We start from the raw sequence: 131,802 nt of genomic DNA, 5'->3' as shown, positions 1-131,802 counted from the left end.
CAACCTGTTGTTTCTCTGGAAGAAACTGTGACAAATGCAGATGTGTGACTGTACCAGAGTCTCTGAGTTTGTGTTCTGTCCCCAAATGATAACAAACTCCAGTGGAGTCGCACTCAAGGCTTCTACTTAAAGAAAAAAAAACGTTCCTTGTTTTACATCAATACAGGCAATGCAGGCCAAATAAATATTTGCGGTCAAATAAAAGTTTAAAGTGAAATTTTGTCCCCTTGAAACAAAAGAACATCCCTGATTGTCTTTTCCAGACTAGTTTTGTCTCTTTTAGTTTCAAAAATATGAATTTAAACGAAATTCTGATGCCCTGCTGCTTTTTTGTCCAACCAACAATAACAAGCAGAGTAATGAGTTTGACTCTCCATACTGTGCCCTTGAGGGCTGTGAAAGATTGCAATAAATGAAGCCTGTCTGACAAAAATGAATGTGAAAGCACGTAAGCAAGTAACTACAGTCTGTCACACTGACATCAAAGGTCAGTCTAAACTACCTCTGACTAACTTTGACTAATTAATCCATCTGTGAGCTCTCTGTCTGGGCCAATTGGCTCTCCCAGCTGTCAGCTTAACTCAGGATTGGACAGTGATAAGCTGGGTTTGGGAATGCTGCAGCATGATATGACATTTAAACTTTGTCCCTTGAAACAGACTAATTCGTTTCTCCGGCGCGCTGATGCCACATGAAGAGTGCATTGATCTGGTTGTCTGTGGTGCTTTCATGCTTGTGGGATAGTTTCACCAAAGTTTCATCAGCAGCTTTAATGTCAGAATAATGGCGTTAACTGACAGGGTAAGAGCCATTGTTGTTGTGTGTGTGTCTGTGTGGTAAAACAGAGGTGAAGAGAAGAGTGAATGATGTGATTTGGCTGATTTTACACTAAGAGAAAAAATGCTTGAGCAACTAATTTCTGTTTTTGAAAATGTTTATAAAGGCTGAAAATCTGTTTTCTCTTAAAAAAAAAAATCAATACATTTTTTTTTAAATAACACACCACACACTTTTTTTCTGCTTTTTTTAAACTCGAGGTTGAAGGAATTGACATCTTTGAGCTGCTCAGGAACACGGCAGAATCAGACAGTTTCCGTGACGATTATATGTGGACAATGACAATTAATGAGGTACGTTCCAAATTCATTTGGCATAGTTTGCTTGTGCCCAGCTACTCCGGGGACGGACAGCATGATCACAACCTCATATTGATGTGATGTAATTATCAGAAAAGTGGTGAGGTCAGGCCTGACCAAGCATTGTTTAGTTTTATCATCTCATTTACAGTTTAATTAAGCTGTTGGGTTGTTGCTGGTATGTTTATGTGCCTGTTTTGTGTCTGATAAAATAATGATCTGATTAACAGTCCAGGAGCAGCAGCAGCTGTTTCATGCATAGATATATTTATGAATCCTCTTCTGTTTTCTCAGACCCAAACTCTTCAAAGAAGTGCTGCTGAGGATTTCTTAGACACTCTGCTGCAGGACCCCTCCGCTTCACCTGGATCCCCCCCATGGTCACCCTGCATCACTGACAGTAGCATTAACGAAGACCCCCTGACGGATTCCTCTCACAGCCCCCATCAAGTTTCTTGCACAGCTTCCCCAGCCTTTGACATGCTCCCGTTCCATCAGACTCCATCTTCAGGAAGCCAGCCACCCATAAACGAAAGGAAGTCGGATGTTACCATCGATCTAGGTACAACTAGAATAAGAAAACACATCAATTTTGCATGGGGCAAATTCGACTGCAGCCACAAAGAGACTCAGCAGACAGCAAGGTTAACATTCAAGGTTAACAAAGAGGAAACGACAAAATAAAGACAGGCAATAACGCAGATAATAAAATTGTGGAATTTTTCATGTTAGAAATGATTAATTGCACCTTTGACCAAAGACGCTTTCGTAGAAGAAACTTTTGTTCTCATTGTGGAACATTTGCAAACATGAATCCGGAGCAAATGTCTCCCCTGCTTTCATGATCTGACTGGTCTCCACACAGCCAGGAGGAATTTGAATAAACCAAATCTTAATCAATATGAGGACGTCAAGCACAACAAAAAAGCTGAAACTTTTGTTTAAAAAAAAGTCTTAATGAGGTGTTTGGCCATCAAATACAAACTTTCAAAAATTTTAGCACAAAGTGCTGACATGCTGCTGATGACACGCTCTGAAACAGCATGTGAATCCTGTTTGTGGCCACTGAGATGCCACCCAAAACTCCTGCATTAGAGACGATTTCCGTCGTTTCCTTCAATTTGGCACCCATCTCTCAGAAAAAGGTTCAGCCTACCCGACTGCATCCTTCTTGCAGTTCCTCATCAAATAATGTCATCAGAAATTGGATTTTGGAATATCTGATGAAGCAAAATAGAAAATCATATTTTGGAAGATACAATCAGAGCAGTGGGAGGATACACTGACGCCAGGCTAAAAGTGAGTGAGTGACAGTAAAGGTTGGGTGTGTGTGCAAGAAAGACAAAAGAGGGGGGCCAATATTAAAAAGATTGTCTTCTGAACTGTCCTTCACTCTCTTCCACTGAACAGTGAGCAGAATTTAGCATATTGCATCATTTTGTTCTGCTAGAGATGTTTTAAACGTGCTCTAAATTATATTTTGGTTTATTTATGCAGCCTGTAAATGTCTATAGACCACAGAGCCCTGGAGATGACATTCAAAAAATAAAATTATTCCTTAAAAGTAATAATTTGTGGGCACAAATTTGTATTTCATGGCCAAAAAAATTGATTTTTTTTCTAGCATTTGAGGGAACAAATGAGCATTTTGTCTGCACATATTATTCTTTTATGGGCACAAATTAGTATTTTAGTTAATCAATTCCTACTACTAACTTGCAAGGAAAAATACAAATTTGTGTGCACAAAACACTGATTTATATGCACTGAATAGCAACTTACTCATTATAAATGCTCATTTGTGGCCACAAATTATTGATTTGTGTGCATGAAATACAAATTTGTGGTCACAGAATGGTAATTGGTATTCACAAAATGCTTAATTGTGAATGTTAACTGTGCACACAAAATACTCATCTGTGGCCACAAATTGCTAAGTTGTGCAGACAAAATACTAATTTGTGCCCCAAAAAGTGCTAATTTGTGCACCTAAAATATAAATGTATGCCCTCAGAATTCTAATTTATGATCACAAAATGTTTATTTGTGTGCACAAAATATTAAATTGTGGCCACAAAATGGTAATTTGAGTGAACTATTTTTTTAAAGAATGAGGCTAATAAACTGTGGTCACGTGGGAGAAATAAAGGTACCATAAATCTCATTAAACTAAGATTAATGACGTTTCATTAGAAAATGTCAAGATTTATAAATAATTTTCTCTTTCTGCAAAACTTTACACATATATGAGAGTAAAATCAGAATAAGATGTTACATCAGTAAACAAAGTGATTGCAATCTGAGGTCTCATTTGACATTTTCAACCATATTTAAATTTTTCATTTGTGTATTTTTTTGTTAGCAGCAGGAGTGAAATCTTGAGAACAAAAAGGAGCCTTGGCGCTGATGAGGATAATTTTCTCAGTGTTTGCTCCTGTTGTGCGAGAAACACTGACAAATTCAAACTGTGACAAATTCTGTTATCACTGCGCCTCGCCAATCTCTTCCTCACGTCCCCAGCTGTTTGGATGTCTTATGTGTCTGCGGCAGTCCTCGTCCTCTCAGCTTCATCCACACTCATACCCCTCTTTTCTCCATGGTCCAGCTCATCGGGGGAAGATAGACTGGTGCTAACCAAATAAACACCTGCCACCAGCACCAAATATGCTGCTTGACTGAATCATTGAAACAAAACCGTCTTTGTCCCTTTTTGAACACTTCCTGGTGATGAAATAATAATGATGTATAATTGGGATGATAAGATTTTTATTTTTTATCTTGGTTTTTGAATGTTTTTCTTTCATTCTTAAGCAGAAACAGCAAGATGTTTTAGCAGGACTTTTAGTAATTTTTTTGTTTTTCCTTTTGCACTTTTCTTCAGGCTGGGACTCTGATCTCCATGAGGAGCTTGGAATTACATACTACCTCAGCCAAGATCAAAGCTCCCTCCTACCATCCAGTCACACCCTCACAGTGAAAGACCTGCTCATATCCAACTTTGAGCAGAAAGTAAGACCAGCTAATAACTCTTAATTTAGCTAATTCTTTTTTCTTTTCTTTTTTTTAAAATCTCACCACAAATATATTTTAATGATGGTTTTCATGTACCGGTAGCTCAGTAGTGCAATGGATTTGACTCTGTAAGGATCACACATAGCTAACTAACATACTCATTCCTTTTACCAAAGATTTCGTTCCACTTTTTAAATTGTTTCTTTAAAAAAAAGAAAAGAATGAATGTTTTTAAATTTCCTAAATAGAAAAAGGTTGGATTTGCATTTTAGAAAATTCCACCTCTGGTAAATATGCATTTTTTGTCAGAAATATTGATATTGTCACATTTGAACCAACTCTTTCTTCAACATCAAACATGTATGTGGCTGATATTCTTATAGAAAGGTTTTCAAAATGCCGTTTGAGAGTTGCTCGAAAGTTAACCAGTGCAAATTTTGAAAAAGTAAATGTGTAAATTAACAAAATCTTTATTGAAATAAAATTAAAAATGAAGTACATTTTTTGAACATTTTAACTAACAAATTTCACTCTTTTGACGGAATGACCTATATAATAAAAGCTCAAGATGTGCAGTCTTGACAGACATCTTTGACTTCTTTGTTGTCTTTTTTCAATCTTAGTTTTTTTCCTCCTTTGAGTTCCTCCTCTAAACTTCCCATCTTCAAAGATGCATTTTAAGACAGAAGTATTGTTTCACAGGTGCGCAGAATCCCCAAGCATTCCCTGCAGGAGCTTGTTCTTAATGAGGATGAGAAGAAGCTTCTGGCCAAAGAAGGTGTCAATTTACCAAACAAACTTCCCCTGTCCAAGGTAAATAATGCAAACATATACAGTATATAGGGCAGTCTCCACACAGATGCACTCATTTTTTGATAAACATCTTTAAATTTCAATCCACGTGGATTAAAAAAAAGTCCTTTTTCTCGTGTTTTACACCTTTCTTCTTCTCTCTTTGTTGTCCCTATTCCCTTTTGTGTTTCATCTCTCTGAAAGTTTGAGGAAAGGATTTTGAAGAAGATCCGGCGGAAAATCCGCAACAAGCGCTCAGCTCAAGAGAGTCGGAAGAAGAAAAGGGAATATGTTGACAGTCTGGAAGGACGGTAGGAGCCAGCTCCAGTCAGGATTCTTGTTCAGTTTGTCTTAATCTCAGTGCAATATGGCCTTGGGGCAGTCTTTTTTTTCTCCAGTTATTTATGTAAAACATTATATAATGTTCCTGGCCTCAGCATTTTCAAATGCATACATTTCTGTTTAGGTCTTTATATTCATTCCTAATCAAACTTAGAACATCTAAGAAGAGAAGAAATTACTTCAAAGATACGTGTTAGGTCATTTTGGAGTACAGCGGAGAAGAAAAGCAATTATTGCTCACCAAACTGAATCATATTTAAAAGCTGCGTGTCAATAATTTTGCTAAAAACTGATAGAAAATAAATAAGAAATAAATACATTTGAGGTTTATCCTTTAGCCAAATATCTTTCACATCCTTTCATTTATTGAAACACATCTGTTATTATTTTCTAGAAAGAAAGAAAGAATCTACCCATATTTATGATACAGAGGCGAATTGATTTTCCCATCATGTATGTTTCAATCATTGACTGTATATGTGAAGTGGACTGAGTGAATGTGATGTCACCCGTTAAAATTGGTTGAATAAAATTAAGTCCCATAAATTTATGTTGAGAAATGAACAGCTGTTACTCAGCCATTGTGTTTGTCAGAATAACCATTCTTGCTCTTCTACATTATTTTTTCGACATGTTCTAGCTAATTACAATTTTATTATGAATTTTTTTCTGTAGTCCAAGTTGTTCAAGTTATAATCTGGCCAGTCAGATGCCTCAATAAAGTATGTGGTCTTACGTTTAATGTTTGAAACATTTGATTGGCAGATTCCCCTGAGCCAACTTTCCAGTTGTGGGGATGTGGTTTTCCAAAAAGCTCACTCCTAATTGGTCAGACTATTTGCCGTAGAAATGTTGACTCAATCACTGCTTACTGAAATCGCATGGTTCCAACATGGCAACCTCCAAAAAATATTGTGACTGAATTGACTTAATTTGTCAGAGCTGGAAGTAAATCATTTTCTCACTCAGTCCAGTTCTCACATACAGTCAACGGTCTGAGTCAATGTTTCTATGGCAATCACTTTTGCCAATCACGAGTGAGCTTGTTGGAAGTCCACATTGCTACCACCTGAAAATGGGCTTGGGAGAATCTGTCAATCAAAAAAACTTTTTGACCAGGAAGCGTGATTTCCCACTTTTATAAAAATGGGTCTGGAGCCTAAAAAAAAAATTACAAAGAACTTAAATTTCCAACCTTTTCCCGCTGTTTGTCTCAGTTCCATAAAACTGCTTGTGCACTAAAAAAATCATTTGGGAGGTTCTGGTCATGAAGGAGCATGATGTTTTTTTCTTTTGTACTTTTAGGGTATAAATAAAAACAAAAACTGCAACATGATTGTCCTAAATCTCGACAGCAGCTAAATTTTTGTTTAACCTCAGACCTATTGTCACAGTTTTCCCACCAAATCCTTGTTTTGGAGCAGAAAATGTGCAATATGGATGAATTAAGCTATCTGGTCTAGTATGAGCGTTGTAAAAGCAAGGATTATGCCATAATCATCAAATGCATTTATTGCTAAAGAAAGCAGCAGTATGATAAGTAATTACAGTTGTAGAATCATGACTGTTTGGATTAAGTATTCAACACGTCTTCGTTGTTTCTGATCAACCCAGCATGACTCCAGTCCAATAGTACCCCTGCAGGGTACCTGAAAGCTACCCATTCTGGGTCTGATGCACTCAAGTGTGACAGCAGGAGGTACAGCAGAGCAGCTAAATTGCTCCACATGGAGGCTGCAGGAAAGCTCAAGCAAAGCCTAAAGATGATGCAAGTCGATGCTCTGCAGGGCCAGAAGGTTTTGACAAAATGAAGTTCATTTCAGTTTTCCTCCTCCTTCCCTGTCTTCGGGCAGTGCACCTTACATAGAAGAGCCAGCAAATTTGTCACCAAATGTGCAAATCCCTTCTGCCTCCTACATGTTGGCACTTCCCTCCATCACACCTCCACAAACAATGAGGCGTGGTGCCATGCGTCGAGGTTGTTGAGCCCTTCGAAGTTGTCATTTCTCTCCAAATGTGTTGAATTTTTGAAATATGCACCATTGAGACTTTCCAACTTGTGTCCTGCAGATGCAGGTTGTATGGAAGTGCTCTCTGATTTAGCATTGTGTCAACCAAAAGCACAGTTGGCAACCACATAAAACCTTGAGAAAAGTGTTTTTTTCTGATTTATTTAAACAATAGATAGAATAGATTGCAGATATTTTGTCAATTTGTGCAGAAAAGTGATCAAAGCCAGGTCTGAGTCGGATCGAACAAACCTTATCTGTGCTTTTTGAAAGTGTTTATCCAAGTCTTGATAGTGTGCCATTAACATTTCATTCAAGTTTGAGTTCTGCTGCCTCTTAATAACAAAAGTTTCATAATGAGCTCAGATTGTCTCTCCTATTGAGCAGAGTAAGCATTTGCTGGTAATTAAATGAGCTGCAAGCGGATCACATAAACAGAGTCATTATCAGCCAAGCTCCACAATGGAGGATGACAAAAAGAAAACAAAGGACAAACAGGAGAAAAACAATCTACAAGAGGAGGGGGTGTACACAAACTGAATGGAGTGGTTGATAACAGGCAGCAGACGGATATTAGCTGAAGAGGAATAATGGAGCAAGCAAAAATAATATGGCTTGATGCTTTTTTTCACCTTTATTTAATCAACTGTATGTATGTTTCCTCAACTTCTCTTTGTGCAGAATGTCTGCATGTAGTGCTCACAACCTCCAGCTGCAGAGAAAGATCCAGCATTTGGAGGAAACCAACAAGTGAGTTGTCTAATAAACGGCATCATCTCCATTGAATAATTATTGGTATTAGCCAAATGTTCTTTGATGAGGCTTTTCTTTTGACAAAGCTGAAATTGATGTTTCATTGAAAGTTGGTAAATCGTGCAGAATCAAAGGCTTCCTCGATTGAAACTGAGAGCATGCTCTCCCGGTATGTAGCTTACAGCCCCTCACAACCTCAAGCTAACATTAGTGGTTCAACAAAAATGGCAATCAATATTGCACCTACCCAGTTGTACAGATAAGATCCAGATGCCAGCTTGGGAAAACAAAGACGGTCTGCAAGTGGATGCATCAGAATAGACCAGAGCAGGGAGCTTGTGGCCTACCCAATGTACTTCTATGTTACACTTTTTTTTTTTTAACAGTGTCTTTGCATCTGCTCCTCAATCACGATTTGAATAAAGAAATACACAATTTTAAGCTTAACTTTCTGTATACATGTCCTCCATCATGAGAAAAATGTCACAAGAACATGTTAAAAACACCAAAAATACAATTTTCATCAGTTTGGGTCTTTAGGGTGACTATAAAAGAAATAAATATATAATGATAAAGTCTTGAAATCATGAAAAGATTTAATATTTTACGAGAATAATTTCATACAATTGATAAAAGTCAATGTTTAAAAAAATAAAGTTGCAAATTTAAAAATTAAAAAATATTTTAGAAATGTAAAAGTGTAAATTTTTTATTTAAAAAGTTGTAATTTTACAAGGAAAAAGGTACCGGTAAGCTTTTTCGAAAGTAAAGTCCCTGGTGATCTGTTAAGGGTTTACTCCAGATTTTCTCAAAAGTAGCTGGGTTTTCTCCAGCAACCCTGTGACTCTTAAAGGGATCAGACAGGATCTGGAAATGTATGGATGGTAAAGCAACAATAATATTTTTAAAGAAGAAACCCACATCTCACTGCACCATAAAAATCCGAGTTGAATTGAACCCATCTGATGATTATCATCCTTTCCATACTTAGTGAGCTTTTCTTTCATTGTGTATTGATGCTTTTTTGGTGATCTCTCTTCCTTTAAGTAACATGTGAGTTGAATCACATCATGCGGTGACGTCAATCTGTTTTCACACAGCCTCAGGCGCTCCCTCTTTGGAGGTTTTAACCCTGAACTGATCGTTTTTAGGGTTATTTTAATAGAAAATATTTAAACTCACGTCTTCGTTTTCTCCTTAATAAATCACACTGTCCTTGTGTTACTTTTACTCTCTAACAGTGCCGCAGTGAACTGAAACAAAGAAAATCTTGTAAAAGATTCCCAAAAAGTCTCTTTCCCTCTAGTTCCTCTTCTTTTTCCTCGTTTACCAGAGTTCACAGGCTCTGAAAAAAGGATGCCCTTGTTTCATCTTCGGGTCTGCGGTTGAAAGTTTCTCCCATTCTCATTCATGTTTTTGTCTGTCTTTGTTTTGCAGCGCTCTGCTGGAGCAGCTAAGCAGGCTACAGGCTCTCGTTCCTAACAGCCCCAGCAAAACAATAGGCAGAAGAACCTGCGTTCTGGTGAGAAATGAACAACCGCCACTGTTTGCACCCCCAGGGTTAGTTATCTGTAACAAGTAAATATAAGAAAACAAACCAGTAGAGGTTTAGTGGGGGATAAACTACCAAATAGTATTATTAAACAATGGCCAGACCTCTACAGTGACTCAGGCTGTGCTTTTCTTTTGAATGATATAAAAGAGGGTTTGCATGCCACCTTTCCTTATCCATTTAGAAATATGCTATGTGGGTCATGCAATAAAAAAAAACTTCATTTTTTCCTTTCCTTGTATTTTCTCTGCTTTCTTCATCACTATTGCCATATTTGTGTCCAGGTTTTGCTTCTCTCCTTCTCTCTGTTCATATCCTCGAATCTTCATCCAGACCTTTACAGCCAGCGCAGTCAGGCAGAATACATGCAATCCAAAGGTCTGTTTGCACACACTGTCTTCTCATCACACACTCACGCTCGCAAGCACACACTCATCTCTGTTGCATCTTTGCCTCTCAGCACCGTCTCGCTCCCTGCAGTCCATTGATGAAGAAGGAGGTGTCCCTCCTCATCTTCTGCACTCCATCTCTAGGGGCTTTGAAGCCCTGCGAAGCCTGGCGAAGAATATCTGGGCTTGGGCAGAGCTTTCTACAGCAGCCCTCCCCTCCTCTCTCCACCAGGATCACAGCCACGAGAATGATTACTGGTCTCACTATAGGAAAAAGATGTAGCAAAGGCTTGCTTGCAAGTGCATCATCCAAGGAGGCATTTTAGAGCTTTCTAAGCTTCCTGTAAAGACTGTTTGGTGCTCCAGAGCTCAATTTTTTTGGTCTGATGCTTTTAAAGGTGTGGACAGTCAGGACACCTCTCCAGTATTCTATACTTTTTGGTTTTTCTTTAAGAAAACAAAAATCTTAAAGACAGAGTGTATCACGTACTATTTAATTTAAAATTGTGTTACTTTTACAGGTACTTTGCTGTATGTTATCGATTATGATAAGAAAGCATTTAAGTGAAATGTAGAAAAAAGACTTTATATTCAAAAATTTCAAAAAGAATAAAAAATGCAAATAAATTATTTGTCTTGGTTTAAAAGTTTAAAAGTTGGTTTTAAATGGTTTAAAAATGACATAAACTAAAAAAAACAGTCCTAATTATGTTGAACTTGACATAAAAATTACAAAATGTTCACCTGACCTGAGTATTAGCCGTCCACATAAACATGTCAGTTTGACCAAAAATTAGGGCAAAAGGTTCTTGTAAATCGGACATGGTAACATGTATGCAGTTACCCCTCTCAGAAAAAGTATCTTACAGTACTCAAAGGTTTTTTTTTTACCACTGCCAGTATCAAAAGCAAGCAGAGGAGGACTCAAAATAAAGAAGTGCAGCAACTTCCTTTACTTCAAAATCCTGTAACCATTTCTGTTTTAGAACAGTTGCAGAAAAACTATGATCAAGGCAGCTGAGAAGTCTCCAAGAGACCTGCTGCCTCTCTACAAGCACTGGGAATTGTCAGCATCCATGTGCGTGCCTGTCATCGTGTGAGTTTGTATACTAACAGATGCTTTCTGCAAAACCGGCTTGAGCTGAAACGTTCTGACAGTTTTAAATGGGAAAATTCAGAGGGCTGAGCAGTTGTGTGCCTTCACCGTTCACTCTGCAACCTAATGGCTTTGCAATTCTGCACAGAAAATATGCCGTTGAACTGTTTTACTGAATGTGCAGGGAGGAAGAATTATGCATTGGGAACCACAGATTTTATGCAGTGCCTGACAGTTTTTTCCAGCAGAACACCAGCTCGCAGCAGTCCAACATTTTGCAAAAGAGATGTACTGAAATTCAAAGCAAAGTTCGCAGCATGGCTGTACGCTGAAGGGAATTAAGCAACATTCTTGGAAGAAAACTGGAGCATTCTGAGACTGATTGGTTTATTTTATGCAATCGTGCTTCCAAAGGGATCATCAAATTTTATTGAGATTGGATTTTGAATACTTAAATGTTGGTAAACCTGCATTTTTAATCCATGCATCCATGTCTTTTGTTAGGTTTTGAGTGCATTTGTGTTGAAAGAATTTAGACTTTATTTAGCTCTTGTTCAAACCCTCGCTGAGTGCAGCAGCTCAGGCTGAAAGCTCCAAAGGTGCACTTAGCGATTTGAAGAAACACTAATTTCAGCAAAGCTGAACCAAAAATACAAATACACAGGGCGCTCTGGCTTAGAGTCTGAAATGAATTATTGATCAGATAGCTTCAAGCAGAGGGTTTTGGTGTATTCAGAGCGAGTTGGAGCAAAAGGTAGACATCCAATCAGAATTTTAATCATGCTTGATTTTAACAGAGGCTGCTGTCTGAGGATAGAAAATACAAAAAAATAAAAAATAAATAAAATCAGATAAAAGTTGTTCATAGTTTTTGCAATGCTTTTCTGTTCATGAAGTTCATTAGCGTTTGCAGAAGCAGCAGGTTGCCTACCGATACATATATAATCAATATGAAAAACCAGATTGACATTTTAGCAACGTAAAAAAAGTATTTTTTAAGAGACTTGGGTAAAAATGCACATCTACAGCAATCCTTGAACAATAATAATAACAATAATATTAACGAATTTCACTAGAAAAGTGATAAAATGGGAGTTACGCAAATGAAAAATAGTAACATAAAATGTTTAAAGCTGCTATATTTATTCAGTAGATGTAGGAGGATGCCTGGGTTATTAGAAACATGATCCAATAAACCTTGTGGGTAAAGTTACACGTAAACTGATCAGTACTTACTGCCATCCACCAACAGGCAAGATCACAACAGGTATCACCAAACAGAGGAGATGGTTTGATCCCTGCTGTTAGTTCTCTAGGTGAAAAAGTTCTTCGTAAGGACCTGTACTGCTTTTTGCCCTCCCTTCTCAAACACACAGCGGGGGCAAAACGCTATGTGTCAGTCAATGATTCTGCAAGTTGTCCCACTTAAGAAGATGACAAAGTTCTGTAATGTTGATATACTTCAACTGTGAGAGTCGGCATGTCAAATTAATCCAGGGAATCACATTGTAATGTTTTTAAAGAATTTATCTGAATGATGTCGCAGAAAATTGAGAGTTGGTTAGAAATAAAACTTCACATTAATACTCTGTAATGTAACCCTGGTTGACAATGACAGAGGTCAAATGTTTCCTGGAGGTCATCACCATTTTTTCACTGTAGCTGCTATTAAGGTCCATTCTTCCATGCAGATCTTCTCAGGAGCTGTGGTGTTTTGGGCTGTTGCTGGGCAACAACAGGCTTTGAACTCCCTCCACTGATTTTTCTTTATTGAACGTAGGTCCAGAGACTCACAGGTCACTCCAAAACCTTGAAATACTTTTTATGTCGCCACTTCTTTGTTGCCTGGGTGATGTGTTTAAGATCCAGCCATGTTTTCCTCCTCAGAGCTCTCACTGATGGAAGTAGATTTTTTTCCAAGATCCAATATTAGTCATACTGTGAAAAACATTCTAAAAGCATGATGTTACCACTACCACACTTCACAGTTGGAATGGTGTCCTATAGATTAAACTCAGAATTCTTCATCTTCCAAACACAGCAAGTGGCGTTTATACCAAAGACATTTGACCACATGATATTCTCCCAATCCTTCTCTGTGTCATCCAGATGGTCTCTGGAGAACTTTACATGGGTCTGGACATGTGGTGGCTTAACCAGGGGGACCTTTAGTTCTGCAAGATTTGAATCTGTGCTGACATAGTGTGTTAGCAATAACCCTTGTTACTGTGGTCCCAGCTCGCTTCAGGTCATGCAGTTTTCTTACAACTCTCAAGCTCATTCATACATCACTAGGTGATATCTTACATGTATCCCTAGGTGAAGAGAGATTGTTGGTGATGTTGTACTTCTTTATTTTTTTTAAAGATTACTCCAACAGTTGATTTCTTCTCTCCAAATGGTTTGCCTATTGTAGATTGGTTCATTCCAGTCTTGTTCAGGTAAACAATCTTGTACCAGGCATCCTTTGACAGCTCTTTGGTCTTGTTCATGGTGGAAGGTTGCAGTCTGACAGTGTAAGGGTGTGGACAGGTGTCTGTTACAAGATAACCAGGTCAAGCAGGTGACAATAATACAGGTAACAAGTGAAGGAGAGAAGAACGTTGTAAAGAGAGACAAAATTTCTTGCTTGTTGGAGCTAAATACTTATTTTCTGTACCATTAAAATCAGACAATTTGATTTCCTAGGTTTTTTTTTTTTAAATTTTTTCTTTCACAGTTGAGATATATGATAAACATAGCTTACATCTATTTTATTTTAAGTGGGACAACTTTCAGAATCCTTGATGGACAAATCCTTTTTTGCCCCACTGTAGATGTCAGCATAGCCTGACATCATTTGGTGTCATACATGAAGTCTGTTGTGCCCCTGTAGTGTTGAATGTAATAGATCCCATCCTGACAAAATGTGTTTTGCCAGTGAGTTTATGTATAATCCATGACATGAATGCTGGATCATCCTGCATAGAGGTGAGTTTGTCCTTCAGGCGAGGAGCTGAAAAGCTGCAGCAGCAGAAATGCTTGATGCCTTAAATCTGTTCCGTTTTGTGACAGACTGCTGTGATCGCGGCTACAGGAAATCACACCAGAAAATAAGATTTAAATCTGCTTTTCTCAATGACCTGACCTTCGGTCGGTGGAGGTCATTCAGTGATACACAATCATCTGCAGAAAATATTTTACATTTTTTACAGCAGATAACGGAACAGATTGCACAAATTGTCAATAGAATTAAATTGATACAAAATCTGACAGTTTAAAAATGTGCAATGATTATTGAAATTATTCAAGAAATATTTATTTTAATTAAGCAGCATGGTACATTTATGAGTTATTTAAGATGATTATTGTCGTATATGATATAAAAGATCTGACTAAATGTCAGGCTTTCTGTGAGCCATAGATCAACAGCATCTGTTCGGTGTTTTGTGTGAATAAAAAGCAGTTAATGTCTTTGCTGAGCCAAGAATCCCTGCCTGCAGAGCCAACACTTCACTGATTTCCGAGAGCTCATCCTGAAGCACACTGACTCATCACGACCACAAAAGCGATAGTGTTTCTGTCTTTTTGCTTTCATTCACATCCAAATTATCCAGATTTTTTCCCATTAACCAGCTGAAATCTTTTGTTTCACACAAGTAAAACACAAAAATTCACCTTGCCTCACAGAATAGTGAGGACATAATAGGCGCTCTGTCTTAGAGTCTCCCTCCCACCCACCCCTTCTTTTTAAGTAGGACTGAGGAGATTGTAAGGGAAAAATTGACGAAAATGAGAGTTGACATCTTTAAGCATCCAGGAAAGCTTTAGCAGAATCTAAATGAACTCCTTCATGGGGAGAGACAGGCTCTAACCATATGTGCATTTCAAGTTTCAATATAGGCTAAAAAGGAGACAGTTAGATTAGGATTTGTGCTTTGTTTTTTTTTAGCTTTGAACAAAGAAAAAAAAAAAACCTCCTCAACATCCCTTGAAGCAGATCAGGAAAGCTTTTGATATTTAATACTGGCAATTATTTGATACTTGCAAAGATTTAAAACCTTGTTTTTTTAGAGATTGCTCCAAGTTTTTTCAAATTCCACAAAGTCAAGAATTTTCTCTCTCATTAAGAGCTTTGGCTCTAGGAATAAGGTAATTATTATTAAGATGAGTCATTTTGCTCCATACTTTTCAATAGACAAATTTGATGTGAGGCTCAAAAAAACTCAAATTGCGCTGTCATTTTATGTTAAAAGTTAAGGATAGGATTTTAAAGTTTAACTGACATTCATTGACATTATTTTGGAAACCTATATGTAGATTCATGTTCTTAAATAAGTGCTAGTTATCGTTATTATGAGGTTGTTCGTTCACCTTTCAGCACATCTCCTCGGGGGTTGCCATAGTAATCAGCTTTCACTGATTTGCACAGGTGGTTTGGCAGCGAGATTTACACCGGATGCCCTTCTTGACATAACTCTGTATTTAATCCGGGCTGGGGACCGGCACAGGGAGATCCAGACTTGGGCCCCCTTCTAGTTAGGCAGTAGCGCGCAAGGTCTTACCCAAGGACACTGGAGGAAGCTCATCGCGTTCCCTGAGAAACAAATCCTGATTTCCCATGTGTCAGTCCTACATGCAACCAAATGAGCCACACAGTTGCTATAGTTGTCATTTTCTGAGGATTTTTTAAAATAACGCCACCTTGTACTAAAAATAATATTTTTGTTTTGTTCACATTTTTCTCTAAAATGAGTTATGTCCACTTATTACACTAGCTTTTTTTGACAATGTAATCATATTTAAATACACTTTGCTACATGAAAACTCAACATATTCTAAAGAAATATGACAAAGTTTGCTTTTTTTTCCTCTGAACTTTTGCCCATTTGACCTAGCTTTTTCATGTTCACACAGAAGACAGCAGCAAAGGGTTGAAACCATCCAAAAACACTTGGCACATAGTACAAAGATTTGGCCATATCATCCCATTAGAAGATAATTTGAAACAGATGTTCACATATGTCTGAATCCCCCATTTTATTGTCTTAAATGGAAAATTTTTTTCCATGTTTACAGGTTTATTTGAATTTTTTTTATATATATATATTATTAATGTTGTTGAAATTTAAATAGATCTGCTGAAAAGCAGCTTGCATGTGATGACTCCTTTTTCTCTCCAGGATTGGCACACTCTGGATGAGCTGGGCGCGCGCACACGCGCCGTCCAGTGGTTGGAAAGAGCGCAGCGAGTATAAAACCTTCTGGTCCGAGCGTGGGCACGGATTCACGAGATGAAGAAGCAGCTGTACCATCATCACAGACTTAAAAGTATGCTGACACGCGTTCATTAGCTCTTTTATATATATAACCTGCTGGAACAACAGCAGCATGCGCGCAAAGGTGCGGCGCGCAGATCCGACTTTCTGAACAGTAAACGCGCAGGAAAAATGGGGATTTTTGAATCCATACCCGAGCACTCTCCAGCTGGAAGTTAAGGCTGCCTGCGGAGGAACAGCTGGGAACTTGTTTTTTAGAAAGTAAGTAGTCGGTTTTCCACCTGCGCGGTCATGCAGGGGAACAGCTCATCCGGACCCACAACCGCGCTCAGTGCATGCGGAGGAGACGAGGATCAAATATCCGAGCTGGTCAGCCCAGCAGGAGCAGCGTCCACCCTGCCAGCTTTCAACATTTCTCTGAACTGTTGGCTCCACATCCTCTCCAGAGAGTCTTCGCTGGATCAGCACGGAGATAGTGCCAACCTGCCAGTAGGTTCACTTTTATTCTTGCGCACATGATCCAGCTTGATTAAATAAAAGTGAAATTCTGGTAAACATTTTATAAAAATGTCATTTTTTAAAGCTCCCCCAGGAATTTCGAGTCTTTTATATGTTTGTGCTACTTTGGATGTTAATAGACACAATACAGAAATGTAGTGTGTTTGACAGGTGCGAATCCTCATTGCTCTGGTCTATCTGGTGGTGTGTGTCCTTGGGCTTGTGGGCAACCTCCTTGCGCTCTTCCTGCTCCACTCCCGTCGCCGTGGTCACCACTACTCCTCCATCGACTGCTTTGTAATGAGCCTGACCATCACAGATCTCCAGTTTGTTCTTACTTTGCCGTTCTGGGCCGTGGATACACTTCTGGACTTCCGTTGGCCTTTCGGCTGGGTCATGTGCAAGATTGTAAGCTCAGTCACCACCATGAACATGTACGCCAGTGTCTTCTTCCTCACTGCAATGAGTGTGACTCGTTACCGCTCCTTGGTTACCTCCTTGAAGATGGACAGCCCCAGAACTGCCACAAGTCAGGCCAAGTGGGCCAGTTCAGCCATCTGGGTGGTGTCTATCGTGGCCACGTTGCCTCACGCTTTCTACTCAACCACAGTTCAGGTGTGTTTATCCAGACTCATCCATCAGACCTGATATGTGTTTGTTTGTTTGGGTGTCCCCTGATGCAGATGTTGTGTTCACAGGTGTCTGCAGACGATGAACTGTGCTTAGTTCGGTTCTCCGACTCCGACTCAGGTCACTGGGATCCCCAAGTCCTGCTTGGGCTCTACCAAACGCAGAAAGTCCTTTTGGGATTTGTAGTTCCCTTCATTATCATTTCTGTGTGCTACCTCCTGCTGTTGAGGTTCATTTTAAGTCGACGGGTTGTTGGCAGTGTGGTAAGTAAGGGAATAGGAACAGAGAGGTCGGAGTATGAGAAAGGACGCCAACGCCGCCGCTCAAAAGTTACCCGCTCTGTCACCATCGTAGTTCTGTCCTTTTTCATTTGCTGGCTGCCTAACCAGGCTCTCACCCTCTGGGGGGTTCTCATCAAGTTTGACTTGGTGCCCTTCAGCAAGGCCTTCTACAATGCGCAGGCCTACGCCTTCCCCCTGACTGTGTGTCTCGCCCATGCTAACAGCTGTCTCAACCCAGTGCTCTACTGCCTGATCCGAAGAGAGTACAGAGCCGGGCTGAAGGACACTCTGCTGAGAGTTTCTCATTCCGTCCGGAACGTCCTTTCTCTGGCTCTGAGGGGAAGACGAGTGGAAGAGGCGCCACCGAGCATGATCATGATTCACAAGGACGTCAATATGTGACTTGCTCTCTAACACAAAAACTTATCTTTTTTATCTTTGTATAAATTACAAACACATTTATTGGCCCCGTATATGTTATTAAAAAGGCTGCAACTTTACTCACCTTCCCAAAAGTAAAGGATGAAATGTCTGTATAGAGATTTGGACCAGCCCTCATATTCTAATATAAGGTAATATTAGCAAGCATATGTCTAAAATGACATGCGGTTAGTATGTTAAAGGACTAAAGTGAATCAAACTGAACCAAACAAATGGCTTCCTGTTATGTCAAGTTTTTGTGTTTTAACTTCTTGTTGCTTGCAGCGTTACATAAAAACCCGTGTTTGCACTTTATGACAAAATAAAATGAAATAAAAACTTGTCCTCAAAATAGACTACAACAAATGTCACATTTGAACATTTAGACAACTCCTTTATTCCTTAGTTATGCAAAAATATTTAATTGAAAAGAAAGGAAGCTACACACTTGATTATTACATTTAGATCTAAGCAAATTCCTGTGTTGGGGAATTGCACAAAGGATAATCTCTTCACACTTCTCTTTGATTTTTGCTCAAATATACATCAACATCTGCACCCGAACTTTTGGAAAATTTCTGATGCTGCCATGATGAGTCAGTGATTATTTAAAAAAATGCATCTGTGAAGGCAATTATGGCAGCCTCCTAAAAATATGTTTGCTTTTGTGAGTAGCTCTCCTTGGAAATGTCACAACTATATTAAATATAAAACTATAACCTGTCCTGCCGTTTTCTTTGAACAAACCCCAAAGGTCTTAGTATGTAATTCATCAAATACTGGTGCAATACAGTGTTGGGGGGGAAAAAAACATGGCACTTTTTTTTGTATTTGCTGCTTTTTGTGCTGACTTCTTGATTTAACTTAACTTAAATGTCCCTTGTGCTAATAAATAGTTGTTGTTTCTTTTAAACTTTTCTGAAAGTGCCTTATTATTTTCAGTTAGCAGTTTGATTGTTCTGTGTAAGATCTTTGGGGAGACTGTTTAACAGATTGGGAGCAAAAGGCTCAGCACTTCAGATTCAGTGAAAACCTATTGCATTTCATCTATAGTTTTCAAGAATGTTTTAAGATTTTGGGTCTAAAAGTGCAATATAATTAAAAATAAAAGGTTTTCCATTTTGTTGCAGGGAGCTTTAATCCATTATACCACAAACACGAAGAACAAAAGAGTAAATTCTTTGGGATCTGTGGCTCAGGTGGTGAAGCTCTTGTATCCTAATCACAGTATTCCAACAATTTGACCCACAGTCCTCCAAATGGTACCATGGCTTAAGTGAAGAGCTGCCACCTCAGATTGCCAAACTGCCCCAAAAGGACAACACAATTTTCTGTTTCAGTGCTGCTTGTTAGCCTGTAAAAGATTTTTGCCAAGGTTTTTAACTTGGCAATTTTTGTTGCCTCTTTTGAAAGAATTGCTAGATTGAAAGAAAACCAATCTAACAAGCAATTTCACATTTGTAAATAAATTTTTTGTTCTAAACAAAAACGAAAGAAAAAAACAGGCCACAATATTAAACCAGGCAATGCAGTGATGAAAACTCTAATTTGGACAAAATCCTTAATAGTTATATTTCCCTTTGATACACATGATGATACATTGAGGCGAGGAAGGGCTTGGTTGTCATATTGTAAAGACAAAAGTCATGTGTGGGTCATCAAATGTTTCTTTTAGAAATTCAAGTGTTTGTACCAGTGCAAATGCCGATGTTTTACTGGCACATTCTAGAAAATGACCAAACTCTGTCCAATCAGTACACTGGGTAACAGGGCAGATATTTGTATTCATTTACTTGCATACAGTGGAGCAGAAGTATGAAGCGGCGTTTGATTAGTTTGGCCTGTACAGTAGTTGTTGTGTTTCTCTTCAATTGTGTGACATTTCCAAGCCCTTCAAATGCAGCAGGGCAGAAGCCCTGGACCTCCTCCATGTTCGATACCAGCGTGAAACTGTCAGTCATCTTCGTTGTGTCTGTTTAGCTGTTTCCCCGTGAACAGTCTTGTGCCAACATGTATGTATGTCCTGTGACATTAAATAAAATGAAAGGACAAAAGGCTTCACTGACGTCTCAGCAAAGTTAATCTCAGCAACAGTCAAAACAGTGCGGCAACGTCGCAAATGAGTCAGCTGCACAAAAGCTGGCCCATGTTTTTGCCCTTTTGCAACCTTTAAAATTTGAACATGGATAACCTTCTTCAGCAGGGGCACAGACAGTTCCTAATGTGCAAATGCCACATACATCGCCCACCACATTGTGAGCATTTCAGGAAGTGATTGTTTCCTCAATCACAATTTCACATTTCTCATTGTTTTTTTGTTTTTGTCTGTGGTGTCTCTACCGGAAGCCAAGATTACCAAGGACATTGCATTTTTTAGATGTGAATAATAATAATGATCATAATAAAGAGAATCTAATTGTGCATGAACTGATGCTCACTTCACAAACGAATTGTTTTGGCATCAAGTGCAAATCATCAAAAGCTACGAGATTTCCTCTCACACTCGGGAAAACCATCTCTATTTCGGAGATGCTTCACTCAAACAAGAGACATCTGACAGCACTGCAATCCCCTGTGTGCCTATGAATTCATTGTTGACTGCAAGTAGTAATTTCCCCCTAAGCAGTAAACCCACTTGAAGAGCGTTTTCCATTAGCCCCCATGTGAAACCTGCATGGGTTAAGCTTTGAAAACAACTACAGGTTCAAGATGTTTATTTCTCAAGAGGACCCAGTCAAACCTGCTGGGCATCAATGGCAACGTTTGTCACACATGGAAAGTGCACACACAAAAAGCAGGACAAAGAACAAGCAATGAAACCACAGAAGTAAAATTCGTGTTTGAATAGATCAAAGCAGCTTTTTTGTGTGCGTGTGTGTGCTGGTACTCATCCCGCACTGTAAAATCAGCTTTGCCGTCTGCTTCAAAAGGGGATCTTCAATGCATTTATTTCATAAAGCCAAACGTAAGGTAATTTGTACAGAGTTCACGCACTCCGTAACTCAATGTAAAATAAGTTTTCATCTGAAGGGGCTCCCAGTTCAGCAGAGAAGCTCCGGAATACAAGCAAAAATGCAGCCCGAGAGGAGAGAAGGAGAGATTCTGCAAAATCCAGTATTAATGTAAAACAAGATCAATGCTGCAGCCTTAACAGAAATAGGAATAAAAGCCTCGAGCGGCGTTGTATGGCCCACAGGCGCTACCCGCCCTCACAGCCCCATCCTGTCACGCCCTCAGTGGCTGAGCAGCTGCTACACAGCCCTCACTCTCCCATTCTGTTCCTGCCGCCCTTGGTCAGAGCTGGAGGTAACACTTTCATGAAAAAACACACTTTGTTCAAAATGGCAGGTTTCCTGTTCTCCATAGCAACCGTTTCATGTTTTGGTCGCCTGGGGGTGACGGACAGATCTTTGTCGTTTTTGGAAGAATCGGCAAGAGTAAACTTTTGGATTTCCTTGGCAACAGAAGTTTTTTGTTCACCACGCCCACATTCTTAATCTGTTCATATCGTTTGTCATATTGTTTTGTTCAGCTTCAGCTAACAATTCTTGTAAAACATTTTCACAATATTCGGGTAAAAAGTGTTTTAGTAACATGGGAACACCATTTTTGCGAGTTCACAAGACAAACACCAAGATTCCAAGATTATTCCTAAGTATCTTCCCAATGATGCTTAAGAAGTTAGGAGGCGATAGATCGAAATCTGTGAGAGGAGTTGGAATTTCAAATTAATTTCAAATTAATTTTATTTATATAGCACCTTTCATGACGAGAAGACAGCTCAAGGTGCTGTACATAAAAACAAAAACAAGTGCAATAAAATACATTCAATTAGCCCCGTGCAATAAAATACACAAAGACAAACACCAGTGGAAAATAAATAAATAAATAAAATAAAGTGAAACCAGAATAAAGAGAAACCAGAAGAAGAAGATTTGAAGATTTGAAGAAGGTACTAAAGGCAATTTAAAAAAAAGCTCTTCCAAAGGTCAAAGGTCAAATAAAACTTTAGTCGTGGTTAAAGACTTAACCTAACAATAGGTTTGTGAAAAATTTTGAAGACCGCTCAAAGTAACGTTTTCTTTACCTATACTGTGGGAGAATCTGAAAATCGCCCAATTTGACATTTTGCTACAAACCAAGCTGTTGGTCCTGTGACCATCCCATAGTAAATTAGACTTCCTTTGGATGTCCCCAACATGTGTGTTTTGCTCAGGTTTGTGGATTTAGAAAAAAAAAAATTTTTTTTAGCCCCATTGAAGATTTTGGCCCCATTAATTTTTAGATGGTCTTGTCATATTTGTGTGTGTGTCTGGGTGTGTTTGTGTATGTAGTCTCTGTGTGTGTGTGTGTGTGGGGGGGGGGGACAACCATGCCCAAAAGGTCATTTTCACTAGATCAAATTTGGGTGAGTTTTTGAGCGGGGGCAACACTTTGGCTCAATGAAGACGACCAGGAAAGAAGAACTGCTAAAACAATCTGGTCCTTCCGGTCCAAGACTGCTGCGGGCCAGAATCCCATGCATCAGACTCCTGGTAGCACAGCAACAACACTGCTGACTCCAAACTACATCTCACCTAGTCTCGATTGATAAAGATTCTCTGCAGGGAACAATGAAACTGGGACACCTTAAAGGGTGGACAGAAGGTCAGAGGGTCACACGAAGGTATTTCACTTCTGACACCTTGTGTCAGAAAAGCAGACGAATAGGAAAAAGGCACCCATCTTCTCCAAAAAAAAGGCCAGGAAATGGTATTACATAACAGAAATAACAAATGAACAGATTGAAAGAAGCACCAAAACCAAAAAGAAAAACAAGAAATAAAGACACAAAGAAAGTGCCGAATGTAAAGCTGTCAACAGTGAAAACTTTGGAGGAGCACAAAACAGACCAAAGCCTCGAAACAGCCATAAATACTAACAAAGCAAAAGATGTGACTGACAGCAAAAACAGCACAAAGAAACTACAAAAGACAAGAAAGGCAAAGCACTTGTTGCTGAAAACTGACTGCACTGAAAGACATGACAAAAAAACGATAGAAAGGAAACATTAAATTGCAAAGACGGGGATAAAAAGGGACTGACCAGACAGAAACACAAAGAAATAGCAAATAACTCTTGGAGACAGTAGCAATAACATTTGCCTGCGGTTTTATGAAAAAGTTGTCGACTGGACATCTTCAGGGGTTCTGTAAGGCGCTTTGAATTTGTAGTGTGGTTCTTGCTCTGTGCTTCCTCTTCTGCTCCTCATCAGGGTGAGGATTTCATTTCCTAACACCATGAAAGATCATTAGTCATAGATTGATTTCAGATGGAACTTAATTGCCTTTTACAATCAAAGGTTGTTCAATTAAGAAAAAGAATCCTTGACCTTCAGAGTCTTAACTTTTTATTATTCTTTTTTATCCATTGAGTTTTCCAGAACAATGAAATGAATCAGCACTACAAAAGCCTGTGGCATAAAATATTGTTAAAACTTTTTATTTTTAGACATGTTTTTTCCTCTCTTATAATTAAAGCAACTTCAGTGAAATGACCTTCAGTGGGTTGGAGCAGATCTAATGACCCACTTCAATGAAAATTGTGATTTTAACATGTTCTTGCAGCATGATGGAGGACATATAGAAAAAAATTAACTTTAAAATTGTGTTTCTGAGTATTTTTTTTATTGAAATCATTGCAAAATTTAGGAGCAGATGAAAAAAAATGCCATTGGAAAAAGCTTGCAGCGTTGTCATAGGTGTTACAATCGGCGGGCCACAAGCTCCCTGCTATGCTCCATTCTGATGCATCCACTAGCAGACAAATAGATTCATGTACGTCTTTGTTTTCGTGATCTAAGCTGCCATCTGGATCTAAACTGTACAGCTGGATAGCTCTGACACTGCTTGCCATTTATGTTGCACCAGTAATGTAAGGTTGGGGTTGTGATGGGCCATAAGCGGGAGTGAGTGTAAACAGAGGGATGTTGGGAAGCAGAGCCAGGCTCACCAGCAGTCCTGCCCAAAACTCAGAGGCAAATTTCTGATGAAGCTATGTCCCTGCGGAAACTATGTCTATAGAAACTATATGCAAAAAACTATATACAAGACGACACTTTTTTTTAAACATTTCGACTAAAAAAGGCATAAACATAATTAAAAGACCACGAACGCTTTTACAATAGAACAAACAATGACTGAAATGGGACTTCAAGCTCAAAACAACACCTGCAGAGGGTATGTGTGATTCATGAACCTGATTGGAGTTGTTAAGTCTGCCTCAGTGTGACACCATAATAATGAAATTAACATTAATCACCTTTAAAAGGTTAATAACAGTGTCATTTAACACAGAAAAGTGGTTAAAATGTCTTTACTCAAAGAAATGGGGCTCAGATGATCCCAATCTAGCTTGTCATTAAAACTAAAGCCTCATCAGTAAAGACTAACTCCTCACTTTTTTCTCCCTTTACCATCACTTTGGAGTAAACTTTTTTATATTTATTATTTTCTTAGGGTGCAGCTCTGGGCTGCATTTGGCACCCAGGCTGAAGGTTAATTACCTCCTACAGCTCATTTTAAATGACTGAACTCCCTTCCTGAGCATCCACTTAGATCTCTCCAGTTTCACAGCATTTCATTCAGTTTGAAGTTGGTGCATAATATTCTTTGAATCCGCTGCTGCATTCATCTGGAAGAAGGCCGATTAATTCCTTTCGAGTTTGGACTCTAAGCCCCAGTTTTTTTAAACTTATTTGATTCATCTGATAGGATCACAGGGCGTTTCTTTAGTTCAAGCAGAGCAAAAAACAAAAGTTGGCAGTGTAAGGCTGGCTGTCTTACACCGAAGTTAACAGAGGGCTTTGCTGACAAAACACAACACTCTGAAGATAAAAACCTGAGTTTGTTTTCAAGTAAACAATAATCCGAATGAATAGAATATCTGTGAGAGATATTTCATTTTCTCGAGAGAAGAATTTGTTGGAGGAAAATGAAATGTCTCCCCTCAGGTCTTTTTCATTTTTAGCATCTTTTTTTCCCCATCTTTACCTCATTTGTGGTTTCAAGCGTTTGTCAGTTCTTATAAGCTCCATAATTCTCCTCTGAGACTTTTTAAGGCTCACTAATCTTGAACAGGGAGTATCTGTAAACAAGAGCAGAAAGACTTTTGACGCCTTTTAGCAAGAATCATATAACAAGCCTGTTTAGAATGCTTTCACAGTTTAAATTCAAACTCTCAACGGTCTTCTCTAATTTTAGGAATCGTTTTTCTTTCCTTCCAAACAGTCTGAGAATCGTAACTGAGTTCTTCAGCAAACACAAAGCCGTCACCCACTGCTTCCCAGCAGGATTCAGCCTTAATATTTAATGAGCTGCACTTGCTTTCCTCCAGGCAGAGCTCTCTGACTTACAACTTGAGGGTTTGATCCTGGCTTTTTCAGAAAGCACCAAATCTTTGATAAACTTTTATCTCATCTTATCCACGCTGGGCTTACTGCCACAGTCTGGCTGCTTATTGCCACTCTGCAAAATACTGCCTAGTGCCCCTCCAGACAGAGCTTCCCTTTGAGTTATTAGAGGAGTCTGTGGAATAAAGACAATCATTCTATGACACTGTGGAGATGTTATAGAAGCTTGATCTATAAGCGACTTTAGCTATTCTTTGCTGCTGGGTCTGGTGTATTGCATCTTTTACCATGCTCCACAGATTCTCCATGGGCTTTAGGTCATGCATACTATGGTACGTAAAACAAGAATTTGCACTTTTGGTGCTTTGGGCAAGTGCAAACCCCAGCTGGACAATTAAACAGTATTTCAAGGAAGGAGGTCAGTGAAAGGAAGCATGAAGCGAACTAAAACTTCACGGTAGACGGCTGAGCTGACCTTGGACCTGACAAGCACAGACGGCCTAGTCCCCACGGCAACTATGACCGCAAAAACTCTCCAATGTACATAAAGAAACCTAATTCTGATTTCTGCTCTTCTACTGCATTCTGGGATTTTTTTTTTTAAATTAAACAATCTTAAATGTAATCTGAAATGAAGTTGGGCCACTGAGCAACAGTTCTCTTCATCCTGGTCGCCTCCTACTCCAGCGGCAGACAGTCCATTGGGGATCTAATAAAATTCCTGAAAAGACTTTAAAGTCCCTCTCTGATCATCTTTTGACCTAAAGCATACCCAGTGGTCTTTTAATGATGATTGTCCCGCTTTTAGCCCAAACCCCAAACCTGTGTCGTTTTCTAGGACATAGTTTCTGCAGAGCGGCGGGAGTTGATTAAAAATTCATCTCCGACTTGTGGGCAAGACTGTTGGTGTGTAGTAAGCCTTCCCCCACTTCCCATCGTCCATTTGTTTACATTTTCTCCCGCTGGCTTTCAGCCCCTCACTCCCTCAACTTAACATTACGAGTGTCGCAAAAAATCGTGAGCAACATTGGAGCTTCTCAGTGTACACTTTTGATCCACATGCCAGCTTGGAGGAGGAAACCAAAGACGTACATGGATCTATCTGCAAGTGGATGCATCAGAATGGAGCGGAACAGGGAGCTTGTGGTCTGCCTTTGTGGGTTCTATGTCGCAGCTACAGGCCTTATTAAATGGCATCATTTGAACAACATGTCTATCAAATAACCCGGTCTGCCTGTTTCCACCGGAAAAACATTGCCTGTCTCTGCTCATCCCTCTCTTTTTTGTTTCTCTTTTATTACGTCCCGGTTAGATAATTGCAACAGCATACTTTATGGTACATCCTCCAAAATAATAAATGAGCTGCAATACATTCAGAACTCTGCCGATCACACACACCCGCTCTCGTGAACACATCACCCCCATCCTCCAGAACCTTCACTGGCTCCCTATCCCTCAGCGTATCAAATTGAAAGTTCTCCTCATCACTTTCAAAGCCCTTCATAACCTGACGCCGCTCTACCTCACCGATCTGCTCCAGCGTCACACTCCATCCCGCTCTCTGCGCTCCAATGCAAACCTTTTGTCCCTCCCCTGTCGGACCAAGCATCCAACGTGGGGTGACAGAGCCTTCGCCATTGCTGGCCCAACCCTCTGAAACACTCTGCCTCAACATCTCAGAGACTGCACTGACCTCCCAACGTTATAAAAATCTCTCAAAACTCATCTTTTTAAAATTGCTAAAATTGCATTTTTATGTTTTTAATTTTTATTGTATTAGCTCTTGTTTTATTGACTTTTTTACTTAAGTGTTGTAAAGCGTCCTTGTGTGCCATTTAAAGCACTTTACAAATACATTTATTATTATTATTAAACCGTAACCCAAAAATCGAGCTGTGAAATAAACATTGGGGAAGGTGAATCGTAGCATCCCTAACATTTACAGCTCAGAAAAACTTTTGCAGGTGATTTTGATCCAATTATTCAAACACAGTGACACTCTATTATTCAAATTTTTTCATAAGATTATAACTTTTAGGTCAAAATCTTAAAAAAAGGAACTAAAAATATTCACTTAAATAAATTACTGAGATAAATCAACTTTAAATCACGCTTTCAATAATATTCTGCTTTAAGGCGATGCACGTTTACTACATAGTTGTCTACTGAAACAGTGTTAAAGCGAACACCTGAGAGAATGGAGACGGTCTTCCTGTGTGAAGTGAAGACAACACGGCTTCTTGGAAACTAAACCCACAGAACATCAGGGGCGCCTTAGACTTTTTACATGTGTGGGCAAAGTAAAGCCATATTTAATCTGGCTCACTCTGTCCTAATGAGATGTAAGTCTCTTCCTGTGTGCAGCGGCACATCTCCACAGTTAGTATATGCTAGCACCTGGTATCCATCATTCTAGAGTTATATTCATTATTTTAAAAATAAAAATCTTTATTTGTTGACTTGTTGACATCTGATTTTTTTTAAAAAAAAGGCTTGATTTGGATTCATAAGAGCTTTTTAATGACAGCAGAGAGTTGTGACGTTACTCTCAGAGGCGCTGATGAGATTTAAAGTGGACACAAAACTATTACCATGCCGTTTCAGATGAGTCAGGCGCTCTCCGCTCCCTGAAATCTGTAATAAACCAGATGGTACACAGAACAGAGGACATGACAAGTTTTTCCCCCAAAAATTGTAAGGTATTTATTGGCAAAACATATATATGTGTGTGTTTATATACTGAACAGTGTAAGAAATATAAAAAAAAATGTTTTTGGTAAAAGAACAATCATTTTTTTCCCTTAGATAACAGCTTGTTCCTAGAAACATATGCTCTGATTTATGAGTTATTTATGGTCCAAAAATTACACATGACCTATAATTTCCCCGCACTGTGAGTAGCAGTTACTCCGTGAGACAGAGCGCCTCACTTGTTATTCCTTTTCATAATGCTTCAAACCAAGGAGTCTTAAAAGACCAGATCTGCAGGGACGGGATCTGGAGCGCACAGCTATAAATATTAATAAGGTGCAGCAAACTTACACACCGTATTAAAAACTTTATGTATAACGATGTGCTCCAGATCTCATGGTGTTGTCCTCACTATTTCAGACTTGTTCAACCAGTGAATTAAGCTCCACGTCAACTTGGCTATGAGGGGCGGCTCGCTTTCTACAACACAGTCTGTGCACTCAGGAAAAAAAAAAAAGCATTTCCAATCAAGCATCCAATTTGTGAGAGTTTGGCTGAATCTGTCTCCCTTCTCTGCTTGTTACGGATGGAGGCAGAGCGTCAGAAAAGTCAGATCATCAAAGTCGCCACACAAAGTCTTCAGTTCTCAAAAACCTGATGAGACCGAACACCTTCAGACGTGTGCTTTGTTTTTGGATGAGGTTAAGTTGAGAATGTATTAAGAAAGAAAAAGGACCTGAGGTTATTTTTCTTCATTTATTAACAATGTCAAATCTGCTCTCTCCTTTTTTACTGAACCTGCCTCCTCCTTCACATCCTCCTCGCCTGTTAGTTGTGTTGCTTCTCTTTTTCTCTCTATTTTAATTTCTTCCTTTTTCACCTTCCCGTCAGCAGAAATGCAGTGCGGTGGTTTGATGTCGGGCAGGACTTCAGAGCTCTCATGCACAACAGGTCCCTCCCACTTTGGGATGTCTAAGCCTAACTGCTCCATCAGCTGTTTCATGACCTCGTCCACGTAACCATGGATACGGAGGTGGGCCTGTTTGTCCTGCAATAGAAAAAGAATTACATATGTAAAATAAATCTTTACTATAGTGTAAATGTAAGGATTTCAAAGAGCACTGGAGATGGATTTCTGTATTATTTAGCAATGTAGATGAAGAAAGGGGTCATTTTACTTTTTTACTGCAGCCACAAGGGGGCACAATTTAGTGCTTTAGTATGCTGGTCCCAAGTCTGGGTAAAAGCAGAGGGTTGAGTCAGAAAAACCATCCGAGGTCAAACCAAAGCCAAATCTCTCAGAGTTGTGGAACTACAGAGGAATAAAGCTGATGAGTCACACAATGAATTATGGGGAAAAGAAGTAGAGGCTAGGCTGACGTCAAAAGTGAGAATTGTGAGCAACAGTATGGTTTCATGCAGAAAATGAGTTCCAAAGATGCAAATATTGCTTTGAGGATGCTGCTGGAGAAGAACAGAGAAGGTTGTTAGGAGCTGCACTGTCTTTTAGATCTGGAAAAAGTCCATGACAGAGAACAGAGAGAAGAGCTGTAGTTAAGAAGTAGGTTGGCATTGTGCAGGACATGACAGCTGTAAGACAGGTGTGAGATGTGCTGTAGGTCTGACAGAGGAGTTCAAGGTGGAGGTGGGACTGCACCAAGGATCAACTTTGGAGGAAAGTTTCAGGTGTGATGTGTGATAAAAAGAGTGTCAGCAAAAATGACAGGGAAGGTGTAGAAGACTATGGTGAGAGCAGCCATGTTGTCGGAGGCTCTGAGAGAGACAAAAAGCAGAGCTGGAGATGTTGAGGCTCTCTTTGGGAGTGATGAGGATGGATAGGATCAGGAATGAATCCATTTTAGATGTTTTGGAGATAAATGCATGGACGCAGAATGAGGGGATTTAATGAGCACAGTGGCTTTCTTTCTATGATAGAAATGAGATTTCCTTCAAAATGTTCATTCTCAGTCTTCTGCAGAAGTCCTCATAAATGTGGTTTGCTTTCATTTTGATGAGTCATTATCTTGTTGTTGGATAATCCCTCACACTGCAAAAGGAATGCCACGGTGCAGAATGTTGTGGGATCTGTGTTTGTTCAGAATGCCTCTAGAGTCTAGACCCTGGATTTAGCCAAACAGCCCCATACCAACAATACTCCTCCTCCATGCTTGACATTTTATACTGCACACTGGGGAGTCCTCTTTATACACCTATAAATTATAACATAAAAATATTCAGGCAATAATTGGCTATTATGCTTTCGAGTGACTGGTTAGTGAACAGGATCTATTCTGGTCCTGTTTGCGGCACAAATCCCCCTTATTTAATTAATTATTTTTTTTTAATTAATTATTTTTGGTTACAACTTTATTCCTAAAAGTGTACTTTTGTACACAGCTGTACAAGAGTACACTATTGATTGTATATGGGAACTGGACTGAGTGAGCTCAGCTCAGTACCTGCTGACTCTAAGAAACCAAAATCCAACAGACTTTTACTGAGTAGTAAACAGCTATTCTTGCTCTACTACCTTTTTTTCAACATGTTCGTGCTAATCCTAATTTTATTTCATTAAATTTTTTCTGTAGTGCAAGTCACAAACTGACCATTCAAATGCTAAATCAAAAAATCTGGTTTTACACTCTTGATTTAAGAGGGAGCTGGTTTAGCTCGTGCTGGTTTGCGGTGCCTTCCATCCGTGAAACCCAGGTTCAACTCCGGGCTGCTCCATGTTCCCTTCTCTACTTCTATGCCGGTCCCAAGCCCGGTTCCTTTGAGAGGGTTCCTTTGAGAGGGTTGCGTCAGGAAGGGCATCCGGCGTAAAACATTGCCAAGTTTACCATGCGACTCGTTTGCTGTGGCGACCCCGGTTGGGAAAGGCCGAAAGAGAAACAACACACTCTTGATTTAAGAGAGTGGTTGCTATAGAAATGTTGACTCACTCGGACTCGGACAATTACTGCTTACTGATGCTGTAAGGGTCCAAGAGGGCGGCGTTTGTATTGTGAAAGAATGGCGACTGAATTGACTTCATTTCGTTGAAGCCGGAAACAAGCCGTTTTCTATGGGTGACGTCACACTCAGTTCTCATATTGAGTACACACAAAAGAGCGTAACAGGGGGCCAGTTAATCAACTGACAATAGGAAAATTTATAGGAAATTACCAGCTATTGAGATCATTGTATTCATACAAGTTGCAGGTTTTATTAGCCTTGAGATTTTCAGACTAAGGGATTTTTTTCCCCCACAAATAACAAATGAAAAAAGGTTTTCTTATATGAAAATATGTTGCTTAAATAAAATTACATTAAAAGTATAAAGCTATTTCTTATTGCTATGCATATAAAACTTAAAAACAATAAGCTTGAAAGAAAAAGAAAAGCCTGGCAGAAGAACATTTTAGAGAAATAAAGTCATTTTTGTTGGTGGTAGCAATCTGTGGAGTGCGGATGCTTTTGAAGTCTAAATTTCCATAAAACTTAGATAGCGAGTTATGATTGCATGCTTTCTTTAAATTGGATAGACTCAGAAGATTTTTGTGTTTTTTTTCCTTTTGTCTTTTGTTGAAAAAGTCATGGAAAAAAAAGTTAGGATGGCGCTACCTCTGATCTAGGTAGAATGGTGCTTTGGAGTTTATAGGCATTTTGATACATATATGGCTGTTAGATTTTATTTTGACAGAGTTTATCCAATTTAAACAAAGCACGCAATAATTCCTTTTGTAGAAATCCATACTTTCAGGTATGTAGCATCCCCTCTTCCCAGATTTCTGCCACCAATGCAAATGACTGTAGGAAAAAAGGGTGAGCGTGTGTGCTGGACATAGGGCCAGAACTTGTCCGGGTCACTAAGCTGTCATTCAAAAACATTTGGCCAAAGATAACAGAAGTTGCAGAAACGCCTCCCAACTGTGGGAAATGTGTCAGATTTGCAACTGCAAAAAGATCAGGTGACACGACGGAACACAAACACTTTAAGCGTATTCAGCGGTGGGGAAAAAAAAACTATAAACCTAAAAATAAAAATAAAAGAATATTCTGTTAAAAAGAAAAAAAAACAGCAATACTACTAAAGCCTATTCCAAACTTTTTTGTGCTATATTCAAAGCGTTCTCAGTGGTCATTTTTTATGATTATACTCTTTTTCCACAAAATCCCAAAAACCTCAGTCATTTTCTAAGACATAGTTTCTGCAGAGCAGCAGTGGTTTATTAGAAATTTGGTTCTGAGTTGTGGGCGGGACTTTTGGCGCAGAGCAACCCCACCCTCCCTTTCCTTCACCACCGCAGAGCGGAGCAGGGAGCTTGTGGCCCGCCCACCGTAGTTTTTATGTCACAAATAAGCTCTTTGTGAAACTGCTATTTTTTCGTTTGCTTCTGATTCACAACAATCTGAAGAAAGGCATAGTCTGCCACAAGCACACATTAAAAACACCATTCTCGTCGGTGTGGGTCTTCATCAAAAATGAAAATTGAAGGGTTGCATTTGCAAAATAGGAGATGGCCTTATCGCGATTTCTAACTTTTGCATCAAAATAGAAATTTTTGCTTAAAAAACAGGCTCTCTTAAAAATCCTGCAATACAAACCACAAAAATCTAAGAAAAACATAAAAATGAAATAAAAATCATGCACCCAAGTGGTCATTTGTAGAACTACAGTCTCAGCGTGTCTGAAGATTTGGGTTAGGATCGTTTAGACAACATTCTGCTAGTTGGCAAAAAAAAATAAAAATCTGTTAGACTAATTAAAATGCGTCTTTGGATTTGTATTAAGAATTTTAAGGACATCAGTAAATGTTTCCAAGAAGAACCAGTTGATGTGTGCGTGTGTCATTACTGAGACGTGTGAGTGACTCACATGCTTTGTGGGCTGCAGGTTGACTATAGCTATCCTCCCTCCTTTGCGCTTTGTGAGGAGTGGGAGGTCTCCGCTGGGTTTGATCTGCATGGACGTGCCCAGAGTCAGTGCCAGGTCTGCTTTCCTGCATGCCAACAGAAGGAAAGAACATCTCGCCTAAATAGGACACCAACGTTCTTATTTGCCCATTCCTGCTGAAGGGGGAAAGCATATATGTAGGTGTACATAAAAGAGTTGGGGGGAAAAAAAAGACCCTGCAGTTCCTGGGTGAGGTGGTTGCAGAGAAAATGTCAAATCAATTTATAATTAATGGCGTCACTTCAACATGGGCGTAAGATTAAAAGAAATTAGTGTTAGATGAAGTTTCAATCATTTTCAGCTGTATAAAAACTGTTTTTTTGGGACAAAATGTTAAGTTCAAAACTTGGAATCCCGGTTTCTCTTTATTTTTACAAGGTAATTAACGGGTGAAGTTCAGTTTTTGAACTTATTCGTACTTACAGTGGCGATGAAATACAGAAAATGCACAGCTTTTTGCTAACTCTATGCCCATCTCTAAAATAGATATTTCAGTGCAACAGACTTCCATTTTGCAGCAAAATCTTTTCCTCGAGGTTCTGTGAGCACATATATAACAAAATAAGGAACATAACTCCTCTCAAAAAGCGGAGGTATGCACAGCATGATAGCAGACTGCCTTCAAGATTAAAGCCCCTCTGTGCTGAATGACACGCAGCTTTTTCCCATTTTCTTTCTGCCGTCAACAAACAACCCAGGGTTCAAAGGTCGCTGCTCCAAATCTGTATTTTTTTTCCTATTTGAATAGTAATTCAACATCTATTATGTGGCTGCACATCAAAGTGACACACAATTCATCTTACTGCTTTTAAACATGCGCTAAGAGGTTTTATGGATAAAGGACAGAATGAGAATCTTCTGAGAGAGGAAACATTGGATGCAAAATGGTGATCCGTGAATAAACCCCCCCGAAAAAGGGGGCTTTCGCTTCACCGTTTCTCTGGATGAGAGAACGGCGACACCAAAGCCATGCAGCTCAAACAAATCAATCCAACACTTCATTTCACATTTCTCACAACAAAGCAAAGGTTTACTAAAGCTGCTGCTGTTTGGCAAATGATGAAGAAGGAATGTCAGAGGAAATAAGCGCTGAAAAGAGTAGAATCTGCGCGTTTTGTGGTTATAAAGAATCCTGATGAAACAAACGATGCACCTTCGATCGTCTCACCTGCTTGCATCATCCGCTCGGTTCAGATCCCTGTCAGGAAGTGCGTCCTCCCAATCCAATATTGTGCTGATCAGCTTCCCTCTTTTATAAATCAAACAACAAAAGCTTTATTGTGACATGCCGTTGGTAAATGTCTGAGCTGCAGGAGCCCACCATGAGTTACCTGCAGCCCCTCAGTCCTCTGGATCGCACCACACTGCAGAAACGGCCTGTTGGTTTGAGTCCCATCACGCCAATCACCTTGTCTCTGACATATTGTCTGGATAACGACAGATCCCACAATGCAACAGTCACTGCACACATCTATTTTCTTTCATATACAGGTATATAGAAGTACATGGGGAAACAACAGAAAAAAAATGTGAGAACAAACCTGTAAAATATGAGAAAATAGCCTAAATTTTACTTTAATGAAGTTGAAAACTTACGTATGAGAAAATAATTCAAGATTTAACAACAACAACATTTTATTTGAAGAATGTTGTAAAATTATGAGAAAAAAGTTTACATTTTGCAAAAATAAAGTCCTACAAATATTCAACAAAGTACATAAAAGTAATTAATTTTACGAGACTGAAATCGTAAATGTATCATTTAAAAAGGTGTAATTTTGCAACAAGAAAGTTACAATTTTAAAAAAATTAAGTTACAGATACAAACAAGTAAAGCAGATTCAGCTGGATTCTTGAGTAGTGCATTTTCCTGCAACAAAAATAATCGGGTGATGTTTAATTTAACTATGTTGAAATAGTTTAAAAGCTAAATGTAACATTTTATTATCAAAAAAGCATGACTTTTTCCTTGTAAAAATTAGGAATTTTTCATAATAATTCTATAATTTTACAACTTTCTTATCTCTTATTTTTTCTTTCATGTTGGTCCAAAATCTCTGTTGTAAATCAGCACATCTAACAATGTCCCACCCCAAAAAAAGCAACTTCGTAAGACAAATGATTACCTATAATAATATTTAAAAAAAAAGAATAAAAAGGTTTAGAAAAATATTCAAAGATTCATCCTGAATAGTTTGATTTTCAGTCCAGCATGTTTTATTTCTTGGCAAATGGACTAAATTGAAATCGGTCTTGTTCCTGGAACATCTGAGTGTAGATTATCCGTCCTCTGAAAGAGAGATCGTTGCTTTTGCAGGAGCATTCTGGGCAAATATGTGGATTAATTATGAAGTTGCATTGTGTGTTTAGAGAGGACACGGCACAAACAACGCCATCTCTGGAGTACTGAGGTTTTTGTTTTTCAGCTGCTGCAGGGCTCTGGTTCTCTGAGCTGCTTCCTTCATCCTTTAGGTCTTCCATATGAATATTTACTGGCATGCCTAATCAAAACTAAACCCTCCACCATCAATCAAATGTTCTCAGATAGCCTAAAGAAGACTGCATATTTCTGCAGGAGGATGGTGAGCGCGGGTGTAAACTGAACTCTGGAGGCAGTGAGCAGTGAATGAACCTGTTCGCTGCATATTTTATGCCTCAGGTTCCAGCTGCACGCTCTGTCGGTTTAAAGACAAGTGCACCTCTAACAAAACATGAAATTCAGTAGGAGCCAGCGGATTGTTCTGATGACAAATAACAGTTTCACTATTGAAAAAATAAAACAAGTTTGGTCCTACTGGGTTCACACGTACCTGCCACACTTCTCACACTCCTCCACAAACATGTTTCCGTGAAGCTCTGATAACTTGTCCCTAAAGTGAACGACAAGCGAGAAAAGTGCAGAAAGTTAAAAGAACAAAAACGATTATTTTTTACCTCAACCATTGTCTTATTGCCTCAAGCCCATATGTGGGCACTTAACGTAATTCTGTCTTGGACATCTTCTTCCACTCATGCTCTAATAAATATTCTGAGCACTCGTATTCTCCTCTGAGTTTCCCCTGGCACTCCAGCAGATTAGTCCCAACCAGTTTACAGTAGCGGCTCATCTGCTGTTTCCGTGAGCTCCTGTGAGAACTGCCACTTCAGTGTCTGACCTCGTTTCAGGAAACCTGATTGAGGGTGGAAGAAGAGTTAATCAATGCCTTCCAGGAACGTACGCCATGAATTATGGGTAGATGTTTCCACATTAGCACTGAGAGTTGTTGGTTTAATCAGTGGAGATTTTCAAGCAGAAACAGAAAAGAGACGAAACTAGACCAGATGAGTTCCGTGAGATAAAAAAATATATAAATGTCGACAAAAAAATGATATTTGATAACAAAATGAAAAGATAAGTAAAAGTTAAAGGACATGGTCAATTTGAAATGAGATGAACAAAAAACAGACCTCTAACAATAAATTAGAATATCACGTAAAATTACCATTATTCCAATAAAAAATAATAATAAAATATTATAAACTTTCATAGAATATACATTCAGAGCCCACAGCTTAATTGATTTAACTTAATTGATAAATTAGGCTTCCAGCTCATACATCCCACGAAAACAGGATTTCTAAAAATGAGAAAACTGTGGATAACTCTGTCCAAATGTTGCAGGACATGAATGTTTTAAACTGAGTTTCACTAAATCATCATCTGCTAGACTCCAGGCCCCCGCACAGGTTCCCCACATGTCATTACATTGGTTCAGTTTGGTTCAATATGGGGAAGACTTGACACCCAACCAGAAGACCATCATTGATCGCCTCCATAGTCTGGGTAAGATGCTAAAGTTCCTTGCTAAGGAGGCTGGCTGTTCACAGCAGATCAACAGAAAGTCTAATGGAAGGGCAAAATGTGGCAGGAGAAGATGATGACCGTGGGCTTCAGTGGATCATCAAAATATTTAAGAACCTGGCAGACATCTAGAGAGAGGGGAATGAGGAGGAGGAACAGCGTCACCACATTCAGACGCATTCGGGAGATGGGCTACAAATGTCGGGGTCTCGGGTCGAGCCACTTCTGAGCATGAGAACAATGGAGGAAACGTCTCAACTGGGCCAAGGAGAAGGAGGACTGGACTGTTGGTCAGTGTTGGTTTTCTACTGAAAGTAAATTGTTTCTTTCATTTGGGAATCAAGGTCCAAGGGTTTGGAAAAGGCTGGTGAGGAGCAGAACTCAAGCTGATTGAAGTCCATTGAGAAATCTCCAGGGTCAGTCATGATTTGGGCTGCACTGTCCGCTGCTGGTGTTGGTAAAGTCTGCTTTCTTCAATCCAAAATCACTGCAACAGTCTAGCAGAATGTTCTAGAGGACTTCAGGATTCCTTCTGCTGAGGATCTGGATGGAGATGCAGAGTTCATCTTCCAGCAAGACCTGGCCCCGACAATACTTTTAAAGAATTGAAGATATCATTTTGAAAAAAAGAAACAACTTTATTTTGATTGATGTGATATAATCATAATCTCTGTTTTTATCTATTTTTTGCAAAAACTTAGAAGTAAATAGTGTTTTCTGCACAGTATTCTAATTTTCTGAAATCCTGTTTTGTGGATTATTTTTGAGCAGGAACCCCGATTTATGTAACAAAGAGCAAACAAATAAATATGTGAAACCAATCAAACGGTGGACCCTGAACCTTTATTCTATGAAAATGATTACTTTTTCAATGTATTCATAGAACTAAAAACTCTTTTCATGATATTTACATTTTTTGGAAAGAGTCTGAATATGTAAAAATATGTAAAAATAAAGATTAGTTAAGAAATTAAATGATATACAGAAGAGTTTACCTGCTAGGAAAGGGAAAATAAAATATTTTACATGAAACATTAGATAAAACATGAGAAACATACAAGAAGAGAGAAATCAGAGATAAGAGAATGGATATATCATTGAGGAACAAGAGTTGAAATAAGAGATGAGATTTAAAACTTGATAAAGTTTATGTTTGATATGATAAAAGAAAAAACTTTTTTAAGATGCCAATTTACTGTCTCAAAGTGACAACCAGAACCAATATTAACAAATTAAGAATCACAAAACAATAAAATATAGAATTATATTAAATTAATACAAAATTCAAACAAGACAAATAAGAAATGAGACTTTATTAGACTGGGATGCATTTGATTCAAGCTTTTTTACAGCTTATATCAATTATTGAGAAGACAGAAAGAGTAAAAAAAAAGGCTGGATGGCAAAACCTATTTCTGCTTCACATGCATCAAGAACAGCCCTTTCTAAAGGCTGAATAGTTACTAAATAAATAAAAATATAACACGGAGAGCCCCGCATAAACAAATCAATCACACAGATGGAAAAACATGAAGATATTTTCCTCAGTAGTGGGAAGCAAGAGGGGAAAAAAAATAAAAAGTGGACAAAGAGAATAGGAAAAAAGCACATCACAAATGAATACGCAAAAAAATGTATTTTTTCTTTTTTTAAAGACGAGAGAAGACAGATGCAGATGATGACTTGAAGGGAACAAAAACTGTGCTAGAAAGATTAGTTGAAGCTGAACAACGAAGACATAAAAAAACGTAAGAGTGGTGGATAAAGCTAGAAATGAGAAGATGTATTTGCATCTTAAACAAAACAAAAAAACGTTTCATTTTTTGCTCAGTTATTGCATTGCTCCAAGTTGGTGGTATTTGAGTCAAACGGGGACTGTTTTTAGGTGCCAACATGTTCTGCTTTGCCTCATATTAAAATCTCTGCAGTGTTATTGTCCGTTCATGTCATCTGTATTAAAGTTCAGGCCTTTTTGAGCGATTCCACAAACTCCCTGTATGTGCTAAAAAAATCTTTGTGCTCAGTGTTGGACTAACGTGGAGCAACATGGTTGAAAGTCTCTTCAAAAGATATCTCAATTTAAAAAATTAACTAATTAGGCAAGGCAAGGCAAGTTTCTTTGTATAGCACAATTCGTAATTCAAGGTGCTTCACAAAACAGAAAAATGCATTAAAATCACAATACATCATAGAAATAATCAACGTAAAATTTACTTTAAAAGAAAAGAAAAAACTTGAAAATTGATTTAAAAATAAAGGAAGGAAAGGAAAGAAAAGTGCAGATAGTACCTTTCAGTCATATACACGGCTAAAAAAAAATGTTTTAAGTCTAGATTTGAACATGAACACAGAAGAGGCCTGTCTTACGACTTCAGGGAGGCTGTTCCAGATTTTAGCTGCAGAATATTGAAACGCTGATTCCCCTTGTTTAGTTCTGACTCTGGGAATCAACAGGAGGCCGGCCCCTGAGGTCCTCAGAGTACGAGATGGTTTATATGGCACTAACATGTCAGAGATGTACTTTGGTGCTCGGCCATGGAGAGACTTGTACACAAGCAGAGCTGCTTTGAAGTCTATTCTTTGAGGTACAGGGAGCCAGGGCAGAGACCTGAGCACAGGACTAATGTGATCATACTTCCTGGTTTTGGTCAAGACTCGAGCAGCAGCATTCTGGATGTACTGAAACTGTTTTACAGCTCGTTTGGAGAGGCCGGTGAGCAGGCCGTTACAGTAGTCTAACCTACTGGAGACAAATGCATGAATAAGTATCTCCAGGTCTGGCTTTGACACTATGTTTTTGATTTTGGCAATGTTTTTCAGATGGTAAAATGCCGCTGATGTTACTGACTTGATATGGCTGTTAAAGTTCAGGTCAGAGTCCATGATTACCCCTAGATTTCTGACTTGATTTGAGGGTTTAAGAGACAGAGAATGAAGGTAGCTGCTGACACTTTCTCTTTGTTTCTGTGGGCCAAAAATAAATAACTTCGGTCTTGTTTGAGTTTAGCTGGAGAAAGTTGTTCTGCATCCACGCACTGATCTGTTGGAGGCAGTGGCTGAGTGAATCCACCGGCCCATATTCACCTGTTGTCAGTGACACATAGATCTGAGTATCATCTGCATAGTTGTGATAAGAAATGTTATTCCTGCGTATTAACTGCTCTAGTGGCAGCATGTAGAGGTTGAACAGAAGGGGTCCCAGTATCGATCCCTGGGGCACACCACAAGTCAAGGCCATGTAGTCTGAGACACAACTCCCAATTTCAACAAAGTATTTCCTGTCTTGTAGATAAGAATTGAGCCAATTTAGGGCAGATCCAGAGATGCCAACCCAGTCTTGGAGTCTGTGCAAAAGGATCCCATGATCAACAGTATCAAAGGCAGCGCTCAGGTCTAGCAGGATTAAGACAGAGACTTTGCCATCATCAGTGTTCAGGCGGATGTCGTTGGTTACCTTGATAAGAGCAGTTTCTGTGCTATGATGGGGTCTAAAACCTGACTGGAAAACATCAAATGAATTGTTTAATAAGAGAAAGTCAGTGAGCTGTTGGTAGACAACTTTTTCAAGGACTTTTCCTAAAAATGGCAGATTAGAGATGGGTCTCTAATTATTCAGTACAGTGGGATCAAGACCGCCCTTCTTCAGGAGGGGTTTAATGACTGGAGTTTTTAAGGCCTCTGGAAATATTCCAGATTGAAGAGACATGTTAACTATTTGAGTAATTGATGGCAACACACTGTTCAGGACAGACTTTAGAAATCTAGTGGGTAACACATCAAGGCAGCATGTAGACGAGCTCAGACGGGTGATGGTCTCTTGGACAGTTTGGTCAGTGACAGGTACAAAGTGAGTCAGCTTAGAGTGAGTAGGTGGCCGTTGGATAGTTATATGTGTTGTGGAGTTGATGGCTTTTTTAATGCCCTGAACCTTGTCATTAAAAAAATACAGCAAACTCATTACATTTAGGTGTGCAAACCAGTTCTATTGGTAGCTGGGTTGGAGGGTTAGTTAATCTGTTTACTGTTGTGAACAGGATACGAGAGTTGCTGCTGCAACCTCCAATGATTTCAGAGAAGTACCTTTCCCTTGTTCTGCATAAGATCTGGTTGTAAGCGTACACCACCCCTTAATTAACCCCTTCTTATTTTGTCAATGTCTAAGGAAAGAAACTTACTAAAATCCAAAATCCCAATTGCAAAATCCCATCTGTGGTTACAAATGACGTGCTTGCTTCTGTGACCCTCATTAATAAAGTGTCATTTCATGCTTTTGGCAGCTCAGCAAAAGTTCCTACAATTAATGAAATAGCAGTTTCTGCACAATTGATACCAGAAAAACTCCACTTTTCGGGTTGAATGTGCCAACCAATGTGGGAAAATACAATTCCCACCCAGAAAAGCTGTTCAAAGTACACTGCAAACAGCTCCCTTAGAAATAAGTCAAAAATGCTTACCCCATTGGCAGATTTTCTACAAATAAGCAAAAAATCATCTCCCAATAGGGTAAGATTTTTTTTTCTTTCTGGTCACTAAGACATGCTTTCTCAAACTGAGATTATTTTGGTTCTGAAAAACTTGCAGATTTTCTTGTGAGACAAAAAATAGGACTTATACCCCCCCTTAAACCAAGAATCTTCTTACTTTCTTAAGATTCCATGTATGCAGTTTATCAATCCTTTATGTGCTGAGCTTTTATTAATGTTTTAAGCCTGGCTTGACTGCAAAAAAAATGTTTTGTTTCATTGAAACGCACAAAACTTGAGAAGTCTGTTTGGCGCTTCCGTGTCTGGTAATCATAGATTGACAGAAAGCGTCTCACTCGGCATCCTAATGGAATTAAGAGGAATGTTCTTAGTTTATATTAGTTGTGCCAGACCCCCAACTGACATTCAGCAGGTCTGACGATGTTTGGCAAAAAGTCTGACACTCCTGATGAACTCACTTCCATCAGTTTCTGACAAAAGATTTTGCCTTAGTAGAATCAAAGAACACGTCTATTTTTCCACCAAGTCAAAGTTCCAGTAGCTGCCACGCACCTAGGTGTATGAAATTTGTTCTCAGCATTCGACCCATCCCCTGGGGGAGCGGTGGGCTGCAGACAGAGTCGGTCGTTTAACCCTTTACTGCTGAGTGTCAAGCAAGGAGGCACTGGGTCCCATATTTAGAGTCTTCGGAATGACTCGGACTGGAGTCGACACTCCACTACTGAAACAGAAAGATTCTGGACCCAAAAGGAGAAAACAAATCTTGAAATGAAAGCACAAGTGCATACCTGGGAAAGCCTGAACGAACATGCAGGCCGTCAACGTTCTGGCTGATCAGATACTTGAGGTAGCCGGCCCTCTCCAGTCCCAGGAGGGCCATGTGAGTCAAGCTGGGCCGAGCGTCTTCAAACGTCGTATCAAAGTGAGGCGACTCACCCTTTTCCTCTAGAGTCCACACTCCTTTGGGACCCCTAAAACAGAAGCACATTAGGATTAGAGAGGCAGCAACATAGCAGGTGGGCTGAAGGAAAAACACTAACCATCAAAAGAAAAAGATGACAAATACTTTCTGATTCATAGACAAAAGATAGCAAAACAAGCACACTTTCAAACAGGGCGATTCGGGTTTTAATCAGTGAAATTCAAGTGTGTTCATTGTGGCGTCTTTTAAATAACCAGCTGGTGACGAGATCCTGACTGAAATGACAAACGCAGCCGGCCTTTGCTGCATCACTTTGAGAACAAACTTATCTGTGTGCATCAGAAGAGGGAATGCATCCTGCCATTTCTCAAATGTGGCAACACCACAACTCATCCCCGACTTGGAACTTCAATAGCCCCATCTTTCCGCTGCAGACTGGCTTATCGCCGGCTCAGCAAAGACCAGTTGAAAGGCTCATCAGCGCAGAGGCATCATCGGGGCGCGCCTCACACATCACATACGTCATGCATCACAGGGAGGGAGGCTGCAGGACATGAAAGCCACAAAGGATCTTTAAAGCTGGTGTATTTACACGCTCTGGTGAGGTCACCTGGGGGCTAAGCTTTTTCTCATCTGAAGTTTTTATGGGGGGGGGTTCACTATGTTTCTGCATTAGTAGGGATATATGTGAGGGGTGGGATGATTGACAGGAGCACCAATCAAATATTCATTCGTTTCTTCATCCCTGAGCTTTTTTGGACTCTTGTTAACAGACTTGCATGCATTCACATTGTGCACCCTCAAACCATCACTGTTTAGGATTTATGTGTATATTTGTAAGGGTCAAGATTTGGCAACAAAGCAAATCTTTTCTTAAAACTTGGAATAAATCTGCTGAGGCAGTTTGATCTAACAAATAACAGCATGGATAAACACTACCCTCCTCTGCCTAAACAACAGTACTACAAAAAGGATGAGAACTAAAATAGAAGGAATCCCTGTATCATTAAAAAACAGTAACCAGAGAACACACAGCTCAGGCTGACTGACTCCTATTAAAAAGCACATTTCATACCGTCTGGATTTCATCGCATCCCTTCAGATATCTCATTCAGAAGCACAGTGAAAGTCATGAAATAATCATAAAATCAGATGCAGTTTGAAGAATAATTAATAGAGTCATTCATTTCAGAGACGTTTCACCTCATTTCAATTTTTTTTTACATTTGAATGTTGAGATTCTGACTTTTAATGTGACCTTTTGTCAGAATATTTCATCAACCTGTGTCCTCTCTGCTTTCATCCTATATGGCCTCTGCACTGTTCAGGAATCTGTTTGACAGCTGGAGCTTCTTAAAAAAACACAACGTTAGGCCTGCACAATAAATCGCAGATTTATCGTTATCGCGATATCAAGCAGTGCAATACGCAGATGGCAAAAGACGTTGAAAATTGCGATTAATGGTGCCCTTAAATGTGCTGAAACAAACTTATGACAGCTTGAATTATTTAACGAATCAAATAAATTCCTTTATGAATTTGACCAATCGGATGGACCCCTTCACATGTTGACCAATCGGATGGAGGCCTTGTATGTTAGATGCTCGCTTCCTCTGTAGACGAGGGTCATTTAGAGTATAATTTAAGTTATGTTGACTCTTATTTAAATTAAACTGTCGCAATGAAATGGAAATTATGTCTTTGGTTGCTTTACTATTTGTTCATGTATTGCAAGTTATATCGTCATCGCAATATTGATCATTAATATCGCAAATCGTGATTTTTCCTCATAGGGGTGTGACGATAACCGCATCAGCACGGTGGTGAGATTTTTTTTTAAGATCTACATATAGTGCGTGATTGGATTTATAACAAACACATTAAACACATTCATCTTTGCTGATAATTTACTTTTTCTGCTAGTCCTGTGTTCAGACTTCAAGGGTTTCTGGGGAGAACCTTTTATTAGTGTTCTCCTTCACTCCCTGGCGGCACGCGGCTGTCACTCCCTCTACTCACACACAACCACGCGCGGTTTCAGAAGCACATAAGCATCCTCATTCTACAACAGAAGTTTCCGTTTCACAAGGAAATACGACAAATTTACTGCGTTCTAATTATTCATTTCAATTTTATTCATTTCCATTACAAGCTGTGTACGTTCTTGAGTGCGCAACACGGCCGCCCGCCGGAAGATTTTGTGTTAAGGGGGGGTTTATTACTGTTCTCCTTCACTCTGTAACACCAAACATGAACGTGCACTGTTAGATTTCGATGTATATCACTACATGTTTTGTTTGGGAACTATTTTGTGCAGCGCAAAGTTACGTGTCTGTAGAAACAAAGGCGGAGCCTCCTGCCCCGCGTTCTTCATGGGTGTCAGGTTTCATAGCTAGCGGAAAAGTGACAAAGTGTTTGCAGTGTATTTTATTACTGGGCAATATATAATATTCTGAGCTAGAGAGCGGTCAGCTGCAGAAGAATCAACACGCACCCCAACACACTTGTGTGCGCTCCTTCTACACACGCAGCTCGCTGACACACATACACAGTCATTCTACAACACCTTTATACTTAGTTCATTAGTTAGATAGGTAGTAGTTAGTTGCTACTGTTTTTTGTTAATAAATAATACTGCGTTGTAATTGTATTCATTTGCGACGCAGCCGCCGGGGGGTGGGGTGGGGGGTGGCTTGGATCATCACCGCGGTGATCAAAAATCCCACACCGTCAGCCTTATTTCCTCATATCGTGCAGCCCTACTCAACACGCATAGATAAAACAAGACCTGAGGCAGAACTTCTCTCAAGTACAACAGCAGCCTTACATTGTTACTCTACCAAGTCTAAAGAATGGTAATAATGAACATATAATCTCTTGTACGTATTTATGAAATATGATTGTTTATGGACGGGTTTGTTTGAGTGTCACGTATATATGTAAACTAAACCCAAAGTTAATAACTTTCAAATAAAAGGGAGCATACTGATACAGCAAATCATTTCTTTTTTCTAGATTTTACTGGAAAAGCCATTTCTTCCCCCGCCTCGGTCTTGGGATGGCCCACAAATGCATTGGCTTGCCTCCCAGAACAATTTAGTTCCTCATTACAACTTCTACAACAACAAAAATAACAAGAGTACCAGTAATAGAAAAAAAAAACTCTGACTATTTTAATATTTGCATTGTTTTAAGTGTCTTACAATAGTTAACAAAAGAGCAAAGTTAGTTGATTAAAGTTTCTTCCCACGTTGAGCCCTAAAAATGCATTGAGTTTTCCTTTTTATTCCACTTGTTTATCATGCCTGAATAAATGAAATAAGAGTCATTACCATTTGTTTTTAGAGCTGATGAGTTGAGTCGTGTGTGTTGGACCTTTTAGGACAGGGGTTCCCAAAGACAAACATCCTATTTCAATAACAAAAGTATCTTTTTTGTTCATGTTTTTAATATTGCTACTTATCCTAATATTAGATTTAAGAATGAAATAAATTAAATGAAATAAATCAATTAGTTTGATATTGGAAAATACCATTTGGATTGAGGCAAATGTGAGTTTATTTTACTATACCGTAAAAAGTGATCAAGTGTAATCACCATGGACAACACACATGTGATGGCAGCAAAAACCGATCAGTGCATCATTCCAGTTCAATGCATGGAAACACTTTGAGTTTTGCCATGTCATGTGACTATACAGTAGAATGTTCTAGTAATGTTCTGTTTGTATTATTTTGATGTAGATAAACAACAGTGGGCTGAACTTTGTTTGCACACATATTTAATTTACACTTGATTATCTTGCAAGAAATACAAGGAATCTGGAAAACTTCACCTGCACTGTTCAGTACCAGGTATTTATCTCTGAGTCTCACTGGTTGAATTTTTGGCTTAAGATCGATTTTAGGTCAGTGAATCGGACTATTTAAAATGAACCTATATCAACTATGAATCAAATCAGCAACCACAAATTAGGATACGAATCAAATAGTTACAGTGGAACTATGGTCATAGCTGTTGTTGTTGTCATCTAAAATGGAAATAAAAAATGGTGTCATGTTAATTTCATTTATGTTTTTTTATTTACTAACATTCTAGTTTGTCTGTTAAGATTAATCATGAATATTGATCTATTCCAGCCTGTCTTCAGTTATATGTGTATATTTTGGAAAGGGTCTATTTGCACGTCATTTTCGAAATAAGTGCGGCCAGCCCTGGGCTTTTTTTCTTGGCCACACAGACCTAGAACAGGGGTTAAGGTTAGGATTACAGTTGTGGGTTGGGTTAAACCACCAAATAGCTCCTGAGCGCGGCTGTTTTTGCACCTCACCGCTCCTCCAGGAGATGGATCAAAGGCAGAGAACATATTTTACACACCTAGGTGCATGACAGATAATGGGACTGTAACTTTAAGTTTCATTTTAAACACCTGGGGCCAACAACAAAATGCAACCTTGGACGCACTTAACCCTTGTGCTATCCTACGGGGTCAAGATGACCATTGACATGTTATCCCTACCGTGACAAAGGTGAATAAAAGTGGAAAGATTTCATGTAATCCATGGACACCGGAGAAGACCACAAATCATTGAAGAAAAAAAGGTTCAGCGCACTGTCTAGTGGGTCTAGACTCTAGATGACCCAACTCCCAATGTCAAAGTGCCTAGGATAGCACAAGGGTTAAAAGGCACCATTATGTATCTTGGCTGCAAGCATTACGTGTGGCCAACATAAATTTCCATAACTTTTTGTGCTTGTCACATAATCGTGTGTGGATAACATCAACCTTTTTTTATGTACACATCATGTACGATTCGGTGGAGAAATTAGTTTAAAAAATGTTTTAACTATGATTTTAATAGGCTCATTTAATGAATGTTTAGAGTTTTTTTTTTAATGTAGTTTATGTAACTTTTTAGGGAATTTTAGGATCAAACAAGTAAAATAGTTGGACATGCTCCCAAAGAAAAATATAGATATTTAGATAGATTTGTTTGTGTGCAAAAGAATCAATATTATTCTGATTAACAGATGCGCTTCCTGTCATATAAAATACATATCCTATGTTTGCCTTTGTCTGATGTTGGCATTAGCAGCCAAATGTGGCGTACAAAAACAGAATTATCATTAGAATCGTGTCTCACCTGAAGTCAGGGATGCCGGCTGAGGTGCTGATGCCAGCTCCAGTGTGGACGACCAGGTACTGAGATTCTTTAACCAACTCAGCAAGAGTCTGCACCTTCTCCTTCAGCTCTTCAGGACTGTCAAACTTCTGCCAGAAGACACAAACAAGTCCTTTTAGGAATGAGCACAAGCAATCATCCATGCATGTGTTGCTAAGATTGTTGGTCCCGAGATATGAATTCATGAATAGCTTCACGCTTTTATCTATTTATGTGACACGTTCGGCGGACAAAGCCATAGCTGAACGTTAGTACAGATTAGTAAAAGGCTGCTTTAAATCTATTATGAAGGAAAACAACAACTTTGCACCCATCAAATTTTGTGGATATATATGATACAACATCCCAACAAGAATAACTATATTTGAAACAATATAATTTATTATCTTGTTAAACCAGAGCTGGAATTTAAACTCACTAGAACGAATAAAAAAAATGTAAAGAGAGATTTTCAAACAAGGGGCTGGTCCTTAGCAAGTGTTTTGTTAGATAAAAGAGCAGAAGGATCACAACAGCAGGACAAAAACATCGCTCATGATGAGCTGCTAGCTCATTTAGCATGAAAAGCTCTTTAATGTAGTCAAAATTTACCTCAGGAAGGCCGCAGACCCCCTTATCTGCGTAAGGTGACAATCCGGCAGCATAATTTACTGACATGACTCTGGTAACTGTTGTCTTTGTTGTTATTTTCTGTTTGAAAAACAGTCCCAAACCCGAGTTTTAGGTTTGAACTGCGGCGTTTGGATGACGACATCAATGTGCGCCGGCATGTGATGCATTCAGAAACCATAGGGAACATCATTGATACGATTCACACCATACAGACACAGACTTAAAATAGTTTATTTTAGAATATGAATAAGTTTGAGTTTTGCATTCTTACATCTACATAAATAATAAAAAAGTAATAAATAAAAGATAAAGACTGACATGTTTGGTAGTTCAAAATTCCTATTTCCCTCCAACCTCTTGAACACACATGTTCAAGTTACTCTTTATAATTGAATTTTAAGGTATTATCAAAAGTTAAATAGCATGAGCAAACTAAATGCTGTTGTCTTCAGCTGGAACACTTTAAATGACTTCCTTAAAATAACAAAGCACAACAAAAAATTGGATTTCCGTTATGTGCAGTCATTCCAAGCACTTCAATGAATGTTTCTTTGAAATAAATCTTTATTTTAAATAGCTGGGGGGGAAAAAAGAGACATGTGAATAAAACACTTTAATCATTCATACAGCTACATCTGCATATTGGAAATTAATTGCTTGCCTCAACAGTTGTTTCAAATGAATTTTTATCCTGAGAAATTTAATTTATTTACTAAACTTACTTCAGACATTAAAGTTATCAATACTGCAGATTGGAAAAAAACTAAATCAAAAAACACCATCCATACTCTCAGAAAAACACCAACACCCGTCCAGAATCACCCAACAAAACAGAGAAGAAAATTAAAATAAAGAGGATCATTATTTCTTAACATTTTCATTTGCGGCGCAGAAAAACGTCAAGAATCTAGAATCAGACTACGTGCATGATTTTACCTAATAATCTCACAGGTGACACCATTCAGGTAAACTATGAAGGAATTTAAAAGAAAAATAAATTATAATGAATTTCAACCAAACCAACAGAACTACATCATTTTTCATAGGTTTTGGAGTCTTTATAATGCTGCTTTAGCTCTTTGGGTCCATCAGGTGTTTCGGAGTGATACTGTGTTTACAACTGGATGTCTTTAAAATAGCAATCAAGTATTTTGACTACGATTCAAACCTTTACTCCAAGTATGATTAGTTAACAAAACAATTGTTGCTTTTTCAAAAACGGCCCCACACTTCGAGAGCTCAAAAACATTTCAAATCCCCCACCAACTCAAACACTTTTCAATCTCCCCTTAATTCGAGGTTGTTTAAAAAAAAAAAAAAAAAGACACACCCAGAGTGACAGAGAAACACATTCAACACTAAACCAGAAAAAAACCACAAGATCAAAAATGTCCACGTGGTATGGACCCCGCTGACGTGCCCATCTGCTTCTTCGCCACAGAGTCACTTCAACGCCGCAGCGGTTTTTTTGCTAGGACAAATCATGATGCGGTGGGAAAACTGTCCGCCGTTACAAGAGACTAAAAGCTTGCAAAGATGTTCTGGCATGCACAGAAACTTAGAAAATACTGTCACGTGGCAAGTTTATTGTGTCTTGGTGCATGTAATGGGATGCTGTAAAAGGTGAAAAATACTGGATCTCTGCAGTGCTTTTCCTAGTACAAGCCTGAAGTCCTTCGTTTTCCATCACGGAGATCAAAATTCACTTACAATTTAGGAAAAACAAATATGCAAAAGAGGCTGACTAATGTTTAAGAGAGTTTCCACCCCATTAAAGCCTACAGTGAGTGAAAAAGATTTGGTGAGCATTTAACTATCCTTCATGGTAAAGTCTGAGGTGGCCAAACTGAAGAAACTGCTAACGTATGTGCTGGTGCAAATCTTACCAGGTCCCACATTTTTACAGAGTCTTTTGTTTTAACCTCTGAGACGGGGAAAAAAACAGAGGCACGAGAAAAAAAGCTCTTATCCGTTTAGAGAAGGGAAGATTCCAGTCTTCCTTGGTGTTAAACCTAGAACATCTCGCTACCCCGGAAGGGAAAAAGGAGGAGCATAGCCGGACTGGGCGTTCAGTCAAAAAGCATGTCACAACTCCTCGTTTCCTGAATCGTCCTCGTCGTAGCAGCAGTCGCCATCCCCGCCCTCCATGGTGTCGTCATCATAGTAATCGTCGTAGAAGAGGTCCGAGCCCTCGTCGGGGGCTGGCGCACGTGTGCGGACGCAGTACTCCGCCAGCGTGGTGGGAACTTTCACACCATCGCGCTCAGCTTCAGCTTTGGTGGCCATCACCTGTTTCCTGGAAGAGACAACAGATTATTTTTCATTTGTGAGGACGCGGCAAACGCACAGAAAGCTAGGAAACACAGTGAAGGACTAGATTTCCTTTTGATGATCCATATCTTACTCAAGGATGCGTGACACAAGAAGACATCCAGATGGCATTTGTGCCGGATGTCTAAACCTCACCTCAGCTGGTCCCTTTTAGAACAGAACTTCATTGATTCCACAATGATGGTATTTTAATGCCTACAGGAAATTTACTTAAATTAAAAGGTGTTGATGCAATATGATCGTGTTCTTTTGTGTCAACTGTAACATCAAAACTGTACCGACAAATTCATGCGTTAACATTTACTTTTCAATAGCGAATCCAATTTTTGCCCCAAAAAACGTATTTAATTGAATTTTTTCAAATAAATTATCAATATTTTTATCTTCAGTAGACAGTGGATTCTTAAATGGTTGATGCAAAACGCTCATATCAATTAGATTTTCACTTTGTGAAATCGATTACGTCATATTTGCCGTTTAAAAAAAAGAAAGTAGTGAGCATGGTGTCCGAATTGTTTTTAAAATTCAGGGCACTAGAAAGGCCCGCACTATATATATATTATTTTTAGCAGTTAATCAGAATTTGATCTTGCAGCAGGATAAGGGTCCTCAACAGAAGCCAAATCTTTACCAGAACTAAAAACAGAAAAATAGAACATGGTCAAAATAAAAAAATTGGGAGTGACCAGTACAGTCCCAGAATTTAAACTCTATGAAGTTATTTTGAGGGAGAAAAAAATAGTGTAAAAAGCTAAAAAAAAAAAAATAGGAGTTAAAAAGATGGTAACTTTGATAAAAATAAATGTTTAAAATTCATTTCTAGTTATCTAATTGAAACCACAATTTCCATTTCTTTGTTTTAATTTATTCTTTACATTAAAGCAAAACATCAAACTACATTGTTTGCAACAAAAACGTAAAAGACAAGTAAATATTCTCAAACCTTGAATCAGTACTGTCCCTAAAATTGAATTAAGAAATTCACTTCTTTCCACTTGAGCAGTGACCAAAGAACCAAAAAAAGCCGGCAATACAGACTGTTGTTTATCTGCAGGCTGTTGAGCGAATCACACAGCCATTGAACAGTTTTCTTTCCTGCGTTTTGTTGCATTTCTACATACCTGATGATTTCTACATATTCCCTGTCTTTTCCTTTGCTGTCTCTCCATTTGCGGTACATGACAGAGGCGTCCACGTTGGCGGGGGAAAAGGTGTTGGGTTCATTCAGCAGCGAGATCACGCTCAGCAGAATAGTCCTGGGAACAAACAACAAAAGAGAATTAAAAAAAAAAATCTGAATCATAATTAAAAAACCACTGAGAAGAAATTGACAATACATATTCAGAGTGACTCTTTAAATCATCATAAAGGCCTTGAGCTTTAAAAGTAAACATTCTAGCTCATAAACACTACGGGAATTAGTACGGAGCCCGTGACATGACATGAGTGACAGAAAATATACAAATTCCTTCTTATGAAATAGTAATTTGTTCCCTCAAAAATAATTGCGACCTTTTACTTTCAACTGGAAATAAACTTTAATGTTTCCCTGCAACAGACTGGAGACCTGTCCAGGATGACCCCAGAGGCCCGGGACCCCGAAAAGGACAAAATGGTTAAGAAGAAGATGAATGTTTCCGGTTACATATTTACTGTAAATAAAATAACCTGTTTAAAGCAATAATATAAATGAAAGATATGTTGCCACTGCATCACTGATGCTTCCATTGATCATAGCGACGGGATCGCTACGCTGAGCGGCCCCTGGGCGGCTGGCTGGCTGCGGAATGAGGAGGCAGTCAGCTCGGGCCTCATAAATCTTATGATTTCATAATAAATAGATCCCCTGGATTGATTCTTGTTTTTATTTTTTCCCGCTCGAACTAATGTGGGTCACAGAGACACGGAAGTAGCGGCGGAAAGGGCTTAATGTCAGCGGGAGTGAGACTCACTATGCTGGGAGAGTCTCTGAATGACCTCCTGAACGTGGTTACCGATGCTTTTGTTGAGCTCTCTAAAATAAATCAATCTGATCTCTAAACATCCTCTGTGTCTTCCATGCAATGTATGAGATACAAACAGACAGAAATTTGAAAGTATCTGGAGTAAATTTAAAGTACTGCTTGAAACTTTGCATATCTAACAAAGTAGATGAGAAGATTCGCTTCATTTTCCACAAAATCAGGGCTAGCCAGAAAAGAGATTACCCAACAAGTAACTACTTCTGCTTTGTGCAAAAATAAAAGGGGGGGAAAAAAAATCTCCTTTCCGGATTTTCTTCATTCTATATACATCTTTGTTTGAACTAATTAATATTTGGGAACTATTTAATTATTCTGTTGGAAGTAATTACTACTGTGTGGGAATTGTCAGGGTTCTGACTTTTTCCTTAATAAAGAGAAGAACCACACAGGAGATGAGAATTTTTGCTAGACTTCTGCAGAAGGAGAATCAGTCTGTGACGGCGTGAACTGTCACCGAAGAGTTCTGCCATCCTAGTGCATGAAGCCTTCTTTTATTGAAAGCTGAAGGTTGCAGACATGAATGTGGATCATTTAATCAGAAACACCAGGAACATCATATTCTCGCATAATCAGAACTTTTTAGGTCATTGTTTTCTTACTGAAAGATAAATGTGACACAACCATATTATGGAGATTATAGCGTGTAAGCAAATGATAATTACATAACTCCAACATCAATGAATTTTTATTTTGTAGGAACAAAATCCTAATTCACAGGAACCATTTCATTCTTTGTTTACCCATGTCAGGTCACGGTAAATTATTCTAAAAAAATTGCTGTAATAACTATCAATAGAAAAAATTAAGGTGCCTGTTAAAACAGCTGAAACAAGTTTGAGTACTTACATCTTTTTGTGGAACTTTTTAATGTTGTTGCAAAACTCTGATGCAAAAAAAGGTTCAATTTAACCATTTAATTCTACAATCTTGGTACTAACGTTTTTAATAATCCAGGATAAAATATTCCTAATTGATTGTATTACTTCATTACAATAGAAGCAGGGATTATTCTACAAGAAATTTTAACGCATAAGAAGATTATTGAGTGTGCAGAGCAGTGTGAAGGTGGAATATGACCCCTGCTGCTAATGTGATTAATGGCATGTGTGGTCTCAACTCAAGTCCACAATTCCAGGTCTATAAAGTCCACTCATCTTTTGATTTATTTTCAAAGTATTCCTAGTGGTCTTTTAATTATGTTTATGCGTGTATTAGCCATAATCCAAAAACCTGTGTACTTTTTTTTAAGACATAGTTTCTGCAGAGCGGCAGTACATTAGAAATTCACCTCTGAGATGTGGGACCGTTGGTGCATAGCAACCCAACCCCCCCCCTTCCCATCATCCCTTTGTCTACACTCTCTCCTGCTAGCTTACAGCCCTTTACAAGCCAAACCAAGCATTAACAGTGCGACAAAAATACTGAGCAATATCAGAGCTATCCAGTTGTACAGTTTTGAGTGAGATGCCAGCTCGGATGAGGAAAATAAAGATGCATATGGATCTAGGCATGGGAGAGTTGTGGAAAAGGAGTGGTATGTCTTGTGTATGCAAAGGTTTTTATTTGTACCTATAGTCTCAAAAACTGCTCTGATGTTCATAAAAGTCACAAAAACCAAAGTTATTGTAATAATTTAAAACTATACAGCAGCAGTCCATCCGTAAGGGGCCAAGAGGATCTCAAATATGGGGTTCTGTTTGAGCTAAAAAATATGTTTTTGCGTCCACTGTCTATGTCTACTGAACAAGTTTATTGAACATTGGTTCATGTCTATGTAATACTAAGCAGTATCTTCTGCGTGCCCCGTGCTTGTTTGATTATTACAATGCATTTGCTTTCTGACGGCTTTGGCAAAATTTGACAAGCGACGCGACATGGGAAAACGACGTACCTAACGACACTAGCAACGGTTGCTAAGGGCTTTCCTGACAACGTAGTGAGGCGATATGGGGAAAGTAATAATCAAAGAAGCATGGGCACGCAGACGATATTGCTTTGTAGTACATAGACATGAACCAATGTTCAATAAACTCGCTCAGTACACATAGACAATTGACCAAAAGACACAGACAAAAACATATTTTTGGCACAAACAGAAACCCCATACTCACAGGACTCTACTTCAAATAAATTATTAAAGTAACCAAAAAACAAAGAAGGGAGGAGACCAGAGAGGAGATAAGAGTGAGGGATCTGCTGACCGGACATTCTGGGTGGGGTTCCATCTCTCTGAGGGCAGCTCTCCACTCTGTGGGTCATCCACTGGTGGATGCAGAATAGAAATGCACACGTCTCCATTCTAAAAGAGTGGAAAGAAGGTCATTTGCTGCAGCCACAACACAAATAAAACACAATATTACACTGTAGTCATTGTGATACAACACCTCATAGATGTTGGGATGCCACATTTTGGTGAGGAAGCGAAATGTTGGTGGGGAGTATGGATAGTCTATAGGAAACTTGATGCGAGCCTAAAAGAAGAAATCCATTTGTTGTATTTGTCTTATCGTTTGAGTTTAGCTCATTATATTTTCTTGCCATTTTCACTTCTTACCTTAAAGTACCCCCCTTCATAATGAGTGTTTGGTGGTCCAAAAATGGCCACTTCCCAGTTGTATAAATCAGCTTCGTCCACGAGAGTGATTTTGAATCCCTCCACAGGCTCCTCCTGGAGGCTCTTCATCTCCAGCATGAGAGCTTTCTGTGAGCTGGCGACATGAGAGGAGTCGTGTTGCGCCATTCTGCTTCGTTTGGTTTTTTGAGGGGATCTTAATTCGACAGCCGATGCTTCTGTTTACGAAGCTAAGTTTGATATAAAACAGTCGAGCGACCCACAACAAGTTCTGCGTTTTCTACCTCCAAAAACAATAAACACAGGCCGAACCTATGGCTATAATGCTGATGTGCACAAGCCAAACAATACCTTCTCTGCTCTAAGATCCCAATAACAACGTGGGAATATCAACACTCACAACGGCTGAGTTAACCGAGACATTATAACCTACCAGCACCTAAAGATTTAGTCAATTTACCAGGTTAACCGCGCATATAAGCCGTAAATCTAATGGTTGCTGCTGGCTAATGTGGCTAATCAGAGTTACCGACCAGCCGTAGCCGATGATCTCAGCACAGAAACAACACTTACTGCACTTTAGGAAGCGAGACGCGTTTTCTAATTTAAAGAGGTACTAAACTACAACGCTGAAGACACTAGCAACAAAGTACGTTTGTGCTGCCATCTGAGAACACGATTAGGAAAGACTGTTGCTGAAAGGACTCCCCTGCACTCTGAAAACAGCCAACTCCCTCTGGTGTATGGGATTTGTAGTTCGGTTTTGTGCATTTTATCATTAGAAAACACCTTTCCTGTATTTAAGACAGAGTATGCGGAAAATATAAGCACTTATAATTATTTTACCTATAGAAAGAACGTTTAGCTTGACCAAAGTATTACTTTTGTTATCGAAAATGTTTTCAGAGGGAAAAATGAACTACATTCGCCTGACTTCGTAAGGACCCCAAGTGTTTTTCTTCTTGTTCAACAACTATTCAAAATGTTTTGCTCATTTGTGGGGGAAAAAACATTCAAGTTGCTTTATTATTATTTGTTCGAAATGTTTTGTGTAGTTAAAACAAACAAAAAAAAATTAAATAATTTTTGCTATTTGAAATACTTGCCAATAATACTCGCTAACATGACGTCATATTCGTGCGCACTGTGGATTTTTTTTGACCGTATTAATGTTTTTAAGTTTTATAAAATAACATATTAAACAACAATTAATAGTTTGTAGCATTGACAGTTGCAACTTTTGTGCAATATTTATTTTTCATTGTAAACGGTTTCAAGCTATTACCTCTTATTTACGCGACACAGTGCCTTTCGGACCCCGCACTGTTAGCAAGTTCGTAATGGGATCCAAATCTCGACGTAGGTCCCGGTCAAAATCAAGAAGCGGGAGCCGAAATCGGCGAAATAAATCCAGAGAGAGCCGCTCTAGATCACATGACAGAAGAAGAGGTCGCGGCAAATCTGTGGAAAAACGAAAAAGCGGCCCAGGAAGATCCAGCAGCAGCGATGCTGGGTCTCCTTCCCGAGGGCGGCCTCGACATCGACGTCGCTCTGGACCCAGTAGTGGCTCCGAGAGCGACAGGCGAAATAAATCGAAGGGCCGATCATCAAGGTGAGCTGGACATATCAAATATAATATATAGTGGCAACAATTTTTCATTAACATTTAAAAATGATTTTCATCGACACATAAATTAACATTCTAACAAAAAACTCCAAAACAGTATCTAGTTAACTGTTTATTCTATGTTATTATATTTTTTATAATCTCCAAAGTTAAGTATTTCCTCTCATGGTATAGTATATATACATAGTTTTTCCTTTGTCACCCCATTACCTGCGTAAACAATTAGTCACAGGGCAGATTACTTGTTGCAGAGGCTTTTAGGTTGTCTGTTGAAACCTGTAACCCATCACTTTTTGAAAGTATTACCTCATTGTTAAGTTATACATATTTTCTGTTTTAGTCCTGATCTAGATGATCCCAAAATAAGGAGGACAAAGGAAGCAGAGCCTCGCAGAGGACGATCTCAAGACCGGAGAAAAAGAAGATCCAAATCCAAGTCATATTCCTCTGATGAAAGCAATGACCGAGAGAGGAGAAAACAAAGAAGTTCTGAGAGGAGGAGTTTGGGCAGAGACGGACACAAGAGGGAATATGACAAAGAGAGATGGAAGAGCAGCAGCAGAGAACGTGAAAGACAACACAGCAGAGACAAAAGTAAGGAGCGGCAGAAGAGGATGGAAGAAAGGAGCGACAAAGACAGAAGGAGGCGGCGATCAAGTTCTTCTGAGTCTTCAGACAGTTCAGGGTCTGATCATGAGTGTGCCCTCAAAGAAAAAGAAGAGAGGAAGAAGAAGAAGGAGTTGATGAAAGCTCTGGAGACGCCAGAAGAGAAGAGAGCCAGAAGACTGGCGAAGAAGGAAGCAAAGGAGAAGAAAAGAAGAGAAAAGATGGGTTGGAGCGAGGAGTACATGGGATACACCAATGCTGACAATCCCTTTGGAGACAACAACCTGTTAGGCACATTCAAATGGCAAAAAGTACATTTATTTGGAAGAATTTGAAATCTATTGTTCATATTGTTCATAACCTTGTTTTAAGACCTTTTTTTATTTTTTATTTTATTATTATTAGGCTCTGGTTAAAAAAGGTATTGGTCATCTCGGGGAAAAAGAACTCAAAGAAAGGAATAAACTAATTCAGGAAGAGAACCGCAGAGAGCTGCAGAAGGTACACATTTCCGCATTGATTTAAAATCAAATAAATAGACCAAAAAAAAAGACAATCTTGTAGAGTATCTGAATTTTGGCAGCAAAATGCTGAAGCTCATTTGACGATCCTCAATCTGACATGCAGGCTGTATGTTCTTTTAGGTGAAACAGTTGCGTTTGGAGCGAGAGCGAGAGAAAGCCATGAGAGAGATGGAGCTGGAGATGCTGCAGAGGGAGAAGGAGGCAGAGCACTTCAAAACCTGGGCTGAACAGGAGGACAACTTCCACTTGCAGCAGGCTAAGCTGCGGTGAGCGGGACTTCAAACCCTTTCTATGGAATTTGTTTTGGAGAATGTTCTCAGAAGCTTCTGTTCAACCTCTGGTAACATCAACCTGTCCATGTTTAGGTCCAAGATTAGAATTCGTGATGGTCGGGCCAAACCCATTGACCTCTTAGCGAAGTACATCAGTGCAGAGGATGATGACCTGGCTGTGGAGATGCATGAACCCTACACCTTCCTGAATGGACTAACAGTCACAGATATGGATGATCTACTAGAAGACATTAAGGTTGGTAGCACTCCGATTGTGTTGAAGTTGTGTGATAACACAAATCCTCTAGACTGTATAAAATAATTTGTGGTAAAGGTGTACATGGAGCTGGAACAAGGGAAGAACGTGGACTTCTGGAGAGACATGACAACCATCACAGAGGATGAGATCAGCAAACTGAGAAAACTGGAGGCCTCTGGGAAAGGACCTGGTACAGTAAAGCTTTCATGGAGCAGGCTTAAAGCTTCTCTGATTTAATCATTTACACGTCTAAGCGGTGTTTTGTAGCATTCTGAATGTATTTTTCTGCTTTCAAGGTGATCGCCGCGAGGGCATCAACACAGCGGTGAGCACCGACGTTCAGACTGTGTTCAAAGGGAAGACGTACAGTCAGCTGCAGGCGCTGCACCTGAACATCGAGTCGAAGATTCGAGCTGGAAGATCCAATCTGGACATCGGTTACTGGGAGAGTCTGTTGCAGCAAGTTAAAGTCTACATGGCCAGAGCCAGGTACGAATGTAGTCCCAGCTACTGTGCCAATGATATTAGCGAACAATTCCAATCGGTTGGAGTCAGCGTTTGCTTCCTTCGTCCAGGCTGAGGGAGCGACACCAGGATGTGCTGCGCCAAAAGCTGTTCAAGCTGAAACAGGAACAGGGAGTGGAAAGTGAACCTTTGTTTCCCATCATCAAAGAGGAACCGAGGGATGAGAGGGACGGGTCAGTCACTGTGATTTAGCACCTCAACATTTTATCCTTTGTTTTGTCACTGAGTTCATTTTTGCTCATAGACGAGCTTTAACCTCCATCTTTTCTAACAGGGATTCTAGAGGGCAATCAAGAGGTGCCACGACAGAGGACAGCGGCCCGTCTGCGTCCTCCTTTGGGAGAGTCGCAAATAGAGAAGCAGAAGATGAAGAGCGTCCGGGTCCGTCTACCTCTGCGGCGGGAGGCCAGGATGAAGATAAAGGAGAGAAGGGTGAAGGGAAGGATGAAGAGAAGGGTGAAGCAGTGGAGGCGGTGTTGACGGAGGAGGACCTCATCCAGCAGAGTCAGGCAGAGTACGACTCGGGTCGATACAGCCCCACCCTGCTGACACAGTCCGAGCTGCCGCTGGACACTCACACCATCACACCAGAGGAAGACGCGTCCAGGCTGCAGTTAGCCCGCCGACTGCTGCAAGTCACCGGTACGACCCAACTAGTCCCAACATTTTAGAAATGTGGATTTCACTTATCCTGATTGTTCGGTCTGTGCATGCAGTGGTACCCAACTCTGATGTGTGCCTCACTGTCAATGTTTTTCCATTTCAGGTGACGCCAATGAAAGTGCAGAGGACGCTTTTGTCCGAAGAGCCAGAGAGGGCATGGGCACCGACGAGGCTCAGTTCAGCGTGGAGGTTCCAGTCACAGGAAAAATGTACCTGTGGGCAGACAAGTACCGCCCCAGGAAACCCCGCTTCTTCAATCGGGTCCACACGGGCTTCGAGTGGAACAAATACAACCAGACGCATTACGACTTTGACAACCCCCCGCCCAAGATCGTCCAAGGTTACAAATTCAACATCTTCTACCCCGACCTGATCGACAAGCGCTCTACGCCCCAGTACTTCCTGGAGCCCTGTCCTGACAACAAAGACTTTGGGATTTTGAGGTTCCATGCAGGTCCTCCTTATGAGGACATTGCTTTCAAGATAGTTAACAGGGAGTGGGAGTATTCTCACCGTCATGGTTTCCGCTGTCAGTTTGCTAACGGGATCTTTCAGTTGTGGTTTCACTTCAAAAGATATCGTTATAGAAGATAAAAGAAACCCAACACTTGACCAAATGATCAGGGCCTGGTTTTTTTACACAGTGCCTGCTTCAGGCTGGATGGTCCATGTTTTGTTTTCCACTGCTCTTTCTGCTAGAAATGTGTGTACTGTTGTCTGAAATTGTTACCAGCAAATGTAATGTTTTAAAAAAATAAAGATCTTTCACAGCTTAATATTGTGTACTTCTACCTTAGAATGGATTTGTGTCACAAAATAAACTTAAGACGATTTTTTTAGATTTAAGATTTCATTATTGTGGGCATCAATATTTTTATTGCAAAGTTTTTACAAAAATGTTAGCTTTCAGTAAATTATTTAAAATTCTCTTTCTTTTAAAACCAGTTTTATTGAAAATCAAACAGGGATTAAAAGTGTTAAATACAAAAGTAAATTATACATATAAAAAAATGGCTCAGTTTAATAAAACACAAAGTGAAAGTTGCATTAATTTTTCTTTTACACAGGAAAGGTTTGTTCCAACCTTTCATGTCAAAAACAAGACTAAATTCCCAAATCAATTGAATTTGCAAAGTCAATATGAACAGTTAAAGGTCTAAAAACAAACTTTTAATTGTTTTTAAGAAAAAAGTGGTAAAAAAAATGGCATTTTAAGTTCAGCTTCAAACTTGTAACTCGGCTGATATTTACAGTAACTTACAAAAAAAAAAAAAACCAAAATATTTACAGCTCAAACTGAACTTTCTGCCCCGCATTTCATGCTGAATGACAGTGAATGGATCTACAGAAAGAAAACAAGTAAAGAGGACTAGTAAACACACACCCAAAGGTTTCAAGCAAAATGACGGAAGGCCTTGAGGCAGTCACAAATTGTTCCGGATTTTCTTGGCAGGTCTTCCTTGGTCTTGAGGACACGGCGTCCTGCCTCTTCAGTGTTGCCTCACTCAAACACACCTGGTTTTAATCACTGAGCTTTGTTTTAAAACCAAACTAGGAGCGCTCTTTGCATCAACATGAACATCACAAACCGAAGGAAGAAAAATAACAGAAGACAAGCCCTTTGACTGTGAGGGCTGGAAAAGCTCAGCCCCATTTACTGCTGGGCACCTGGATTGGACGTCTTCCAGCAGTAGGAAGCTCCAGAAGGAATATTTGACCCTTAAGGCATGACTTTTTAAACTCCTGGTGTAGCGACTCGGACAGCTGGGAAGGAACGCTGCTACATGCTGATTCCTCAAGCAGGTACCTAGACCTGTGTTTCAGGCTTTGTTAAAGCAGTAAAACCAAACTGCCCAAAAAATTATCTGTTTAAATCCAAAATACAAGGCCTCCGAGACATACACAGCTCCAGAAATGCTGACCCAAACAGCAGCTACATCCTAACAGCTTAGAATTGGATTTCTAAGCTTCTGATTCATCGTCAATGAACTGCAAAGTTGAAAGGCGAGGTTTGGGAGCAGCCTCCTCGTCTGCATCGCTGCGTGCGTTCACCGCAGCGGCGTGATTGTTGTTGCTGGTGTTGTTCTGAGGTTCGGACATCAGAGGCTTCTTCTCCACAGCTGCTGCTGCCGGCGCCTCCTGGTCTTGGTTCTGCTGGGGTTCCACATTCTTCTTTTTGGTGTTGCAAGGCAAAGGTATGTGACTTTTATAGAAGTTCCAGGCCAAAAGGGCAAGAAAAGCAATCACAAAGAAGGCAAGAGTAGTTTGAAGCCCAGTTACAGATGGACCACTGGTCTGGGCTAGGGGATTGATTTCAGAACGTGGTAAGTATATCTGGACTTGGTATTCAATCACAGTGGAGTAATGAATGCTAGTTTTGGACTTCTCCACAGTGATACAACGATAGTGCCCACTTTCAGTCTCTGAAGCGTTGAGAATGAGCAGCGCATCTTCTAAAAGGTGAAAATGGGCAGAAGGTGAAAGGGCCAGGCGTTCCTTTTCCCAGTGGACTTCTGCTAGCTGAGTAGCTGATCGGCAATCAAGCCTCATGTTCCCGCCTTGCATTATGAACAGTTCGACAGGCTTTTTAGGGTCTGTTCAAAAACAAAAAACACACCTCAAGAATTTGACAATCCACATTGAAGACAAGGATCAAACTGCTCAGGTCGAATAAAAACTTACCCATTTTTGGGCACTGAGAGGCATTTCCTTCTTTCAAACTCTGGATAAGTTTTCTAAAGAGAAGATTAAATCTTACTTTAATATTGCTCGATTGCTTTCAACCACAACTCTTCTCATGTGCTCTTCTCTGTATTAAGTCACTTCCTGCAGCTCTCTGTTACACAAAGCATCTTGCTTAGTTGTCACATTTTTTTAAAACAATTCCTGATTTACCACAATTTGGTAAAAACAAACAAACTCTGAAATGCATTTTTAAGCTAACTTTTTAATGTATGTCCTCCATAATCAGAAAAATGCCACAAGAACCTGTTAAAAACACCCAAAACACGTTTTTTTTTTATCAGAGTGGGTCTTAAATATTGAGCACCTAACCTAGAAACCTTTAACAGGATATAACAGTTGCAGCAAAAAAAAAAAAAAACACAAGGAGCAACAGTTTGCACCAGACAGCTGCTTGCACAGTCATTCTATAATTTAATCTATCAAATTACAGGAAGTAACAGTTGCAGCAAAAAGGAAATCTGGAAATATGGGATTATAAAAGATAACTTGTATAAAACATTTAGCGGACATGTCTTTACAGAAACAGCTGCTTACCTTTTTGAGTCAGAAAAGGAAACACATTTCCCATCAGTACCGTCCCAGCCACAGTATGGATCTCTGGCGAGAACACAGTCCTCACAAGTCGCCGACCTTTCACAGTTAGCGGGTGATATCTGCACTACTCCAAAATCAGAGCCGGCATAAAGCTGAGTGTGCACAAACATACACAAACAAAAAAAAAAGATTTGTGTCAAAGTGTTTGTTTTAAAAAAAGTTAAAACACACGTTTAGAGTCCATCAGTTTAATTTAAGTCACCTTATCTTTAAAAGTCTTGAGGATTTTGATTGGTCCAGACTGCTCGAAGAGTTTTACTTCCTCAATGATGAAGGCCTCTTCATTGTAGTTGACAGCTTTCAGCAGGGTGCCAGCCTCTTTTGTTAAAAAAACAAAAAGCAAATTACAGTTCCATATGAACACAGTGACCGGTCACTTTAATGGAATACACATTCACAGTCCACTACAATCCCACAAAACTGACATGAATTCTACAAATACAAGATCCTAAATTCAGAATTTACATTACGGCTGATGTTATTCGCACGTACTAACGAACAACCCCTTCCTCAAGGTCCTTGCAGCCAAGAAAACAGTTCAGCACTGGCCGCACGTATTATGAAAATTGCATTTAGATAGCCACTTTTTAAAAAAACAACCCTAAGAATTCCACCAAGCATTTTTTTCAGAGGATAAAGTAATTCCCATTTACCTGTGCCTATGAACATGACATGGTACGGTTCTTCATCAGCAGGTTGCACTTGGCTGACTACGATACGTGTGAAAGGAGCCCCCTTCCCTACGAGTACAGGTCTGCCTCCGATTGGCTGGATAGCCTCGTCCATGAGCGGCTTCTCTTTGACGAATTGAAGCGTCCGGTCTGGCAGAAGCATGGTGTTTGTTATGTCATGTTTACGAGCTTCATCGTTTATACACTGGCAAGGAAGGAGAGGGTACGAAAGGCCGTCAGGTTATAAAAGAAGTTAATGTTGTTCGATCTTTATACTTTCACATAAAAGCAAGAGTACAGGTAGACTTACAGCTCCAGGCCGAGGGAACGGAACTTCACCGCTAAACGTTACCCACTTGATAAAAGATGTTTCGATGGGGACGGGGCTTTTGTACTTGCCCTCTGAAAACACCTTGCTCATCTCAGACACCTTATACGCACACACTGCAGAAAGATCCGATGTACCTCTACTACACACACACACAAAACAAGTGTTAGCTTTCTGACGTAATAGGTTCCTTCCAAAACAAACAGTTCTAAACATACATCTGTGGAGTGAAAACAGCATAGAAGATGCAGCCCTTCCAGTCCTGCATTGGGTCACACCAGAGGTATGTGTCCTGGATGAGGTACGGCAGCTGGAGCTCCAACACGGGACAATCAATTCTGGTCTTCAAGAAAGATGTCCACTTCTTTTGTAAAGTTCTCTCACCTCCAATATCTCCCTGCATGGATTTGAAGAGCAATGGATGCAAGGACGATACAAAAAACTTAAAAGATGAGCTGGATGCATAAGTTAGTAGCAAAAAGAACAGAATCAGCTAAAGGGACATTACCTTGCACACACGGGCCACGCGAGAAACCACCATTTTGTTCTGGTAATCGAACTCCACAGCTATCTCACGGAAGAATAGGTATACCTTATCATCATCTCCCTCCTTGCTCCCTTTACTTTCTGGTATCTGAGCCATGGATACAAAACTGGGTTCTGGAAGAAGAGGGGAAAAAAAATATGTTTGCTTGGCTTCAACCATTCTTATGAGCATTGGCGAAGTTGCATCTTACCGTTAAGCCAAAAGTTTGTGAATTCTGTGCGCATTGGAGGTGAGCTGCGAGCAAAGATGGGTTCAGTACCCAGGAAGTTTACTGAAGTGGCTGAATACAGACTGTCATCTGGAAGAACACAAGACTTGGCATTAGAACATGTGGAAAATGTTGAGATCCTTCAAAATGTTCCATCGTTAAACACAGACACTCACCAACCATGAGGGAGGCATGTTTCTGGTAAGGATCAAATGGACATTTGGTTTTGCCATCCTCTCCAGTCCCCGCCAAAGTAAGAGTTCCATTTGTGTAAGACTAAACCAATCAAGAGCATTTAAAATCTGCTTCTCCGGTGATGATGATTTTCAAAAGAACTTACAGAGAAATTACATGTGCCTCACCAGTAAGTCACATTCCGGATCAAAAGCGTTGGTTCCACAAACATACATTTTGCCATTGTTCTTTTTGTGCAGGACTCTGATGTAGTTTTTACACTCCGTCTGAAGAAAAGAAAAATTATTAATTCAATTGATTTTTATAGGTCAAACCAGAATTGAATTGACCCCAAAAAAGTGCATTAGAGCAAAGACCAACCTCTGGATTTTTTCCTTTGTTTTTACACTCATTCACCTTTTTTAAGGGGACTTTCCAGTTAACCTAAAAAAAATAAACAAACTGTTATGGTAAATTATAACTAAGACTTTTGTCTTACGTCTACCACTGCTGGAGCTCTAACTTCAGTTAGCTGACTTTTCTTAAAGACCCACTCCGATGGAAATTGTCTTTTTGGTGTTTTTAACATGCTCTTGTGACATTTTTCTGATAATGCTGCTCCCCTCCATTCTGATGTATCCTCTTGTAGACGACCAGATCCATGTACGTTTTTGTTTTCCTTCTCTGACGTGGTATCTAGCTAGATAGCTCCGTTATTGGTCATCATTTCTGTTGCACCGTTAATGTTAGGTTGGGGTTGGGACAGGCAGTAAGCTAGTGGGAGACAGTGTAAACAGATGGATGATGGGAAGTAGGGGCGGGTTAACTGCAACAACGGTCCTGGCCACAACGCTGAGGCAAATTTTCTAATGAAGTACTGCTGCTCTGAAGAAAGTATGTCCTCAAAAAACAACCGTTTTTTGGTTTTGGCGAAAAACATAATTATAATAAAAAGACCACTGGGAATGCTTTTACAATAGATCAAAGATGGTCAGAGGGGGTCTTTAAACAGTCTATCTGAACACTCCTCAATAGGGGACAATATTCAAACATGTTTGCAGTAATTTTGTCAATCACAAGTCTGTATCACTAATTAGTAATATTTATGATGTCCCAAGCTGTTAGAAAATATAAATACATTACGTTAGAATTTTAGTTTTGCCTCAATGTGTAAAATAAAAGGCAAGATCAGTCTTCATCAGCCAAACTAAAAATCAAAAACTAAGTAAACCTTGCATTGATCAAAATACAGAATACATTTTTTATTCAACATTTCCACTATTTTTTATACTACTGTTATTTTGTGAGACACACTCTTAAAAAAGACCACAGCTGACCAGATCTGCTTTAACTAGCAAATTTAACTCTACCAGTAAAAACAAACTCTTACTGTGCTTATAAAGAGGATATAACTGCAGCTTTAAATAAAACTTGAGCACACAACTGTTAATTTCTAATTCGGAACAACTGAAACTTGAAAAAAGTACGACTTCCCAGTTCAAGCAGAGAGCTCCACTTCGGTCTGCTCTGCATAGGAAACCATTTCGTCATGAATAAACTCTAACTCAGACATTATTTTTTTGTATAGCGCCTTTCATTCCAGTTGGAAACACAAAGCGCTTTATATAAAAGCAAATAAAATATTCGTAAAATATACAGAAACAGAAAACACAGGACAATCACACACAGTTGGCCCCCCTCCCTCACCAGTTTCATACCTCCACCCACCTAGTTCCCCCAATATAACCCTGAACAAAAATGTAAGAACTGCAGCTTGAAGACACAGTCTGGCTTGATACTGCTGTGCAGAAACGATAAAAGAATGCCTTAAATGATCTTTAAAATAAGAGTGTTCTTACTGAGGCGTGTTTCTTGGAGACATTTTTGAGGTCAAGAGCGAACACTGCCTCCCTGGAACCCACCACCAATAAGTTTAGGTCTTCTCTCACAAGCATGGTGGAGTAGTTGAACACTCCCTCCTCTTGAAACAGGAGGACATTGTTGCCTACAGAACAGGATTTAGATGGACATCTCAGAAATCATCCTCGATTTTTGGTGACAGAAGAAAAAAACAGCAGCACTCACCATCATAGGGGACGAATCTGCGTGGACGGCTGATGGGAGGCAAGTCCTCTTCAAGTGCTACTGTCGGGAGCAGCAGCGAAAAGACACAGAGGGACAGCAGCGGATGCATGGCTCCTTTGTTCATCCAAAAGAGAAATTTAGGCTCTAGTGTTTCCCACACAGTCACTCATACAGGAATAAAGGGCAGCATGCAACATCTATGACGGGATGAGGTCTGTTCTGTCAGTAGAGCACTGGCCCCATTTACTGGCCCGACTCAGCAGGCTGTCCATGACGGGATGGATGGCACAGACCTGAGAAACAAAAAAAAACAATAAGAACGGAGAGGGAAAAGGCAGATAACACAGGAAATTTCCCCCCCAAAAAAGGATTGCACCAGGAGAAACAGTGGCAGGAAAAGTACATAATAAAAACAGTAAAGGAATTGCCAGAAGTGCTGGAGGGAGCTAAAGTCAGCGCCGCAGTAATTCTGTCAGAGCCATAGTGATGGTAATGCAGGTCCATGAAAAGCATTCAGCAGGGTGCAGGGATGTCAGCTCCAACACACAAAGAGAGATTTACTGAGAACTCTGGCAAAGATGCAGAGGAGAAAAAAAAAAGCTCCAACTTTTTGCAATCGCGCTGTCACAAGAACAAATCTTACTTTAAAAAAACCCAAAACCCTCCAGATAAATGCACAGCTGAGGGAGGCCAGAATCAGCACAGGGACATGCAGGAGATGAGCTGGGGCATGCCAGAGACTGCAGGTTTGACAGCCCAAGGCAGCTCCACTCAACCTTATATGACGAACGAAGCAGCAGCAGCAGAGGCAATAAAATCTGCCCTGCTGTGCCAACTAGATGTGTTGAAATATCTGCAACGTATTATATATACAGGAAATAACGACGAGCGTTTAATCTTCTCCCCTTTTTTTAACCGTAGCTGTGCTGTGTTACACCAAACACTATTAAAGAAATATTAAAAACGTGCTTTTTTTAATTCAAAGAGTTGACAAAAATCGTTTCTAACTATATCATGACCGATTAAAAAAACAAAACTTTAAGTTACCTGCGCACCGACACGCCCAAGATTGCGGAAACGTTGAGTAAATGATTCAATTCACCTGCACATTTTTTTTTGTTTGTTTTGTTGGTATTTTCCAACACGCAGCTTCTTCTTGATCTTCTTGCGTCCGCACGTCAATTTGGTAAAAAAGGCGCACAAAAGGTGACGAAAAGGTGAACCGAAAGGAAAGCTTTGGGTTTCTTTCTCGGAAACTCACTTCTCCTCTGTCTCTGGGGCTTTTTGAAGACAGAATATCTCTCCTCTGCAAAAGCTGCTCCTCCGGTGGCTCCAACAAACCCCGCGCGGCGGGTTCACAGGATCTCTCCGTTCTCCGTCGTTCAAACCGCCGGGACTACGACACTTGTGACAGGCGCGTCCATTGTTCTCTGGTGCCCCAGTCAGACGGTAGAGGGCAGAGCCGATTCAAGCTCACGACCAGAGAAAAAAGACAGGAAACACCTCCACCTTGTAGTTTATCTGTGGCTTCCACGGAGATTTCAAAATCTTACGAGGAAAAGACGTACTCCGTAACGGCAAGCTGTTACCTAGGCAACACCCCCACGCGCTGTTTTCTGCAATCAAGGAAAACCCAATTGTGGCTTCTTCTTTTTTTAAAAAAAATATAAAGTAAAAACAAATAATCAAATTACAGTTATAAATCTATGTTTAAATAAAAAAAAAAATCCTAGAATGGCCATAAGGTTAAAGCCAGAATGAGAAGTTAAAGTAAGCATTTAAAATTAAATTAGACTGTGTATCTAATAATAAATGAAAAAAAATGTTTTGTTTAAAGACCCACTCGGATGAAAATTGTGTTTCTAACATTTTCTTGTAGCATTTTTTTCATGATGGAGGACAATTTAACCCTTGTGCTATCCTATGACCCCACCCTTACATTGACGTGTTATCACTATCATGGTAAAGGTGAAGAGGATTTCATGTAATCCATGGACACCAGTGAAGATCACAAATCATTGAAGAAAAAAGGTTCAGTGCACTGTCTAGTGGGTCTAGATGACCCAACTCCCAATGTTAAAGTGCCTAGGATAGCACAAGGGTTAAATTCAAGCTGCATTTCGGAGTAATTTTTTATTTAGATCAGGGGACAGCAACGATTATGACATGAAATGCCCAAAAATGTTCTCCTTTACAACTGTGGCATCACCAACTATAATGTGAATTCTAGTTTCAAAAAAAGACAAAAAACATTTCCAGTAAATTTGAAATTGTATTTAATTCACAAACAGCTGCACGGTAGCGCGGTGGTCACAGCAAGAAGGCCCTCAGTTCAAGTCCCGGCTGGAGGACCTGAAACTGGGGAACCTTTCTGTGTGGAGTTTGCATGTTCTCCTCGTGCATGCGTGGGTTTCCGGGGACTTCGGCTTCCTCCTGTCCAAAACATGCTTAATTGGTTACTCTAATTGTCCCTAAATGGGATTGTGACTGTGCATGGTTGTGTGATCTGTGGCCCTGCGACAGACTGGCAACCTGTCCAGGGTGTATGGCCGGGATAGGCTCGAGCAGCCCCGTGACCTGGAAAGGGACGGGGTTTAAAACGGGTTTAAAAGATGAATGAATGAATGACAAACAGCAGGTAAATTAGCTTTTTAAACATATTTTGGTATTAATTCAAAAAAGAGTTTTTAGAACAATATTGCAAAACCAAGCAGGTCAAAGTTGAAATAGTATTGCATCTATGAAACAAAAAGTACTGCATTTGTGGTATGTCAGACCTAAGCAATAGGATTGGTTATGTCAGAACAAAATACCATCAACTGCACAACCATTAACATGAAAAAAATAAGCATAATTTGGCTTGTTCATCTTTTGTAAAATTATCAGATAGGGTGTGAGTAACTGAATGTAAGTTAATTCTGTCATCGTGCTTTTATTGCATGCAAAATTAAACGTTTTGACTTTTCCTTTAGTTTGCTAATCATAGTCATGTACATTTTCCACAATTGGACAGCATCATTCTTCCTTTTTTCACCCCCAGTGAATAGAGTGGCAAACAGCTGTAGTATTCATTTGAAAACTTGTTCAAATTTCACATTGACATTTGGCGGAACAGAAAGAAAGTCTGGGTATAATCTGACCTTGCCTGGTTATCATTCAACAAACTGAGTTTATAACTCATTATAAATGCATTATTTTTTTAAATAAACTTATGAATCCTTATTGTGACATTTCACATCCACAAATACAAATACAGCCAGCACAAATCAGTTTTAAGCACTTTTATAATGAATGTTGTTTGTCATAAGAAACAAAGAAGTGCTTCTAGTAACAAAAAGGCTTTGAATTTTTTTTTTGAATGAGAAAGATTTTTGCGATTGAAAACCTAAGCTGATCCAAGTTTTAATTTTGGGATAATTTCAAAGTGAAATGTTTTTAAAGAATATTTGAATCCATGGTTAAAAGTTTGAGTTCCGAAACAGTAACCAGAGTTAAAGAGCATACCACAGAATATCATTTTTTTAAAAAAAATAGAGATAGTGATTTTTTTTAATTCACATAATCAAGCAGATCTATATGAGTGATTTTTTTGTATGATTTTCTTTTTTCTGGCGATATCCTAAGTCAGTAAAACTAAAGTTGCACATACAGTCAGGACCATACATATTTGGACAGAGACACATTTGTTCTAATTTAGTTTCTGTACTTTACCACACTGAATTTTAAATAAAACAACTCAGATGCCGTTGAAGTGCAGACTTTTAGCTTTTATTCCATGGGTTGAACAAAAAGATTGCATAAAAATGTGAAAAACTGAAGCATTTTTTAAACACAATCCCTTCATTTCATAGGCTTGTAAGTAATTGGACAAATGAAATAACTGAAAAATTAATGGTCATTACTAATATTTGGTTGAAAACCCTTTGTTGGCAATGACAGCCTGAAGTCTTGAACTCATGGACATCACCAGATGCTGGGTTTCCTCCTTCTGAATGCTCTGCCTTTACTGCAGCGGCTTTCAGTTGCTGCTTGTTTGTGGGCCTTTCTATCTGAAGTTTAGTCTTCAACAAGTGAAATGCATGCTCAATTGGGTTAAGATCAGGTGACCGACTTGGCCATTCAAGAATATTCCACTTCTTTGCTTTAATAAACTCCTGAGTTGCTTTGGCTGCATGTTTTGAGTCGTTGTCCATCTGTATTATGAAACGCCGCCCAATCAGTTTGGCTGCATTCACCTGGATCTGCGCAGACAGCATGTCTCTGAACACCTCAGAATCCATTGGGCTGCTTCTGTCCTGTGTCACGTCATCAACAAACACTAGTGTCCCAGTGCCACTAGCAGCCATGCACGCCCAGGCCATCACACTGCCTCCACAGTGTTTTACTGATGATGTAGTGTGCTTTGGATCATGAACTTCTCCACGCCTTCTCCATACTTTTCTCTTGCCACCATTCTGGTAGAGATCATCTGTCCAAAGAATGTTTTTTCCAGAACTGTGCTGGCTTTTTTAGATGCTTTTTAGCGAAGTCCAATCTAGCCTTCCTATTCTTGAGGCTTATGAGTGGCTTGCATCTTGCAGTGTACCCTCTGTATCAACTTTCATGCAGTCTTCTTTTTATGGTAGACTTGGACATTGATACGCCTACCTCCTGGAGAGTGTTGTTTACTTGGTTGGTTGTTGTGAACGGGTTCCTCTTCACCGTAATAATGATTGTGCGATCATCCACCACTTTTGTCTTCCATGGACGTCCAGGTCTTTTCGCGTTGCTGAGTTCACCACTGCTTTCTTTGTTTCTCAGGATACTGTAGTAATTTCTCGCATGGTTTTTTCTGTTTTCTCAGCTTAATGATGGCTCCTTTCACCTGCATGGAGAGCTCCTTTGACCGCATGTTGTCTGTTCACAGCAAAATCTTCAAAATGCAAGCACGAGTCCTCTAATCAACTCCAGGCCTTTTATCTGCTTCACTCATAATGACATAACAAGGGAATTGCCCACACCTGCCTATGCAATAGTGTGGAAGTCAATTGTCCAATTACTTACAAGCCCATCAAATGAAAGGATTGTACTTTTTTACTTTGTTTAAAAAATGCTGTAGTTTTTCACATTTCTGTGCAATCTTTTTGTTCAACCCATGGAATAAAAGCTGAAAGTCTGCACTTCAATAGCATCTGAGTTGTTTTATTTAAATTCAGTGTGGTAATGTGCAGAAACAAAATTAGAAAGAATGTGTTTCTGTCCAAATATTTATGGTCCTGACTGTATGTCTTAATGAACAATCTGTTTTATTCTACATTTAAAAATCTGAACAGATGGATAAGAAGTAAAAGAAAACTCATCTAGGTTGTAATTGAAAAGTAATCTGTAGACATTTTTTTCTTCTTAGGATGTACTATTAGTTGAATAGATTTGCACGTAATCAGTTCTTCCCCTGTTAATTGAGCTAAATTGTGTATTTTGTGTCTATTTGTACAATTCATTCTACACTTCAGTTTTGACCAAAACCTAAATGAGAGTATCAGTAATGTAAATAAGGTTAAAATGTAAATAAATTTGCAAGTTTTTATTAAAATGTCTTCCTTTATTTATGTCTAAACATACTGTAGGTTAACATATTTTTTGTTTTGTCTCCCTCTCGCTCTTCCAGAGTTTTGGGAGGAAATTGAAAATAGACAGACATCAGATGAAGGGGGTCAGGCTGGTACAGAATGATGCATGAGGGGCAGGCTGGAATAAATGTGTGTCATTCAGGACTTGGTCTTCTATCATAAGGAAAAACGTTTCTCATGATAACAGAGTAGTGTCTTCATCACGAGAAAACAGGCAAAGAAAAAGTAGGATAGGCCGTTATTTTAGAACATATAGTATTTAAACTCCTTTTCAATCATTTCTTTATTTTACTAAAAGTGATGCCACTTTTACTTGAGTAAAAACATTTGGATAGTCTCCCACTTCTGCAAACGTGTGCCTGCAGCTTTAGGCAGAAATGTCACATGTAAGAAGGACGTCACAAAAGTAGAACAAAAGGTCCATGCAAAACACTTTAATGCTGTCAATATCTATCAAACACTATTCTTTGACAGACACACCACATCATTTACAAACATTCAGTAAACTGTTCGCTGTAAGAAGACACTAATAGGAGTTCACAGTTTTCACACTGATCTTTAAGGACAGGTCAGAAATCAAAGTTGACTGTATAAAAATGTACTCTTTAGCACCTTAGGTCTGTCACCAGTTAGGCTGAAATGTGGGAAATAACGTAACACTGTAATAATTCAAGTCAGGTCAACTGCACAGAGACTGCTGGGAAATTCGAGCCCTAATAGGAATGTGCTGATGAAGTTTGAGGCTTGGATTAGGAGTCATAACAACAGAAGACTCCTTCAAGGCTTCTGCAGGAAAAACAGAAAGCACTTCCAGGCAGCCGTGAGTATTGGTGAGTGGTAGCACCAAGTAGTTGCACATTTACGTTAGCAGAAACACCCAGACGTACGCACATTTAGAGAGTCAGTGAGTGAACATCAACATCTCCTTGTAAATCACAGTTTGGAGCAGCAGGAAAAAATTGTGCAGTTTTTCAGTACTGATGAATTCCAGGTTCCATCCAGTTATTTTACAAATAAATAAACAAGACTGTTTGTGCTGAAACCAAAGAGTGTCTTGATTATTTTCCTCCAGGTGAGAGTTTGCCGCTCTGGTGTTGATCCTGGCATTCCGTGGTTTGTTTGTTCACGCGCTCTCCAGTGTTTCAGATTCACATTAGCACACAGGCCGCGGCTCAGACAGGAAAACATCGGGCTCAGCTGGTGGTCTGGTATGTAACAGAGCTTCCCAAGTAAAATTTGAACAGATTTTGTTGGTGCTTTAAATTGAGAGGCAGTTTGTAAACATTTTTTTGCAGGCGGACAAGCACACCTATTTGCTTAATCCAGCCAGGCAACAGTTTTGTGAAATTGCAGGACCGGAGTGCAGACTGATCAGAAGTCACTTCGTTCACTTCCAAGATGAGACCAAAAGAAGGATCCCAGAACACCACCTAATGAGGAGGTGCTGTGTTTTTTTGTCACGTAGTTTCTATCAACAAGGCACAGAATGAGAACACAATGAAACTGCTGCAGGTCTGCGTAGGGCACTGGAGAGTCAGGATGGAGAGAATCTAGTCCTGACTGACTCGTCTCTTCTCCAGAGTCATTTTGAGCTCCTCGTTGAGTGCTGGGAAGAAACAGTAGAGTTTCCTTTTAGGTTTAGACAAAAATAACGGCAGCAGAAGAAGCTGAGAAAGCCCCTTACTTTGTGTGAGAGGTGAAGGGGAGTGGATGAGCCGCCTCATCGGGTTGGTGGGTGAGGCCGGCACTGAGGAGGTGAGGATACGACGGTCTGGTGCTGGAGACCTGGACAGCGGACTAGTGCACCAGCGATCTGCACAGGAATGAAAGTAACCCTCATTGATGAAGTTTGGTTCTGTCTGTATATTTATAAGATTGGGACAAACCTTGTTTTGGAGGCAGGGCAGGGGCTTTGGGCAGTGGGCTGGTGGGGGCAGTGTGCAGAATTTTTTCTCCATTTTCATCGTTGGCAGAGACATATGCTGACAATGAAAACAATTGATAACGTCAAACTGTGAGGATGAGACCTGACGGATGAAAGAAAACTGAGGAGTGCTCACTAATGTTTTCCTCATAAGGCTCCTCCAGGAGGAACGGCTGCAGAGTTCCTGCTGTCTTCTCGACCAAAGCGTCAATGACGTCATGAAGTGTGGCACAGGGAATCTAAAAGAAGAAATACCATTTGTATTACAGACTTTTTGGGCTTTTCAATGTCTTAACTTTTGTACTGTTGCTACAGGGTATCGCCATGAATTTTGAATATAAAGCTGACTGTTAAATGAGGACAAGGTCACTTTTGAAGACCTTTTACTTCCAAACTAGGTTTTATTCTGAAATGTTTTTTGCTCTATTATTGTTAGAGATATAACTGGGAAGTATCATTAGGTAAGAGAGACATTTATTTGCCCCCATGTTTATGATTGGTGTTGAAATACTTTTATAAATATTGATTTTTTTTAAGTATTATGGTGACACATTTAAATGTTTAAATTTTTTTTTTAAAGTTTTCTCTTATCAGACACAAGATTCAACGTGAATTACTCCTATGATACTATATATTTCTTTAAAGGAAAGTTTCATTACTTGGTCCATCAATATTGTTAAAGACTCGCTCCAATGATGATCTTGTTGCATTTTTCTCGTGATGGAGGACATGAGATGGAATGAGATGGAGTGATGGTATTTAGGATTAAAAACTGTGTTTCGAAGTATTGCTTTAGTCTAATTCTGGAGAATCAGGAGCAGACAAAACAAATGCTGTTGCGAAAAGTCTGTAGCAGTGATGAAGGTGTTACAATTGACAGGACACAAGCACCCTGCTCCGCCAAAATCCCATGCATCCACTTGTGGTTGGCTAGATCCATGTATGTCTTTCTCGTCCTTGGAGCTGGATAGCTCCAATATTGCTCACCATTTTTGTTTCACAAGTAATGCTGGGTTGGGGTTGTGAGAGGCTTTAAGCTAGCAGGAGAGTCTTTTTTTAATTTATTTATTTAACCAGGAAATGTCCTATTGAGATTAAGTATCTCTTTTTCAGGGGAGTCCTGGCTAGGAGGAAACAATAAGTTTAAACAAAGGGATGATGGAAAGTGTGGGCAGGCTTACTATGCACCAACAGACCCACCCACAACCAGATTCTGATGAACTCCTGCTGGTCTGCAGAAACTAGGTCCTAGAAAACCACACAGGTTTTTCTATTTGGCCTAAAAACTGCAAAATCATAATTAAACTACCACTGGGAACGCTTTTATAATAGATCAAAGAAGATTGGAGTGGGACTTTAAGAAGAGGATCTGTTTCAAACCAATAAAAAAAGACTTCTGTATAGAAAGTGAGAGGACAGGACAAAGGAACGGTCGGTGGTGAATCTCCCTCGTGACGGTTCCCTGAAATCTCCAAAACCTTTTTTTTACAGTTGCAACCACAATTTGGTCATAAAAGTACCTGTGGTGTACTATCTTTTATCTAAATGTCTGGCTGACAGTAATCAGCCAAGTAAAGTGGCAACTACAAACACTGCAAAGTGAAATACACACAAAAAAGTATTTACATCTGTTAAACCACTGCAAGCCTAAAACAAAAACTAAGAATGTGGCAGTCCTGCAGGTCTCGTCACAGCTTTACATGACATTTTGCTGTTTCATTTTAGAACAGTGCAGGAACAAACCTCTGTTTGCACTTTAAATTCCCACTGTGCAACAATACTCCACTACTACTTCAGCCATTCTTTATTCTGTGACTTCCCAGAAAAAAACTTGTAAATTGGTCACATAAAGTGTGTGCAAATCTTTTTTTTTATAATGGTAGGGCCTTTCTCATTAGGGGTCTGACTGCAAATATTTGCATGCACAGCAAAAATGAACAGCTCAGTACATAGATAGGGATTGGGTGGAGTTGAGTAGTTACACATAAAAAAGCTCCTGAAGACGTGAAAGAAATAAAAAATAAGGTAAAGGAAAACTGTGTTTTGGATCTTTGAAGACAGTTTTATGAACTAAAAGTAATTTTGCGTAAATAACCAAAGCAGAATATTATTTCAGTTTTATTATCAATCGCGCCAGCTCAGGTGAGGAAAACAAAATCCGTACATGGATCAAGTCATCTGCAAATGGATGAATCAGAATGAAGCGGAACAAGAAGCTTGTGACCCACCCAGCGTATTTTATGCATGACAAATACGGTATTTTTCCAACTGAATTTCTTGTCTGCTCCTGATTCACAACAATTTGAATAAGGAAATACTCAGAAATGCAAATTGAAGCTTCATTTTCTTTATATATGTCTTCCATCATGGGAGAAAGGCTACAATAACATGTTAAAAACACTAAAAACTGTCAAATTAATAACACCAGATCTAAAAGAATGTGAACTAAGCACACTTACTGGGTTTTCGACATCGATGATATACCCACCCTGGTCTCTCTGAGTGACTCTGTAGTGCCTAAACACTGACCTAGAGAAAACAGAGCAAAAAACCAAACATTTTGACAATATGTAGGCTGTTTTGCCAACTCAGTGTCCTGATGTTTGACAGGAGTTTACCCATTTAGGTCCTGTCTTGTTGTAACAGCCAGTGAACATCCATCTCTGCCTGGACGGAGCAACATATTGCCACAGTCTGGGTGCCTCTCCAGAAGGACCTCAGCCTCTGTGCGGGACACGGGACGGAAGCACCTGCAGGACGATGGGGATGCATTGATGCAGACGCTAAATGGAGGTGTGCGGCAAAATCGTACCACTTACGCAGGAATCTCCCCCACTAAAGGAACCGAGAGGGGTGAAGGAGGCGCTCGTGCAGGGTTGCGGGTTCTCCGCCTGGACCTCTCTTTGTCTACCACCTCCTTTAACATTTGTAGCTGGCCTGGCAACAACGTGAGGCTCGTAGGGACGTTCAGCTGTGATTAAAAGGAACAAACAATAATTGTTTGACATTTGAAAATAGCTGATAATAGAGTTAAGAAATAGATTGATATTCACATCTATGACAGAGTAGAGGAAACCTTTCCAGAGCTCCCGGGCTTCTAAATTTGGTGCCTGAAAAACAAAAACACATCTGTGATCCCTGAGATTTGGCGAGCTTTGATTTTTGTTAGCACGACAGGCTCACTGTGAGTCGGGTTTCTCCATCCTTCATGCGGAGGATGAGCCTGGCAGCCTCCAGGTTTCTGTCTCGGCTGCTGTCATCCTTCAGGGACACAAACCCACCAAGGTCCATTTTTTCCACATACTGTGACAGACAGAGGAAAATTCAGACCAGTGCAGTAAAAATAAATAAAAGCCCAAAATTCAGAAGAAACAAACCCCTTACATGGCTGTCCTTGGCATTATTGAAGAAGTATAAGGAGTTCCCACAAAGGCAGGTCCACAGCCTCCTGGACGCCTGGCATATTGAGAAAATGAATAAAAGGAATTGGTGAGGATTGTTGTTTTTTTCCAACATCTGTGCTGGAAATTTCGGTTTCTATCATTTCCTGTCCCAGGAGATGGATAGTAAGTGAGCCTCAGCTGTGATCAATCTGACAAGAGAGCAGCAGCAGCACACTGCACCTGAGCCTTTAGGACATTACATGTAATGCCTTGGAGGCAAATCAATGATGTGCTGCAGGCAGAGTAGTTGAAACCAGCCATGGAGGTGAATTTACACTTTTGAATTGTAAAAACCTTTGTGTTTTTAGCAATTTTAGTCAACACTTCATTCTGCGTGGAAATGCGTGTCGTGTAATCTGTGCGCAACATGCATCCCCCCCCGCAACAACCAGAGTCACAAACATCCAAGCTGACAGCTGCGCTTTAACATCCGCTGGAATTCCTCGATTCCCGGCGCGCGCTGTGATCCGTGCGTAAATGGTTGCTCGATGTTTTCCCCTCACCTTCGGCGTCTGCGAGGGAAAGAAAACAAACGGCAGCTCCACCTGCGTGGGTGCCCACGCTCGCCTCGCCCATTTCAATCACAGCAAGCGAGAAAGTTGACATCTGTCTGTCTGGGAATGGTGGCGCACAGTTTGTGCGCGCATCAGCATTGCGCTTCGAACCGCCTCACCTTCTCCTTCGGCCCTCGCTTCTCCAGGTAGCCTTCGTAGTAGCAGGGCGGGAGCTGCGCCCGGGCCCCCCCTGAACCGGAGCGCTGCCTGACGGGTGCAGCCGCCATGAGTGTCGCTGTCAGGGCACCGACTGAGGACAAAGGGGCGCCGAGCAATTCGGGGACTGACACGCCTTCCCCTATGTGATAGAGCTGTGGCTGTAATCCAGCAGCTGCCTGCTGTGTCTGCGCACACGCAGATTGTGTGTGTGCGTGTGTGAGGAGGGAGTGAGGGAGGGGGGGGGGGTTAGATTAAAAAACATGACAGATGAAATATAAAGATGTTAAAAGAAAAATCAAATTTGTGAAAATAAAAGACACTCCAATGCAAGTTACTTAACATTTATTAAAGATAATAAACGGCAAATGATACACAACACAAGAGAAAAGGCACAAGTGTATTAATCCACGCAGTTTGTGGATAATCCAGGTCAACCCCACCATTTCTTTAATACAGAAAAATAGGACATTGCATGATAGAAGGCTTTTAATAAAGTTGCAATTAAAAAGTTTTCACAAATATTTCTTTATAAAAAATGTGCATGACAGAACAAAGCTTGAAGGCTGCTAATACTTCAATTATGTTGGAGATCTGAAAAAGAATAGATGGATGTCAGCTGCAGACTCTTAGCAGCCACACAGATTGATTGATGCCCCCCCTAAAAAAATAAATCAACATTAATATTTAAAAGAAAGATGCAAATCGGAGCCCCCACTCCCTGATTATAATATTTTTCTGTGATTTAAACCCACACCTGACCCCCCCCCCCACTACTCTGAAACCTAAAAGGTGCATGTGTGGAATATGATTCCACACACAGACTAATGATCCTCAGAGCCACTGGGGGTTTGGGTTGGGACAGATAATGAGAAAGAGGGTGGATGAGGGGGCAGGTGGTGAATAGGAGTAGTGGGGGAGGGCACAATCCACCCCTGGGTGCCCTTCCCATTTGAAGACTTGTCAGTTCCACTTGCAGTTTAAATAGAGATGGGGAGAGACGAGTGGGGCAGGGGCGGTCTAACATGGGGATCACGAGGAGAGGAGCAAGTTGGCATTTTAGGCAAAAGGACAAAGCCTGACAGCTCATCGTTTGCCAGTAATAGGCTTAATTGGCACTGAAACCAGACCTTTCTTGTTTGTAAACTCAGATTACAATCCCTGTAAGGCAGCGTTTCTGTTATCGTGTCTGGAGGAGTTTCTATCTGAAAACGGAGACAGCTTCAAGAACGCCAAGCGCACTTCGTGTTAATTTCCATGCTCCAAATCAAAGCACGGCATACCATACTCTAAGGGGGGAAGAGTAAAAACACAAACAATTCAGAAAAAGCCCTGAAAGACAGAGTGACACTGCCCGCAGCATCAATAGAGCCTGGGAAAAACACCAGGAACATGTTATAGCTGGACAATGAGGGGGTGGGTTGAAACCATTGCATATATCGTCAACTATAGAATTTTTTTTTTAATAATCACACGCATTAATTAAAGCAGTACCGTTTTAAATGTTCTCAGCATGTAGTAAAACCTATTGCGACGTTTTAAAAAGACATTTTTGGAGTTCATAGTGTGATAAATGTAACGTCAAAGTAGTGTTTCCAAGGAACAAAGCTGCTTCTTTCAAGGCTGGTGGACAAAAACTGTACAGAGAAGCGACAACAATTTCATAACATGCCTTTAAAATCCCCAAAAATTGGGACAAGCCATCCATAATGATTTATTAAGCACAATTCAGATGAAATGAGACATTTCGACTCTATTAATGAGCTAAGACAGGTCTTTCGAACAGTACCAGCAGATGGCAGTGGAGGAGTTTTCAATCCCTAAAAGGCAGCCCCCTTTGATGCTAATAAACAAGACACAACTATCATAGTGAGGCTTAAAAACGAGGATAAAGGAGAGTGAAAGTATCATGTTGTAGTTCCAGTATAAAAGGGAAACATTGCATAAACCACAAGTCAAACAATAAAGGTTTACCTCTTGAATAGTGTTATACATATATGTTCTCATTTTTCTTTCAGCTTTGGTTGAGGAGCTGTAATGTGCAAAGTTGCATGGGTGCAAAAGATGATAAAGACTCAGGATATGTTAAAATGCACCTATAACAATATGCAATCCCTTTCACTTAATGCACATCCCTTCAAAATGAATGTGTTCTTAACTGTAAATGCATTACAAAACAGTCTTGTGAAATCTTGTCCTACAAACACACAAAGGTTTGGTCACTTCCTTGCTTTTTCCCCCCACTTTCATTGCAGTAAAAAAACAGGATCTATTGGTTGGCATTTATAAACTTCCATCATCCTATTGGTTTTTAGTGACGTTCTCTTTATTGCTTTATTCCCTTTAGTATGGCAGGGGCACCATCACTTCCACATAGTTGGTGGGAAAGTATCCAGATCTTCCTTGAAGCCTTCCCTCATACCAGTTCTCATCGATTTTAGAGACCAAGGTGATGATGTCCCCCTCACGAAAGCCCAGCTCTCCGTCATTCTCCGGCTCAAAGTCGTACATGGCTTTACAACAGGGGTCTGCTGCAGAAAGAGACCGATGTTAGCAGAGACACGTCACAAAGCAGATAGAAAGCAGTCCAGCCAAGAAAAGAAGGTGCGACTCCTCTGTTACAGTTTTTTTATTTTATTTTAAAGTCTCACTCCGATCATCTTTTAATCTATTGTAGAAGCGTTCCCTCTGGTCTTTCAATTATAAATATATATTTTTTCCCCTTAAATCAAAAACCTATTGTTTTCTAGGACATCCTTTCTGCAGAGTGGCAGTAGTTCATTGGAAATTCGCCTATGAATTGTGGGCGGAACCGGTGCTGCTGAGTTACCATCATTGGTTTACATGCTCTTCACTAGCTTACAGGCCCTTACAACCCCAACCTAACATTACAATCAAAGTTAGGCTTAAAACATTCCTCTTTGGATTATTCAACTCAATTTTATTTTTATAGCCCAACATTACAATAATCGTCTCAGTGGGCTTTGTAATAAACATGAAATCATTAAGAACATGAAGTCATACAGTTCAATATTTAATGGCTAAACTAAACTAAACTAAACAGACTACGCTAAACTGAGCCTCCCTGCCCTTACACCCTCTTAGAAACCTGAGGGGTGTCCACAAGAAGGAGGGATCCTCCCCCAGGACGGACAGGCGATGTACCATGACTGAACTGAAGAAACCAGACATCACTGAGGTTTAATATTCTTTTTCCAGAATCAAATTTTTTTAGGAGTTTTTCCTTACAAAGAAGGAGGGTCTAATGGCAGTTTAGTTTAGTTTAGCCATTACCTATTGAATTCTATGACTGCATGTTCTTTATGATTTCCTGTTCATTGAATAGGTTCATAGAACCTGCGTCAGACTGGCGACCTCTGCAGGATGTCCCCTGCTTCAGCCCATGTGTGGCTGGGATAGGCTCCAGCAGCCCCGTGACCCAGAAAGGGACCAAACGGGTTCAGAAGATGAATGAATGATGAATGTAGAATTAGCGGTATGAAGCCCATTGAGATGACTATTGTTGGGCTATATAAACAATAATGAATTGAATTACAGGTGCAACAAAAATGGCGAGCAATATTGGAGCTATCCAGCCATACAGTTTTAGCCAGATTCTAGTTCAGACGAGGAAAACAAAGACATACATGGATCTATTTGTCTGCAAGTGGATGCATCAGACTGGAGCAGAGCAGGGAGCCTGTGGCCTGCCGTAGTAGCTTAATGTCATTGCTACAAGCTTTTTCCAACAGCATTTAAGCATCTACTCCTGATAAACAACTATTTGAAAAAAGAAATACTCAGAAATGCATTTTTAAGGTTTTTCTTTATACATGTCCTCCCTCATGAGAAAAATACGATGAGAATATGTTAAAAACACCATTTTCATCGGAGTGGGTCTTTAATTTGATTGTCTATTCCAATGCCCCCTTTCCACAGGGAAATTTCCACACAACGTGATTTGTGTAAAAAGAGTAAATGTTATGATTTATGAATTTGCCATTATAGTGTTAATATAGAATACCTCTGAACATAGAGATCTGTTACTAAAAATCTAATTGAAAATATCAGAAAAAAAGCTTTTTTGTCAAGATCTTTGAGGCTCAGAGGTTTCAGGAAACAGGCTGTCAGATGCATGAAATTCAGCAGCAATAATGGTCTCTTTGTTTAAAAATCCATCCCAATCGAGTGAGCTGACATCTCCATACATCTGCAGTCTTGTGCTGTATTACGTTCTCAGCTGGTAAACCAGACACCGTGAACACTTTTTAACTCTTCAACACCAGTGTCTACATTCTTTAGACCACCGTAAATCTTCAACCGTTATTCAATTAACCAGCGCATTCTGAGGCTCTGATACGCATCACTCTACCGTAGGGAAATGCTCATGCAATCAACTCATCAGCTGATTCTGGCGCGGAAATGGCCAAAGAGTTACGGTAAATCAAAGACTGTGTGGTATTTCGGTGTCACTGGTGTTATAGGGTTAAACAATGTTAGTAAAAGACTCAAAAACAAGGAACCACCCATCCATTGCTGAGATGCAACAGTCTGAATGAGAGTGTTAAAATGTGTCTTTATGCAAGTCACACCCCGCCCTCATCTCTGTCCACTCACTTGGCTTCTTCTTGACAGACGGTCTTTGGAAGGACGGATATTGGGCGGCTTTATGTTGCAAAGGGACATACATGTGTCATAAAAATGCCAGATGTGCACGCTTGGCATTCCAAGACAGACACACAGACTTACCAGCAGAATAACTTGGGGGGTTTATGGCAGCGGGTGAATATCCTCCGTTTGAGTCATCCTGTTCGTGTCCGTACTCAAAGGACTCCTGTCTTTTTTTGGGGATCTCTCGTTTTGGACGGGACTGAGCATCACTGACCCTGCACAGAATCAGAAGTCTTACAAAATTCAGGGCAACACAAGCATGACCCAGTGAAATAGAACTCTAGACAGTTTGGTGGCTGGATTCTTAAAAATGGATGAAAAATGTCCATTGGGATGTTTGGTCCATCTTCTAAAAATAGTCAAATAGCATTGATGTAGTTTACCTAAAAAAATACAACTCTTAAAAATGTTTTGAAATTGACTCGAATCATTTGGAGATTTTTCATTCAACATACTATAAACTACAAAAATAAACTATGTAAATATATATTTTTAAAATCATATCAAGACCTCTTTTAATATCAACTTTAGGCCAAGAATTTGGAACTTGAGTGCCGACAAAAACAAGCATGCAACCGAGTAATGAAGGTGTGGTGGCTCAGATAATATTTAATACAGTTGATTTAGATCTCAATTTAGGAAGTTAATCATTTGGAATGGTAGCTTATAGGGCTGCACGATATGAAGAAAACTCGCGATATGCGATATTAGTAATTAATATTGCGATAATATAATTTGCGGTATATAAACAATTAGCAAAACAACATAAAATATTATTCCCATTCCATTACAGCAGCTTAAAAATTATACTACAAATGACCCTTGTTGACATAGGAGGCGAACATACAACATAATAGGGTGCCATCCGATTTGTTAACAACGTGAAGGGGTCCATCTGATTGGTCAAATGCAGAAAGGTATTCTTTCAATCCATTAAACACTTCAAGCTGCCATAAGATTGTTTGGCCACATCTAAGGTAACCATTTATTGCAAATTTGCTGTCTTTTGCGATATGCATATTGCACAGCTTGATATTGCGATAACGATAAATTTGCGGTATATTGTGCAGGCCTAGTAGCTTATTTTAAATAATACAATCAGAAATGTTTTTAATCATGTTTGCATGGTCGAACTGCTAAACTGTGAAACACCGCAGCTGATTTGAAAGTGAGAACCCCTCAGGCTCTATGCGACAGTTCGAACTCTCTCACTCTGACAGTTTGTTGTCAAGTTGTATTACTTGTTTGAAAATGTGTTATTTAAAAGCTAAACTTACTCACCTTTAACCTAGAATAAAGCTAATGTAATTAAACAATTGTTTGTTTTCCAAAAACTGCTGAAATACGGACCTCTCTTTTAGCCTGCCATTGAGCTCCTGCAGGATTTGTGTGGCCTCCTGGTGGTACTGAAGCAGAGAATCCACAAAGGCCGACAGCTGACTCACCTGCTCCACCTAGATGCACACAAACAACAAAAATGCAAGACTAAAAGAAAACAAAGACTGGTGCTTTTGTGAACTCTTCTACTAATGTAACAGCGCTTGTTTGTCCCAATATCAGAGGGTCATTCCAGCTTCAAATAGCTTTAGATTAGGCGTGAAAAACAAACATACAGGAGCGAGCAGGTTGGACAAGCTTGCTGTGGAAAATAACCCGGCATGTCAGCTGACTGACAGAACTATGTTTTTTGTGGTTAACTAATGGAGATGCAGACAAAAGGATTTCCAACACATGCCAAAAAATGCAACAAACTTTTTTTTCCAACAAAAAACAGAATCCTTCATATTTCTGAGCTTCTATGGCATAGAAAACATGAAAATCAAGAGTGTTGCCCTTAAATTCCGACGTTAACTTTTTTAACAAACTACTTTAATGCATAACCATAACATGCGTTACATGTACACTATTATTGTTTTTGTCAACAGCAATATCAGGTTTAAAGGCATTACCAAAGAGAATTTGGTTTAAATAAAATTTTCTCCCAATAATATTATGTTATGTCATAATCCTCTATGAGAGATTGTACATTCGTGTGTTGTGCTCTATAAAAAAATTAAATCGTGACTTTTTCTTTCACTAAAAACAAACAAATCATCTTAGGAACATTAGTATAAAAAGACTCTTTAAAAAACACCACATTCCAGGTTTCCATTTGACGGTTGAGACTTGTTTAGATTCACTCACATCAGTCTCCAGCAGGTTATACATGGAGGTCTCGGCCAGATCCCGGGACTCGTGGAACTTCTCCAGGGCCTGCCTGAGCTCCTCATCTGGGATTTTACCTTGACGCTTCTTTTTGTAATCATAGTCAAGACGGCGGCCCTCCAGTTTCTTGAGGTGGTGCTGGGAGTAGTAATGCAGAAGACATTTAAGCAGGGCACCTCTCATGATGGTTGAGTGAAACTCTTTATGCCATAGATGAAACAAATCACACGCGGGCATCTTATCTGCTTTGTATCAAAGTTAGTAAAAGCTGAGCCCTCTGAGGAGTTGACTGGATCTACCTGAATGTCCTTGATATCCTTGTCAGCAACTGCCTGCAGTGGGTCAATAAAGTTCTGCTTCACGTCAATGTCCAGAGAGTCCTTGACCTCAGCCATCCTCTTCATCGTTTCTCCAACATCTAATAGAGCCCCACCTGAAGAACACACCGAAGAATGTTTGAAAAGTAAACATGGAGTGACGTGATTGATGCTGATTTCAATGAGTAAATCTTTACTTAAGTAGTCAGCAGAAAAACAACTGCAGTTCATGGACATTCTCTAACACAGGCCGACCATTGTATTAGAAGCGAAAGCTTCTGCCAAACACTAACCTTTAGGAGCATTAAATGAGGGAAGAATTTTATGTTTTCTATCACAACTCCACTTTTTAGGCAAATCCTCTGATAAAAGAAAGCCCCAAATCCGATCACACATTTCTCTGTGAGCACCAGCCCCTCCCAATCCACAAAAACGAGCGGGTTCTGAGAACAGCCCCTTCCTAGAAGAGTCTGCGCTGCCAGCAACCCCGCCCACGTTCTCCACTGAGTTAGCGGTGATCGGCTAAACGTTTTGCTGTTATATGCACAATATGCACATCCATCTTTGCAAAAGTTCAGATGTTGTTTGTTTTCGTGGGGGAGACGCAGACACGCTGCTGACTCTAGGATGACGTCATGAAATGGGCGTCACCCACAAGGAGCAAAAGCCGGTGTTCTCTGAGGTCGAGTCGTTTTACTTCCGGGTAGGAAAAGAACTCACGAAAATAACAAATATTTGATTAAAAAAAGTTCTTTTTAGTGCCAAAGTAATAAATGATCACATACATGGCTTTTGTTTACTATAAAAGGCTTATGAAAAGCATGGAAAAAGTCCTTTAAAATCTTTAGCACAGTCAAGTTCTTCGTCTATTATGTTTGTTTTAAAACATCATAGAGTTGAGCCACATAGATGTGATCCATGGCTTGACTTTGTTTACAAAGGATTTACATCAGTGCTGTGTCTGAAAATACTCACAATAGATTGAACATTTATCACAGTATCAGCCTGAACCGTACACATATCGCAAAAGACGGCATTAACTGTGATGGACGGCTACTGTAAAATCAGTGTTGCCGATAACGGATTACAAAATAATGTATTACTGTAATTTAATTACTTTTGTCAGTAGGAAAGTAAAGAAACGAATTACAGTTCAAATTTTGCTATTAAATTACAATTACTGGACTACAGAAACCCTCGTTACTTTGTTACTTAGGTTTTATAGGCTTTGATATTTATTTATTTAATATAAATAAATAAAGAAATGGAATAACTAGCCCGGGCTAATGCTAATGCAGACAGACAGAGAGCGGTCACTACAGACAGGCATCACTTCAAATCAAAGTCTGATGGCTCAAAGACCAGACGAAGAGCAGCAGACCAGAGCCCACGCCGTACAGTGAATAAAACTACTCTGAGCTGTTCTTGGATGAGAACCACACGAGCCGAAAAGGTTTTTTCTCCAAATTCTTTCACCCTTTCTTTTTTTTTTCCCCCTAAGCGGCATGTCAATATGGGTTTGCGCTACACTTGCAGCAGGGCAGAACTGTGGAGGACAGGGAGAGAGGTGCAACAAAAAGAATCAACACCCACACAAACGTAAAGGAAATGAGTGACAGCAGGAAAAGAAGCAACACCTGAACCATTTCAACTTTATGGATCATACAAAAAGGCAGGATTTAGAGTCTGCAAGAAATAATGGAATCTAGAAACAACCTGAGAACTGTCAGAATCTTCTACAAAACAGGATGATCACTGACTGAAGAAACCAGAAGAGCTTCAAAAAGATGAGACACTTAGTATTTTTAAAGCTTTACCATGATTAATTCAAATCTTCTTGTTGTTTTTTTCTTTTTTTTTTGTACATTTTAATTTTTCTATTTTGTGCTGTGATCGCTGTGTTTTGTGTTGTTTTTTTTTAAAGTTTGTTTTAAAAGGAAAAACCCAAACATTTTTGAGTAAAAAGTTGAATTGTAAATAGTTTGTTTTTTTAGATTTTAGCATTTCCTTTTTCTGGTTTAGCACTGTGCCTCATCCCGTCAGACTGAATTCTTTGCATTTGAGGAGAAAGAAACTGCTGGAGGAATTTAATAGTTGGTGTTTTCAAAAGGTTGGCTTAGTTTCAGGTTTGATAGATGTGACTCTAACTTCATAGATACAGGCACAACCGTTTTTTCTCACTTCTCACTTTCAGGAGTGGTATAGACCATATATATAGTACGGTATTTTCGTGTCATCATTTTTACACTAGTGAATTATGAGTAAAGTAATTTAATTACAATGTCAGCCAGTAATTAAAGTAAAGTAGCAAATTGAAATAGTAAATGGATTAAAAAAACACCCTTAACACATGTGACCAACTGGACAGACCCCTTTTATGTTAGATGCCCACCTCCTTTGAAGACGTGGGTCATTCAGCTTCTAATCGGTTTATTCCCCGTCTGAATCTGTCTGTCGCAGGGCCACAATCACACACCCATACACACTCACATTACATTAACCTGTGAAGCATATTTTTGGACGGTGGGAGAAAGCTGGAGTCCCTGGAGAAAACCCACGCATGCACGGGGAGAACATGCAAACTCCACACAGAAAGGTCTCCCCATTGATGTGCTTTTTCAGGACCCCCAGCTAGGACTTGAACCAGTGGCCTTCTTGCCTAACCACTCCACCAGTGAGCACCCGATGTGGCTCATTGGCAGTATAAATTATATTGACTTTTATTTAAATAAAACTGTTGCAGAGAAATGGAAATGATGTAGTAGTTGTTTTTGTTTTGTTTATGTATTGCAAGTCATGTTATCATCACAATATTGACATCACTTATTTCGCACATCACAAGGTTTCCTCATGTAGAAAATACTGATAATGGGGAAAAGCCTAAAAACAGCTCAGTCCTGTCCTACCTAAAAGCCCTGACATCCCTGATTATTCAGGGTAATAAAAACAACATAGCATCTTTGCTTAAGTTAGCATATGTGAACAAACACCAGGGAAGATATCAGCTTTTACTACCCACCAAATCCTGTTCAGGCTCACATGGATGCTGGAGCCTATCCAGCTACTGCTGAGGAAAGGTGAGGCACACCCTCGACAGTTCACAAGTCCATCACAGAGCCACAAAGAGACAACCACACATACTCACATTCACACTTAAAGGACAAATAAGAGTCAACAATCAAGTGATGAATGAAGGATGCTTTTTAGAAAGTGGGAGGAAGCTGGAGTTCCCTGACCCCCCCCCCCCCCCCCCCACGCACACGCACACACACACACACACACACACACCCACACACACACACACACACACCATGTAAACTCCATATAGAAAAGACCCAGCTGGGATCTGGACCATGGCCTTCACGCAAACCACTACACAACTGTGCAGCCTGGATTTGAGAAATGTGCGGAAAAAATTCCTGCCAGGAAACTTTGCATAAAACAACTGAAGGTTTGCCACAGATGAACCGGTACATTTGAAAAAGCCAAATAAAAGAAAACAAGCCATTCTCTGCTAACATCTCAAGTGTTTTCTGGTTCCTCGTTGAACAAATTCTCCTTTGCATGCATTCATTTTTATTAACATAGACCTGTTACGCCTTTTAAATAGTGATGCGTTGTGTGAGGAGAATAACGTGTGTGTGTGTGTCGCAATGTTTCAATAATTTGAACATGTGGTTACTTATGTTTGAGGAACAAAAACCTTTAAAAAGATAGTCAGTAACAGTAACAAGTAAATAACAAAAGATCTTTATTTAATTCAAAAGAATCTACTAAGGTCTTTGGAAGCCTACCAGTCAAATTAGATTTTTTCTTAAATTTAGGATTAAATAACGTTTTCTTTTTTTAAACACGCATCAAAAGTGGCCTTTTTGACTGATGCTCCTTGTTTACCCCAAGATTACAGTGTTTTTTTTAAATCAGCATTAATTCATTGTTTTAAATGAAAAATGATCACAAATCTTGTGTTAAACGGGTGAGAACTCTACAAAGGTGAGCTTCTGTTACATCTCTTGCCATCTGATAAGAGGCAAATAAACCGCTTGAGCCTATATGCAAGTGCTTGTGTAATTTGGAAATACAATTCACTGTTAATTCTTGGCGAAAGAGATATTTCAAACTGCTGTGTGAAACTTACCAAAGTTAGTGTCATCCCCCATATCTCGACCATATTTCAACATGGCTTCTCCCAGAAGGCCCTCAGGCTGCGGGTACCCTGGACTCTTCACCTGGCCTCGGATTTTGGACACCGTGTTGAGCATGGTAAGCTTAGCTCTTGTTGCTGGATTGGGCTGAAGATATTCTGTCGTTTTACTGATCACCTCCAGCATAGCTTTGCTGGTGATGTCTGCTTTCTGTTGACACAAGGTAGGAGAAAAAATTTTACAGTGTAATAACTCAAACAATGAGAAAAGTACACAACATAAGGCTTTACTTGATCTAGCTCAGGAGCTCTTACATACCCTTTCAAGCTCCTTGAAATCTTCATCAAGTTTGGTTCCCTCTGCACCTCCGACTTTTTCATTTATCATCTTCGAACACAACAAAATATGAATGAATGACTATGACATTGCTGGATGGTCAGATGAGATTAACTTTAAGTATTGTTGACATAAATGCAACAAAAAAATGTCAAATCCCTTAAAGTAACAGGAGGTGGTGTTATATTGCTCAAAGGTTAATGCAGAAATAAGACTCAGGATCTACACAGACCAAAAAAGGACAATGTGTGTCATACAACAACTACACAAATCCAGCAAACACACACATCTGTAAAGTTCAAATGAACACCAAACCTGTACTGAGAGGAAGTTTTAACACCTGATTTGTCAGGCTCAATTCCTGACCTAAATATCATTCTATACTATGACAGATTTTAGAAATAAATAAAAAAAGATCCTCAAAATTTAATCTTTGTAAATAATTACTAAGTTGTCTTTAAAGGATTGAAGGATGTGCCGATGCACTTAGAATTATGAAATATGCCCAGAAGTCAAAGAGTCCAACATTCCTTGGAAACCCAGTTTTCCATTAGCTAACTATGTCCAAATATATCCTGGGAATTGTGCATTTGTGTCGGCCAATTGACTGCAAGTTATGGCACGAAAAAGAGACGAGTGCACAAGTGTCCAATGTAGTTTTTTTTTAATAAATCAGAAAAAGTTTTTTAAATCTATTTGAAACAGGATCTGTAAAGTAGTTCGCCCCTAATTAGCTGACTAAAAAGGTTCCACCAGTTACAACTTACTTTCAAATAATCAAATAAAAGTGGTTGATCTCTGCTGTTTATCTTGTTGCTGTATAGGTGACCTTATTTTTGATTGAATTCATTTCAACTGCGACAACCCGACAGTCAAAAACAAAAAATGTAATTTACATTCTGACCCTCGTATGGATTTTTCTGTATTTATGGACACATCCATTTTTTATAGCTACTTAAAACACAGGCATCACTAATGTCACTAACATTATCCACTTGTGGGCCAAAAGTCACAAGTGTGATAGCTTAATGACATGACTAATAAAACTGCTTCTTTACTTGCCCATGAGGGTGTGTTTATTTTAAAAATTCTGTTTGAAAACCATGTGTGGCCTAACACACAAACCAAGTGCAGCATTTTTTAAAGTTTACTCAAAGGTTTTCTTAATAAAATGTAGATAATATTGTTTTTTTCTAATTTATTCTACACACACAAAAAGATGACATAAAATAACACCATAATTATCAAGAAAAGGTGGAGCGTAAAAGAAAAAACATTTTTAATGTTCATTTGATTTTTTTATTCCTTTAACAATAATAGAATTTATATTTACAATAGATTCAATCCATCAGTCAACGGTATGCTCTTCTTCCTCAAAAAATGTAATTTTGAGAATGTTTTTGTGTATATCTTGTTCTACTTGTTTAAGATTTTTACTGATTTCACAAAATCACGTTTTGAAGTACAGGGTACTTTCAAGTGTAGTGTGAATTATAAGGTTTTTTTAAGTCATTTTCCCTCTCAATTCTATTTCCCTTCTTCCTTCATCGTGAATGCTTTGTGTTTAGCAATAGTCACATTTAAATATTTATTAGCAAGGCTCCATTTTTAAAATAAAACGGGAACCAACTTTTACACAACTGATTACTCAGCTTTACACTAATTTTTTCCACTTTAAGCTGGACTGGAAATATTAACACTAGGAACACATAAAAAAATGATTACTATGTGGAAACTATTTTCAAAAGACAAATAAGTTATGGTACGGTATTCAGTATAAATGTCAATCATCCCAAGAAATAGGGGACAAAAAAAATGATTGTGCACAAGCTGTACTGCGAAGAACCAAATTAAAGAAATTCCTTCCATGGACTCACATTTATTGAGGTAATTGTTTTTCCCTTTATAAAAGATAAAAACAATAAAAAAAAAAGAAACTACATTGTAATATCATGACTCACTCCCAGAAGTGCTCCAGAGAACCCAACTACCCCTGGCTGCAGCCTGCAGAATGGGTCATCATAGTGGAATGCTTTGATTGCAGAGGAATGTGAACACGCTGTGGAATGTTAGCCCCGCCCATGCTGAGCCCGTCTTCTTCTTTGGTGGTTTTACAAGTTTCCATGTGCAATATTGCCACCTACGGGTTTTTAAGGAGTTTTTCCTTACTGTGAAGGGGGGGGGTCTAAGGGCAGGGATATCAGTTTAGCTTAGTCTTTTTTGTTAAAGTTTAGTATTATCCTAATGCATTCTTTGTATTCATGATCCCTTTTTCATTGTATGTGCTAAAATAAAATAAAAATATTTAATTGAATTAGGGAATTTCTACCATGATTCCTGCCTTCTTATGCCTTTTACAAGTTTCCATGTGCATGCATTAGGGAATTAATAAATTCTGTCTGGCCTCACAGACTCAAAAAATAACTCATTGGATGAACTCAATTTAATTGTTTTGTCAGGATTTACATCCAATAAATATGAGTAACCCCACCTCAAAGTAAATTCTTCCATGTAATGAAATATAATCGAGTTAGTCGAACTAAATTTTATCAAGAAAGGCAAAGGAAAAAAAAATAAGCAACAACGGTCTAATGCTAGATTCGAACTCAGAACCTCTGAGTTGTTAACCCGCTATCTAAGCCACTGAGCTATCACTCCGGTGATCACGCACGTGATCATGATCGTCTTTCCTCTTATTGGGAGAAGCCGAGTTGAAGCGATTTCATGCCACAGTTTCGTTTTTTACGTGGAAAAAGCGAACTAAAGTTTTCACTTTTGAAAAGTCGAAGGATTTGAAGGACTAATAGTCATACCAGGCATTACATTAGATGAAGGAGTTGAACATTTTAAAAGTTCAATGGTTAAAATAGGTGAAAAATTGTAGCCGTGAGACGGCAAAAAGAATAAAGAGAAACAGGAAAACAGCATTCAACAGCATGCCCCTTACTTGAACTCAATTATTTTGGATTACTGGAGTTATAGGGGAAACTATTTATACATTTTGTGTTAGGTCAATTAAATGTAGATACAATCTTTTAAAATAAATATTTTTAAATAAAACATACAGAATTTTATTGTGTTACATGAAAGAGGGGCTTGAATCATTTTTTTGAGTGATACATAAAAAAAATTGCACCATTCAAATTTTCCTCCTTCTGTTCTCTTTCTTCCTCATACAATTCACAATGACACAAAATGTGCTCCACTGATTCTTCCCCTTTCCTGCAATCACAACTGCTGTGACAAAGGTGAATCAAATGCACGGGCTCAGCGTGGGCGGGGTTAACATTCCACAGCGTGTTCACATTCCTCTGCAATCAAAGCATTCCACTATGATGACCCATTCTGCAGGCTGCAGCCAGGGCTTACTCAGAGAACCAGGAAAAGTTTGGTAAAGCTTGATGGTTATGCAAAACCAAACCGGCGTGTTTGGAGCCATAATTATAAACATTGAATGAACTAAAATGAGCAAAAGCAAAGCAAAGTCTAATAATAATATTAGGTAGAAACATAGTTTTGACATTGTTTTCACATGACTAGAATTCTTTTGCACACATGCACACCCAGTGGTAATGGAACAGTGACGTCATTTAAATGACAGTGTGTTCAAACAGTCACATGTTGTAAAAAGTCATTATTACATTTCATAAAAATCCTACAAACTTTGTTAAGATCCAATTTATTTACAAAAACAGACAAACAAAAAACAAGCAAATATTTGATGTTAGTCACTCAGAGATCAAATTAAAAATAAAACAACAACAAAAATAATATGTTCAAATGGAAACCCAAGATAAATAAGTATTTCTTAAGCTACATTTTCATATATTTAAAAAAAGATAAATGGATCTGCGTAAAACTAAAATTTAAGGAGTAACCAAGAATTTTGCGACTTTTCCGTATCACAGGAGGCTTGGCTATCTAGAATGATCTATAAAAGTAAATTTCAAACAATGGTATAAAAAAAAGTATTTATAAATTTATACAATTACTTTAAAAGCAAAACAAGGTTTAAATCAACTCGTACTTTGGTAAACTAAAAGTTTAATCCACCGCTAACTTAGTTCACAAGTAGCATTAGCTAACTAAAGGGTTAACGTCAACGTTTCGCAGGAACGACTACTTATTTTTTAGTAGTTTGATTACTTTATTACACAAACACGGTAGATTTAATATTAAATATATGTTTTTTGAAATAATAAAAACATATAACCCAACAAAAGCGAGTATCGAAGGGTTTCTCTGATCACTTCAAGTTAAACTACTTGATTGAAGCTAGCTTAAACAGTAAAAAGAAAGCTAACACGCTACCAGGTGTTTGTTTCGTCAACAAAACTGTTCACATTTACCTGAGTTGCTTTGTTAATTTGCTTCCGTAATCCTGCGACGGACATTTTGCACCGTCAGTGTTTCAATCACACCTAAAGAGGAGAAAATCCGTGCCAAACAGATGCTGAGGAGAACTCCGTCCGAGCCGTTCCAGTCCCTCGTCTTAAGACTTCGTACTGTGGACGGGGAACCTGCTGGGCAAACAGTTTCCTGATCCTCAGCGGGTGGGAGGGTCCGCCCGGTCCGTCCGGATGGAAACCAGAAGCTTCAAAAACACTCACGACACACTCTGAAGACCACTTTCCTGGACTTTTCAGCCAAAGTTGTGTTGTTCACGTTATACTCATACGGTAGAGATCATTTGAAACTGCATTTTAAAAGTAATCACTTACTTTGCAATTGTATCGTTTCAGAATGTTATGTTCAGAATTACTTTTACATCGAGTTTGTTGCACATTATGGTTTTAACTATTACTCTTTTGTAAGTTATTCGGACATACATAAGTTTTGGAACATGTAACAAATATAACTGTACTCAAAATATTTATCAGTAAGTAATGCCTTACATTACTTTGTTACAGCATAAAGTAAAGTGGTCCTGTAATAAATTACTTTTGTAAAAAGTTACCATCCCCAACACAGGTTGGAACATACTAAGTTGCACTTCCTAAGGTAAATTTTTTAAATTGAAAAAGAACTAAATTAGTATAGGCCTAATATTTACTTATTTACTTAACCCTTGTGCTATCCTAGGCACTTTAACATTGGAAGTTGGGTCATCTAGACCCACTAGACAGTGCGCTGAACCTTTTTTCTTCAATGATTTGTGATGTTCACTGGTGTCCATGGATTACATGAAATCTTTCCACCTTTATCAACCTTAGTCCTGGTAGGGAGAACACGTCAATGTAAGGGTGGGGTCATCTAAGATAGAACAAGGGTTAAGTAACCTCTCATTTAAAAGGAACTTTGAGAAACAAGTAACATTTACTAAGTTGCGCTTGAGAAAACATTTCTCATCCGAGAAGCCTTCTTAATTCTAAAATGAAAGAGAACAGTTTTTGTTTTAAACCTCCATGGAGCATCATTGATAATGATGAAGAGTAAGTGACCAATACAAAGACCTGAGTGGTTTCGGGTCGCATTTGTTAAAAACCAGTTCTCTTACCGGTTTATTTGTTTGATGACCCTTTTCAGACTTGTACTGCTATGAAACCATCCTTGATGAATGGCAGTCCACACAGATATCTTTCCTCAAAAATTTAAAATGACTGAGATCAGAGATAGATAAAGGAGCACTCTCTAATAGTGTCTAATATTCTGGTATATTTGGGTGTTTGTTTTTCCATTTTGGATCATTATTCTGCTGGAAAACCTCCAAGTTACAGCAAGCTGTAAAAATCATATTTCACCACAGAGGGCCTTGACACAGAACAGAGGTGCCAAAAAGTGCCAGTTTTGTCTCACCAAGGACATTCTCAAAGAGGCTTTATAGTTTTGAGAAGGTGCATAGTGGCAAATTCATTGATTCCTTTCGTCCCACACAGTCATCTTCCAAGAGGCCCAGTTCCAGTTGGAGATTACATTTCTGTATCTATGCAGCTGCAGAAGCATCAAGGTGATTGGAGATGATGTCATTGTCTTTACCTTAACTCTCCGTCTTCTGTGGTTCATGTTTAGTGTGATACTCAACAGAGTTACTAATTACTATGAAGCCCTGGAAATGACATAGAAAAAGGGAAAGAATATGACCTCAAATTAATAATTTGTGCCTACAGATTGTTTTTTTGTGGGCACAAATACGCATTTTGTGGCAACAGATTTGAAGATACTAAAATACTTATGTACCCTTTGTGCTATCTTAGATGACCCCACCCTTACATTGACGTGTTCTCCCTACCATGACAAAGGTGGCTAAAGGTGGAAAGATTTTATGTAATCCATGGACACCAGTGAAGTTCACAAATCATTGAAGAAAAAAGGTTCAGCGCACTGTCTAGTGGGTCTAGATGACCCAACTCCCAATGGTAAAGTGCCTAGGATAGCACAAGGGTTAAGGGCTCAAAATGCTAATGAAAGGATCTTTTGTAGCCACAAAATACTAAATTGTGTGCACAAAATGCCAATGTCTGTGCACCAAATGTTAATAAAATGCTAATTTGTGTTCACAAAATGCTAATATAATGCTATGTTGTGGCGACAAATTATTAGGGAACAACTTGTTTTTTTAATGTCACATCCAGGGCTCCGCACAACTTATCTGTGAAGCCTATCATTTTTGTTCAGGCCTGTTTCACTAAACTGCTTCCTCTTTTGTTTTTTTAGTAATATTGTTTTGAAGTAATAGTTCTTTTACTTATTGCACACCTTTTGCTTCATCCTTCCTGTAATAATAACTATTATTTGAACCAAAAATGTTTCAAAATGATATGAACCAGGAATCAAAATGATGCTAATAGGACAGGATTATTTTAAAAGAAAAAGAAACCATTTATTTATTACATTCTTAAAACCACATACAATGTATCCCATTGGACAATATATATCAAGCTGTGTGTGACTCTTGGACTAGTAATATACATCTTGTACATTTTGTCAAACTGAGGAAGAGAAGGGAATCAAAACTATTTTTTAGCTGTTTGAACCTTTCTTGTTCAGTTATGAAAAAGCAAATCATTATTGACTTTGCAAGATAAAAAGTGGAGACATGAAGAAAAGGTGTGGGATGAGGTCTGATGAATGAATGAAAATCACAGCAAAGGAAACCCAAATAACAAAAGTAATCTTTAACTAAGATCTTTTTTTTTCAATTCTATGCATCTTACGTCGAATGTTACGATAGTAGGACAAACAGGAAGGACTTTGACAATTTGTGGGAAACATTCACAACAGAACTTACGGCCACAGTGATTATGGGTTGCAGGTGCAAAAGTGTGAGGAGCACAAGGCTACAAAACGACACATGTAGTAAAGGGACGAGAGATCACAGCTAGCTCCCTGAGCAGCAGGCAGCAGGTCCTCAGACGCTGCTGAAGAACTTCAGAGCCCCCCAAGTAAGACATCATCATCACTGCTATGCTTAGCCGTCAGAAGATGAATGGAGATGTAAACAGTTATGAGTGATTTTGAGTGACAGATTGGTACCTAAAAAAAATATATATATTGAACCAAAGTGACTGAAGTCTTACTGGCATTTGAGACCAACTCAGGGGGGCAGCTGGTAGCTCTGTCTTGCCTTAGACTAATGCCAGGTGGGGAAACAGGAAGGTTTTAAGTGCTTCTTGTTCAGACAAGTGTTGGGACTAGAAGAGAGGGGAACACCAAAATGTACAAAATAATACAGTTGTACCAACCAGCAGAGAGAGTTTGGGTTACATGTGGACCTTTGTAATACAAACTTTTAGGCAGGTGAAACATTATGAAGGAAACAGAGTTAAATCACTGTTCTTCTATTGTACTGACTGCTGGCTGGAAACTGGTGGAGAGACCCTTTATGTCCCGTTTTATCCTCCAGTTCAAGAAGTGATTTTTCACTTCCCGTTTGTCCTTTTTGTCCCAGTAAGCAGGGGTAAGAGGGCAGCGGTGCTGACTGAATGCATACAGTTCAAAAGGCAAGGCGTCTTCTTCTTTTGCCTCGGCTTACATGCGCTGCCCTCACCCCCCTCCACCTGCTTCAATGATGCGTCGCACCAGCCAGAAAAGTCCACCCCATCGCTTGCGAGATGGTTGTCCTCCAGCCAAAAAACAAAAGGAAGGCTTGTTGCCACGGAAACCTGAGGGTACTGTCAGAAGAGGGACAAATTGTCCAGAAAAAAAAAAATAAGAGTCCAAATATCAGCTTTCCTCGCATCTTTGTGCCTCCTCTTCGTCTTTACTTACTCCTACTCTCTCCACACAATTAAAAAGTTGTTTATTTACATTCTTACCTAAAATATTTGTCTATAAATGTGTATATAAATTAAAGATAATTTCATCTCGCTCTGTCACTAAGTGGCATTTACAAGGAAAGGGGTGTGTGGGACTGAGGTTTCTCAAGAGCCTAAAAGGCAGCACCGGAACAGTATCTACTATAAAGGTGTGTGAACCTCAATTTGTGCAACTTACGAAGTTTGGACTAAATCATGACATTATACTAGAGGATTTTTTTTTTATGTCAGTGAAAATCTGACCTGTGATATTGGTCCCTAGGTGAGGATGGATTAAATGGTGCTGTCTATACGAATGGCATGCATTCCATAATGGGACGCACAAATATGAAGGAATACTGACTAATAATTATATTCGCAATTAGACCCGTTTAATAACTTCATGCTAATAAAAGTGTGCCAAACTCTTTCAGAGCGGCAGTGTCTTACATTCATTGTTGTTGGGTTCTTGTTCGTGCACAAGTGCTAATCAATGAGGTACATTCATTACTAGATAGTTGATCCACAGGAGGATCAGGTGTGTCAAATGTTTGAGAGCTTAGAGCTGTGCTGTTTGGGCCACAGTGATGTAATTACAAGGCCCAATTGCTTGTGTCGATGCTACAATATGCAGAGGGCCATGAGCATGTGTGGTCTGTAGTGTAAGGTGCTTTGCCTGCTGGGATAGTAAAGGACTACTTTGGGAGACGGAGTATTTAAAGTCCTGGATTGTCTCTTAAAATTGCTGGTTGTTAAGCTTTAAACGTATCTATACTTCTCTGTCTCTCATTTTGCTCCCCTACCTCTTCAAACACTCTTCTCCATCTTTCTGGTTTGTCTTTCTGCCTGTCTAGCTGTTTGTGGAGTCCGGCAGAGACATCTCGCTGCCGAACACTTCCCGGTAGAGTGGCGGGAAATTGTAGGCAGTCTCTGGGTGAACCAAACGGAAAAACTCCAGCTTATCAACGTGGAGTTTACAGATGGACTTCATCGTCGGCAGCTTGGACATCATCTGTGGAAACAAAAGACATTAAAATGTAAATGAGACAACTTTAAACCTTCTTCAACATGTAAACTGTGACCATTCAGCAGCTAATACAGAGAACTCTTTCTCTCCTATAAACAACAAAACATTACATTTGCCTGTAATTTAGGTAACTTCAAGTCCCGTTTCCATAATTTTTGGTCTTGTTTAAAAGCGTTCCCAGTGGTCTTTTAGTTATAATGATGCCTTTTTTAGACAAAATTAAAAAAAAAAAACTGTCATTTTATAGGACATACAGTTGTTTCTGCAAAGCGGCAATAGTTCATTAGTAATTCACCTCTGAGTTGTGGGGGGGCATGTTGCCATGGAGTGGGTGTCTCTTCATTTCCCATCATCCCTTTGTTTACAATCTCTCCCTCTAGCTTGCAGCCCCTCATAACCTCAAGCTAACATTAGCTGTGCAACAAACATGGTGAGCTATTCTGCCAGTTTAGAGCCAAATGCCAGCTGGGACGAGGAAAACAAAGACGTACATGGATCTATTTGTCTGCAAGTGGATGCATGAAAATAGAGTGGAGCAGGGAGCTTGTGGCCTGTTGATTGTAACAACTCCATCTCTGCTACAAGCTTTTTCAAACTGCACTTTCTCTTCTGCTCTGATTCACAACAATCTGGATAAAGAAATACTCAGAAAACAAATGTAATCATATTTTTCTTTAAATATGTCCTCCATCATGAAAAACATGGCATAAGAACATGTTATAAACACAATTTTTATTGGAGTGGGTCTTTAAATGTGGATTTATTTAACCCTTGTGGTATCCTAAGCACTTTACCGTTGGGAGTTGGGTCATCTAGACCCACTAGACAGTACTCTGAACCTTTTTTCTCCAATGATTTGTGATCTTTACTGGTTTCCATGGATTACATGAAATCTTTCCACCTTTATCCACCTTTGTCATGGTAGGGAGAACACATCAATGTAAGGGTGGGGTCATCTAAGATAGCACAAGGGTTAAAAACTATATTAGACCTGATCCAAACAGAGGACCCAGGAATTAAAAAAATAAAAAAAACCCAAGAGAGTTTGGTTTTACCTTGTCCAGTTTCTCTTCACTGGCCCCACTCTTCTGTACACTATGCTGCAGAGCCAAGTAGACCTTCTCCTGCAGTTTCTGAACTTTCTGGCCTTCTGTCAGCCAGAGTCGGTCTGCAGGAAAAGTCAAGTCAAGTCAACATTATTTATAAAGCACTTTTTAAAACAGCAGAGGCTGACCAAAGTGCCTAAAAATGAAAGATAAAACAAAAACAGCAATCTAAAATAAACATCATAATACAAAAGAAATACATATCATTAAAATCAAAAGACACTAAAAGAAGATTTATAGCTATTTACAATCATTTTCTAACTTCTCTTTTTCTCTCTGTGTACCATAATCTGTTTTTTTGACATTGTATGTTTTTTTTACACATCTTAAATTTCACTTCTTTGTCCAAAAAAAACCCAAAACAATGTTTTCAATTTTTAATAATAGGAACAAAAAAAAGACAAAAGAATTTGCTAGATGCATGGATTATCGGAGTTATTTTCTATTCTCAGTCAAAGATTTTAAATAGAAGGCATAACTAAAAGAGGACCTGTTTAAAATGCAGAACCAAGGTTAGCTCAATGCCCTGCAAAGTTAAAACTTTACATTAAAAATGAGAGAAAACCGTCATAAAAAGCTAGTTAGAAAATCTTTCTGTTAAAAACACCAGAAAGTTTCCTAAAGTTATATGAACATTTTATTGGCTTTGTGAAAAATTATTTAAATAAAAGATATAAAATGTAGTTCTTTCCAAATGTCGAAACAAACCATAACATATGAAAATCTTTCATTAGTTTTAATTACGGTAGAGCCGGTGAAGAAATACTAAAGTGGATAAACTCTCTGGGTTAAAAGATTTAATCAAACTTATGTTTACGTTGAGGGACGTGAATGGGACCCTTTATTGCTTAAAGGCCATGCGGAGCAAAGCACAACTACTATTATGGAGAAAAAAAAACTATGTTGTTTGAATGTGTGTGTGATGAAAAGAGAATTTCAGACATTTACCTGGTGAAAGCAGGACGGCAGCACTGAACAAGGCCATTTCCTCGTCGGTCAGCTGCAGACGACATAGTCCTTTCCCCAGTTCAAACACTGCACTGACCAGATCGTCACAACCTGTGGAAACAGGAGGTTTTAAGGTGAAGCAAAACTAGTGACCTAGTTTTCTCCTGATAATTACTTGTCATGAAATTGTCTCTCTTGCGATTTAAGTCAGTAGTCTTCAACCCTTTTCAGGCCACTGACCGGTTTAATCAGACAATATTTTCACACACCGGCCTGTAGGAGACTGAAGTTGGTTTTCCTTTTTTTTAGCTTCCAGTTTCTCTTAACTTTAGAGGGTAAAGTTTATCTTCATCCTGTGCAAAACATCTGCAGCTACTTTAAACAACTAGATTTTGTGTAGGAACCATTAAAATGTGATACAAATTTTCCCTGACCCATAACTGTCAAAGTGGAAAATAAAAAAGGTCAAATGCCAACTTCAGCCTCATCTGACTTTTAGGGTACAATGAAAATAAATAAATAAATAAATAATTGTGAATCTACCATTTGAGCAACTTTGTTACCAGTGTCCTCGTAATATCAGTCAGTCGATTCTTAATAATGGATTATTATTATGGCCTTTGGGAAAATCGGTCACAGTAAATCTATATTTAGAGTAAAGACTTCTGGTTTTTGTCTGTTCAACGCAGCGTTCTTATTTCTTAAGTCAAAGGCTCTTCCTTCGTTTCCTCTCTGGCTCTTTTGTGTAAACAAAAACTTCCCAAATACGTTGGATTTTTATTATCTTTCCTAGCTTGGGAGTCACAGCCGCTTTAAAAAATTAGTCCATATATTTCCGGCACGTGACCGAGCGACAAGACAAGCATCAAGAATGAGTCGGGTGTAAAGGGGAGAATCCATAATTTTTTCCAAAATAAAATTTCCGTCAGAATCAGATTATAAATAAATTTTAAAAATGGTAAGTCGTGTTTTTTTTTTTTTTTGTCTGTGGCTTGGTACTAACTTTCCCACGGACCGGTACCGCTTAGTGTCCTAGGGTGTCGGAACCACTGATTTAAAGGAAAAGACTACAGAATCTTTATCTACTCAGAGTGAAAAATCAATGACATTGAAATTAAGTGACTTGTGTAGCCCTCTGTCAATACTGTCTGATGCAATACAAGTCACAAGATTAATAACAAAATAAAACAAAACAAAACAGAAATGTTGTTAGCTATCTTTGAAACAACAAAAATAATACAGGTAGTGAATATATTTACCAAAAAATATAAATTGTGCAGGTTTATAGTTTGCCCACTAGAGTGCACTGTTACACATTCTTTAACAGTAGGAGCCAGAAGAGGCAGGCAGTCAGTGAATGGTAACATTCAGGCACCCTAAAAGCACCATTGTTGTTCAGAGATGATTTCAAAATAATGACTTGCAGGTGTGTGTTTCTAAGCTGTCAGGAACAGATTTTATGCAACGATCACTTCGATTGCCCAACAGACCTGAAAGAGTCATATGATCCTGAGCTCACACGAGAAACCTCAGACGCCCAGGAGGAGTGTGTCAGTCCTCTGAATATTTCAAAGCTTACGAAGCTGCAGCCCCAAGTGATCCTTACCGAGAGCTTTGAAGAACTGAGCCGAGGCAAATTTTCCATTGAAGAAGATGGTGCTGCTGCTGCTGTTGAAGGCGCGGCACATGCGAATGAGCAGGACCTCCAAGCAGCCTAAAAAAGTAGTCAAAGACAGAGGAATAGACATGGAAGGATGGAGATAGAAGAGAAGAAAGCGGGAAGGCAGAGAAGGCCCAAGATACTCCAACATGCACAAAAAGTACAACAAAATGTAAATAATTTTGTATCAGATTAGAAAACAGCATATATAAAACAATATTGAACATTTAAAAAAATCCACAGGATAAAAAAAAATATCCACCAAGATTTTTTTCAAATTTCAAGTTTCATTAACAAAAGGTAAACCCATTGTTAAATATATGCATTTTATGTTGCGTTATTTATGTGCAATGCACAAAGAATAAACAAAAAACACAAATTTTGTATCCAGAATTGTGTCGTTTTTTTCCCCCAGTTTATAATTTAATGATATAAGCATTAAATTTTAAAACATGGCAGAGATAGAAGGTTGGGGACAAAGGAAAACACAGGAAAGAGCTCAAGTTAGCAAAATAAAAGCTTTTCTTACATTGAAAAAGTACATCTAAATCAGATAATTTGATATTTGTTTTTTTTTTTTTGCACTGACCTGCTTTGAGCAATATAATCTGATCATTCTGGCACAGATCCATGAAGCCAGAGATGCGCTTGGCAAATTCCACCACATACTGGATGGCGTTGGTAATGTGGAGTGCACATTGCTGCCACATCCACTCGGCTGACTGAAGAGGAGCAGAAGTGAGTGTTAGGCTGAGTATTTCCTCCACCATGTCCAGCTTTTTCCCTGTTCAGGTTCATATGGACCGCTCAGCTTTGCTCTGAGAAGTTTTGTTTTGGTAACCTAACCACAGTTTTGTTGACTGTAAACACTCTGGTTCACCCAGAATTTTTTTTCTTTACAAAGACTGACGTCAGTGGCTGTCTTTTTTCTCTCAATCATTGTTACTTTTTATCTTCTCACGAGATCTGATCTCAGTGATACGCATCATTGTCTAAGCTGGAATAGTTGTGTGTTGCCTACCTTGTTCTGAAAGACCCTTGTTTCTTCAGGTGTGTACTGAACCCAGGAAAATCTTTTCATGTCCTCTGCACTGTACTGACAAGTTTCCAAGTGAGACTTAACAATACCTTGAGTGATGTGCTCTGAAAAAAAAACACACACAACAAAGTCAGTGCCTGCGAGCTGTGGCTTTGGGTTGTGGTGTGGGCAGCATTTTATCATGAGGAAGTTTTCTTCTTAAAAATCTTTGCTCTGCAGTTTTTAAAAAAAAAACAATTCTGAATTAGATATTATTCTTCCCTTTATTCCCTTGCACCTCCGCCAACAAACTAGACATATTTACAGTTTTCCATTTAGACCAGTCTGCTGATGTCAAGAACAAATACAAGTTTATGTCTTGGTAAGGCTACTCTAGGAAAAGAGATCCACATTTTAAAAAGAAATAAATAGCAAAAAAACCTGTATTCTTTTATCTGAACTCCTTAGCAAGGAATTTGTTTCTGCTCATTTCCCATTACTTACTGCCTATTGGTTCCACAAATTAGTAGTTCTTTTTTTGCTTTGCTGCACAAATGCTAAAACGCTGCACAACACAGTCACAAAACATGTCCTTGTCCTTCGCCTATGCCTTTGATTTAATTAGATCTGTCTCTTAAATTACATTTGCTCTTCTTTAATTCAGTTTTATGAGCATTTGCTCATTCTTGAATCATTTCTGTGTTTTAAACTGAGATAATATAAGTTATCAGAGAAAGAGTTCCACTTTGTTTTTTTCCTTTAGTGTATCAAACTTTGCAGGACGGCTGAGATAATATCTCAACCGCACTGAATAACTTAATAATCTGTGCAGAAATATTCCTTTAACTGAATTAAGTGTGATCCGCTTTTATCAGCTTACTGAAGCGCATAAAGAAGGAAATTAAGGTGAAAAATTTAAACCACATGAGAAAACCTTTTACAGTTCTGCCTCAGTGAAATTCCGTAAAATAAAAGGTCTGTTCACAAGTAAAGCATTTTGTTTTGGTATTACTATCTGTGAATGTGGCACTGAGACATTTGTTGTGTAGTTGGTGTATCATCTTTAGTCTCACCAAGGTCTGATATTGAGCAGTCGTCGGGCAGATGGTCCAGCAGTGGACGTCTGCGTCCCAGCAGCGGATGCGGGAGCTGGAACCCGTTTGTGTCTGCTGTGTCCAGCATAGTCTGCTGTGGGGAGTTCTGATTGGACAAAGACGAGGAAGTGGAGGACGAAGATGAGGAGTTGGAGGTGTTCCCCGTGCTGGCTCCTCCGCCTCCGAGCAGCTCCAGGCTGCAGTACTCGCTGGCCTCCTCGGGGGTTAGAGGCAGGTCAAACAGGTCAGGCAGTGCTGCAATATCATCAAGGTCGCTGAGGGTAGAGGTGGAGCCTCCACTGCTGTAAGATCGGCTCAGGCCCTCTTCGCCCTCATCTGTGCTGCTGTTGCAGACTCCATCCTCCATGGGTAAAGATAGGGTGGTGGAGCCCCCACCTCCAGAAGCCACACACTCTTGGGACTTCTGATGCTTCTGAACCTCCGCGTAGAGGCTGTCACGCTGTTTCTTTGACATACGGCCAAATTTCACGGCTGCAGAGAGATGATATTTGTCAAATACTTGACACAAAAGTCCCTCACAGATATTTAGTTTTGGGGGAAAAAACAAAACTTCCTGTGGTCATATATTTGTTTTTTTGCTAAGAAGTATTAAGATCATATGAAGTGTGTAAAAAAAAGATTACCATCTCTGCTCATGCCCAAAGCCAGACACTTCTGCAGACGGCAGTGCTGGCAGCGGTTTCGGTTAGTTCTGTCTATGAGACAGTTCCTCTGGCGTGAACAAGAGTACATGGCGTTGTTCTGCTGGCTGCGACGGAAGAAACCCTAAATACACACAGAAAAATGATTTTTGTTTTTTTACATCTCACGCACACTTAACATATGTTTGACATCTCTGCCTCCTCCACCCACCTTACAGCCTTCACAGGTGATGACTCCATAGTGGATTCCTGAGGACTTGTCCCCACAGATCTTACAGGGGATGACCTCAATCTGTGCTGTAGGACAGAAAAACATCGGCAGGACAGGTCAGAAAAGAACGTCCCACGTCTCAAAGGCAACTCTGGTTCAGATAACACGCAAGGACACCATCTGCAGAGTGAAAAACAGCTGTGATTTGTTGGCCTTGTTTGGCAACTATTACTCTGAGAAAACCCGAATCCCAATTGCAGTATCTCAAGTAAACATGGAGTTTCACAGATGGTAATGTTTGGTGTGGTTTTGACCTCAGATGGGGCAGACAGCTTCCCCCTGAGGCGGGCCAGCTGAGACTTTTCCTTCTATTTGCAGAAACAACAATGACTTCCTGTTTGAAGCTGGTTAAAAAAGAATAGCAACTGGAACCAGGTCAGGTGACCTGATCAGCACACCTTATTGGGCTGTTTAAACAACTCTAGGATGTTTGTTCCCCATTTTGTCCATTTGTAGAAATGTTAAAGTTCTGTGATGTCATATCTGGCCAAAATGGGGACAGCTGAGAGACCACTGGCTCCAAATCAGCTCCAGTAATGTCCAAAGATGAATGTTAACTCAACCAATAATCTGTGATGATAGTCATAGGGTTCTGAATGGTAAAAAATACTCTCAGCGTAGTTTTCAAAGTGGGTGATGGCATATGCTGAAGCAAAGTAAAAGTTTTGTTAAATCTACTCCCCTATTTAGTCACCATTGGACCAAAAATGACAAGAAAAATAAATAAACCAAAATAACATTGACAAAGTTTTTCAACCAGACTAAACTAGTCTTTTTTAGCTTGGAATCCATGAGAAAATGGTCCATTCTAAAATCAAGTTTTCAGTGGTCACACGAAGAAGTGCAAAATTTTAATCCATTTTCCCATCATACACCAAACAAATGTGCTGAAATGCTAGAACATCTGGAATAAAAAGGCCTATGTCAAAGATCAATGAAACGTTATAGCCACCGCAAAGGCTCTTTCCTAAGTTGATAAACACTAGATGCCTGCTCCAGACTCTTTTGTTTGCTTTTTCTGTGTGACACAGCAATTTCACAAATTGGAGATTACACCATGGAGCCTTTCATCAAATTTGAAAAATCCCGATGTCTCCTGCTTCCAAAAGTACTGTACCTGAAACGTAGCATACTGTATTGAATGTCTCATTGGAACTACATGTGGCCACAAAGCATGTTAACCATTTCTATTATGCTCAGTTATTATGTTACACCCTGCCTGTCCTCTGCAGGAACTCTGTGGACAAAACCACAGATTTAAACTGTACAAGGTCGTGTTACAAGAGATGTTACATCGTGGGTTAGAATCTCTTCACTGTTAAATTAGAGGAAGACTTTTTGATTAAGCTTTCCTGTTTTTTTTGTTTTGTTTTCTATTCATTTTGTCTGGTTTATGAAGCTTTGAAGCCTTTTTTTTCTGTGTGTGACCCAACGCAAAGTTCAAAACTGATTGAGTTTCATTTTTTCTCTGTAGATAACAAACAGAAGAAACCAAGATTGCTTGTGTTTGTGTGTGTTCCCAGCGTGACAAAACTGCATAAACATCACTTGCACATGTGATTTTTCCACAAAGATCTCCTTCTTTGGTGGTTAAAAACAGACACAAGCTATATCATGATGAAGCAGCCGTCTGTCTGTGAGGAGCCACGTCTTTGGAAAACTGCAGGGGATCTGTTTCAATGCTAAGCAGTGGAAAACACAGCTTTCCACTTCTTTTTTCCTCTTTAAGGACACCTTCGTCTGCCTCCGCTCAAATGCTGTTGACGAAAATACTTCAACTGATGAGGGCAGCTGGAGGCATGCAATGGAAAAATATCTCCCTCCTCCCTGCTTCGCCCTCCCTGACTTTTCTCCCCTCCACCCCTCCCTCCTCTCTCGATTATATAACTCCTGTCTGTGAGCATTCTTCTTGGCTCTCATTAAGCAGGCTCACTCTAGCAACACGGATACCCCGCCCTCTACGGAGCCGCTCTTTCCCACTGGCTGTGTGCCGTTGGCTGCTCCGGCGCCATTGGCTGAGTGGTGCGTCACTCTGCCACTGCAGCCTGTCAGCCCATGTGGACTGGTCTGTCCCACTGACACACTTTCCCACTGCAGAGTGAGATGGAGGAGTGAGTCAAAAGCATGATCCCGCTCTCTGCAGGCTGTTTTAAGGTGGAAAGAAATAATTCGTACACTCTGCCACAAAATATGTCAACACCATGGCTGTTGGATGTTGCATAACATGAAACCCAAACAGGAAAAATCCATTGAAGAAATGTATTCAAAATCTCATGTGGGTTTCATATAGCTCCTTTGAATTCTTGAACATGGGAGCGTTTAGGTAAAAAGAAACCATATGTGGTAAGACTGTAATGGTACATACTGTACTTGACAGTGAGGCCTTCACCCCCCCCCCCCCCACAACTGACATTAAGCCTCTGCTTCAACCTGTTCTATTCTTGTCCTTCGCCAAGAGCCAGAATTACCCAGACACCCACCCCAAGCAGTTACAAACACACACCACACGTAGTTTCTGTCTGTACTACCCAGCAGATCTTCAGGAACAGCCAAGGGGAAAGACATATGTCCTTCAATCCTCAATGCATTTGCTTCCCAATGTGCTTCACATGAAACCCCAAAGTGACTTCCTGCCAGGCAGAGGCATGTTTAGCTCCAGCTTAGCCAGGATGATGGAAAGATAAGGCCAATGCCAACACTTTGGAGGAGCAAAGGGTGAGGAAGAAATACGATTTCAAAACGTTAGAGAACACAAACTGAACAACACTTCTAAATTGCACTAATGACCTCGCACACAACACGTGAGCTGATCAATAACAGAATTTTCTTTCACCTTAACAATTGAAAGAAAAAAAACACGGACTAGCGAATAAGCTAAAGTTTGTTTGCAGATAGCACATTTTGCTTAGTATGTATTTTTTTCACCTTATTTTAATTTCTTCGACAAAAAACCCCCCATTAAACTTTTAAAATTGAGAAAACTAAATTTGTTGCTGCTGTCATTTAAAAAATAGCGCCAAAAAAAAAGGATTAAAAGTATTTTTCTTTAAAAAGTGGAGAACAAACAGCATAAAGTGGACTGTTTGGAACCCATCTAATTAAAATTCTGCTGATTGTCGGGGCTGCTGATGAAGATTGAGCAACAGTTGCCACACTACCAATAAAAAACCATTTACCTCTGACCCCAAACATCCCTTCCAACCTACGCAACTACATCAGTCTAAGCCTTTTGACCTTTAGCTCTCTTGAGACAGTAGGCTTTCTAAAGAGATCAATACCAGTTCGCTTCTGCTGACAGAATGCAAACAAACTGAAGAGGCTTATATCCGCCACATCGTGCTTTGTTATAGAGATGCCTGTCCGAAGTGCAATGACTTCTGGGAAATGGACAACTCAGTGGAGTTTGAGCGAAGCAGGTGTTGGAGCTGTGCTGCTGCGCGGCACACCCAAACCTTTAAACTAAACACACTGGGAGGCTTTAACGGCTCAGACAAACACGTTGGCCTCACAGTGTTTATCAGCCAGCTAAATGTGTAACCTTGTTATCTCTACTAAGGCTAAGGGAGGGGTTGGGAGAGGCAAAGGGAAAATCACTGACTTATAAAAGCTCTCTTCTTTGTGTCTCACAAGGAGCAATAACTCTCCAAGAGGTTTTCTCATGAGTCAAACAGTTAGTGTGTCAGTGTGCCACAATGAAAGACTCCAGTTCATCAACCGAGCCATAAAAACCTGTGATATCTAGGTATTCCTTCTTTATTTAATCTTTTTAGAGCTGGCATTAACATAAATATTAGTGTATTTTTCATGCCATTAGTGGCTGCCCAGGGGCAAAACACTTGCTACAGATGCAAAACGCACTTTCTGTGTTTTGTGTCATATTTGCAAAACATGCCTTTATAAGAAAACATACAACTGTTCCGGTAACTCATTTGAGAGAGGCTGCAAAGACATGAAGGGAAAATAATTCAAACGAATCTTTCCACTTAATGTTTACATTCAGAAAGAGAGTTTGGGGTCTTGATTGCAGCTTTATTTTTATTTAATACACTTTATATTAGGTTTATTGACTAAATATGCTAAACTGGGGTCAGAATTGATCTCTTCCATTTTGACTGACAAGTTTACAATTTGATTTGATTTATTATTCACAGCTAAGATGAAGAAATTGATTAATCAAATCCATTATTTGATTTTTTTTATATGTTTTGGGCAGAAATCCCAATTTTTATTACTTTTTAATACAAGTACTTTAATATAAGAAACTCTTTTTAAAATAAAATGCTAATTTGAAAACAACAATTTGACGTTTAAAAAAAAGAGTAACTTTGAGATTCATAATAAAAATGTAATTGTAATTGGCAATGAAACCCATCCCTATGAACTCTTTTATAGCATTTGATTAATAGTCTATTTTTTGAATTATTTTCTATTTTAAACCCTTTTTTAATGAAAGACTGTTTTAGAATAGCTAGGGATTTCAGCAGAACAAAGATGAGCTCTTCCCGATAATAAAATGATAAATTCCTACATTAAAACCAGCTTAAAAGCTGTTTTTTTGCAAAAACAAAAAACAAACAAACAAACAAAAATACTACAAGACATTTCTTTAAAGAAACAAATCTATCAATTATTTAGATGAATTTAAACTTAACATAGCAGGTTTGAATTAAAGACCAATTTATCTAGATTAGGTTTTAAACTCAGCCTCACTAACAGCCCACACTGGCTAAGTCTGGCTGCTGAAGCTTTCAGAGGACTCTTCTCTAAAAGATGCATAACCCCTGGAGGCCTGGCTGAGGCCCACAGAGGGGAGACAAGGACAGAGCCAAGAACTTTCCTCACACAGGTCCTATAATCTTTCAGGGAGCCTGTGATCCAGTTTGCAGCAGACATGCAGGATGCTGCCCAGCACAGCAAACCAGAGGAAGGGTCAGAGGTCCAAACATCAGAGCGGAGAGTGTGTTTGCATGCCAGAGCCCTGAGACTAAACTGTTTAATCATGACTAAGTCAGTGGTGGAATAGTTGCTGATGTATTTTCTCTCAACGAGACAGGTTGTGTCACAAACATGCATATTTGGCCCAGTTGGCTAAAAAAAAAGTGGTTTGTTTACATCTGGATATCCTGACGGAGAGGGACCCTCCCTCCAGCAGAGGCCCCAAAGCAACCCCCTCTTCTTCCTTTTCCTTCTAGAAAATACAGAATCTATCCACTTTCTTCCCCTTTAAGACAACATTTGCCTTTAATCCTTCATTTTACTTAAATGAATATTATTATTGTTTTAAATATACCGTCGTATAAACAATAAATATGAATAAGTAGGAAGGATTTTGCACATGAAGAGACTTTCTTGCAGCTGGATGGACCTTAATGTAGGATTTTGAGATGCTTTAGTGAACAAAATTTGATTCCAGGAAGGCTTTGTGCAATTTTAAAGCCTCTTTAATGAAAACCTTGGATTTGACTAGTTTTAATTTGCTGATTTTTTTCTCCTGATCCTGTCAGCAACGGCCCACCTGTAACCGCACATGGTGATGCACGTCTGTCGGCACGACGCTTCCCAGAGTCATCCCCCCTCCCTCCGCTGCATAATGCCGGGCGACATAACTAGGTCAGTGGAACAGCCAGCGCGTTCTCCCTCTGAACAGTCACGCAGTCGGCCATGCTGGCACAGCATCACACCACAACAACACCACAATCCTCACATCCAACTCCAAATTTCCAATTAAGAAAAATATATCTAATAAAAATGGTTCATCGTGCTTTAAAAATATTTAGGCACAACATATAAACATTTCTAACATATATTTTTTTATATGATTTACCAACATTTTTCCTGGACATGAGCACTTGGGAAGAAAATCACTCAAATTTTAATTGTGTTTTCGAAATATAAGGTCTTGTAACATATCTATTACATAATTGCAGTTTTGGTTAACAACAACCGCGCAAGCCCCTCCCTCTCCTCATTGCATAACTCTTATGGATCCCTTGGCAACATTCACAGCCTTCTCAGGTGGACTATGACTCACAATTTTTATTTTTATTTTTTAATAACCTCAATTATACAGTTATGGCACCAGCGTGAATTCAAACCCCTCAAATCCCGCACATTATTAAGCAACGACTCCCGGTTTCGATCAGAATTATACATGGTAGCATATTTAAAAATAAACTAAGATCAAAGGGAATATTAGAAATGTATTTTCAATGCATCTGTGTGAGCTTCCAGCGCTTTCTGACAGCACGCTGAACTTCAGCCTTTAGCATGCTGCCCGCGGCTCCGCGCGGCCATAATCCCGTCAGAAGGGATTAGTGCGCACTGGGAGGAAAGCAGGCGCACTCCAGTCCCTGTGCGCACACATGTGAGTCTGCTTTACGAGCCCACACAAACCACACTGCGATCAAGTTCAGCTACGCATGCACTGATTTATCATGGTATAAAATCAGCTTACCTCTCATCTTGGTGTTTTCTTTAATGTGGGCAGGGCGGCAGAGACTCGGCTACATGGGGTAAGTGAAGGTGACGGGACAGAGGTGCAAAAAGCGCCGGAGCCAGAAGAAACTGGCCCAAAAATATGACCGGGACTCCTGGCTGCAATCTGGTTTAATAAGAAAATGATAACCAATGCAGAAAGTGTCCGCAACTCCTCTTTCTATCGCTCGATCAAGTCCGTGGAGAATAAAAGAGGGAATGAAGTCGCTTCGCTTCGCATTGTAGCCTTCCTTTGCGCGCAGTCGAACAAATTTGGATCAACTTTGTTCCCGTTTGACAGAATAGTCCCACAATGAAGGAGCGATGTTCGGACCCCGCTTCAGCGCCGTGACTCTGCCTGCGTTCCTCTCAGTCTACCCTGCTAACCTACTTTCTCCAGCGTGGACTCTCACATGATCTCACTGCCGACAACCCTCGCGCAGCGCACGGGAGCGCGCACTCGGGAGCGTGTTTAAGGTGGCATCGCAAGTGATGGATTTATAGTTCTTTTTTTGTCTTTGTTATTCATCAAAAAAAAATCATGATTCCACAAACATTTATTTTAAAAAAAATATTTCAATTTTAGCTTATTTTAGGACTGTAGGCAAATTAAATATAATTCAAGGAAGTTTTTGTAAAAACTTTTATTTTGTTTTAAAAAACCTCATGTAATTGTGCTAACCTGCCTAAGCATGGTGTTGGTAGTTTTATGGTATGGGGTTATCAAGTATTCAATCAAAATTCTGTTAAAAAAATCTAATAAACAAAATATTTTGAATTTTTTTTAACTCAGTATTTATTGTGTTTTTAATTCAGTATTTTGGAACGTATTGACCTCTCCTTTGTACTGTAACGATCCGGCCGGACCTTTGTAGTGTGACGATCCAGCCGGACCGTCACTTAAGCGGGGTAGCAAAGGCCTACCTGCTAATTAGATGGCTTCGTTGGAGAGCTGACCGTGCCCCATACACCGCACGACCCCGGTCAGTCTCAGGAAAGAATAAGTAGGAAAAGATGCAATAATTCCTTTTAAGCAACAATACCGATTATTCCAACAGTTCAAACAGCATGGAGAGTGACTTCAGTGCACAACCTACTGACTCAAGGTTTCACCCCTAAAGCTCCCCACTTCCCATGAGCCTTTGGGCCTGAAGGCAGGGCTAACCCCCAGGTCGCTACAGTACATTGTCCTTAAGTTTCTTGAAAGTTGCTTTTAAATAAAATGGAATATTATTATTCAAATTTTTTTAATATGTATTTAAATATTTAACATATATTATGTCTATGGCACAACTATTATAGTTACTTAATATGAATAAAATTAACAATAACTGTAATGAAATCACAAATATGGCTCATTGCACAATTAAAATAACAGCAAACTAAAAACTCCATTGTTAAAAATGACACAAGTTGGGTTGTTTTTAACCCAACTCTAAAGGGTCAAAAAGGGACTAACTTTTTGCTGTTTTTAAAAAAAAATCTGCGTTAAAAAGCTGTACATTCAAAAATTAACATTGTTTCAAAAAGTATATCCCAACATGGATAACCCAAAAACTGGTTTGAATAAATAAGGTGTTTTAAGAGTGTGCATGCAACTTTTACATAATATAACAATTCATAATAATATTCTCTGTCTTTTATAGGGTTGTTTTTCACTGTTTGTGTTTGTAAATTTTTTTTTTTTGTTGCAACACCCAGACTAAGATGTCATTGAAGGGTCACGTTTCCCTGAATTTCTGTTCTTCAGGGAATGTCGAATTGAAGAAACCCCTTCTGGACAGAAGCAAGGTTTAAACTTTTGACCCATTTTATGTCTCATACAAACTTAGTTTTGAAAATTTACAAAGGAACTGGAATCCCGAGGGTCATCACTACTTTGTGATACTGAAACTTTCAAGTTATTATACGTTTTTATAAACTCTGGATTGAAGCCATTTTCATTTACCAATACGAATATCAAGTTTTGTGCCACACCTTTGAAGAAGCCAGCACCCACATAGGCTAAATTATCTATCCAGTAATTATAACCGAAGAAGGTCCTTGAACTAACCACCAAAAAATACCCAAATCAGCTTGTTAGTTGTGTCTGCTTTCAGAATCACACCACAATTATTTTAAATCAGAAAGGTATGTTTCTTCATACCACCTCTAAATCTTTGGGGTAGTTTTTAAACATGTTTAGTTCAATTTTTTTCTCACCACAAAACTAAAGTAGTTTTCCTCACAGCACGAATATTCGCCAGGCGTTATTCGCCAGCGTTTTTCGCCACGTTTTTTGTGTTCACACCCAGGCGATTTTCGCTGACGATGAGTGGAGTGAACATGCAATTTCATTCCCTGACATTAGATGGCGCTTAATGTAAAACCGAAATACTCCTGTACACAAGGTGGCGCTGCGCAACTTTACGCTTCTTAAAGTCGCTTTTCACTCAGAAGAAGAGAGCAAGTATTTACACGCTTGTCAGAATCAAACAAAGAAAACATGAATATTTCAAGCACCAGTAGCTCCAACTGGTGCTTGGTTCGGGGATGTTTTAGAATGTCCGTCATTATTGCTTCGCGGCTGTGTAGACGCTACTTGGCGTCTATCTTCTTCGCTGGTATGTGTGCTCAGCAAGGCAGTTTTGTTTGAGCGCCCCCAAGTTGTGTTTTACTGTAACTTCAGAAGCTCCAGACACGTGAGCAAAAGCGCCGTTCTCATTGGTCGAGTAGATTTCGACGCGACGCGTCGAAAAAAAAAAACGAACCCGAGGCGTTTTTTTTTTTGACGCTTTAACGCCTGGCGTTTTTTCGCGTCGGTGTGCACACTCTCATTGGGGCCCTTTGTTTAGTCACGAGGCGTTAAACGTCGGCGAAAATCGCCGGCGAAATTCGTCCCGGTGTGAACAGGCCTTTAGAGTCCAAACATTGTGTGCATTTAAGCAGCTGTGGCCAAGTCAGACAGTAAGGCAGACAAATGTAAGGCCAAAAAACGTTTGAGTGTGAGCAGATGTTTTTTCAGCAAAATGCCAATCTGAAAAACGTCAGTCAGTCCTTGTGGCAATGCAATCTCTTCCATCTAAATTGAAATGCTGGAGCAGGTATAGGCTGGGCGTGTCAGGAATGTTAGCCGAGAGTTTTTCAGGGAGATTAACTGTGAATTCTTTGAGATAGTGAAGAATACCTCGAAATTATCAGAGGAATTCTATGATCACGGGTCTTTTGTTATATTGTGTTGTGACGTCTGAGTATATGTAAATGTTGAAAGAAACATTTTCTTCTTTAAAAATGAAAATCCTGCACTTCTCAGAAGTTATGCATTTTAGAACATTAGGCATCGTTTTTCATTTGAAGATATTCAATGTCATTTGGAATGAAATACATAAAGAGTCAGCTTCTTTTCTGTCTTTGTCACAGCATCTATAAAGGGATCAAAAATAATAGGTGACAAAACTGCTGCTGACTGTAACCTGTTGATTTTCCATCTCTTTTTGATTTAATTCTCTGTAGGGAATCTGCTGAGTTACATGCAGTGACCTTGTTAAGTTGAACTCGCTCAAGTCTGCTTCCTGTTTTATGTCCATGTCTCTGCACTTGACATGAAGGATTTAAACGCTCCAGTCCTGCTTGCTATCTTTTAAAAAAAAAGTTTCATTAGTTCCTAAATTATCTAAATTTTTTACTTAAAAATTGTTACTAAATAAAAGTATTTACATTTTCCCAGCAATTGTAACCTATTTCTTTGAATTTATCTTTGAAAAGTATCAGATTACTGATACTGTTTGGCCAATAAGCGTCTGTGTCCTCTGGGTGTGTGAGGGGAGTTGAAGCGCTAAAAGGGGAGTGTTTTGCTGGAGCGAGAGGCTTTATGATGCAACGATCTGGCAAAAGTGTTACGAAACAGCACAAAGGCAGAGATTACTCAAACTGGGTTAGTGGAGCAGCAAAGCCACATAACACGTACAGTCAGGGAATCAACCAAGCACATACACACACACACACGCACACACAGCAAAGTGTGCACTTTCTTTTCACCTTTTTCCTCAGTAGACCTTTGTCCTCTGCTACTTCCCGTTTGGTCAGACAATATCGTTTTATGTCAACACTTCCCTGTATCATGTCTGCTGGATGGATTTACTGCTTTGATCTTTTCATAGATGCAAATTTCTTTTTTTGGTGCAAACCAAGAGAATTAAACATCAATATGCTTTAAGTTGGGTTTTTTGTTTCATCATGAATATGCCTTTCTAGATAAAGCCCACTTTAAACTAAATCAGTCACACATGCAGTAGACATATGTGGCAACATACAGAAATGTTGCCACATATGTCGTCCCATAAATTCATGCTACAAATATAAACATTTGGATTTTTCTAAAGACATACAGGGTTGTATTGTGATAAGACTTATGCAACTAGACTCTTTTTTTAACCTTTTGCCCTTTAATAGACATTTCTCTGCCAACTGCAAGTAGTGTTATTAACCTGTGGCGAGGAAGCATTTAAGAATACCGGGAATCCAAGTGTGAAGACAAAGATAAAGTCAGAGCAAAGTTTGAAAACAGATTTTCAAATCAAACTCATGAGATGTGTCATAAATTCTCGAATGTCATCCATTAAAATAAAAGAAAATGGAAAGAAAAGTCCCACTCCAATCATCTTTTTATCTATTGTAAAAGCATTTCCTGTGGTCTTTTAATTATGATTATGCCGTTATTAGCTAAAATCAGAAACCTGTGTTACTTTCTAGAATTAGGCTTTCTGTAGAGCGGCAGTAGTTCATCAAAAATTTGCCTCTGGGTTGTGTGCGAAACTGTTGGCATGGAGCAAGCCTGTCCTAATTTCCCATCATCTCTTTCTTTACACTCTCTCTCACTTGCGGCCACTAACAACCCCAAGCTAAGTTTACTAGGGCAACAAAAATGGTATATTAAAGTAATATAATGGTATATTAAAATACCATGCCAGATGCCAGCTTAGACGAGGAAAAGGTACAGATCAGGGAGCTTGTGGACCGCCGATTTCTAGCACCTACTTCACTGCTACAGGTTTTTTCAATGGCACTTTTTGGTCTGCTGATTCACAACAATTTGAATAAAGAAATACTCAAAAACACAATTTTTTGTTCTTGGTGTCTATCCTCCATCAAGAGAATAATGCATCAAAAACACCAAAAACGCTATTTTTATCGGAGTGGGTCTTTAAGAATAGGTAATCTAAAAACTGTACTGTGTGAACTCTGTGCAATAAACTTTTATGACAAGAATTTCATGCCAGGGTTTTACAAGAAATCATTTTCATCTTTCATAGTATACTCTTATCTGATGTGCAGCTATGTGAATCGTGGTTGCCCTGAGACCTTACTGGCCTGACCGCATTGTGCCAGTAGCTAAAATTGTAAGACAGGTACTTTTGCATCAAAGCCAAGCTCCAGGAGTAATGCATGTGGTATTCACAATTCTGAGAAGCAAAAAGTGATCAAAACCGTGTCTGTGTGTGAAAGATTCAATATTTTGTCATAGTATAATTGCATGAATTCAAACCCCTCAAATAGTATACTTGGCATTGTATATGCCAAGTATAACCCCTGGCTATTTCTATTCTTGTTTTTTATATATTTGTATTTGATTTTCGCAATTGTTCCCTTATTGCATACATGAATGTTAATCTCTGTAAAATGGCATAATGTGCAATACGTTTTATTGTAAAAAAAATAAAGGAGCAATGTGGGAATGAGTGGCCACAAATGACTGCAAAAACACTTCAGTGGTCAGTTTTTCTAAGAACCAGGGGACGTTTTTACACCTCTAAAACGGAAGGGGATGATGCAGCTAAACTCCAGGTCTTTGAAATGAACATCATTAAAGTTCCATTTATTAATTATAGTCAGGCAACCAAAAAAACAAAGCCTTTAAGTAAACATTTCCCCTTTGACAGTGAAGTTTTAAAAAGGAAAAACATTCTGATGTGATTAGTAAGGCAAATGCATGCTTGCTATCTAATGTTTTGGGGATTCTGTAATACTCTGATTTTGTTTCTCTCCTCTCTGCTGTTCTTCCCTTGATAATGGCAGTGACACTTTGACCTCAGCTCTTACATAACCGCTGTGCAGCCCTGCAGAGAGAGCTGAGGGAGGGTGGGTGGGGGGAGTCGGGCTCCGGCATGGATTCATGCATGGCAGACATTTTGTGGCTTGATGACGAAGAAAAAAGTGAGGCAGAAGTGAAAGAAAGACCAGATTCTGGAAGTTAGCCAGCAGTGGTGTGAAAATGTGAAAGGAATTGGTCGGTGCTGCCAAAAATAAAAACAGGTTTTTTGTTTGACAGATTAAATAAAAGCAGGCATATAATTTAAACATTTCAAAACACCAACTTTAATGTTTTTGGTGTTTTTTATCATGTTCCAGTAGCATTTTTCTCATGATGCCAGCAATCAAAGCAAAAATATTACAAAAACAGGACAACAGAAATGTATATATATATATATATACAAAGATAAATCAAACATTGGATAATTAGTCATGAAATTGATTGGAAAATACGCGTACGTTCACATACACTAGTGAGAAAAATTCAATTATTACTCTTAATCATACATTAACACATTATCTCTTTTGCACATGTTCATGGCACAATGAAACTGTTAAATATTAAGATTGAAAAAAGTGTTCCATAGGTTGCTTAAAGGGAGTGAGAGGAAGGAATTTTCTATAAACCCACCCCCGCTTTTTGCCACATGCAATCACAAGATCCTACAGAGACTATACAAAGAAAATTAAAGTTAAAATTGCGTTTCTCAGTATTCCTTTATTCAAATCGTTGTGAATCAAGAGGAGACAAAAAATGGCGTCAGAAAAAGCTTGTTGCTGTTACGTAGGTGCTACAATTGGCGGGACACATTCTCCGCTTCATTCTGAAGCATCCATTTGCAGACAAATATATCCATGTACGTCTTTGTTCTCCTCGTCCGAGCTGACATTTGAGTGGAAACTGTAGCACTGGATAGCTCCAATTTTGCTCGCCATTTCTGTTGCACTAGTAATGTTAGGTTGGGGTTGTGAGAAGAAAGTTAGGGAGAGAGAGTTGAAGCAGAAGGATATCGGGATGTCTTGCCCACAACTCAGAGGCAATTTTATAACGAATCCAGCCTCTCTAAATCCTAAAAAACAACACCGTTTTCTTTCATTTTGGCTAAAAACGGCGTAATCACAATTAAAAGACCACTGGGAACACTTTTAAAATAGATCAAAAGATGATTGGAGCGGAACTTTGAATTTTTTATTTTATTTATGAAGTGAACTAAATGCAACACAATGCTAAAGAAATAACAAAAGAGAAATGGGAATTTTGAAGTTATTTTGCTTTTTCAGGAACAGTATGCAGATGAAATTTTGATAAGAAGAGCTAATAAATTATCTGTACTCAGTACAAGGACAAATACCCCCCCCCCCCCCACACACACACACACACACATACAGACATATACACCCTTGAATCTGCATTAGCTGGCAACACCTATAATGTCAAGTTAGCAGGAATTTGGCTGTTACCAGATCTTGTTGTTAGGATCGGAGTCGAGTTTCTCTTTAGTCAGATCAAAGAAAGGAAGGCTTGTGACTCCCCAGGGTTGATTTTTAAAGGCCTCGCTCACATCAAAGAGTCTTTGTAGGGATGAAGAACCGACTGTAACTGATTGGCTGCACATGCTTTCCACTGGGCCTCGTGGTGAATCTCGCCAGCATCAGTTTCTAAAACTCCCCTGTTTTTTCCTCTTCATTGTAAAAGCTTCACATGCATTCACAAGATCCTACAGAGAATTCAGCTCACATTTGTCTTGAGGCTTGTTTACAGCTTCTTCCTCATTTGTTGTGCTCAATTCTGCCATGAAAAGGCAGAGGGCCAAATAAATGCACTCAGTTGTACCAGTTGGTTTGCTGGGATTATTTTTAGGCTCCTTCCATGCGCAAAGCCGTAATCCCTCTCTACTTCACTCAATCAATTAATCTCCCTGTTCTCTGCTCTCTGGAGGCACTTTAATACCCCTGCCCTCCCCCCTATCTCCAAACCCAAAGCCAATGCTCTGTAATCTGTGAGCTTTGCTGCGTCACTGGGTCACTGTGTCAGGGAGAGTGCCATGTTCTCTCCCTGACACAATCTGCTTGTCCTTCTCTCTGCAGTATTTCACATTTTTGCTCCACCAGTTCCTTTTATTAGTAGTTTGTTCCCGGCTCCTTTCATCTTACCTGCAAGGGGGGGCAATGCCCCTCCAAATGTTGTGGCCGGCAGCCCCCAAAGTCAATGCCTCACAAAAATCCCAAATTAACTACGTTAACATAAATTACAAATAAATAAATGAATTAAAAAAAAACAGAGAAAATCACAACAAACAACAAAAAATACACACTCACACACGCACAAAATTAGGAGAAAATAAAAGGCCAAGAAAGCAAGGATGCACGGATAGACAGGCAGAAAAATAGACAGACATATTTAAAAATAAGATAAATGCAGCCTCAACAGGGCACAAACCAGTGTCCTGCTTGTGCATGTCCCAAGCCCGGTAAATGCAGAGGGTCTCAGTAGAAAAATAGATAAAAGGAAAAGATAGATTTATGAATAGATGAACTGATATGATGATAGGATGGTCTTTTAAGCATTTTAAGGGCTTGAAATGATCTGGCAACCCAAATTCTTACCACTCCCCCTGATATTCTATCCTCATCCCATAGTGGGGCTGGCTAAATCGAGGTACGGCACCAGCACTACATTTTTATATCATACAGAGCCTGCCTTCAAATATAAATACTGTTAAATGTGAGCAAAACCAGAATGTGATGTGCAGAAAAAATGGGATATGCAAACCTGGCTAGTGTATATTGTACAGTGCAACAATTCAACAAGCAAGAGTACCGCATATTATACATTTTAGTTATTTGCGCTCATCTGTTTTTTTTTTTACACTCTTTGTGTTGAAGTTAAACTTTGATGATGGTGGATTATCTGGTCTCTTTCAGTGAGAACATGCTCACACCACACAGAGAAAAACAATCCAGATCTCATACTGAGAGAGTATTATTTCACATCCATCTGTTTTCTGTACCCACTTCATCGTTTTCAGGTTGCCTGGGGGACAGCAGCTCTCTGCCAGCTGTCATCAGGCAAAAGTTTGGGCAAACCTTTGACAGCCCACCAACCCCAAAGAGACACGGCAAACTCTGCACACTCACTCCTAAAGGTAATTTATGATAATCAATCAACCAACCAGACAGGCATGATTTTAGACTGTGGGAGGAAGACTAAGCACCTGCAGACAAGGAGAAACTCAGTAAAAGACAAGATTTTAACAGACGCAGAGTGGCCATCAATCAGGATTCTTAGTAAATGCTATTTTTCTCATGTTGATGGCTGTTAATTGCAGTTTACACACAGAAGGCATGAAGGCAACTACAGACATGGAGCCAAAATCTTTGCAAATCCACTAATTTTGATGTAATTCGACAGAAAGATTAGGATAAAACAGCCAAATCTATCCACACACAGGTAACACGCACACACAAATGTTTTACAGCTTCTACAGATCAAAACCCAAAATCTAAGCATCTGTGAGAGGAGAACTGCATCACAGGCAGTCAAATGCCACAGAAGAATTTTTCTGCTTTTTTTTAGACACTTAGACTTAGACTTAGACACTTTTAGACACGAAATAGCTCCTTAAGACAATTTGATTATGTAAATGGCCTGTAGAGACTCATGTGCTGGATTACTTTGGAGGATAATTTTCTGCTCTGTGCCTGGACTTGTTTTGATGAACAGCATCAGGAGCAAATGTCTTTCAGCGTCTCACTTTAACTCCCTCCCCTGTTTCATACGTCTACTCTGTATTGCTCACAAAGCTGGCTAAATATCCACACCTACGGATATGTCAAACAAAGGGTGGACTTTGCAGAACTGACGCGTGCCACAGAACCAAAACCTCAAATTAAGTTGTACAAAAGCCGGTCATGATTGATTGAGGTTGTGTCGTTTGGCATGAATAGCTCATCAGTTGTTTTTATTGGGTTTGTCTTGGTTTGGAGAGGCTTGTGTCTCTGCCGGCTCTACACCAGCGATCTGATGCAAATAGAAATGTATGCAATGCAAAGATGTGGTAAATGCAAAGGCGTGTTTCCATGGCAACCGTGATGTGTTTACTGCCGGTGTGATTCAGCGTGCTTCACCATGTGAGCCTGACCTAGTTACGCCCAAGTGAGTGTGAATGCAAACACATTAGCACTCGGACGCACCCACCAAACGCACATGGCGTCACACATGCAACAACACATGGGCAGTGACAACACAATGACATTTATAATCCAAAGGATAATAAGGCCGCCAAACAGGGCCAGCAGAAAAAATGGGTTGTTCCCATTTTGCTGTTCAAAGCTATCACTTTTCTTTTCTCATCTCATTGTTTTTTCATTTTTGTCTTTGACCCTATGACCCAAATGTTTTGTCTTACTGCCACTTCTGGACACCCACAGCATTCCTTCCTTCTTTCACTATCTAATTCTGAGCTAATTTCCCTTCATTCCCACATTTTCCCTCTTCTTATTCCTCAAATGATATAATCAAGGTAATTTGATGAGATGCCCTATAGCATTCACTGATTTGTGCATTCTCATATCTTCACAACCAATATTTTTAGTGCCTTATACCACTACACTGTTAAAGTGAGCTGCTTCTGAAAATGAATCTACTTTCATGTAAAGATTTTTTTTTACCTTTTTAGAGAAACACTACATTTGAGAGTCAGGATTGGGTGACATTTGGCAGCTCAGTTCATATATAACCTCTCAAATGACTCATCTGAGCAGAGCTAGCAGAAACAGAGACATCCAGTGTCTGAAATGTGTTATAACAAGTCAGGCTTATGTAATACTTGGAATTTGCACTTTGGCTGTTTTTTTACTTGAACTTTTTATTGTCAAAAAGTGTTTTTAAAAAGTTTAGCATGTTTCATGCTTTTGATAATGCAGATGAATGGAATTTGGATTTTCTGTTGGGTCGGATGAGCACTTATATTGCGTAAGAGGGCACTTCAGGAGTTGTATCGACAGAGGCCTCCTAAGCAAACACAGCTTCACTATTTCTGTGGGCTGGGCAACACGGACCCCCTCTCTCGCAAATGCTCAAGATCCTCACTGCAGCTTGACCCAATACGTAACAGTAAGGCATTATGCAATCACAACAAAGAGTTGGTCCAAATCACAGAAATGTTGGCTGATCAACACATCCACATGGCTGCTGCTGATTCATCACTGTTGACTGTCACCCTTGGAAGTGCAAGTTGTTTTTGTCACGTATGTTTGCCAGATTCCGATTTACAGGACTTAACAGTCACTCAGCCATGAAAATGGAAGACAGCGGTGCGTTTGTCAGATCCAGGAGGTGTGCAGAAAAGTCTGCATTGCGTCACAACAGGGAACAGAGGAAAAAGGAGACAGGAGGGGTTGGGAAGCAAGGGTGCAGTCAAAGGAGGGGCGTGTCCTCGCTGACCTAGTTAGAGCAATGGAAACCTCGCCTCCCTTTCACCGCGCCTCACCACTGACGTGCAAAGGGCACATTCAAACTGTACCAGATAGAAATGAATGAAAAGACAGGGAAGGAGAAAGGCTGAGTTGTTGAAAAAGAGAGGCCAGCAGACAGGCCGGTGTGAGTCAGGAAAACTGAGACCTAACATATCCACAATAGTGTACCACATTTGAAAAGCGTCAATGAAAAGAGGTCCAAAGAAAGCAACTTAACTGGAATAGCCTGCATTTCTGGTATTTATTCCCAGGGATCATTTCCTGAAATGCATGAATATTCATTTCACAACAGTGCAATCACAGTAAGTCAGACATTTAACGCGCCATCATCTTTTCTTTGCATGTTTATTTTTATGAACTTGAATTTTCATTCTTGTGCCACAAAACTGAACCAATGCAAACACTTCATGATTGCAGAACAGCACAGTTTCAGCAACATTTCCACTGGAGGTATTTTCCCCTCATCATGACTCTGTCACTATGGCTTTTATTACTTTGTAAGGCACTGCAGTTCTAATCATATAGTAAAAGTTCCCTAAAATCAACCTTTAACACCAAAAATAGAAAAACTCATAAAAGGGTAACCGTGTTGGCCCTTTTATTGTGTCATCTGTTTTTGTGGAGTATTCTATTCCGTTTATTCTATTCAACAAGTTTTCCAGAGTGGATCTGCAGACGTGATCGTCCACTCCCAGTTTCTATGAGACTGTTCTGGCCTCATAAGTTTCTGTCATCAGTTGTGTACTTTCAGCTTTTTGTCGCTGATGATAAACAGAAGATTTGTGACCAATCCAGCCTGAAGACTTCAAACTAAAAGCTTTACAGAGACATTCTTCTGGTTTGTCAGAAGATTCATAACCCCTCTTGTTAAAGTAACATATGTCCAACACAAGAGGGCTTCAGCTCTCATCTGTCTGCCCAGCTGTTGGACAGGACAAGTAAAAATTAATTAATAAATAAAAGCTTTACAGAGAATCATGAAAAGTCATAATGTCTTCACAACGACATGACCTTCAATCAAATTTACCTCCTCATTTTTTCCATAAATGTTGTTTCATGTCCTATACAGGATTATTTAAATTTCATCCATGATTTATCAACTTCATAAATCTTGCAACTATCATCATCAAACTGAAACCGCCTGCTGTGGATTCATTCTGACGTTCTGCCTTGCAAAAACCCAACTGTGTGCCTAAAAGCCTTTCAGCAAATGTATTTTGACCTTTTTGCGGTTGGGGGAAATCCACAAACACTTGAAGATGAACAATTTTTTATCTAGACCATCTGAGCCTCAAAGACAAACACAATCTTTTCAACAGTTAAGTCATATTTCTTTCTTCAGCACTTTTTATGCAGATTGTAACTTACTTTCTAGGAATTTCAAAATCCCACACATCATAAAAAATTACTTTTATAATGTCAAAACAAGATTGTAAGTGAAAGGTCAAAGGAATCGGGGAAATGCAGAAAATGCTGAATTCTGTAGCTGGATGGCTCAATTGGCTGCGTGTAGGACTGGTGCATGAACCGGGGTTCAATTCCCAGGAGGCGTGATGAGCTTCAACCAGATAAGACCCTTTGTGCTACTGCCTATAGCTGCAAGGGGGTCCGAGTCTGGGACTCCCTGTGCTGGTCCGGATCAGTGAAAGCTGATTCACTGTGAATCCCCTGAGGGGATATGCTGAAAGGTGAACAACAATGTTGAAAATGCTGAATTCACGTCTTTTTAGGGAGGTGTTGCATAAAAATGATGTAAAATGTTTACACAAAAATTAAAGAAAAAAATTCTAACAAATAATGTAAATGTAAATGTAAATTTGATGGAACATTTATTTATTTTTTAAATGTCCAGGTCTTTCTACAAAACAGACTTCGTTTAAAAATGTTTGTGATATTTTCTTGTTGCTGCGTCAAGGGGCATTCGGTTTATTTGAAATTCTCAAGAAAAGTCAGAAAATTGAGTTACTTTGTACCTTTTTTTTAATTTATTATTGTATTTGATCCATTTTGTATTGACTCAGGCATGTGACTTAACCTGCAGGGTTTTTGCATGTTATTGACAGTTTGGATGAAAGTGTCTGCTAAGTAACTACACTACATTACAAAAGGTATTCACTCACCCATCCATATCATCAGAATCAGGTGTTCTAATCACTTGGCCTGGCCTCAGTTGCATAAAATCAGGCAGACAGGTATGCAGACTGTTTTTACAAATGTGTGAAAGAATGGGCCGCTCTCAGGAGTTTAGTTCCAGCGTGGAACTGTCATAGGATGGAACCTGTGCAACAAATCCATTGGGGAATGGATTTCCTCGCTCCTAAATATTCCACAGTCAACTGTCAGCTCAATTATAACAAAAGGAAGAGTTTGGGAACAACAGCAACTCAGCCACCAAGTGGCAGACCACTTAAACTGATGGAGAGTGGTCAGCGGATGCTGAAATGTACAGTGCAAAGAGGTCGCAGACTTTATGGACAGTCAATTGCTGCAGAGCTCCAAACTTCATGTGACCTTCAGATTAGCCCAAGTACAGTACGCAGAGATCCTCATGGAATGGGCTTCCATGGCCGAGCAGCTGTATCCAAGCCACACATCACCAAGTGCAATGCGTGCAATGCAAAGTGTCGGATGCAGTGGTGGAAAGCACGCCTTCCCAGAAGAGTTGAAGCTGTAATAGCTATAAAGGGTTGACAGACATTATACTGACCTCTATGGGTTAGGAATGGAATGACACTTCAGTTCATGTGTGAGTCAAGGCAGGTGAGCAAATACTTTTGTTTATATAGTGTACGTCTAAACCTGAAGACAATTCTGATCCTGCTGGGGACATTTTTCCCTGAAGCCTTTGAGACATTTTCTAGGTTTGTTTGGTTGTGTATCCTCTCTTAGACCCAGCTCTGTATTTTATTCTTGTGGGAGCTTCATAAAAGTTGAAGAGAAGAGACAAACAGAAAACTTTAATCTTAGCATCACTTGTATTGTCTACCTGTCATTTACCTAGACAGTAAATGAGTCATAAATTCCTGTTTGAGTGCTGAAAGAAATTGTGGGTTAAAACAGGAAACTATAGCTGACCAGCATTTGGTTTGACTGCAGCTCGTGGAGCTGCAACAGAAAAGCAGTCTGTGGTAAGTGCAGCGTTTATTTTTGAGGATGGTTTTGATTTTACTCATCTTCAGGCGTCACTCAGCATTGTACATGTTCATGAAAGGGGGGAAATGATGCAAATGTAAAAAAGAGTTGTGTGCTGCTTTACTCTTGAACACCTTATCAGCTGAATGCAGGTCTAGTTCACTTTAGTGAATAAGCAGGAGAACAACTTATCCGGTAAGTTATGCCTTCAATTGGTTTGTTTTCAGCCAGTAACAGGGTGAATGTAGGATTTCAAAAAGGTCTGTCTAGCTCAGGGGTCTGCAACATTGATCTCTAAAAGTCTTACTTCATAGGGTAGAAAAATACAATTTATTATTATATTTTTGTGACCCATTAAGCCTTTGTTTACAAAATGTAGCTTTCAAATATTTACAATAGTTGAATTAGAACAGTGTTTTATTTTACTATGTACAATATTTTCAACTACTTTTTTCATTTTGACAGCAGCACATAGATGATCTTTCAAAATAAATTACAACCAGTGTGAAATGAGATCCTCCTGCTGCAGCAGCTTTAAATGAACCAAAAAATGTGAGAAAGTCAAATCTGATGTTTTCTATCATTATCTTTTTTTCCTCTAACTATCAAATATAAACATGAGAAGATTGGCTTAGAATACGTCTTTTTCATCTTTGTAAATGTAATTCTATACTTGAAGAACCCACTCAGGCAATAGAATGAACCTTGGGTAAGACCCTTCACACTACTGCCCAACTATGTAGCTAGAAGGGGACCCAAGTCTGTGTCCCCCTGAGCCGCTCCCCAGTCCAGATAAAATACAGGGTTGTGTCAGGAAGGGTATACTTAGGAAAAAAGTCTCTGCCATACCACCTGTACGTCTCAGTGAAAGCTGATTTGCTGTGGCGACCCCTGAGGGGATGTGCCGAAACAACATCATAAACTTGGCTTAGTGGTTGTTAGGTCAAGTTACGTTCTAGACAGAAGTTTAACTGATAGACAGCTCTGTTGTTACACAATTAAAGCTATAGCTTTTATTTTTCCAACTATGAATAGCTGCAACAAAAATTTCAGTAGAAATATTGATTCATTAACTATATTTGAAACTCACGTATGTATTAACTTTCATTCTTCCAAATGTTGCACAGGATTCCTGCCAATGTAAAGAGTGCAGAATGTGCAACAATGGCACAAACCTTACCTGCAATGTGGAACTGCTTCAGGGTTTGCTTTATTGTCCAGTCTTCCTTCTGGGTTTCCTCATCAACGCTGCTGCTCTGCGAGCCTTCATTGCCAAACGTGACCACTGGACAGACAGCCACATCTACATGATAAATCTGGCAATCGCCGATTCCACCTTCATCCTTTTCATCCCCTTCAGGATTTATGATGCTTTCTTCTGCCTGCCCAAGACACGGTTGTGTACTTTCCTCATTCACTCTCATTATTGTAACATGTATGCCAGCATCCTGACCACAGCATTCATCGCCGTGCATCGGTACCTGGCTATAAGGTTCCCGCTGCAAACCAGATTTTGGAGTAGGAAGAAGGAGACATCTGTCTGTGTGTGTGTCCTAATCTGGACATTTTTGGTGACAATTAACTTTGTCTTTCAAGATGCAAACAAACCAGAATACTTGTGGACGTGTTATGAAAGATGCGATGACAAAACCTTGGATGCAAGGTTTTTGGTAGTGATAGTGTTTGTGGGCTTTCTCCTTCCATTTCTGATTATTGCTTTCTGTTCCAGTCAGATTATCTGGATCATTTTCAAGGTGCACAATAAGTCAGAGGAAATGAAAAGCATTGCTAGAATGGTAACAGCAAACATGATTGTTTTCTTTGTTTGCTTCACTCCAGTTCATATTGGCTTTGTTTTAAACTACTTCCACACCCCACCTCCAAACTGGGAATCTAATTTTTCACCAACTCACACATTTTTTTTTGTGTCTGAGTGGATTGCCTCCACAAACTGCTGTTTTGATGCTTTTGGCTATTATTTTTTACTGACACGGTATTATTTATAAAGCATTAGCTGCATTAAACATTTAATATGCTATTTAACATTCACATCTGCTGTTCTTTTCCATGTCCTGAAAACTTTGCCACATGGTCAAGTGAGTTTAAATAGAATTACAACAAGAAGACAAGATGAAACTTTAACATTCTTTTAATCTGTCAAGTGTAAAATATCCTGAATACAATTAATGCGTCTTACAAGCAGCTATGTATTCTTTATAAAAATAAAAATAACGTTTTTTACTTGCACTCATGCAGAACCAGAAGGATTGGAAGCCTCTTGTTGTCAATACAATGGTAATTAACTAAAACTGTTGTTGCTTTATTGTCCTACAAATAAAGCTATTTATATGACAATCAGTTGAAACACAGATAAAATTCAGAGTTGCAACCGCTTTCTTCAAATACATTTTCCCAGCAAGAGTGTGCTCACTTAGAAGCACATTTGACTGATGTCTTATGGTCTCAATCAGCTTAAACTGTCATGTCAAATAAGGAAATAAGAGTTTTTCTCAGTTGAACTCCTCTTCGCAGAACAACAGGGTCTGTAAACCTGCCCACAAACCCCAGAAGTCACGTCTGCCATGTGCAGTAGGAGGATGTTGCTGTCTTTTGCAAGATGTTTCACTGAGTCTATTTTAGGATTATATAAAAGCACTTCTAATCAGTCAACAAAATGTTCTGAAAGCCAGATATTATAAAACACACAAAATGTTTGCAGTAAATGTGGTTTAAACATAGTCGCAAATTTTCAGCTCCAAGTCAAAAGTCAAAAGACGTAGCCTAAAAATATAAAAAGAATCAGTAGAAAGCAGTAATTTGGTGTGTCCATGCAGCGAGTAATGCTACTTAAAAAGAAATCTTAAAAAAGGTATCATAGTCTAGAAATAATAAATTCCACACAAACGTTCAAGGGAAAAATAATCTAAAAGGCCAACTGTTAGAATGTCTTACACAATCACATGGGTGCCTAATGCAAGCAGAAAAATGTGCACTTCAGAGAGTAACAAAAATAATATTTAAAATGTACAGAACAGACCAAACATTTAGAAACACCTTCTCAGAATGAGAAGGTGTGTACTGTATACTGTGAACTGTAAATTTAACAGGAACTGAACACACAGTATGAATGCCAGTGTGTAGATTTTCTTTGATTCTTTTATTATGGTTTGCACAATACAGCAACTAAATAAAAGTTTTTAAATGCCTTACATGATTGTCATTAGCGTTGTGGTACATTGTTAAAGTTATGCTACTCCACAGAAGAGTCTCTGACACTTTCTGGTTATGATTTCACTTTTTTTTTTATAGTCCAGCTTATTTTCTTTTACAACTCACAGGTTTTTGCTGTCTTATGCAACCCCAACCCTGACAAAGGAGCCAGCAGCTGCTCTATATTCAGTCTCACCAGCGCTGCTTCCAGTTTTAGCTGACCTGGAGTCATCAGAAAACTTTAGGAATGGCACCATTTTGTCTATGTCTGTGAAGTAAGAGGTGTGCAGATAGCTAAGAACTCAAATAGAGTGAAACAAAGCGATGCGCACGGTGTGTGGTCTCCCAGTCTGCAATTCAGAACCCAAAGGGCAGGTCAACCTACGTCACTCACTTTCTTCTGCTTGCACCTAAAAACAGGAGATGAATAGCTTTCACTGTGCATTTGACATTTCACACACATACAGTCTGTGGGTTCAGCAGCTAGATGAAGACATTTCTCTTGCTGGGGCTGGTAACTAACAAGGGCCCAACCAAGGATTGAAACTGCTTAAGGATCTCTCGAGGGACTTCCTTCAAGAGTCTTCTCTTCTCCATGTTTTAAATGTCACATTTCATTGGGAATTGAATGTTTAAGCAGATAGGAAAAAGTTGTAATTTCAGGAGGGGTGGACTTACCATTAGGCGAAGGTAGGTGATGCTTGGGCCCCCCAACACTCATGGGACCCTTGGCTGTACACTAAATAAAAATGTCTACAATAATTTTTACGCGCAATATCATCTAACTGTAAAAAATAAAATAACTGAAATGTCAAAAGACTGCTCATGTGAAAGTGCTTCGTCCTCCCCGTCCCACTGCAGTAATGGAATATTCCAGTCAACAGCAAGTTTGCAAGCAGAGATTAAATGATAATTTGAAGAGATAAAAAAAGAAGTAAAATGACGTGTAGTTATCCTAGAAGCTGTGACAAGAGAAAAAGGCAAAGAGGAAGCAAGTGTTGCCACACTTCCAAAAGTGCAAGAAGAAAGAGAAAGCAGAAAAGAAGAATACAATCAAAGGAACTCAAAAATGAGATA

General features: G+C 39.4%; 9 protein-coding genes across 13 annotated transcripts; 3 read left to right on the top strand and 6 right to left on the bottom strand.

Annotated features, from left to right (window-relative positions):
• Positions 1-571: 571 nt before the first annotated feature.
• LOC105356229 (cyclic AMP-responsive element-binding protein 3-like protein 3-A) lies at positions 572-10,612 on the top strand. Its single transcript, XM_011486697.2, has 10 exons — positions 572-801; positions 1,038-1,130; positions 1,431-1,698; positions 4,018-4,145; positions 4,851-4,961; positions 5,145-5,251; positions 7,973-8,041; positions 9,482-9,566; positions 9,881-9,974; positions 10,057-10,612. The coding sequence occupies exons 1-10, from the start codon at positions 784-786 to the stop codon at positions 10,266-10,268; spliced, it is 1,185 nt and encodes a 394-aa protein (XP_011484999.1). The 5' UTR covers positions 572-783; the 3' UTR covers positions 10,269-10,612.
• A 5,654-nt stretch (positions 10,613-16,266) lies between these two features.
• LOC101171282 (relaxin-3 receptor 1) lies at positions 16,267-20,229 on the top strand. Its single transcript, XM_004079305.4, has 3 exons — positions 16,267-16,828; positions 17,009-17,452; positions 17,536-20,229. Exons 1-3 carry the CDS (start codon positions 16,631-16,633, stop codon positions 18,148-18,150), a joined length of 1,257 nt encoding a protein of 418 aa, XP_004079353.1. The 5' UTR covers positions 16,267-16,630; the 3' UTR covers positions 18,151-20,229.
• Positions 20,230-28,235: 8,006 nt separating this feature from the next.
• Positions 28,236-48,385, bottom strand: sirt6 (sirtuin 6). Its single transcript, XM_004079304.4, has 8 exons — positions 48,207-48,385; positions 47,577-47,704; positions 42,299-42,481; positions 35,996-36,055; positions 34,517-34,612; positions 34,354-34,434; positions 33,108-33,231; positions 28,236-29,297 (listed from the first exon to the last, which is right to left on the bottom strand). The coding sequence occupies exons 1-8, from the start codon at positions 48,270-48,272 to the stop codon at positions 28,992-28,994; spliced, it is 1,044 nt and encodes a 347-aa protein (XP_004079352.1). The 5' UTR covers positions 48,273-48,385; the 3' UTR covers positions 28,236-28,991.
• Positions 48,386-48,773: 388 nt separating this feature from the next.
• Positions 48,774-55,929, bottom strand: LOC101170792 (ubiquitin-conjugating enzyme E2 R1). Its single transcript, XM_004079303.4, has 5 exons — positions 55,137-55,929; positions 54,967-55,053; positions 54,784-54,881; positions 51,680-51,814; positions 48,774-50,523 (listed from the first exon to the last, which is right to left on the bottom strand). The coding sequence occupies exons 1-5, from the start codon at positions 55,320-55,322 to the stop codon at positions 50,313-50,315; spliced, it is 717 nt and encodes a 238-aa protein (XP_004079351.1). The 5' UTR covers positions 55,323-55,929; the 3' UTR covers positions 48,774-50,312.
• A 500-nt stretch (positions 55,930-56,429) lies between these two features.
• Positions 56,430-60,406, top strand: cactin (cactin, spliceosome C complex subunit). The gene is made up of 10 exons (XM_011486696.3): positions 56,430-56,766; positions 57,122-57,698; positions 57,793-57,888; positions 58,032-58,177; positions 58,277-58,439; positions 58,518-58,632; positions 58,739-58,931; positions 59,018-59,140; positions 59,242-59,609; positions 59,734-60,406. The coding sequence occupies exons 1-10, from the start codon at positions 56,495-56,497 to the stop codon at positions 60,222-60,224; spliced, it is 2,544 nt and encodes an 847-aa protein (XP_011484998.1). The 5' UTR covers positions 56,430-56,494; the 3' UTR covers positions 60,225-60,406.
• Positions 60,407-60,556: 150 nt separating this feature from the next.
• On the bottom strand, positions 60,557-68,573 carry LOC101170303 (semaphorin-4E). 4 transcript variants are annotated; one of them, XM_011486691.3, is made up of 15 exons: positions 68,244-68,573; positions 66,983-67,275; positions 66,757-66,902; positions 65,279-65,341; positions 65,086-65,184; positions 64,900-64,999; positions 64,706-64,813; positions 64,477-64,628; positions 64,187-64,365; positions 63,951-64,110; positions 63,623-63,845; positions 63,172-63,287; positions 62,910-63,061; positions 62,313-62,365; positions 60,557-62,224 (listed from the first exon to the last, which is right to left on the bottom strand). In XM_011486691.3, exons 2-15 carry the CDS (start codon positions 67,104-67,106, stop codon positions 61,593-61,595), a joined length of 2,307 nt encoding a protein of 768 aa, XP_011484993.1. In that variant the 5' UTR covers positions 67,107-67,275; positions 68,244-68,573; the 3' UTR covers positions 60,557-61,592. The 4 variants fall into 4 exon arrangements, with proteins under 4 accessions (XP_011484993.1, XP_011484997.1, XP_011484995.1 ...); XM_011486695.3 differs by having other exon boundaries at positions 63,951-64,107; XM_011486693.3 differs by lacking the exon at positions 68,244-68,573 and adding an exon at positions 68,030-68,225.
• Positions 68,574-73,009: 4,436 nt separating this feature from the next.
• On the bottom strand, positions 73,010-78,886 carry LOC101162158 (signal-transducing adaptor protein 2). Its single transcript, XM_011486690.3, has 11 exons — positions 78,632-78,886; positions 77,900-77,971; positions 77,699-77,818; positions 77,569-77,625; positions 77,335-77,486; positions 77,134-77,265; positions 76,975-77,044; positions 74,652-74,754; positions 74,478-74,573; positions 74,276-74,404; positions 73,010-74,197 (listed from the first exon to the last, which is right to left on the bottom strand). The coding sequence occupies exons 1-11, from the start codon at positions 78,737-78,739 to the stop codon at positions 74,142-74,144; spliced, it is 1,095 nt and encodes a 364-aa protein (XP_011484992.1). The 5' UTR covers positions 78,740-78,886; the 3' UTR covers positions 73,010-74,141.
• Positions 78,887-78,996: 110 nt separating this feature from the next.
• LOC101161753 (endophilin-A2) lies at positions 78,997-95,042 on the bottom strand. Of its 2 annotated transcripts, XM_011486689.3 has the most exons (9): positions 94,692-95,042; positions 90,325-90,393; positions 90,000-90,216; positions 85,844-85,977; positions 85,524-85,682; positions 84,690-84,793; positions 83,418-83,554; positions 83,286-83,333; positions 78,997-81,199 (listed from the first exon to the last, which is right to left on the bottom strand). In XM_011486689.3, exons 1-9 carry the CDS (start codon positions 94,734-94,736, stop codon positions 81,012-81,014), a joined length of 1,101 nt encoding a protein of 366 aa, XP_011484991.1. In that variant the 5' UTR covers positions 94,737-95,042; the 3' UTR covers positions 78,997-81,011. The 2 variants fall into 2 exon arrangements, with proteins under 2 accessions (XP_011484991.1, XP_004079229.1); XM_004079181.4 differs by lacking the exon at positions 83,286-83,333.
• Positions 95,043-97,137: 2,095 nt separating this feature from the next.
• On the bottom strand, positions 97,138-113,270 carry LOC101170052 (nuclear receptor ROR-beta-like). Its single transcript, XM_023964873.1, has 10 exons — positions 112,817-113,270; positions 106,303-106,388; positions 106,074-106,215; positions 105,409-105,921; positions 104,339-104,460; positions 103,907-104,039; positions 103,264-103,371; positions 101,658-101,768; positions 100,659-100,771; positions 97,138-99,588 (listed from the first exon to the last, which is right to left on the bottom strand). Exons 1-10 carry the CDS (start codon positions 112,821-112,823, stop codon positions 99,427-99,429), a joined length of 1,497 nt encoding a protein of 498 aa, XP_023820641.1. The 5' UTR covers positions 112,824-113,270; the 3' UTR covers positions 97,138-99,426.
• Positions 113,271-131,802: the final 18,532 nt, after the last annotated feature.

This window comes from Oryzias latipes, chromosome 17 (assembly GCF_002234675.1).
Source record: "Oryzias latipes chromosome 17, ASM223467v1".
Lineage (NCBI taxonomy): Eukaryota > Metazoa > Chordata > Actinopteri > Beloniformes > Adrianichthyidae > Oryzias > Oryzias latipes.
Note: the sequence above shows the minus strand (reverse complement) of the source record. Positions and strands in the feature narration are given on the sequence as shown.

Excerpts from the sequence above, each read along its gene's own strand:
- cactin (XM_011486696.3), top strand. The coding sequence starts at position 56,495 with ATGGGATCCAAATCTCGACGTAGGTCCCGGTCAAAATCAAGAAGCGGG. Across the intron at positions 57,699-57,792 it reads GCACATTCAAATGGCAAAAA|GCTCTGGTTAAAAAAGGTAT; the intron begins GTACATTTATTT and ends TATTATTATTAG. Across the intron at positions 59,141-59,241 it reads CCGAGGGATGAGAGGGACGG|GGATTCTAGAGGGCAATCAA; the intron begins GTCAGTCACTGT and ends CTTTTCTAACAG.
- LOC101170052 (XM_023964873.1), bottom strand. Across the intron at positions 105,922-106,073 it reads TTTGGGCATGAGCAGAGATG|CCGTGAAATTTGGCCGTATG; the intron begins GTAATCTTTTTT and ends ATCTCTCTGCAG. Across the intron at positions 99,589-100,658 it reads GTGAAGAGAAACTGGACAAG|ATGATGTCCAAGCTGCCGAC; the intron begins GTAAAACCAAAC and ends TTGTTTCCACAG.
- LOC101170303 (XM_011486691.3), bottom strand. The coding sequence starts at position 67,106 with ATGAACAAAGGAGCCATGCATCCGCTGCTGTCCCTCTGTGTCTTTTCG. Across the intron at positions 64,366-64,476 it reads GCGTGGCCCGTGTGTGCAAG|GGAGATATTGGAGGTGAGAG; the intron begins GTAATGTCCCTT and ends AAATCCATGCAG. Across the intron at positions 63,288-63,622 it reads TGTCATGTTCATAGGCACAG|AGGCTGGCACCCTGCTGAAA; the intron begins GTAAATGGGAAT and ends TTTTAACAAAAG.
- LOC105356229 (XM_011486697.2), top strand. Across the intron at positions 1,131-1,430 it reads GGACAATGACAATTAATGAG|ACCCAAACTCTTCAAAGAAG; the intron begins GTACGTTCCAAA and ends CTGTTTTCTCAG. Across the intron at positions 4,146-4,850 it reads TATCCAACTTTGAGCAGAAA|GTGCGCAGAATCCCCAAGCA; the intron begins GTAAGACCAGCT and ends ATTGTTTCACAG.
- LOC101162158 (XM_011486690.3), bottom strand. The coding sequence starts at position 78,739 with ATGGCGGCTGCACCCGTCAGGCAGCGCTCCGGTTCAGGGGGGGCCCGG. Across the intron at positions 77,972-78,631 it reads AGCGAGGGCCGAAGGAGAAG|GCGTCCAGGAGGCTGTGGAC; the intron begins GTGAGGCGGTTC and ends TCAATATGCCAG. Across the intron at positions 74,574-74,651 it reads GCCTTATGAGGAAAACATTA|CATATGTCTCTGCCAACGAT; the intron begins GTGAGCACTCCT and ends TTTCATTGTCAG.
- sirt6 (XM_004079304.4), bottom strand. The coding sequence starts at position 48,272 with ATGTCAGTAAATTATGCTGCCGGATTGTCACCTTACGCAGATAAGGGG. Across the intron at positions 42,482-47,576 it reads GCCGGCATCCCTGACTTCAG|GGGTCCCAAAGGAGTGTGGA; the intron begins GTGAGACACGAT and ends CTTCTGTTTTAG. Across the intron at positions 36,056-42,298 it reads GTTCGTTCAGGCTTTCCCAG|GGACAAGTTATCAGAGCTTC; the intron begins GTATGCACTTGT and ends CGTTCACTTTAG.
- LOC101170792 (XM_004079303.4), bottom strand. The coding sequence starts at position 55,322 with ATGGCGCAACACGACTCCTCTCATGTCGCCAGCTCACAGAAAGCTCTC. Across the intron at positions 54,882-54,966 it reads GGCATCCCAACATCTATGAG|AATGGAGACGTGTGCATTTC; the intron begins GTGTTGTATCAC and ends CCACTCTTTTAG. Across the intron at positions 51,815-54,783 it reads AACCCCACCCAGAATGTCCG|GACTATTCTGCTGAGCGTGA; the intron begins GTCAGCAGATCC and ends GTTTGTTCCCAG.
- LOC101161753 (XM_011486689.3), bottom strand. The coding sequence starts at position 94,736 with ATGTCCGTCGCAGGATTACGGAAGCAAATTAACAAAGCAACTCAG. Across the intron at positions 90,394-94,691 it reads AAATTAACAAAGCAACTCAG|ATGATAAATGAAAAAGTCGG; the intron begins GTAAATGTGAAC and ends TTGTGTTCGAAG. Across the intron at positions 83,334-83,417 it reads CCCCCCAAGTTATTCTGCTG|CCGCCCAATATCCGTCCTTC; the intron begins GTAAGTCTGTGT and ends TGCAACATAAAG.
- LOC101171282 (XM_004079305.4), top strand. The coding sequence starts at position 16,631 with ATGCAGGGGAACAGCTCATCCGGACCCACAACCGCGCTCAGTGCATGC. Across the intron at positions 16,829-17,008 it reads GAGATAGTGCCAACCTGCCA|GTGCGAATCCTCATTGCTCT; the intron begins GTAGGTTCACTT and ends TGTGTTTGACAG. Across the intron at positions 17,453-17,535 it reads TCTACTCAACCACAGTTCAG|GTGTCTGCAGACGATGAACT; the intron begins GTGTGTTTATCC and ends TTGTGTTCACAG.